Source organism: Gymnogyps californianus, chromosome 1 (genome assembly GCF_018139145.2).
Source record: "Gymnogyps californianus isolate 813 chromosome 1, ASM1813914v2, whole genome shotgun sequence".
Taxonomy (NCBI): domain Eukaryota; kingdom Metazoa; phylum Chordata; class Aves; order Accipitriformes; family Cathartidae; genus Gymnogyps; species Gymnogyps californianus.
The window spans coordinates 164631011-164754294 of record NC_059471.1 but is presented as its reverse complement, the minus strand read 5'-3'; the positions used below and the strand labels follow the sequence as shown (position 1 = coordinate 164754294).

At 47.9% G+C, this 123284-nt stretch overlaps 22 protein-coding genes across 30 annotated transcripts; 12 read left to right on the top strand and 10 right to left on the bottom strand.

The window, feature by feature from the left end:
- Positions 1-8454: 8454 nt before the first annotated feature.
- On the bottom strand, positions 8455-9240 carry LOC127029728 (histone H1.03). Its single transcript, XM_050915516.1, has one exon. It carries the CDS (start codon positions 9238-9240, stop codon positions 8560-8562), a length of 681 nt encoding a protein of 226 aa, XP_050771473.1. The 3' UTR covers positions 8455-8559.
- Positions 9241-15716: 6476 nt separating this feature from the next.
- Positions 15717-17081, top strand: LOC127029738 (histone H4-like). The gene is made up of 2 exons (XM_050915527.1): positions 15717-15743; positions 16300-17081. Exons 1-2 carry the CDS (start codon positions 15717-15719, stop codon positions 16591-16593), a joined length of 321 nt encoding a protein of 106 aa, XP_050771484.1. The 3' UTR covers positions 16594-17081.
- Positions 17082-17276: 195 nt separating this feature from the next.
- On the bottom strand, positions 17277-18114 carry LOC127029734 (histone H2A type 2-C). Of its 2 annotated transcripts, XM_050915524.1 has the most exons (2): positions 18034-18114; positions 17277-17928 (listed from the first exon to the last, which is right to left on the bottom strand). In XM_050915524.1, the coding sequence occupies exons 1-2, from the start codon at positions 18112-18114 to the stop codon at positions 17725-17727; spliced, it is 285 nt and encodes a 94-aa protein (XP_050771481.1). In that variant the 3' UTR covers positions 17277-17724. The 2 variants fall into 2 exon arrangements, with proteins under 2 accessions (XP_050771481.1, XP_050771480.1); XM_050915523.1 differs by having other exon boundaries at positions 17277-18114.
- A 1433-nt stretch (positions 18115-19547) lies between these two features.
- LOC127014133 (histone H3) lies at positions 19548-20098 on the top strand. The gene has a single exon (XM_050893259.1). The coding sequence runs from the start codon at positions 19548-19550 to the stop codon at positions 19956-19958; it is 411 nt and encodes a 136-aa protein (XP_050749216.1). The 3' UTR covers positions 19959-20098.
- Positions 20099-20839: 741 nt separating this feature from the next.
- On the top strand, positions 20840-21891 carry LOC127014105 (histone H2A type 2-C). Of its 3 annotated transcripts, none has more exons than XM_050893203.1 (2): positions 20840-21201; positions 21504-21891. In XM_050893203.1, the coding sequence occupies exons 1-2, from the start codon at positions 20840-20842 to the stop codon at positions 21664-21666; spliced, it is 525 nt and encodes a 174-aa protein (XP_050749160.1). In that variant the 3' UTR covers positions 21667-21891. The 3 variants fall into 3 exon arrangements, with proteins under 3 accessions (XP_050749160.1, XP_050749178.1, XP_050749169.1); XM_050893221.1 differs by having other exon boundaries at positions 20840-20920; positions 21026-21561; XM_050893212.1 differs by having other exon boundaries at positions 20840-21561.
- A 9-nt stretch (positions 21892-21900) lies between these two features.
- On the bottom strand, positions 21901-22673 carry LOC127014203 (histone H4). Its single transcript, XM_050893398.1, has one exon. It carries the CDS (start codon positions 22671-22673, stop codon positions 22362-22364), a length of 312 nt encoding a protein of 103 aa, XP_050749355.1. The 3' UTR covers positions 21901-22361.
- A 9623-nt stretch (positions 22674-32296) lies between these two features.
- LOC127014104 (histone H1.01) lies at positions 32297-33085 on the top strand. Its single transcript, XM_050893187.1, has one exon. The coding sequence runs from the start codon at positions 32297-32299 to the stop codon at positions 32954-32956; it is 660 nt and encodes a 219-aa protein (XP_050749144.1). The 3' UTR covers positions 32957-33085.
- A 240-nt stretch (positions 33086-33325) lies between these two features.
- On the bottom strand, positions 33326-34358 carry LOC127014167 (histone H2A-IV). 2 transcript variants are annotated; one of them, XM_050893324.1, is made up of 2 exons: positions 34278-34358; positions 33326-34172 (listed from the first exon to the last, which is right to left on the bottom strand). In XM_050893324.1, the coding sequence occupies exons 1-2, from the start codon at positions 34356-34358 to the stop codon at positions 33969-33971; spliced, it is 285 nt and encodes a 94-aa protein (XP_050749281.1). In that variant the 3' UTR covers positions 33326-33968. The 2 variants fall into 2 exon arrangements, with proteins under 2 accessions (XP_050749281.1, XP_050749271.1); XM_050893314.1 differs by having other exon boundaries at positions 33326-34358.
- Positions 34359-34521: 163 nt separating this feature from the next.
- Positions 34522-35148, top strand: LOC127014199 (histone H2B 1/2/3/4/6). Its single transcript, XM_050893384.1, has one exon. The coding sequence runs from the start codon at positions 34715-34717 to the stop codon at positions 35093-35095; it is 381 nt and encodes a 126-aa protein (XP_050749341.1). The 5' UTR covers positions 34522-34714; the 3' UTR covers positions 35096-35148.
- A 7904-nt stretch (positions 35149-43052) lies between these two features.
- LOC127014174 (histone H2A-IV) lies at positions 43053-43881 on the bottom strand. Of its 2 annotated transcripts, XM_050893347.1 has the most exons (2): positions 43801-43881; positions 43053-43695 (listed from the first exon to the last, which is right to left on the bottom strand). In XM_050893347.1, the coding sequence occupies exons 1-2, from the start codon at positions 43879-43881 to the stop codon at positions 43492-43494; spliced, it is 285 nt and encodes a 94-aa protein (XP_050749304.1). In that variant the 3' UTR covers positions 43053-43491. The 2 variants fall into 2 exon arrangements, with proteins under 2 accessions (XP_050749304.1, XP_050749293.1); XM_050893336.1 differs by having other exon boundaries at positions 43053-43881.
- A 335-nt stretch (positions 43882-44216) lies between these two features.
- On the top strand, positions 44217-44685 carry LOC127014217 (histone H2B 1/2/3/4/6). The gene has a single exon (XM_050893422.1). It carries the CDS (start codon positions 44223-44225, stop codon positions 44601-44603), a length of 381 nt encoding a protein of 126 aa, XP_050749379.1. The 5' UTR covers positions 44217-44222; the 3' UTR covers positions 44604-44685.
- A 1575-nt stretch (positions 44686-46260) lies between these two features.
- On the bottom strand, positions 46261-46653 carry LOC127014210 (histone H2B 1/2/3/4/6). The gene has a single exon (XM_050893411.1). The coding sequence runs from the start codon at positions 46639-46641 to the stop codon at positions 46261-46263; it is 381 nt and encodes a 126-aa protein (XP_050749368.1). The 5' UTR covers positions 46642-46653.
- Positions 46654-69393: 22740 nt separating this feature from the next.
- LOC127014091 (histone H1.10-like) lies at positions 69394-70492 on the top strand. The gene has a single exon (XM_050893159.1). It carries the CDS (start codon positions 69394-69396, stop codon positions 70081-70083), a length of 690 nt encoding a protein of 229 aa, XP_050749116.1. The 3' UTR covers positions 70084-70492.
- Positions 70493-70785: 293 nt separating this feature from the next.
- LOC127014137 (histone H2A-IV) lies at positions 70786-71394 on the bottom strand. Of its 2 annotated transcripts, XM_050893283.1 has the most exons (2): positions 71220-71394; positions 70786-71114 (listed from the first exon to the last, which is right to left on the bottom strand). In XM_050893283.1, the coding sequence occupies exons 1-2, from the start codon at positions 71298-71300 to the stop codon at positions 70911-70913; spliced, it is 285 nt and encodes a 94-aa protein (XP_050749240.1). In that variant the 5' UTR covers positions 71301-71394; the 3' UTR covers positions 70786-70910. The 2 variants fall into 2 exon arrangements, with proteins under 2 accessions (XP_050749240.1, XP_050749231.1); XM_050893274.1 differs by having other exon boundaries at positions 70786-71394.
- A 249-nt stretch (positions 71395-71643) lies between these two features.
- On the top strand, positions 71644-72077 carry LOC127014192 (histone H2B 5). The gene has a single exon (XM_050893371.1). The coding sequence runs from the start codon at positions 71644-71646 to the stop codon at positions 72022-72024; it is 381 nt and encodes a 126-aa protein (XP_050749328.1). The 3' UTR covers positions 72025-72077.
- A 1475-nt stretch (positions 72078-73552) lies between these two features.
- LOC127014117 (histone H3) lies at positions 73553-74074 on the top strand. Its single transcript, XM_050893234.1, has one exon. The coding sequence runs from the start codon at positions 73553-73555 to the stop codon at positions 73961-73963; it is 411 nt and encodes a 136-aa protein (XP_050749191.1). The 3' UTR covers positions 73964-74074.
- Positions 74075-74538: 464 nt separating this feature from the next.
- LOC127014126 (histone H3) lies at positions 74539-75040 on the bottom strand. The gene has a single exon (XM_050893246.1). It carries the CDS (start codon positions 75038-75040, stop codon positions 74630-74632), a length of 411 nt encoding a protein of 136 aa, XP_050749203.1. The 3' UTR covers positions 74539-74629.
- Positions 75041-76516: 1476 nt separating this feature from the next.
- LOC127014184 (histone H2B 5) lies at positions 76517-77032 on the bottom strand. Its single transcript, XM_050893358.1, has one exon. The coding sequence runs from the start codon at positions 76948-76950 to the stop codon at positions 76570-76572; it is 381 nt and encodes a 126-aa protein (XP_050749315.1). The 5' UTR covers positions 76951-77032; the 3' UTR covers positions 76517-76569.
- A 251-nt stretch (positions 77033-77283) lies between these two features.
- LOC127014150 (histone H2A-IV) lies at positions 77284-77784 on the top strand. 2 transcript variants are annotated; one of them, XM_050893304.1, is made up of 2 exons: positions 77284-77364; positions 77470-77784. In XM_050893304.1, the coding sequence occupies exons 1-2, from the start codon at positions 77284-77286 to the stop codon at positions 77671-77673; spliced, it is 285 nt and encodes a 94-aa protein (XP_050749261.1). In that variant the 3' UTR covers positions 77674-77784. The 2 variants fall into 2 exon arrangements, with proteins under 2 accessions (XP_050749261.1, XP_050749252.1); XM_050893295.1 differs by having other exon boundaries at positions 77284-77784.
- A 476-nt stretch (positions 77785-78260) lies between these two features.
- On the bottom strand, positions 78261-78929 carry LOC127014097 (histone H1.10-like). Its single transcript, XM_050893174.1, has one exon. It carries the CDS (start codon positions 78927-78929, stop codon positions 78267-78269), a length of 663 nt encoding a protein of 220 aa, XP_050749131.1. The 3' UTR covers positions 78261-78266.
- Positions 78930-97309: 18380 nt separating this feature from the next.
- APOLD1 (apolipoprotein L domain containing 1) lies at positions 97310-102140 on the top strand. The gene is made up of 2 exons (XM_050915169.1): positions 97310-97323; positions 99510-102140. The coding sequence occupies exon 2, from the start codon at positions 99515-99517 to the stop codon at positions 100253-100255; it is 741 nt and encodes a 246-aa protein (XP_050771126.1). The 5' UTR covers positions 97310-97323; positions 99510-99514; the 3' UTR covers positions 100256-102140.
- Positions 102141-106323: 4183 nt separating this feature from the next.
- DDX47 (DEAD-box helicase 47) lies at positions 106324-115019 on the top strand. 2 transcript variants are annotated; one of them, XM_050913791.1, is made up of 12 exons: positions 106324-106419; positions 107172-107265; positions 108740-108928; positions 109608-109679; positions 110222-110340; positions 110860-110931; positions 111056-111172; positions 111352-111498; positions 111805-111942; positions 113352-113422; positions 113961-114090; positions 114184-115019. In XM_050913791.1, exons 1-12 carry the CDS (start codon positions 106324-106326, stop codon positions 114304-114306), a joined length of 1368 nt encoding a protein of 455 aa, XP_050769748.1. In that variant the 3' UTR covers positions 114307-115019. The 2 variants fall into 2 exon arrangements, with proteins under 2 accessions (XP_050769748.1, XP_050769753.1); XM_050913796.1 differs by lacking the exon at positions 111352-111498.
- Positions 115020-123284: the final 8265 nt, after the last annotated feature.

Here is a 123284-nt window from a genome sequence, read left to right as displayed (position 1 = left end):
GAAACACAAATGTGGCAAGACAAACACCAAGACTCTGAAGGAGATGTCCTAAAGGCTCAAACCAGTAACAAATGTCCTGTTCCACAAGGAACTTGACAGTATCCTAGGTTGGGCTATGGAGATAATTCTGGAGTACAGTGGGGATGCCACGACTAAGTTCACGGTGTTCCCTTTCCTAAGGCCAGTTTCCTCCTTCCAGGGAGCAAAGTTCAGGGACCATGACTGGACTTCTGTGGGAGACCAGGCCACCGTGAAAACTGGGCACTCTGTAGTCAGGTTCTCTGCCATTCCCAGGAGATTTTGAGAGTAAGGTAGCTGTATCCTGCACTGGTAAGGAAACACACTTGGTCTAACATTTCTTGCAGACTTTATCGCTCTCTGAGTACACAGGCAAGTCCCCAGGTTGTTACTAACAGGGTAGTTTGGCACTACCTGCTGCAGAGCTCCCTGAACATGCTCTGCCATGAAAATCCAGTTCTTCAGTCTGCTCAATCCTCGGGAATCTGACTGTATTACAGGCCCCCCCTGCAAGTTATTTCCACTTGCAGACCCCTGCCATGAGGTTACTGGACAATCCTGGGCTTCACCAAATCGCCTCCCCATGCAGTCCCTGATGAGTTTCCAGCTCTGGAAAGCTGAGGTTTTGTTTCTGCTTTTTTCCATGGGATAAAATTAAGTTAGAGCTTCACACTATAACCCTGCTCCATAATGAGCTGCTTCTGCCCAGGAATCTGTGACTACGTATAATAATTCCCCCTGTCTCTTGCTGTCTGTCTCCTTGTCTCCATGCTCTCCTTGGCAAAATGTCAGAACCCATTTGGAAATGTTTTTTTTTTAAAACAAGTAGATACATACTTGTTCATAGCACTGTTTTTTAACTCATGACAGAAATTCATCTAATAAAGTGAAGCAAGGTTGGAGCCGAGTTCCCTCTCTTCTTTCCTCCCAGGTGATTCTAAATTATACATCAAATTCAATCTGGTCTACTAGGTCTGTCTGATGAAATGAAAATGTAACTGTAACTTGAGATAGAAATGTAACATCTTCTGGAAAATTGCTAAGATTCATAGAATCATTTGCATTCAAAGGGATGTTCAAAGATCATCTAGACTAACCCCTGTGCTGTGGGTAGGGACATCTTTCACTAGATCAAGTTAAAGCCCCGTCCAACCTGACTTTGAACATTTCCAGGGATGGGGCATCTGCAACTTCTCTGGGCAACCTGGTCCAGTGTGCCACCACTTTCATCATAAAAAATTTCTTCCTTGTGTCCAATCCAAATCTACCCTCTTTCAGGTTAAAGCCGTTGCTCCTTGTCCTGTCACTACAGGCCCTTCTGAAAAGTCTTTCTCCATCTTTCTTATAAGCTCCCTTCATATATTGAAAGGCCACAATAAGGTCTCGTCGCAGCCTTCTCTTCTCCAGGCTGAAAAACCCCAACTCTCTCAGCCTTTCTTCACAGGAAAGGTGTTCCAGTCCTCTGATTGTTTTTCTGGCCCTTCATGGGGTTCACATGGGCCCACTCCTCAAGCCTGTCAAGGTCTCTCTGGATGGCATCCCTTCCCTCTAGCAAATCAGCTTGGCTAGGTGTCATCCACAGACTTGCTGAGGGTGCACTCCATCCCACTATCTATGTCATTGATGAAGATATTAAACAGTATTGGTCTCAGTACAGACCCCTGAGGGACACCACTTGTTACTGGTTTCCATCACTCATTACTGGTTTCCATTTAGACATTGAGCCATTGTTGTAACTCTTTGGATACAGTCATCCAGCCAATTCCTTATCCATTTAACAATCCATCCATCAAATCCATACTTCTCCAATTTAGAGGTAAGAGCATTGTGGGGGACCGTTTCAAAGGCCTTGCAGAAATCCAGGTAGATGACATCAGTTGCTCTTCCCTTATCCACTAATGTAGTCACTCCATTGTAGGAGGCCACTAGATTAGTCAGGCATGATTTGCCCTTGCTGAAGCCATGTTTGCTGTCTCTAATGACCTCCCTGTCTTCCATATGTTTTGACATAGCTTCCATGAGGATCTGTTCCATGATCTTACTAGGCACTGATGTGAGGCTGATTGGTCTGTAGGTCCCAGGGTCCTTTTTATTATCCTTTTTAAAAATGGCTGTGATACTACCTTTTCTCCAATCTCTGAGAACTTCACCTGACTGCAAAGACTTTTCAAATATTATGAAGAGTAGTTTAGCAACTACATCTGTCAATTTCCTCAGGACCCTGGGATGCATCTCATCGGGCCTCACAGACTTGTGTATGTTCATGTTCTTCAAATGGTCTCAAACCTGATCTTCTATGATGAGAGAGACTTTGTTCCCTCAGTCCCTGCCTTGAGGTTCAGGGACTTGAGAGATGTTAGAAGAGAGGTTGCCAATGAAAACTGAGGCAAAAAAAAGTGTTGAGTGCCTCAAGCCTTTTCCATATCAGTTGTCACTAGTTCTCCTGTCATATGGGGGGGGGGGGCATGTTTTCTTTAATCTTCCTTTTCTGAGGAAAAAAAAAGATTCTTTACTGCCCTTGTGTAGCTTGCTTTTCCTAGCTAGGATTTTTGGGATAGTTGTCACTTGGAATACTTAGTCAGCTTTTCTTTGACAATGGGGAAGAGGAAATATGTCTGAAACACATCTCCTTTTAATGAACGAAGTCTCCTGCCTCAGGAGTGCACAAGCTCACCAGATCTGGTCCTGACAGCAGAGAGATGCTGGTGATAGTAAAGTGTTCTCTCTGACAGAAGGAGAAAAATATTTAAGGAGTTAAGACCCAAGTGGCCAAAGGCAAACAACCAGGGAATGGGCACAGAGTTCTGTTACGAAGACCATAAACCTATGGCAGAGAAAACACAGAAGCAGGGAAGAAGTGGCAAAACACTGCAGTAGCAATGGCAATGTACATTTTTACTAGGGCAGTTACATACAACTGAGCATGAACATGCAGTATACAGACCCAGTACATACAGCCTTGGTTGACTAGTGCCAGCATACACTGGTTGCTGAAAGAACAACAGAACTCCTTTTTTTATAACTGGTGCTGGTCCTGACCTATGCTTTGTTTATTTTATTGTTTTCAGTGTTTGTTGAGAACAATAATCTTATTCTTTTTCTACATTTCATTTCTTCCACAGCTCCTGGCAGCCCAATCCTGAAATCATTGAAAAGCAAACCCTGCAGTCCTTGGGAAAACCAAGCACTGGGGTTTCACTGATGTCCCAGCAGGAGGCCTGCAGGAGTGATCAACAAAACTCACATGGGAATGGAAGCGCAAAGAGATCCCAAAAAACAATCTGCAAAGTGAAAGTCAGAATAAAACACAACTCCAAATCTAGAAAGAGTTGTCCAAAATTGAGTATGGAGAGTGAATGGGGATCCCAGGAGGAGTCACACTGATAACTTTGTTGTGCTTTGACAACATGTTCTGGAGAAAAGGGATCTCAAATCCCCACAGACAAATGTGGCTAGTATCCCCCAGTGCCCAGCACTGGACTGGGTGCATTGTGATCTAGGTAGTAAAAAAGAAACTTGTGGCAGAAAAACTCTATTGTGTAACCTTGCTAAGTCAAAGGTAGAGTCTAGGTGAAAAGTGGTTCTGTACCTGAACTCAGGCTGGCCCAAATCTATACTGCCATGTGAGCAGCAGAGAACAGGTCTGGTATTAATTATATTCATATTGCATTCTTACCTTTGGGGACTCCACACTGGCTGTCATAGAGTATAGCTGTCTCCCCACTCGGCTCCTTCCTTTTGAGAACCTGTAAAATAGTCTTGAAAAGTACATACTTACATCTCTCCATTTCTTCAGCCCAAGATACTATGAAGGGCTTTTTCTCTGCTTTATTCAGCTTAGGGTGCTCACTACTACCGAGGATGTGCAACAACAGCATATCCCTGTTTTAAACATCTTTGTGCCTGAACTGACATCATTCAGCCTTTTATTGAAGATTAGCTTCCAATTTTCTCTGACAAAGGCAGAAGGTTTTTTATGATAGTATTGGAATAGTTTCACTCGAAATAAAACTCCAGCTTTGATGTTTTTAAGAAGTGAGCCTCTAAGAGAGGCCTTTTTATTGTTTTTCAAAGACACGCTGAGGCCATGCAGAATGAACTCTTACTCCCACATGACAACAACTACAGTAAAAGACCGAGACACACAAAAAGCACAGGAGTAACAGAACCCACTAACAGAGAAAAAAGTGATAAGGAAATACACGTACAGCAATTACCTGGTTTTGTGGTAATCTGACAGGCAATCTGGCTTTATGGTGACTAATGCTGATGAAAAATTCTGTAACCCCATAATACAAAAGTGTTCATCAGTACAAAGTGATTTATTATTCCGTGATGGAGTAACTTTACTTCAACAGAATTCTTGCCTGGTTGCTGAGACCCTGTTCTGCTATATGTAGACCTTTATCTAACTCACAGATTCATTTGCCATTATTTTCTTTCTCCATTTTTACTTCCAGTTCTGGAACGTCACAGACTTTTGATATCACCATTTACTAAGTAAGTAAATCTGTGAAATAAAAAGTTGACCCTATGGGAAAAAAAAAAAAAAAAAACAACAAATTAAAGCAGGTCTTCCTTGTAATAATTTGCAATTCTGAACCCATTTTTTGACCTTCTAATTTTTGAGCAGCTTAGCATTTAAAATCATAAAGTGGATACTTGTGTATTCTGTTGAAGTATGGCTGCTCACTAAACATCAGCATTTTTTTGCCTCCTGTTAAGCCACCTCCTCTTTGACCACCAGCAGCTCAGTTCTCCGTGTCAAATCGTTGCACAGAATCACTGATCAGCCTGACTCCAATCCAGTTCCTGGGTCAGAACTATTCACAAAAGACAAAATGTGTTCTGTGTCTGAGATCCTAAAGCTCTACTTGCCATATTACCTGTGTTCCAGGCAGTGATATTCACGTTCCTTAGAGTCTGTAGTGTGGGGAAATGTCCATGCAGTGAGGGCATTGTAAAAATTTAAGCAAGCTGTTCATCTCAGAATATGCATTAGTCTGAGCACTTTGCAAATGTGGAACAGGCTCGGGACATGACATAGCCTGTATAAAAAGTTCAATAAATAGAAGCTGCATGGCCACAGAGATGTCCCGTCATATAATACAAAAGTCTTGTTGGAATCTTATTTTGGGATATTAATACAACCCTGAATGTGGTAGGAAATGTCTGGGGAAGTTTCTGCTCATTGGTTCTTAGAAAAGGACACCCAGCTAAGAGAGAGATGGAGATAAGGGCATGATGGGCAAGGAAGATGTTCCTTGTAACAAATGTACCCAAGGTGCAGAAACTGACCAGTTCATCAGCATTACAAGAAGACAAAACAAAACAACATTAGGCCCTCTTAATTGTTTTGAGGTTTGATTTTTCATTATGAGCATGTCCCAAGTCCTTTTCAAGCTGCCCATCTTAGTACATGGCACATCTTGGAAGATACTGAGCAGAGCTCATCTCTTTTCCTTATTTCCCCAGTTTCATGAGGTATCTTAACAGGTTTGAGAAAAGAAATTAATGCCCAGATGTCCAAAAAGGATGTCATACAACAAAGTGAGATGTGTTCCCTCTCCGCTGCAATTACAAATCACACTCTTAAACCTCAGCTCAGCAGGTTAGCTAGAAATTTGAACTATGACAGCAGAATAGCATCCCCTGATTTTTTCTTAGGATATCAACTTCTCTCATGACCAGAATAGGAAACTGCTTAAGCAGCTGGCAAGCGGCCTGTTGAAGATGATGTGGGGCCCTGAGGGACACACGGTGATTGGACACTGTGGCAGTGACTCTGTAATTTAAGATAAGCTATTTCTGAGGGAGAATCAGTATGGAGTTGTGCACATCTGCTCCCATAGCTGAGATGAGCTGGCATCCACAGGGCTAGCAGTGCACAGGCTGAGGGGAAAGGAGGATGAGAAACAATGAATTAGGGGTACTGACTGATATGCCAGTGGTGCAATTGGCATAAACACATTACACTTGTCCCTGCAAGCTGATTTTTCTCAGGCCACTCTTGCTCTTTGTCACTGCACTCCCTTTTTCCAATTGGGAAAAAAAAAATTTCCAGTAGGTATCTATGCTATGCTGCCCAGCTCAGCTTTACAAGTTTAACAGGATTTTTTGGTTTTATGTTAATCTTGTCCCTGTACTGGGCAGTATATCCACTGGAGCCTATATAGCTAGTCCATTCCGTGTTCCTGCATACACATACACTTCCTTTCTGTAGTGTGGAACAACCTCTTACATTATTTGGCAGCTGTCTCCAGCTAACGACTGTAAAGTCTGTTCAGCTGAAGCCACAGCTATATACTCTTTGCCTCTATTTACTCTTTCAGACTGGTATTATTGTACATAGGCCAGTGCTCTCCATCACCACTTGTGTTCAGTAATGCACTAATTTTTTAAATCTCAACTACTGTAGTATCCGAGGTAGGTAACTGCTCCAAATGAATTTTCTTAAAAAACAGTTATAATAATTTGAGTTTTCCCTCTTACCTCTCAGAGAAGGGAAAGAATCTCCCTGATGCCTCCCCCAAGCGAGCAGGGAGGGTAAGTTGCAACAGGCCATGAGTGAACTGCTGTCATTACCCCAACTCGTTCTAGAAGCAGAAACATTTATTTCAGGGCCATCCCACCGAGGTCAATTCAATTAGTAGGGATGTGTGTGATACAGTTTTGCCCGTGCTACTGTAACTGGGTTTTGCCTTTTCAGGCTCAGCTGCAAAGAAATAAATTAAGCATGAATATCATGTTTGCTACAGCAGTGTACCTGCTATTTGACCGTACCCAGTCAAAATCTACTCCCCTCCAACTAGTTGTAGCAGGCCGGAAAAATCACAGCTGATGCACTCTCCTCAGGTCAGTGCACCTAGTTGGGTGAAACCCTTTGAGAATTAGTGGTTGTAACTCCCAACACCCTTCGCTTATGGTAACTATGGAAGTCTGGTAGGCACATCTCCATCCCAAACAGGGGCACAGGCATGTGAGCTCAGGAATTTGGGCTGTCGGGGTATGGCCTGATAAGTTCAGAGAAAAAGTGGGATGTGTATGCAGGTTTGATTGTTATATAGAGGAAGAGGTCATAAACCCGAGCAAGGACCGAGAAGTCAGACACACCCTAAAAGGTAATGCAGAGGAAGAGTTAAGAAGAGTGTTTCAGGAACAGGGCTTAAAAATAGAGGCTCTGTTTTGTATTTCTTTCCCTTTTAGTACAGGGATTTAGGATGTGGACAGTCTTTGCGAAAACACAAATACTGGCAAAATCCCATTCCACCATTTCACCTCCAAACTGCAGGGACCCAGTTTCCGGGTAATCCCTTCAGATACACGAGGTTAACAGCTACGGACTTGAGGATCAACAATCTTTGTTGAGAGCCGAGCAGGTAATTTCACGAAATTCCCCTTTCTCCTGCCCGCTGGGGAAGCGGTGGTACCAGCACTGTGACTAAAGCGAGGAAACAGCCTCTTCCCCTCCACTTCTCACGGACTGCTTTTCACTGCTGGCACCCAGGCAGCGCTAAGTGCAGCGAAGGGCATCGCTTGAGTACAGTAAAGGCGACGGAAGGAGGGTACGGTCGAGTCACTGGGAAAAGGAGGCGGCTGCAGAGTTGGGGGGCAGGCGGGGGGAGACGCGCGGGAGGCTTCGACCCCCGCGGGTTCCTACCGCGCCCAGCGCTGCCTCCGAGAGTCTCCGTTGCCAAAATGAGCCCCCGGCACCCGGCTAAGAACCGAGCCTGGCAGCTCCAAGGCGCAAGACGTTCAGCACCGAAGTCGACGGACCGGCGGGCAGCACCAAGCACTGCTCAAAAGGCAGCTCGGAACACCCGTGCCCCTCGGAGCTCGCTCGCCCTACCGTTTCCAGGGAAGGGACGAGTTTGCAGGGGAGACTGAAAAAGCCCATAGGAGGGGAGGCGAGCACGTACCCAGGAAGTTAAGCCTCTTCCGCCGAGCGAAAAAAAAAAAGTGGAGCGTCTGTTTAACCCGAAAGCCACCGTGCACCAGAAAAGCCCGAGAGTCGCGGCCAATCTCTGCGCAGCGCGGGCTTTTTCGAAATCAGTAGAGCTCCCGGGGGGTGGCGGGACCGCTTCCGAGCGCGGCTCTTCGTCCCCCGGCTGATCGGGGAGAAACTACGGGGAGCCGCAGCATCCCGCGCCCCCCCCTCCCCCCCCCAAGAGCCGGGGTGCTGTGAGCGCTGCCCCAACTTCTACGGAGACTTTGGGCTCGCACCGATTTTTTGCGGCTAACGGGAAGCTATTTGCACCCACGCCCGCGAGGGTGTGCTCAAATGAACTGTACCGCGGTGAACACTGCTGCGGTGCCGCCCGGCACCTATGGAAAACAAGAGCGTAGAAGTTTGTTCTGTTACCGGATCGACCTCAGTTAAGCAAAGGCAGTGCCAAAGAAGGCAACTTAAAATTGCGCGCACACACACACAATAGACTCGTAAAAAAAAAGCGTTTCAGTTCTTTTTAGTACAACGTGGGTGGCTCTTAAAAGAGCCGTTGGGTTTATCTGCAAGGCAGACAAGATTTTTTTCAGGACCACTTACTTCTTCTTGGGGGTCGCCTTCTTCGCCTTGGCCGCTTTGGGCTTGGCCGCCTTCGGCTTGGCAGCTTTAGGCTTCACCGCCTTCGCCTTGGCCGGGCTCTTCGCTGCTGCCGCTGCCTTTTTGGGCTTGGCAGCCTTAGTCACCTTCTTGGGGCTCTTGGCTGCTTTCTTGGTCGCGGTGGCCGCCGGCTTCTTAGCTTTCTTGGGGCTCTTCTTCGCTGTCACCGCTTTCTTGGGCTTCTTCGCGGCGCTGGTAGGCTTCTTGGCCGCCGGCTTCTTCGGCTTGGCTGCGGCCGCCCGCTTCTTGGGGGCTTTTTCCTTCACTTCTCCAGGCTTCTTGCTGAGGCGGAACGACCCGGAGGCGCCGGTGCCTTTGGTCTGCACCAGGGTGCCCTTGCTGACCAGACTCTTCAGCCCCAGCTTGATGCGGCTATTACTTTTTTCAACATCGTAACCGCCGGCAGCCAGCGCCTTTTTGAGCGCGGCGAGAGAGAGCCCCTTGCGCTCCTTGGAGGCGGACACGGCCTTGGTGATCAGCTCGGTGACGCTGGGGCCGGCGGGCTTGCGGGCTTTGGAGCCGTCCGCCGCCTTCTTCGGCTTCTTGACGGCCATAGCCTTGGCCGGGGCCGGAGCGGCGGCAGCGACGTCGGGCGCGGCAACGGGAGCGGTCTCGGACATGGCAGCTTCCGCGCAGTCAGCCCGAACAATAGCGGCGCCGTCACCGCCGCCCGCTTTTATAGCAGCGTCGGGCGCGCTGATTGGTGCGGCCCGCCCCGCCCCGCCGGCCGCCGCCGCACCCGTTGTGTTTCTTCCCGGTCCAAAAAGGGATTTTTCCTCCCGAAATTTACTGCCGATGCACCCCGTTTCTTCCCGGGCGGGGAGGGAGGCGTCTGTCCTACCAGCTAACGGAGTTTCCCGTTGGAAGGAGCAGAAATGAGGGAAAAGCGACCCCAGAAACTCTGCGGCGTGGAGCCGCAGAGACCTCGGGAGAGAGAAACTTTCGTTTTATCTTTTAAATTAAAATTGTACCATCGGCTAAATGGGCACAGCCGGCGTGAAATCTTGTGCTTTAGAAGGTCCTCTCCAGAGCAGGGGAAAAAAATGAGTGGTTTGAACGGTTGGTCTCAGGGTAAATTGATATTAAAGCCGAGGAAGTAACACAGCTTCGCCCCGTGGTCCCAGACGCGGATGCAGAGCTGGCTCCCTCGGCCGAGCCGCTTCCCTCCGAAATCACACAATCCCGCTCAGTGTCCCTTCAGCGACCACGGTGTCTTAGCTAATGCCTTTTGGGGAGACGTTTGTGCTTTAGCAGCGTGTGTGAAAGCCGATGTTACTTTACGTGAGCTTAAGTATTTCAGTGGAACAAAGCACCGACGTGCCCCTCTGAAGGCTGACGTTCCTGTCATTGTACTTTCAATGTAACCTTAACGAAGTCGCTTTCGTTTCTTAAACTCAGGAGTCAGGATAGTTGCAATTGCAATATATCGGGTTTTAGTCTTAAAACGCATAAAAAGTACTTGTCTTCGCATCGCGATTTGTTAAAATTGATTGGGAAATAGAATCTCTGGTGTAATGAAATTTGAACTGGACGGGGAGTTAAAGCTGCAAATTCGGTCCTTTGAGGGTATGCTCGGTAATCAGGACACTTTATTATGCAAAGCTGATTTCTTTGTTCTAATGAATGAGTGTTGATGCTGTGATTTGCTTTGATAACAGCATCTGGTGATTCGCCGCTTTGCTTCTTTCAGAAGTAAGATAGGAATTTTAACCTTTTCAAGAGGCTTCCTTCCCCGGGTCAGTGGCAGCTCCATCTTCCAAACAATGGATGAATTCTCACTTTCTTCCTTCGTTTTCAATGGCATGTTGCTTTCTTTCTAATATGAAACATTTAACAGTCTGCCTGCAATAATATCGTGTTTCAAACACTAGATACCGGGCTATGATCAGCCCCTAAAAACGGGTGAGCAAGGGCTAAAAGAAAGTGTAACAGGGTGAATGAAATGACGGTATAACGTAGAGTTCCCGCTGCCTGGGACTGTGAAAATACACAAATACGCTGACTTGAATCTCCATGTGGCATTCGAGAAATGTCATGTTCTTTTCTGATTACGCGTGTTTAACTGAAAACGCTAAAGGGCTACTTTCAAAGCAAGGACTAGAGTTGTTCTAGTAATTTAACATACCGTTTTTTTTCTCTGCTTGGAGGTGAAACGTGGGAAGAAACACACCTTTGTGAGGTCCCCCAGCGAATGCATTTTAGCCTGTAAAAAGAAGGTAAATACGTGTTTTCGGTGATCTGGCTGCGATAACGAACATGACAGAACTGCAAAGTGTGAGACTGCAGAACGGTGCATTATGTATTGATTAAACACAGAAATGGGAAACTAGTTTTAATGCCCATTTTATCTGATGGTTATTTCCTATAATGAGGGAGGATTAAGGTCCTCAGTGACATGACAGAACACTGTATCAGAACTGCTGACACTCTGAGGAAAAGATTTTTTCTAAACTAGTAGTAGTGACCCCATGGTAACGAAGAATGGAGATTTCAACTCCTCCCAGAGACAGTGGAGCTAACATTTTGTAACTTTCTAGTCCATTGATATCTGTATATAAGTGATTTGTTTGTTTCAAGGTATTCACATTTAATGGCAGCTTTCTGTCAATATTCTGGACTCGTACAACAAGCAATATTGTCATCCTGATCAGTCTTTGAAAGGTTCCTAGTAATCTTTTTATTTTTGCCGAATTCTTTAAGGCAGAAACGGACTCTGAGATTCCTGGAAATAGAAACAGAACATTCATTTTTTGCTTTCATTGTCATGATTGTTTCTTGACTTACTTGGAAACTGGAAAGTGTTTAGAGATTTGATTCTGGTCTCTCAAGCCCATCAATACTCCATGTAAGATATATTTCTGTACATCGGAGATATCCCTGTCCTCTATGTGAGAGATTTGTGACCAGGAAAAGACAGATTGGTAGTATCAGGCTGTGGGTTTTCATAAGAAACAAACATTATGATCTTCTCTACAATGTAGGTCAAATCAACGACAGGCATAAACCAGAAGACAGGAAAGGCAGACCTGAGTGTTGAAGCAACTCGTAGATCATTTGCCTCCCTCTGGCTCTTTTATTCAGTTACATTTTGCTTTTGAATGTTCAAGCATAATATCCTAGAACTATCCAAGCATTTGGATTGTAATCCAGTAAGTGGTTTTTAATTTCTCAGCCACTGTAGACTAAAATTTAATTTTTCAGCCACTGTAGAATATACCCCAAAACAGAGAGCATGTGCTCAACACAGGAACTTGGTGCAGTTACATAGGTACAGCAGGAAGGCTTCCCCAGGCTTTGATATTCCATTATTTCTTCAGGCAGAAGTTTTATTTGGGTATTGCCACTCCATCCATGGAGCAGCATTCCTTCATTTTTAGAATCAGCAAGTGTCAATAAAAAGACTGAAATATTTTACTAAAATGTTGTTACTTTCCTTCCAGGAAATAAACACTTTTATGAATTAGCACAGGCTTATGGAAAGATTCTATCCAGAGTTTCTTTAAGAAGTTACTAGGAAAAAAAAATGAACCATTGACAGGAGAATGTGATGGGTTCAGGATCTGCATCAAAACCCCACACCTGCTTTGGATCAATTCATCTTCATGCAGACTGCTTACTGAAACTGGACATCTATCCTTGCTCCTATTCCAAAGGAGAAGGGGGTAGGTAGTACCAAATGATTGTTGCCCTGTGTTTTAATGCCCTCTTTCAAAGCCCATGCCAAGCACAGGTGTCCTAATGTTCAGTAAATTGTGAATCCCTGCTTCCTTCTGCTGAAAAGAGTCATAGGCTCCCATTGTTTTCCTCTGCACCTACTGACATTTATTTTCCTGAATTACTAGGCAATTAAAAATGTCCTATAATAAATGCCGATGCAGTATTTTCATTACCACCATGCACAAATGAACAGCAGCCAATTTCTTCACCGTGAATTGTGGCTTCCACAATGGTGGGGCTGTTGGCTCAGTTGTAAGGCAAACTTATTTTATTCTTCTGACAAATTCCTGGATATAGGCCATAGCTTATGGTGAGATATACACTACAAATTGTTCAGAAGAGTCTATATTCCACATCTGAAAGACATCTCAAAATATTTTTTTTTTCATACAACAAAACATGCCTTATTGTCAGGAAATGGAATCATTTTTTACATTGCAGAAACACCATTCAAATACAGATGAAAACTACTTCTCTATCTTCCAGCCTTTGTCCACTAGCACTCTTGAGAGGACAGAAACCCTGCTGCTCAGCATGCAGAAGCTCCAATGGACCGGAACTTTTCATTTTTCTTTTTCTCTCATGTGGAGCAAGAGCAGTTTCTGACACAGCATTAGACCTAACAGCTGCTGCTGGAGCTGGCTCAGGGGCGTAAGGAAGAGAATGATAAGAAGGAACAATTTACACTTATCGACAGTATAGATCTAATAATAAGTACGGACTAGAAACAATAATCTTCCAGGTCACAGATTCCCAAAACTGATTGAAGAATGAGGTGACCTACAGTGTTTTTCTAAAAATCATATTAGAGCTCCTTCCAGAATTGCAGGGTTAGGATGTGAAAGGGGCCTTCCTGCCCACAAGCAACTGGCACTTACTGACATTTGGAAACCCCACATATGGCACAAGCAGATAAAGTTTTGGTATAGTACTGAGGGAAGTCAAGGATGTTTGTGAAACTCCTAATGCACTTGGAATTTTTTTTCCTTTTCCTCCATGTGGCAAAAGCACTACATGGAGTTCCCCAACTCCACTGATACCACTTAGCCTAATTCCTATTACTGTGTAACAGCCCAAGCTCTGAAGGCTACTTTAGACCAATCTCTAGGTATTTCTACACTGAAAGGAATGTCTCTCTGCCTGCTTCAAAGCCAATCAATGCTGAAGTTTTAACATTAAAAAACATACAATTAAAAAAAAAAGAAAAATTTGTAACATAAGAACACAGAAGGACTTCTTTTTCTTTCAGTTTCTATTATGCTAACATAAAATATCGATTGCCTCTTCTACTAAAAGAGAGAGACCTACATTCCTCCGTTAATTCTTGAAGCTCCCTTGTCCTTTAATACCACAGTGATGAATCTTTTAGCTGAACATTTACATAACACAAGAGAACGATTTACCTATAACCTAATGGCTGCAAACTGACAGTGGAATGAGGCAAAGCTGTCAAGAGAGCTTCCACCCAGTTTTTGGCACTTGGAATTCATGAGTAAACCCCCCAAATTCAGGGGACAGTGTGTCCCAGAAGCCTAAAGACTGCCGCTTTGTTATTTTGTGAAGATTTTAACTCCTGCACATATAAGGAGATTATCAGCTTGTGCTGGTTTTGGCTGGCATAGAGTTAATTTTCTTCATAGTAGCTAGTATGGGGCTATATTTTGGATTTGTGCTGAAAACAGTGTAAATATTACAGGGATGTTTTAGTTATTGCTGAGCAGTGCTTACACAGAGTCAAGGCCTTTTCTGCTTCTCACACCACCCCACTAGTGAGTAGGCTGGGGGTGCACAAGAAGTTGGGAGGGGACACAGCTGGGACAGCTGACCCCAACTGACCAAAGGGTTATTCCATACCATATGACATCATGCTCAGCATATAAAGCTGGGGGAAGAAGAAGAAGAAGGAGGTGGGGGGGATGTTTGGAGTTGTGGCGTTTGTCTTCCCAACTAGCCATTACGTGTGATGGAGCCCTGCTTCCCTGGAGATGGCTGAACACCTGCCTGCTGATGGGAAATGGTGAATGAATTCCTTGTTTTGCTTTGCTTGCATGTGTGGCCTTTGCTTTACCTAATAAACTGTCTTTATCTCAACCCACGAGTTTTCTCACTTTTACTCTTCTAATTCTCTCCCCCATCCCACCAGGGGGGAATGAGTGAGCAGCTGCTTGTTAACTTAGTTGCCAGCTGGGGTTAAACCACAACACAGGTGAATTCTTCAGCGTGTACTGAAGTAGAGAGGGTGGGGGAAGATAATCAGATGAGTCATAACTGAGTAGAAATGTAATTCAGAAAAGTGTCAAATATGATGTGAGTGAAACATTGCTTTCTAAGGCTTCTCATATGTGAAAGTGTTTAGGGGCATATACAGGAACAAAGGCCAGGGCAGCCCTTTCAGAGTGATTTCTACTGTTTGCTGCAGTTGGGAGTAATTTTGAAATTCAATTTACAGCTGACATGCTCACATTTCACATCTTTAACACTGGTCCTCACTAATGAAATATAAAGAGGCCAACTTTGTGCTTGTAACATGTAAATCAGAATTTCATCTGCATAGAAAAATATTTTTGTGCTGATTTTCTGAAAAACAAACAAACAAAAAACTCCCCAAAAACCAAACCCACAAACTGAGGTTTTGTGGCGTCTCATCTCTAGGCTGATGATTTATGAAAGTAAGAAGCCAAGACGAAAATTGTAAGAACAATTTAACTGGAGATAAGCTGAAAGAACAGGGAACTGAACTAAGAAAAACCGTAAGAAGTGTTTTCTGAATTTTCACGGATACTTAATACTATATTTGCTATAGTTGGCCTATTGCTTTATAAATTATTAACAATTGCTCTTTATCTTCTAGGCAATTTATATTTATTTCCATATGAAATGCTATTTAAAAGAGTTCTGGGACACACGTAGGCCCCAAACCCATATCTAAAAAAGGTAAACAGGAGAAAGGAAAATAAACTGGACATATTGTTTCTGACGATCATATTCACTGTAAACTCTACCTCTTTCAGGTAGTTTATAACATACTATCGTGTTCATTGCCTGTATACAGTACCCAGCATCAATAGAACTAGAGATTAAGAGTTCAAGGATTTGGTGCTATGTACAAAGGAAAACAAAACAAAACCAAGATCTGTGCCCATTCTTGGAAATAATTAGTACTCGCAAGCGATAGGGTAATTTATACACAAATGTTGATATATGAAAGATACAGCTGTTGTACTGCACGTATAGCAATACAGTGATATTTAAAATATTCATAAGACTGTGAAAAAGAACAACAACAATTGAAAATCCAACAGATGCTCCTAACACTTATGTCATCTTGTCTAAAAAGTAATCAGAAAATGTCTGAAGAAAATTAAATGATGCCCAGCAGATGGCAGGAGAGAATAAGACCGGCGAAGTCAGGGAAAGCAGCTCCCAGCCCTTTTCGGTACCGCTGTCCCAGGCGAGCGCTGTGCCAACCCTCTCGAAATGTTCGCGGGGGCCGCAAGACGACCGACTCCCGGCGCATGGGCGCGCTGGGTCGCGATCCACTGAGGCACTTGAGACGGGGCCCCACCGCCCCCAGAACGAGGCGGCCGCGCGGGCGCGCTCGGCCCCTGCAGAGAAGGAAGGTCTGGGCGCCGCCGCCCCGCCCGGAGGGGAACGATGCCGGGAAACGGCGCTTCAGGGGCACCGGGTCTGGGGCAAGGCGAGCGAGGCGGAGACGGAGGCGGGGACTGGCGCGGCGAAGCCGGCCGGGGCCCCGGAGAGGTGCCCGAGAGCAGCGAAGGGCGAAGGTCCCGCCTCGCCGCGCCCGCGGAGGGCGGGGAGGCGCAGGCCCCGCCCTCGCCAGCCGTGCCCGCCCCTGCTCCCAATCAGGTCGGCTCCCACCACATAAAGGCCGCGGCGCGGCCAGTCTGCTGCACGCAGCTCGGAGCAAGCGAAAAGCAGAAGGTATGTCTGGTAGAGGCAAGGGCGGGAAGGGGCTCGGTAAGGGAGGCGCCAAGCGCCACCGCAAGGTGCTGCGCGACAACATCCAGGGCATCACTAAGCCGGCCATCCGCCGCCTGGCTCGGCGCGGCGGCGTGAAGCGCATCTCAGGGCTCATCTACGAGGAGACGCGCGGCGTGCTGAAGGTGTTCCTGGAGAACGTGATCCGCGACGCCGTCACCTACACCGAGCACGCCAAGAGGAAGACGGTGACGGCCATGGACGTGGTCTACGCTCTCAAGCGCCAGGGACGCACCCTCTACGGCTTCGGCGGCTAAAGCTTTTCGCTCCCAGACCATCTCGAGAACCCAAAGGCTCTTTTAAGAGCCACCCACTTTCTCTTTTGAAAGAGCTGTGTCGCGTTGCGTGGGTGTTGGTATATTTGTGCTTCTTTGTTTTGTACGCTCCCATCATCCCTATTCCCCCCACCCCCATTTTTCTTGCGGACGGGCTAGTCTTGCAGGTCGGCTCTGCGTTCCTTTCTAGCGCCCTGCTGCTGCATCATTCCCCTTCCCACCTCTTCTGCCGCCTCTGCTTTCCGGCAGCTGCTTTCGGAAGAGCCTGCTGGGGCGCATTGCCCTGCAAGGCGAGCGCTGTGCTGGTTTGTGACTTCCCGAGGCATTTCCCGATGCCAGGAAGTCCTGGAAAATGCCGGGGCCTGAAGGGCGAGCCCAGCGCCTCTCTTCAGCGGCTTTGTTTGGGAAAAACACGGGCCAAGGAAACAGTCCCCCTGCCCCAACAAAATAAAAAGGAGGAAAAAGGCAAAACCCGGCTCTGTTTCGCCAACTTTCCTACTGCAGGGCGGCGGATCCTTCGTTTTCTCCTGCCTGCACATGCGCGAAGGGGGGAAGCTGCAGTGGCTACGCCGGGTTCGCTTCAACCGGCAGAGCGTGGAAGGGACCTCGCTCTTGCGCGGGGGGGGGCTGGCGGCCTCTGTAGCCAGGCCAGGCCCCATCTCCGGCGGCGAGCGGGTTAAGCGCCCTCGCTCTTTCGAAAAGCCCGCGCGGGCAACGATTGGCTCCGGGCGATTCCGCGCTCGGCAGAGCCCCCGCTCTGCTCCGCGGGCGTTCGCCGCAGCGCAGCCCCCGCCCCGGGCACTGCCCGCCCGGGAGAGCAGCACGATCCTCCGCCCGCCCCCTAGCCGGAGCGGAGGTGCGGGGCCCACGAGCAAAACGCAGACTTCCCAGCCGCGCCTGAGCTCTCCGGCATAACTGGGCCAGGGCGGCTACCGAGGGGAGACTCCCCCCTCCTCTCAACGAGCCAACCCTCCCGCGAGAAACGCACGCACGCACGCGGTTCCCCCGCCAGCCGCTCGCTAGCATCCCAAGCTCCTTCTCGAGACTGTGGGTGGCTCTGAAAAGAGCCTTTGGGTTTCGCTTCTGTGCTCGGGACGCTTCTCCAGGCCCAGTTTACTTGCTCTTGGCTTTGTGGCTCTCAGTCTTCTTGGGCAGCAGCACGGCCTGGATGTTGGGCAGCACCCCGCCCTGCGCGATGGTCACCTTGCCCAGCAGCTTGTTGAGCTCCTCGTCGTTGCGGATGGCCAGCTGCAGGTGGCGGGGGATGATGCGCGTCTTCTTGTTGTCGCGGGCCGCGTTGCCCGCCAGCTCCAGGATCTCGGCCGTCAGGTACTCCAGCACGGCCGCCAGGTACACCGGGGCGCCGGCGCCCACCCGCTCCGCGTAGTTGCCCTTGCGCAGCAGCCGGTGCACGCGGCCCACGGGGAACTGCAGCCCGGCCCGCGACGAGCGCGACTTGGCCTTGGCCCGCGCCTTCCCGCCCTGCTTCCCGCGGCCGGACATCCCCAGTCGATCGCTTGCCCGCTGCTACGCTCCCGCTGCTACAGAAAAAAAGCCCGTGAGTTACTCGCGCCCTGAGGCCCGCCCTTATATCCCTTCCCTTTGCGCGGCCGGCGGCTCCTGATAGGCCGAGGCGCCTACCGGGGAACGCGCACCCAATGGCGGAGCGAATCTCCTCCTGACCAATAGCGAGGGGCGCAGCTCTGAACGGCCTCCGCCCGCGCTCTCGAGGCGGCCAATGACGAGACGGGAGGGGCGGGCTTCAGCAGACGGCTGCGCCGGGACGGAACGTCCACTCCCGCCGCCGCAGCCCGGACCCGCGGCGGCCGCGCCGCCCCGTATTCGCTTGTATCGTCTCTCTTTTTTTTTTTTTTTTTTTTTTTTAATTGTTTTAAAGCAGCCGGGTCGGCAAAGCGCGGGTTGGGAGGGCGGAGTTGAGGAGGTAGAGAGGAAGAGAGAGACAGCGTGGCTGTGTCAGTGAGCGGGAGTAAAGCGGGCGTTACCGGGAGAGGGCAAAGGCAGTACACCTCCCGCCGTTGTTTCACGCTGGGTCTTTTCCCCGCGGGAGGATTTCGCCCCTTTCCAACACCGGGTCACCCCAAAGCTTTCCGACCTTCCAAAGCTGTATGCGCTTCTTTGCATCGGGAAACCACCACAGCTCGCTCCTTTTGTCGTGTTGTGTCGTCCGCCCCCCCGCCCCGCACAGAGGGTAACACCGGTTGAACACGGCCTCTGCATTCACTGCCTGGTCACATCTAAAGCTTCAGTTACAGCCTTTGATTCCTATGCTCATCCTCTAGTCCTCTTTTCCTTAGTACAGTTGATGTGTTCATGTAGTGAATAGGGACTAAAATGGGCTGATATTTTTCCTTCTTTGATTAACCTTATGTTTTCTAATATCACGTTTCTCGTTATTCTTTCCAATTTATTGTTTTTAACTGTTTTTTTCCCTCTGTTCTCTTTTTATTTTCTCTATATTTCTGTAATATTTCAAAGTACTTAAATAAAATTTCTATATCTTCCAGAGAAATTTTGTACTTGTTAGCTCTGCACGGAACTGTCGATACAAAAAAAAAAAAAGGAAAATCTCACAGTGAAAGTAAAATAGTCTTTTAAAAAGGAAGTCTTAATTATTAACTCAGTGCCTAAAACTTTTAAAATCAATAGCATATGAAGGCTTACCAGAAATAGAAAAAGTATACATGGATAAAAGAATGGCGGTTTAGGCGGCACACAGTATACAGCAAGAACAAAGACGCAAAGGGATAGGCGGTACCTGCCAGTGGCGGGATTTTTAAACTTTGAATCCACCAATGAGACTCAGCATGTACCCATCCGCCTATCAGAGAAGGCACTAGTGCTATATATACTCCTCGAACACAGGCAGGGTGTTAGTGCTTGTGGTCGTCCCTACCTTAGTTTTTAGCCTGTGAGCGATGGCGCGCACGAAGCAGACGGCGCGTAAGTCGACGGGCGGGAAGGCGCCCCGCAAGCAGCTGGCCACCAAGGCGGCCCGCAAGAGCGCGCCGGCCACGGGCGGCGTGAAGAAGCCGCACCGCTACCGGCCCGGCACGGTGGCGCTGCGCGAGATCCGGCGCTACCAGAAGTCGACGGAGCTGCTGATCCGCAAGCTGCCCTTCCAGCGCCTGGTGCGCGAGATCGCGCAGGACTTCAAGACCGACCTGCGCTTCCAGAGCTCGGCCGTGATGGCGCTGCAGGAGGCGAGCGAGGCCTACCTGGTGGGGCTCTTCGAGGACACCAACCTCTGCGCCATCCACGCCAAGCGCGTCACCATCATGCCCAAGGACATCCAGCTGGCCCGACGCATCCGCGGTGAACGTGCATAAACCGGTTTAGAACATTACCATGTTTATTGAAAAAATATTTTAACCAACACAAAGGCTCTTTTAAGAGCCACTCCATTCACAATAAAAAGAGCTGTAACACTGCGATAAAACCTTTTTTTCCTACTATTTATGTTATATTACAAAACTTGCCTAACATTCATTTTATTGAAATATCGAGATAAAAGATGTAAAAGCAGCAACTGAACTTTTAGATAGAAGGAGCGAGCTGTGGTGGTTTCCCGATGCAAAGAAGCGCGTACAGCTTTGGAAGGTCGGAAAGCTTTGGGGTGACCCGGTGTTGGAAAGGGGCGAAATCCTCCCGCGGGGAAAAGACCCAGCGTGAAACAACGGCGGGAGGTGTACTGCCTTTGCCCTCTCCCGGTAACGCCCGCTTTACTCCCGCTCACTGACACAGCCACGCTGTCTCTCTCTTCCTCTCTACCTCCTCAACTCCGCCCTCCCAACCCGCGCTTTGCCGACCCGGCTGCTTTAAAACAATTAAAAAAAAAAAAAAAAAAAAAAAAGAGAGACGATACAAGCGAATACGGGGCGGCGCGGCCGCCGCGGGTCCGGGCTGCGGCGGCGGGAGTGGACGTTCCGTCCCGGCGCAGCCGTCTGCTGAAGCCCGCCCCTCCCGCCTCGTCATTGGCCGCCTCGAGAGCGCGGGCGGAGGCCGTTCAGAGCTGCGCCCCTCGCTATTGGTCAGGAGGAGATTCGCTCCGCCATTGGGTGCGCGTTCCCCGGTAGGCGCCTCGGCCTATCAGGAGCCGCCGGCCGCGCAAAGGGAAGGGATATAAGGGCGGGCCTCAGGGCGCGAGTAACTCACGGGCTTTTTTTCTGTAGCAGCGGGAGCGTAGCAGCGGGCAAGCGATCGACTGAGGATGTCCGGCCGCGGGAAGCAGGGCGGGAAGGCGCGGGCCAAGGCCAAGTCGCGCTCGTCGCGGGCCGGGCTGCAGTTCCCCGTGGGCCGCGTGCACCGGCTGCTGCGCAAGGGCAACTACGCGGAGCGGGTGGGCGCCGGCGCCCCGGTGTACCTGGCGGCCGTGCTGGAGTACCTGACGGCCGAGATCCTGGAGCTGGCGGGCAACGCGGCCCGCGACAACAAGAAGACGCGCATCATCCCCCGCCACCTGCAGCTGGCCATCCGCAACGACGAGGAGCTCAACAAGCTGCTGGGCAAGGTGACCATCGCGCAGGGCGGGGTGCTGCCCAACATCCAGGCCGTGCTGCTGCCCAAGAAGACTGAGAGCCACAAAGCCAAGAGCAAGTAAACTGGGCCTGGAGAAGCGTCCCGAGCACAGAAGCGAAACCCAAAGGCTCTTTTCAGAGCCACCCACAGTCTCGAGAAGGAGCTTGGGATGCTAGCGAGCGGCTGGCGGGGGAACCGCGTGCGTGCGTGCGTTTCTCGCGGGAGGGTTGGCTCGTTGAGAGGAGGGGGGAGTCTCCCCTCGGTAGCCGCCCTGGCCCAGTTATGCCGGAGAGCTCAGGCGCGGCTGGGAAGTCTGCGTTTTGCTCGTGGGCCCCGCACCTCCGCTCCGGCTAGGGGGCGGGCGGAGGATCGTGCTGCTCTCCCGGGCGGGCAGTGCCCGGGGCGGGGGCTGCGCTGCGGCGAACGCCCGCGGAGCAGAGCGGGGGCTCTGCCGAGCGCGGAATCGCCCGGAGCCAATCGTTGCCCGCGCGGGCTTTTCGAAAGAGCGAGGGCGCTTAACCCGCTCGCCGCCGGAGATGGGGCCTGGCCTGGCTACAGAGGCCGCCAGCCCCCCCCCCGCGCAAGAGCGAGGTCCCTTCCACGCTCTGCCGGTTGAAGCGAACCCGGCGTAGCCACTGCAGCTTCCCCCCTTCGCGCATGTGCAGGCAGGAGAAAACGAAGGATCCGCCGCCCTGCAGTAGGAAAGTTGGCGAAACAGAGCCGGGTTTTGCCTTTTTCCTCCTTTTTATTTTGTTGGGGCAGGGGGACTGTTTCCTTGGCCCGTGTTTTTCCCAAACAAAGCCGCTGAAGAGAGGCGCTGGGCTCGCCCTTCAGGCCCCGGCATTTTCCAGGACTTCCTGGCATCGGGAAATGCCTCGGGAAGTCACAAACCAGCACAGCGCTCGCCTTGCAGGGCAATGCGCCCCAGCAGGCTCTTCCGAAAGCAGCTGCCGGAAAGCAGAGGCGGCAGAAGAGGTGGGAAGGGGAATGATGCAGCAGCAGGGCGCTAGAAAGGAACGCAGAGCCGACCTGCAAGACTAGCCCGTCCGCAAGAAAAATGGGGGTGGGGGGAATAGGGATGATGGGAGCGTACAAAACAAAGAAGCACAAATATACCAACACCCACGCAACGCGACACAGCTCTTTCAAAAGAGAAAGTGGGTGGCTCTTAAAAGAGCCTTTGGGTTCTCGAGATGGTCTGGGAGCGAAAAGCTTTAGCCGCCGAAGCCGTAGAGGGTGCGTCCCTGGCGCTTGAGAGCGTAGACCACGTCCATGGCCGTCACCGTCTTCCTCTTGGCGTGCTCGGTGTAGGTGACGGCGTCGCGGATCACGTTCTCCAGGAACACCTTCAGCACGCCGCGCGTCTCCTCGTAGATGAGCCCTGAGATGCGCTTCACGCCGCCGCGCCGAGCCAGGCGGCGGATGGCCGGCTTAGTGATGCCCTGGATGTTGTCGCGCAGCACCTTGCGGTGGCGCTTGGCGCCTCCCTTACCGAGCCCCTTCCCGCCCTTGCCTCTACCAGACATACCTTCTGCTTTTCGCTTGCTCCGAGCTGCGTGCAGCAGACTGGCCGCGCCGCGGCCTTTATGTGGTGGGAGCCGACCTGATTGGGAGCAGGGGCGGGCACGGCTGGCGAGGGCGGGGCCTGCGCCTCCCCGCCCTCCGCGGGCGCGGCGAGGCGGGACCTTCGCCCTTCGCTGCTCTCGGGCACCTCTCCGGGGCCCCGGCCGGCTTCGCCGCGCCAGTCCCCGCCTCCGTCTCCGCCTCGCTCGCCTTGCCCCAGACCCGGTGCCCCTGAAGCGCCGTTTCCCGGCATCGTTCCCCTCCGGGCGGGGCGGCGGCGCCCAGACCTTCCTTCTCTGCAGGGGCCGAGCGCGCCACTGCGCAGAGAGCCGGTGGCCTTGAGGCCTCCGCGGACCGTTATTAAGGTCATGCTGACTATGTCTCATTAGTTCTGAGGTCACATCGCAAGGACTCGATGGTAGTATTTAGAACCGGCTGCTAAATGTAAGAACTGACAGGTCACCTCCGTGGCCTTATGCTAGTATTTGGCTTATATGCTGTAAAGCATCAGGAAAATCACATCTATGCCTTCACCTCAGACCAGAAAGAAACATGCATGTTTTTCTAGAAGCTGGCTATGCTGGACTTTCTGACTATAGCATCACTGGCCACAAAAGCCACAAAAGGCTTTTTCAGCATAGAATTGGAGAAGAGCTTTCATTTTCTGTCCTGTGTCTGGAGTGTTGCTTCATATTAAGTCCCAGGCATCCTGGTCACATTCAAAAAGCATTATATTTCCATTTAGATCACTGCTACTAACTGGATGAAAATTAGTCATGTATGTGAAATGCACAATAAAAATGGCTACGTCATCTATGTGCATGTGTACCTCCATGTTTTCAAAGGCCTGGCGTCATTCTGAGCGGATAGATACTCTTTCTTTCATGTCATACGTTTTCCTTTCACCAGTGTACATTGCCAGTGACATTTCTCTCATTTTGGTACGACTTCACGACTCTGAAAATCAGTCATCATGACTGTTAAATCCATACCTTATTTCTTCTGGCTATCCTTGCAGTCCTTCTTTTTGTAGCTCAGGGCCCACTGGGGCTATGAGATTAGCATAATACCAATATGGAGAATTTGCCTGTGCTCATCATGGCCGAATATATACGTCATTACCCACACAGAGACAGATGAGAGCCGTTTAAGATGAAGGACTCAGGGAGATCTTTGTGAACTCTGACAAGCCTTTGTCTCACTGACATTGGCATTTGGTTCTGCCTCAGTTACAGTGACTCCAGGAGGAAAGGTCTGTGTGAGTGATGGGATCTAAAAATGTAATGGTGAGGTAATTCTTCCTTAGCATCTTTCCACTCAGATATTTTATATAGGAATGTCTCTGCCTGGCCCTGAAGACTCATGATTTCTTTTTCTCTGTTCTTTCAAATGACTTGTCATTCCCTCTGATTCAAACATATTCTCTTCACGTCTCTTCAGCTACAGGAAAGGGGGTCCAGTTCACTCTCTTTGCTGGTTGCCACTTTGTCACACTTCATCTACATCACAGAAAGCATGTTTTCCAGCACCATTTTGTAACGCACACACTGAGGACAATTAACTCTATATAAATTAGATTCTCCTGTATGAAAGGGATACACTCCATGTAGTATACCTGTCCATTACCCATTTGTCCATCTACCACTCCCACTGTACCTATTCCTCAACCTTTTATAATTTGTTATGCTGAAGCCACATCCTAAAGCATGAAAAATGAGAGATGTTATGTCCAGAGAAAGCAATCAATAAACACACAGGAGAAAAATCCATTCAAGGCTGTCCAGTTCAAAGACATGCCCTCTGACTCAGTGAGTCCCTGGTCTACAAATCACTAGGACCTAAGGCATCATTTTGATGAGGTATCAGTTATTGTTCTTACACTCTTTTTTTACTGCCCTCTGTCATAGATGGGATATTGGCCCAGGTGGAAGTTTCCTGTGAACTACTCAGTTCTTCCAGTGTTATGATCATAAGTCTGTCCAGAACGCAATTCAAAGGGCAGCACAATCTCAAGGCTGTCCCACTCACATTGCCCATTCATTTCTCCCCACTCTGGATCCATGCTAATATTCCTAACTGCAGAAACAAGCTCTATGACTACACTCTGTATTCTTCCTCTGTCCTCTCCCAGACTTATGACTTGTGTGTCCCCGATACTAGCCCAATACAGCTGGTGTCTCCTTCAACACTGAAGAGACCATAACCAGGTGACCCTGCTACCCTAGGAAGAAAAAGGCAAAAAAAACCCCAACAAACAACAGAGCTAAGATCATTCAGCATGTTAGGAGAATAAGCATATGCTGTAAAATGAAAAAAAAAAAAAACAACAACTAAAACTGAACAGTTTTCAAGTGTAAGAACCTTTTCTTTTCATTAGTGTCAAATGCAAACATTCTTGTCCTCATCCAGTGATGTGGCTGACAGTGGTAACCCTTGAAAGCCTTTCCATGTACTCAAGCATGCCAAGACCTGTTTTCTTCTAAAGAATTAATAAAACAAGCACAGATTACACCTATGCCTCCACTTTTGGTTCTTTTTTCTTTTTTCTTTTCTTTTTTCCTTTTTCCTTTTTTCTTTCTTTTTTCTCTCTCCCCCCCTGCCCCCCCCCAGGAAGAGGTTTATATAAATGAACGTGCATTAGATCTGGACAGTTAATATCTGAATTACTCAAGTGTTCACCTTATTGATCAGCAGGCCCTTTTCTCAACAGCTTTGGGTAATTTGGGATATTAAGTTTCCTTTCTTGTAGGTGTCTCCTATTGCAGTTTGGGAAAACCCAAAACCCCACCTGGTTCCTCTTTACTTACCACTTCTGTATAGCTGGACACAGGCTGATCCCTGCTCCTAAGTGCTGGCCTTGTGTGCTAGTCTTGTTAACCATACAATTAAATGTAAGATGTTACAAACTACTAACCTCAAACAGCACACAAAAGTTAAACTTGTTATTCTACTTCTTATTTCATGCACGAATCAACCAAAACTTGATTGCATTTTCAGTGTGCAAAACAGAAAAAAAACTATGTCAGGAAGACCAAGACTTAGACTTAATACACTTATTATGGAAGCCAATCCTTCTTTCTGGGACCAGATCATACATGGCAGGTTGCAAGCAAAACAGGTGAAATATATTCTTCTTGAATGTGCCCACAGTGTATGCACATACTCTCATGAAACTGTGAAGCCAGTTTCCTGACTTCCTAACTCTCTGATAGCAGGAGTGCTGAGCGACTGGCCTCATTTGTATATTGTGGGGAAATCTGGGCACCAGTCAGCCCTTCCAGTGCCCCTGGCAGTCTGGATGACATCCTAACCAGGGACAGTGCCACTTTGGCACCAGCCCATAGAATGCACTGCTGCAAAGCATGCACTGTAGAAAACATAAGCTACGGCACTTTTACACACTAAACAACTCTTCAAAACCTTTTTGCTACCTTCTATGGGAAGACAGCCAGCCTATATTGCTGGCACCCAAGTGCTACCTTGCGATACTCCTGCTCTAGAAAGATGGCACAAACAGCCTGGGTTGGGGTTGGGGGGGGGGGGGGGGGGAGTCTTGTGTAACGGGGCAGGGGCTACAGGGGTGGCTCCTGTGAGAAGCTGCTAGAAGCTTCCCCGGCTGCAAATCAGATCTGCCTCTGACCGAGGCTGAGCCAATCAGACATGGTGTTAGCACCTCTGTGCTAGCATATTTAAGAAGGGAAAAGACTGCTTAAAAAAAAAAAAAAAAAAAGCTGCAGCGAAGAGAGCAGTGGGACGTGAGAGAAACAACCATGCAGACACTGAGGTCAGTGCAGAAGGAGAGGGAGGAGGAGGTGCACTGGAGCAGAGTGCTCCCTGCAGCCCGTGGTGAGAAGGCAGGCTGTCCCCCTGCAGCCCATGGAGGTTAGCGGCAGAGCAGAGATTCCCCTGCAGCCCGTGGAGGACCCCATGCCGGAGCAGGTGGCTGGGCCCGGAGAAGGCCGTGACTCTGTGGGAGAGCCCACACTGGAGCAGTTTGTGGAGGACTGCGGCCCGTGGGAAGGACTCGGGTTGGAGAAGCTCGTGGAGGGCTGACCCTTGTGGGAGGGACCCCACGCTGGAGCAGGGCAAGAGCGTGAGGAGTCCTCCCCCGAGGAGGCAGGAGTGGCAGAGACAACATGTGATGAACTGACCACAACCCCCATTCCCATCCCCCTGTGCTGCTGTGGGGGGAGGAGGTAGAGGAACAGGGAGCAAAGCTGAGCCCAGGAAGAAGGGAGGGGCGGAGTGAAGGTGTGTTTTTAAGATATGGTTCTATTTCTCACTATTCTACTCTGATTTGATTGGTAACAAATTAAATTGATTTTTTTTTTTCCCCCAAGTCAAGTCTGGTTTTTGCCTGTGACCATAATTTGGTGAGTGATCGCTCCCTGTCCTTGTCGTGACTCACGAGCCTTTCGTTGTATTTTCTACTCCCCATCCCAGCGAGGGGGGAGGAGTGAGAGAGCAGCTGCGTGGTGCTTTGTTGCCAGCTGGGCCTAAACCACGACACAGCCTTATCTGGAGCCAGTACCTGTTTCACCCCCACACCTCTGAGGAAAACCGGAAAGGCAGCATCACTTAATGAGAGCACCTTCACATGGTGCGTGACACAGTGCTTTGGCTCTCATCGATGGCAGAAGTCCAGCCTACGCAGTGTCTGGGTGCCACCATCACTGCCTGTGTGGCAAAAAAATGGGTTGCCTGCTAACCCAAATGTACCTGACAGCCTGTCACATCAGCACTTGGGGTGTCACCAGCCAGGGAGACGGTGGATTGCGGACCAGCTGTGCATGCACTACGTGCCCAAGGACACTTTGTCCCTCTATAGGTACCAAACATGGCTCTGGCTGGAGGGAGCATGTGGATAGGTCACATTGCTCCCTCGCTCTTATCAGCGTTCACAGGGAGCACTGACACACAAATAGGAAGGAGTGGAGGGCAGAAAGCACGCAAAAGTGCCAGGGTGTTGTGGGGAAGAAGAGTGGGCTTCTCACTTCTCTGAGCAGCCAGGCTTCAGTGCTGATGGAGAGGCTGCTCTGAAAGGACAGTGTGGTGGCACCCTTCCTTAGTGGAATTCACTGTTAAATGCAGGTGAAAGAGAGGCACTGTCGATTCAGGAGGAGATGATTTCTTTGGGAAGCCATGGCTGATGGAGCTTCTGTTAATGTTGCTTATCTTTCACGGACAGTTTGCCTCAGGGCCTGAGGTCCTCAATCACTGGTTGATGACTACATTCAAAGCATGCCAGGGTGGTCCAGAAGACAGTTTGTCAAGTGCCTCAGGTTAGTTTTAGAAGACCAAAGTACTTTAAGACACAAATAATTCTGTTCTTTGATATCTGACTGACAGTGAGGACCTTTTCTTTGCCTGTGTGTGAGAAAAGTAATAATGTGTTAACCTGGTAAACTCCCATACAGTAGAGAACAAAGTGCATCTTTTTTCCTCATTAGCTGTTCTGGGAAGGGTTTTGGCCCCCTGCATTTTTGCTGGGTTTTTTCGCTTTCCCAGGAAGGGCATCCTTCCCAGTGCCTCCTAACTATGGACATATCCAGGTTTTGCACTACATGTTTTCAATTCCCAAATGACATGCCATGACAATGATGAAGGGAGGCCACAATAGGTGCCCCAACCCTTAACCAAGAGTACAGGGAGGAGTGTGCCACATGCCAGGAAGCTGAGTGTACGGGGACAGTCATCCATTGCCCTACCCTATTTGTCCTGCCCACTATAGATGCTCAGCCACACACTGCATTTAAAAGGCCTTGTGTGGCCTCAGTACACTCACGAGTCTTAACAGCAGCAGCAGCAGCAACATTAGTATTATGTAGGCAGAGACTTGTTGCTGAGCTGCAACGAGTTTGTAGTTTGGTAGGTACCACTTTAAAATTGTTTAGCTAAGGGTTAAAAGCTGTTAAACTGTGCTGGCTGGTTTGATCACACAAGTTATTACATTTGTAACTCAGATGAAGGATGAAGTCACTGGGGGCAAGTAAAGCATGGGTGTAACACTGTAATAGGAGTGTAATCATGGTTGCAGGGAGTATTTACACCTCTTTCCTGTGGAACATGTATGCGGGAGTGCAGCACATAACGTAAAGGCCCTCACCGAAATCTCGCTGGAAATTGTCACTTGAAGGAAGGAGAGGGGCTGTGGTGCACAGGCATATCAGCTGTACTTCCTCCAGCTGTCTAAGAATGACTGACCACAGGACTCACCTACAGCAGGTATAGCAGCCCATTAGCCACATTTGGGTGGCTAGCTCTCATGCTAATGCCTCCTAACAAAATTGCTTGAGAAGAACAACTACTGTGCTACCTCTCATTATTGCAAACATATCTAAATATAACCCAGAGCTCATTTTCTTAGGAACAGGTACTGGCAGGTCCTACACCGGAGATGGGAATTTTTGATAGCTCTCAGGTACAGTGCCAGCCCTTGGTGTGGTTCATATGTCTCCTTGCTTATGCCAAGAGGTCTTAATAGATAACTGCAAAAGTTGAACAGACCTGGGTGTCTGAAGGGAAGTGACTTGTAGGGTTCAGATTGCTATCTTGTTCAGGTTTGTGATGTAGTGTGGCCTGCTGGGGTGCCCAGGAGGTGAGAAGGATTGAAGTCGTTCAGATGTAGTAGACATTACAGCAATGCTCTCTCCAAAAGTATCTCTGGAGATCCTGATATCACTCTCCTCCTCTTTTAATGAATGATGAAGCCTACCTCCCTCCAGTCTTATTGGGAAAGCCAAACTGCATGTCGGAGTCTATGTGGCACCTTCTTCATGAAGCCTTTCTACAGTATCCTATGCCTAAAACAGGATTATTTCCTTTTCTTGTTTGCTCAGCTGGAGATGAAACTGCCATTCCTGCCTTTTATATAAACCTTCACCACATTTTTTCTTTGCCTGAGTGCATCTGTCCATTCCTTCTAAACTATCTGCTCTGACTGCGGAGCAAATTCTTTTTAAAATTGCCAAATGCACCTTAACTTTCCAAAATGTTGTTCCTGCCTGAATTTCTTTCATGTAGAGAAGAACAGGTGTTCCAATCAGCAGTTCTACATTGCTGAAGTTATTTTATGTCTTTGCTGCAAAGCCATTAAAAAAGATCAGAGCTTCTCTCTGTGTCATGAAATTTCTGAAGTTACTTCAGTTTATTTTAAGATAGTAGACTGTAACTGTTGGAGATCAGAAGCTGCTACACGTATTCTTAGCTGTCCCTGTTGGGAACGGGGAGAGGGTAGCAACTGCTGGGAGAAAAGCCAGGCAGACAACTGGGATGATGACCATTTTAGCCACCTCAATTTCAGCCACCAATAAATGTGAATCAACACTCTGTGAAGCCACAACTGAGGGCTGGAGTATTTAAATCTCCTCCAGTGAAGGTTACTGAAATAAATGTGTATGAGTTCAAAATAACAAGGGTAGGCAACATGAGTTTTCATTTTGCTGACACGGCACTCATGGTCTATGCTTTTCCTCTGTCTATGTGCTATGAAGTGTCTTGGTAGCTGCTAAATGTCATCTCCTCCCGGCATTGCTACTTTATTTCACTATGTAGTCAAGTCAATGGAAAGTCTCATTCATTGATTTACAAACATATGTAGGATATAGGCTTAAAAAATATATATTTATTTTACTTCAGTTTTGGTAATTTGTGAAGGTATGTCTTCAATATCCACATCCACTCTAATTTATTTCATTCCTGTATCCTTATTTTATGTTACGTAACTTTTACAAACAAGACCTTGAAAGCCCCAATTTGATTAGCCCTTCTCTCAATTATCTTTCTGTTGAAGCATTACAGAGCTCAGGTGCACTTTTCCTGCAACCTTTTTTCTGATATTTTTTTCTTCAAGGGTTCAGGTTGCAATTCTTCCCTTCATTGCATTTATTCATCATTTCATATTCACTGAAACCCAATTTTACAGCAAACTAAATTGTTTTCATGTTATGTACACATTTAGTATTTACAAAGCAGTCATAGTAAATGAAACAATGAAGTGGAAATAGGATTACACTTACCCAAAACTACCTATTCATAAAATCTGAAATTTTGGTTGCTAATATGTACTTAAATACTGTACTCACATTATGTGTTATATCTGAGAATATCAAAGGAAATCAGAGGGAAGGGCTGAAGTATAGTCTCTGAGATTCTCAAATAACTACAAAAGGCAATGGCTAATACACTTGTTTATAATCAGGTACAGATTAATGAAATATCATTCCAGAGCTCTGTTCTGTTCAGCATATTACATCATCTTCCACCAGATATCAATATTGATTGAATTCTTCCTGCTTCTTTAGGAATGACCTATGGCCTACCTCTCCCCTTGTTAAAACGCAGGTTATCAGAAAGTGTTCTAGTTTTTGTCCTGAAAGCATTTCCTCATTTCAGTGATGGCTGTAAAATGCATGAGGAAGAATTAGGTGGATTTTATTTAGAGTGGGAAGAGGATTCAGAATTGGCTTTAGATAAACCTTTGTGCAGACATATTGTGTGAGATGTGTAAAAAAAAAAACCCACAGTAATATGCTTTTTAATTCTACGACTATTAGAGAAAATACATAACAAGATAATACTCTCTGGGCAGGAATAGCATAACTACTAAACTGCTACACTAGGCCTTGCACATCTTAAATTACTAGAGAGACAAAGATAATTTCTGTAAATATCACCAGAAGTTTAGGAGGTTGCTTTCTTTTACAAAGCTGCATTTTGTAATATCAGCTATCAAGTGACTGTTTACTTGAAATTGAAATGCAACATGAAAAGCAAATAGCTTGATTTACTTAATAACTGGTACAGAAATTCATATGGAAAACAAACAAAAGAAAGAAAACACCCAACACAAGGTAGCTGGTTAAGTTTGCCTCCCTTCTACTGAAATTCCAGGAAGACAAAATAAAACAACTGTATGTTCATAAATCTCCAGATATTAACAAATTGCTTATGGCTCTATAAAAAGTGCAATAGGAGGTTGTACGAGACACTATTTCACTAGACTTTAGCGTTTTAGGAGGTAAAACACATGGTCAAAGGAACTGGTTCTTAATCCATATTCAGAGCTGAAAGAAGAGTTTGTGTTACTTCCTCCTCTTCAAAATCAATTTAAACTGTCAAAATAGCTTTAAATCGGCAGATTTCAACTTTGATCCCAAGAAAACCCTCTAAAGAATCAGACTGAGTCGTTGCTGTAACATTTATTTCAAAAGGAAATTTTTAATTTGCAAGGAAAAACAAAAGTTTCTCTCTTCAGAGGTCTCTGCAGCAGCAGCACACGGGATTTATCGCTTCTCCTTTAACTCAGCCCACGTGTTTGCGGCTGGAAACTCTCCCGAACGCAAGTACCTGCTCTTCTCCTCCCTCACCGGGGAAATGGGGCGATTTGGTGGCAGAAATTCCGAGGAAAATACACTTTTGTTAGTCCAAAGAAACACAAATCGAGCACACCGAAGGGCTCCCCGGCCGTGCAGCGGGGCGGGCTCTGCAACGCACCAATCACCGCGCGGCTCCTCTCTAAAAATACGAGCATCTGACCCGCGCCAGCCCAATTGTGTTCGCCTGCTCCGCAGAGGACGCCGCCGCGATGTCCGAGACCGCTCCCGCCGCCGCCCCCGATGCGCCCGCGCCCGGCGCCAAGGCTGCCGCCAAGAAGCCGAAGAAGGCGGCGGGCGGCTCCAAAGCCCGCAAGCCCGCCGGCCCCAGCGTCACCGAGCTGATCACCAAGGCCGTGTCCGCCTCCAAGGAGCGCAAGGGGCTCTCCCTCGCCGCGCTCAAGAAGGCGCTGGCTGCCGGCGGTTACGATGTGGAGAAGAACAACAGCCGGATCAAGCTGGGGCTCAAGAGCCTGGTCAGCAAGGGCACCCTGGTGCAGACCAAGGGCACCGGCGCCTCCGGCTCCTTCCGCCTCAACAAGAAGCCTGGAGAAGTGAAGGAAAAAGCGCCCAAGAAGCGGGCGGCCGCAGCCAAGCCGAAGAAGCCGGCGGCCAAGAAACCTGCCAGCGCTGCCAAGAAGCCCAAGAAGGCGGCGGCGGTGAAGAAGAGCCCCAAGAAAGCCAAGAAGCCGGCGGCCACCACGGCCAAGAAAGCAGCCAAGAGTCCCAAGAAAGCGGCCAAGGCAGGCCGCCCCAAGAAGGCAGCGAAGAGCCCGGCCAAGGCGAAGGCAGTGAAGCCCAAAGCAGCTAAGCCCAAGGCGGCCAAGCCCAAAGCGGCCAAGGCAAAGAAGGCGGCGCCCAAAAAGAAGTAAATTATATTAGAAGAGTCCTGCTCTACATACTTTGTTATCCAACGGCTCTTTTAAGAGCCACCCACACTTTCCCTAAAGGAGCTGAGGCACCGAGGTCGTCAGTAACCTGCAGCAAGGATCAAGTAATTCGTAAGTCGTCAGAGGTCAATTGTGTGTTTTTTTCCCCTACGATTATCGAAAGAAACGCTAACGAGCACGGTATAACGCGGCGGCTTTAGGGAAGTGCAGACTTTTACGTCTTTTTTTTGCCGAGTAATTGGTTTGATTACCAGGAAGCAATGTTTTATAATAGTGATTTGATAAACATCGGATGTATGTTTTTTTAAGGATATATTTTGTAACAAAAGTAATGCAATTGCTAGGCACGCTACTACTGAGCCATGTCTAATCTGTTGTATTATTTCTCTTAAGGTGTCTCCTTAAATGGTTTTGTCTGTTTGGGGGAGGAGGGGAGGTTTCTTTATTGACCTGAAAATAGCCCTGAGCTCTCCCATTCCTTTTGTTCCCGATGAGAAAGAAAAAGAGCTTTAAGTATTGAAAAAGACCGCCCTGACCAAGGATTGGCCAGCGGAGAGCCCGGCCCGCTGCCCCTTCCCCCCTTCCCTGAAGACGATTACGCTTCGTGTCTCTGGTGCTGTTTCAGCCACTCTCGGAGAAGAAAAAGGCGGAAGAGCGGGTAGGGACAGGAGCTCTCGCCGAAATACAGTGTTCCCGTGTTCTTTGGCGTAAGAACTAAACGGAAAATATCCCATACCAGGAAGAATTTGGTTTGGGAGTACGTTTTGGCACGACTTTGTTAACGAAAACATGGAGAGCGTTGATACTATCACCAAGCCAAAAATACTGTCAATAAAGATGGAGAAAATAAGAAAACACGGGTTGAGTAATTCATATAAAACGGCATAACTATAGTACGGATAACTGAGCTCTCTTATGATTATGTGTGTGGCTCTGAAAAGAGCCTTTGGATTATTTTCTCCTGAAGAGACAACGGGACGCCTTTCCCTTATGTTCACTTGGCTTTAGCCTTGTGGCTGTCGGTCTTCTTGGGCAGCAGCACGGCCTGGATGTTGGGCAGCACCCCGCCCTGCGCGATGGTCACCTTGCCCAGCAGCTTGTTGAGCTCCTCGTCGTTGCGGATGGCCAGCTGCAGGTGGCGGGGGATGATGCGCGTCTTCTTGTTGTCGCGGGCCGCGTTGCCCGCCAGCTCCAGGATCTCGGCCGTCAGGTACTCCAGCACGGCCGCCAGGTACACCGGGGCGCCGGCGCCCACCCGCTCCGCGTAGTTGCCCTTGCGCAGCAGCCGGTGCACGCGGCCCACGGGGAACTGCAGCCCGGCCCGCGACGAGCGCGACTTGGCCTTGGCCCGCGCCTTCCCGCCCTGCTTCCCGCGGCCGGACATCCTTGCTTGCTCGCTCGCTTCTAAGAGCAACCAGCAGCAGAACGGAGCACCCAGCCAGCGCTCCTCAGCTATAGCCTCGCGTTCCCACCTCGCCCCTTCGCTGATAGGCTGAGAAGTAGGTCTCCTCTGGACAGCCAATGAGGAGGTGAATCGAATCTCGACCAATAAAAAACGGCTATAGAGGAGTTATGACGCGTTGTTGTGTTCTGACCAATGAAAGCACGCAAAGGGAATGCTGGTCATTTGCATAAGAGAGTTATAAATACGTGGCACGCGCGGCTCATTGCCCTCAATTCGCCTCTTTGCAGTCGCTTCTGCAGCAGTTGTGGTCTGGGAGAGACGCGCGTTTGTCTGCGATGCCTGAACCGGCCAAGTCCGCCCCCGCGCCCAAGAAGGGCTCCAAGAAGGCGGTGACCAAGACGCAGAAGAAGGGCGACAAGAAGCGCAAGAAGAGCCGCAAGGAGAGCTACTCGATCTACGTGTACAAGGTGCTGAAGCAGGTGCACCCCGACACGGGCATCTCGTCCAAGGCCATGGGCATCATGAACTCCTTCGTCAACGACATCTTCGAGCGCATCGCCGGCGAGGCCTCGCGCCTGGCGCACTACAACAAGCGCTCCACCATCACCTCGCGGGAGATCCAGACGGCCGTGCGGCTGCTGCTGCCCGGCGAGCTGGCCAAGCACGCTGTCTCCGAGGGCACCAAGGCTGTCACCAAGTACACCAGCTCCAAGTAAGCTGCCTCTGCGCCCTGTGCCAGACCTCCTCGACCCAAAGGCTCTTTTAAGAGCCACCCACCTTTTCAATAAAAGGGCTGTACAGTTAAATATGGAAAAAAAAGCTTTAGTTCTTTACTGTGAATTCTTAATTTATGTTCATTTTTTAAGTTTCACTTAAGATTAATTTCGATAAAAGTTTTTCTCTAATTTTGTGTGTCAGGGAACATATGCTTTATTTCTGCAACAAATGACTTGCTGTAGCTAAAGGGTTTTTTTTACTGTATTTTCTTTCTAGATGATACTGTTAATTTATCATTCTATTACAGTTTTAAGATTGTGGTATGTATATTTCTTGTACAATACATCACTATTCTAAGTATGTTTATGTTATGTGCATTGTAAATTGAAGGAAAAAAGGCTTCTGTTTTCTAGTCGGGAGTCAAAATTACGACTAATGGAATCTTATCCACGTACACGCTTGTAACCGCTGTAACAACATCTACCACTTGATGGTGCTCAGTCTTCTCTTTTTTTTTTTTTAGCAGAAATGAGAGGTGTCTACAGTGAACTGTACTGTAAAAGAATTTATGTAGTAGCAAGTGACGTTTATCTTAATAAGCTGTTACCAGTAGCCCAGTGATTAATACAACACAGAAGTCCTTTCTAAAAGTTATTTATCTTCAGCAATTTTCTTAATAATTCTACTGTGCATGTGATTTTTACAGTAACTTGCATAGCTTCTCCCTACCACTGCTTTAGGTAGAGAATATTCCCCTTGTAACTAAAAACACAAAGTGAAGATAAATATTATTTCATACCTATCTGACCTTTCCTGTATTTATATGTCATTAATTGTATTAAAACTATTAAACACTAAGAAACTAGCCACTGTGGGCTGACTTCGTAAACTATCAGAGTTTATCATATAGCTACTAATCAGCCCTAAAGTCTTTCAGCCTCAGACCACAGGGTTTCTGAATCACTCCATCACATTCTTCGGTAATTGGATGCTGCTGTAGATCCAGATCAAAGCCATTATCACCTTCTCTCAAATTGGATCTGAATAATCCTGAATTCCAAGTATAATCTGTGGACTTCTGAACACACTTAGTTCACACAGGGACCACAGAATCACAAAAGGCAACCTTTCTAGCACTGAATGCATGTTGTTTGGTAGTACAGGTAGAGAGACAGGCATCAGGTCTCTCTTAAATCTGCCACCAATTTATCAAAGTTAATTTCAGCTTGAAGGCTGATGGGAACCTCTCAGATTGGATTTCAGATATCCAGTGGGAAGAGGCATCCTCCATACTCCATTCTTCAGCAGCTTCAAATGGAGTTCAGAGATCTGCTCTCCAAGTGCCTTAGTGCAAACTTTAACATGGTTTGTATATTCTGGGCCTGTGTATATGTCCAATACCTAAAAAGATGAATAAATGATGGTATATTCCAGTCTCTAGGTTTTTGTGTAAGGGGTTGTGTGGGTTACTAGAAAGGGACTCTAGAAAATATCATATACTAAAAGTGCTCATATTTTGATACTGATGATGATCATCAGAAGAATTTGTCAGCGGCTATTATTCTCTATAATCAGTCATGTAAAAGTCAAATTCAATTATGTTGTCCTAAAAAAAAAAAAGACCCTAGTTCAAACTACAGCTATCACAGAGCAGCCCTGTTGCCTGAGTTTGAGTTGGAGCTTGGTGGTGCCTTTTGGCCTCACAGCTCAGGAATCCATATGCATTCTTTTTGCCTTTCCTGTCTTTGTATGCTCCGTGCTGCACACTTCATTAACATAGCTTTCACAGAAATTTCAGGGGATCTTTTTTTTTTTAAAAAGGCTGTTTCAGTATGTGAAATTGTTTCTAGGCTCATGAAACTCTTCACTCAACAGAAAAGAAAATGTTGCTTATGATTTCTTTTTCCAATCTCAGTATGAATGATAAGGCAATATTAGGGGGCTATAATGTGAACATAGCATTTCTACTGTGCACACACGTCATCAGATCTGATTCTAACACATCCATTATTTTTCTATCAGTGCTGAGACCAAAGTCTCTGAAATGACAAAAAACAACTACCATGGAAAATTTTGTGTGCTTGTTTTCACCAGAGGTAAAAGTAGTAGGATTTAGGCTCAGCAAGAATAGCAAACATAACAATTTCATCCCACAGGAGGATGAACATTCAAAATTAATAAAGCAAATAGTGTGAATATAAAATCAGATGACAGCATATTCTTCCATCATTCATGTTCTTTAATGTTCTTTCCCATTCAGCTCAAAGCAGTGTTCTTTGTATTCTTAAATCCACTCTACCAGATGACATCACCCAGCAAGAGTAAAATGGCACAGTGTTCAAATACATCATCCTGGTGTAGCAGGAATTATGCCGCCGCCACCTAGACCATGGTAGGAATTATGCGGATGCCACCTCAACGTGGCTCGGCCCTAGGCTCCTGCTCAAAGAAGACGAGTCTCCAATCTGCTGAGTAAATTAGTGGTTTATTTATTCGACATGCAGAGCAGCTCGAGCTGGGTACCTCCAAAGAGGGACCCCTACACCAGATCGCGCCCCCCAATTATACCTGTAGCACCCATCACCCGATCCCCAAGTCCAATCACTTAATTCTGGTCGTGGTCTCTTGATTTCTTCTTGGTTTTCTTGGTCGCTGGGCTGGCCTTCTGAAGTTACCTCTTTCTCTTGGAATTTTTTCCTCAGTCCTTATCTTCTTCATTCTGCTTGCATCTGCCGGTTTCAGCTAGTTCTGTGTTTGCAGCATTAGTTTTTATCAAAAAGTTTACTTTCAGTCAGCTCTTCTGGCCTAAGGCTTCAACTGCTTTAGCTTCTCATGCTAAGCAAGGCTATTAATCCTAACAGTTCTCAACACTGGGAAGTGCTAGAATACATAATCTTTAAACAGGCCCTTTGTGCTGTATTTTTATCTACCCTCCATGTCTATCTTCAAAATACCTCTTTATTCACAGCAACTGAAATAAAGGGTATATTTATTTTTGGTTATACAATCATTTTTATCAAAATACATTTTTTATATCAGCAACCTTTTATATATCTAATTAGCAGAGTTACATTACAGTTTAGTCCTGTAGTGAATAACCAGCCATAAAGAAAACTGAAGAACAATCCAAACAGTTACAAAAATTCCCCTATCTTGTTTTTAATAGAATAATAAAGTTAGTAGCACTCTTGGAAAGACTTATATCTTCTCTAGATCAGCATACCTACAGCAAAATTTATATTTATTAATCATCATGTTTAAAAAAAAATGTGCTTTTATTTCTGCAAAAGTGAAATACACCAGCTGGGTAAACAAATAACTTTCTCTAGTTAACTGACCAGACAGTGAATCAGAAACGAGAAATAGATGCCACACACCTGATCCAAAACCTGAACAAATCACACACTGCCTATAGCAATTTTATACTACTTCCTGCTCTTTTTTTTAATGGAGTAAATCAATATCTGCTCACCTACTTATGAAATCAAATTGTTTTTCCTAATGGCCAAAGATTATAATTACTCAACACACAGGGCAAATTACTGCTATGTCAGTTTCCCAGAGATTTTTTTCTGGTTTTAATGGAAAAGAATGCATTTCAAAACAATTAGCATTGAGGGAGAAAGTATTAACTGCAGCTAGGGAAAAAGATTTGGTCTTATATACACCTTGAAGTAATGCTTTTTGCCAGTAATGAAAATGTGCCTGGTTCAGATTGTAAAGGAAAAAATTGAGTCCTTGGGCTCCAAAAACCTGGTCTCAGGGTTTCGCTGTATCAGAGCACAGCGCAGCTCGAGACATGACCTAAATCTCACTGGAGAAGAGGGTTGGAAGTAGAGGGGAATGCAGCTGGGAACACCCCTTCTCCCTTCCCAGCTCACACACCTACAAGGAAGGAAGAAGCATCACAATGAGCAGGGGTAGCTCTTTCCTCGGGGACTGGGGTCACAGAACCAGAGGCCTATGTAGGTGGAAAGGGTTTTTTTAGGTTTTGGTTTGTGTTTCCTTGGTGGCTGCAAAGAACTAAATTATTTGACAGCCCCTCCTGATGGATAGATCGTTCCAAAAGCATTCCTTGTCAAAAATGGTACTAAGTATTAATCACAAAGGTTCTTCCATCCATTTTTTAACACAGAAAAGCTCAGGAAGCAATTCTGGACATACTTGCATTTTAACAGTAGAAAATAAGTAGTTTGTGTGTGAATGGAGTATCAGGACAGCTTGGAATTTTCATCACCAGTAAAATCCACAACCTTTTTGTACTTGTAGTCAGTCCTGCTTGCATTGCATGTAGATTTTGTACTTGAAAGGGTCATAGGAAAATGGAAGAAATAATTCCCAAAATAAGAAGAGGGCACACCTGGAGAATTACAGCTGAAATTTGGACTTCAGACAGAGTAAAGGATCTTGCACTACCTTTGAGCAGCATCAGAGCTATGAAGAAATGCATGCATCTCTTGTATGCATCCCCTTTTCCTTTTGTAGCAAGTAGCAGCCACTGCAATGCGAAACAATCTGAACACTCCACATGATAAAGCTTTTTGCCTTGTGCGCTTGGGACACAGTAAGGTTAGCGTCTTTAATCATCCCGCTTAGAAAAGAGGACAAGAATTACCATAGGAATGACATAGCCCCAATCTTTCTACACATGGAAATATGTCTTTAAATAGGGCTGCCTCGTCCTGTGCTCCAAGCACCAGCAGACAGAACTGACCGCATCACGGGCCAACACGGGTGCCTGGCTCAGCTGAGCTGGCGCAGGAAGCCCAGACAATTTATTTGACTCTGTTTCACTCCCTACATGCAGGGGCTTTTAAACTCTGCCTTTTGAAATTGCTGGTACAAATCCCATGGAAGAAGTGAAATGGTCACATGGGTGTAAGGCATATTGAGCTCCTGAAGTTTTAGCCTTAATCGATACTTAAATGTCACGCAAAACCTCATGGGATGTGTATGTGTTGTACTTCAGACTTACAATAGCAGCTTCTAATTGTGCATTTATTGACGGGACAAAAATCAGACAATAAGGGTTTCTAAAACGTTGATAAAGACAAATAGAACGATTAACCCTTTTCATAACATCATGGAGGCAGAGAAGTCTTTTACTCTTTTTTCATTTTTACAGTATTTTCCACCTGAGAACACTTGCATGAAAGACTGTATTTCTCAGCAGGAAATGGCACAGAGTATAAACAACAGGGGACAGCAGGAAGTTTCAGAAGAACTGAGGTTTATTTACAGCATTTATCTGAACTGAATAACGTGGACTCTTCTGCTTACACTACAGGTTTATTTCTCGACAATGAAAGAGTTAAAAATACTTTAATTGGTGAAAAAGGTAAAAGGAAATAGCTTGTTTCTAGGTTTAAAAATCCGGGGCCCTGCTCTGCCCTTACCGGAGATATCCGACCCTTTTCTTTGCCTTCCCCCCGCTGTTCCCAGGAACCTCTTGCAGTGCAGGGGGTTTGGAGGATTCCGCAGAGCAGCGTAGCCCGCTCAACCTTCAACCTCCGCAACGCCCCCGTCCCCCCTGCGTCGTCCTTCTCCGCCCAGCCCGGCCTCTCTCCTTGCTTCTTCTCTCGAATCGCCCCGTCTTACACCGCACTCCTCCTTCGACTCATCTGCAATGGACCCCGGCTCCCTCCTCCCTTGGAGGCGGATCAGTCCTTAAATCCCTGCCTCTGGCACCGGCGCGGGGAGGGGGAAAATATCTGCTTGCCACGGCCGGACCGACAAACCCGGAGGGTTTCGTCATCGCTGGAGAAACGAGGGGTCCTGGTGGGGACTGGCCGCTCCCTTATCCACCACCCGCTGCATTTACGCAGCGACGAGACAACTTGCCTTCAGCCTGAACTCTCCTCCGTTAACGCACCCAAATTAAACATGTGGGATTCAATCACATAGTAAAGCCAATACTGCTTAGTAGATATTAAAAGCCCTTTGAGTGTTTTGGTTCTTTTTCTGTTTCCCTCGCTCAAGGAATAAAAGGCACAACGAAGAAAGAAACAAATTCATACATAATTAATTCGTTTCAATGTCCAGCCACCTCTTCAATCCGGGTGCCGTTGTGCGGTCCGCTGTCCGAAACAGCGCACGTCCCCCTTTCCTCAAGCGTGATGGGCGAAGAGGGACGCGTAGTGGCGGCTGCCCCAACAGCAGCCGACCTGCGCGGGACCGGGACCCGCCGGGAGGGGGGACCAGGGGGGCGGGGGATGCGCTGCCTTTTACCAGGCCGCCCGCAGGGCCGGCTCGTCAGAGTTGCTAAGTGGTCCCATTCACACGGGCTTAAGGAGGCAGGTTTCTCTTTGTCTCTTGATCACAGGCTTTTTCACCGTCCTCTCCCATTCTGCTGTTGCAAAACCGAGTTAATGTTAAAGAAATAACCGGGAATCCGTCTGTGCCGCTTATAAGAGACTGCAGGTGTTCACACTCGCCTTGTTAAGAAATATACACCTTTCAAAACCGATCTGCCCACTTACACCAGTTTTGGTAAACCACATCTATGAAGCATCTTCACGAAAGTGTCTGGCTGTACAATATACATTTCAGGCCTTGTGGCCCTTCACTGTTTAGACCTCGCGTAGCCCTATCGGTTTTTTAAGGCTTTGGTTCCCAGATGTATGATTTGAAACTAGAGCTACATAATGCCTAAACGCATTCTGCAACAGGGAAATAAGAGGAATAACTACAAGATTAATAATGAATACTGTATCTTCTGTACTGTTGCATTTCTACTCTTAATACCAGAGCATTCATTTATAAGGGAAAGAAATCCAAAAGACTGTCCTCTTGAAAGTTTCTACAGCCTCGAAACTAGAATTTAAATCCTCTCACACAACATCGAGATGATGCACATGTACCCAGAGGGTTTCACAGGGCCCCTCCCCGTTTTTGCTACAATCCCCAGTGGTTCTGATATGCAGACGACAGTTTCATTATGTAGAAAAAACGCAGACACAGAGGAGACCGGAGACTTCCTTCCCCTGTAGATAGATGAACTTATTACCGACTCAATTTTAGGAAAGCTAAACTCAGTGAACACCAGGTCCACAGATATGTTAGCCCACATCTCTCTTTCCCTATACTGGAGAACAGAGATGGGGAAAACTGTGGTCGTGTTGAAAACCACTCCTGTTGCTCCAGTGCCACCGAGCTGATCACCAAGGCCATGTCTGCCTCCACAGAGTGCAAAAAAGAACCCTAGGAAAGTCAAGAAGCTGGTGGCCTCTGCAGCCAAGAACCTGCACAAGACTGTAAGGCTAAAAAAAGCGGTGAGGAGCTCCGCTAAAGCCAGAAGGAAGTCAGAAGCAAGCAGGGCAGCACCAAAGCAGAGAAACAGCTTTAAGGCAACACTGTGCCCTGCTAGAACGGCAACTGCTCTTCTAAAAACCACTTGCCTTCTCCCAAAACGAAGTGGGAGCTCGAAGCTCCCCATACCTCATGGAGAAGAGGGGGCAGATCCAGGCAATAGTGCCAGAAAAATGAAATTAAAAGCCACAGTGCCCTTCCCACTGTACCGCAGCAGCCGTCACCGTGGTGGCACATCACATCAGGCAGCTCACTGAGAACACGGGTAACCCTGCCCTGATCGAAATCCTTCCCTAGTGCTCTGCAGAGTTAATTCTGCCAAGGAAAGCCAGCGAGACTCTCTCACGTGTTAGCTTTAAAACACAGCGAAAAATGGAAATTAACAAGGGGACCGAGGCAGGGAACATGCCTCTGTTGTGAAAGAATTGGTTCAGGGTCCCTGCCGGTACTGCATAATTTCTCCAGGGTTGTAATTTTTTGTGTGTGTGTGCGCTTTGCTTCCTTTCCCTCTCTGAATTTGAAAACTCCACATTACCCAGAGTTGCAACAGTGACCAGCTACTCTTTGATACTCTCGAAAAGAACAGAAATAATCGAGACCAATACGAAGACTTCAGTTTATATTGCCCTCTAATAAATACTACATAGAGCATTTACAGCAAAGCCAGAGTTTACTTACTAGGAAGCACAATGTTTACTCCAACATCATACAAAAACTGTAGTTGCCCCTGCCGACACATTAAAAAAGCCCAGACTTTCTCAAAACAAAAAAGTATTTTATTAAAATAGGAAGTAATTCTAAAAAAGCAACAAGCAACTAAATCGAATATCTCGGTAGATCAGCGCAATTTTTTTAAAAAGTAACATTCAGTATTAATAAAACAACATCTTCCCTACAAAAGACTTAGGCAGGAAGGGAGAACATAATCAAGGCAAGCACAAAAAAAAAAAAAAGGCTTACATGTTTCTGCCTGCATTCCCTAGAACCGAAACCACAAACAGCAACTCAACTCTTTATGACCATTGTGGGTGGCTCTGAAAAGAGCCTTTTTTTGTCTGATTTGTTTCCTGATTAGTCTTAGATGTGTTCACTTAGCTTTAGCCTTGTGGCTGTCGGTCTTCTTGGGCAGCAGCACGGCCTGGATGTTGGGCAGCACTCCGCCCTGCGCGATGGTCACCTTGCCCAGCAGCTTGTTGAGCTCCTCGTCGTTGCGGATGGCCAGCTGCAGGTGGCGGGGGATGATGCGCGTCTTCTTGTTGTCGCGGGCCGCGTTGCCCGCCAGCTCCAGGATCTCGGCCGTCAGGTACTCCAGCACGGCCGCCAGGTACACCGGGGCGCCGGCGCCCACCCGCTCCGCGTAGTTGCCCTTGCGCAGCAGCCGGTGCACGCGGCCCACGGGGAACTGCAGCCCGGCCCGCGACGAGCGCGACTTGGCCTTGGCCCGCGCCTTCCCGCCCTGCTTCCCGCGGCCAGACATCGCAGCGACTCAGCCAACTCAACAACCACAGACGCTCCGCACAAACACCGACCCGCGCCCGCCCACTTATATACGGCTCGGGCGGAGCGGCGGCGCCTTTTCTGATAGGCTGGGAAGGAGGCGTTGTTCCGGCATCCAATGGGAACGCGAATCGAGAGGTGTCCAATAGCAAAGCTTAGCTCGGCGTACCGACCCGAAGTAGACCTTCCAACCAATGGCGATGCGACGCTGTCGAGCCGCTGCTTTGCACAGCGCCGCTATAAAAGGCTCCCGCGGGCAGCGGCGTTACCCGGTGCTTCGTTAGCGGTCCTTGTCGGTGAGTGAAGTGCGCGTTTGCTGCGATGCCCGAGCCGGCCAAGTCTGCCCCCGCGCCCAAGAAGGGCTCCAAGAAGGCGGTGACCAAGACGCAGAAGAAGGGCGACAAGAAGCGCAAGAAGAGCCGCAAGGAGAGCTACTCGATCTACGTGTACAAGGTGCTGAAGCAGGTGCACCCCGACACGGGCATCTCGTCCAAGGCCATGGGCATCATGAACTCCTTCGTCAACGACATCTTCGAGCGCATCGCCGGCGAGGCCTCGCGCCTGGCGCACTACAACAAGCGCTCCACCATCACCTCGCGGGAGATCCAGACGGCCGTGCGGCTGCTGCTGCCCGGCGAGCTGGCCAAGCACGCCGTCTCCGAGGGCACCAAGGCCGTCACCAAGTACACCAGCTCCAAGTAGAGCGTCTGGGATCGTCAGTTTTAACCCAAAGGCTCTTTTAAGAGCCATCTATCTCTCCAGTAAAAGAGCTTTAATTTCTGTATTTTTACTTTAGTTTTCTGATAGTATCTTTGATTATCTTAATGATGGCTGTTTAATCCCAATGATCTAAAAGCCCTAAGCATAGTTTAGTATTAAGAACACAACCCCTATCTCTGGTCCGTACTTCTTGTGGTCTGTGCACTTATCTCTTTACGGCTTTCTCTGCCCTACTGAATCCACCCATTACTGGTGAGTCTTCACAGTGTCTGTTGTCCATGTGCTTTTATGGGCCGCTTCTACTACCAGCTCTTTGTAGGGCACATTCCCTGTGCCTCCGCTTCCTGTGTGCCATTGGTCAGTGAAAGTCCTTGGCATCTGAAATGAGAGAAAGAGAAAGTGGTTACAGTGCTTGCTCTCCCCTATTGAGGCCGGTTTCAGCTCTGGTCCATGCTTTCTCCCTGTTGTCATACAATGAGCTTCTATGTTGTCAGTCATAGACATATACCAATATAGTTTCAAGCTGTCTTCGAGTATTTAAGAAATTAGTAAGGAAACACTTTTTTTTTTTTTTTAGTGCTTTGTTTCATTAGTCTTCCATATCTGGAAAAAATCTTCTGTTTAAAATGTATGCCTGTCGTGGTTTAACCCCAGTCAGCAACTCAGCACCACGCAGCCGTTTCCCCTCCCCTCCCCGTGGGGTGAGGAGGAGGAAAGGAAAGGAAAAAAAAGTAAAACTCGTGGGTTGAGATAAGAACAGTTTAATAACTAAAGTAAAATATAATACTAACAATAGTAATAATGAAATATAATAATAATAGTAATGAAAAGGAATATAACAAAAAAAAAAAGGAGGGGGGGGAAACAGTGATGCACAATGCAACTGCTCACCACCCGCTGACCGATGCCCAGTTAGTTCCTAAGCCACGATCCGCGCCTCCCGGCCAGCTCCCCCCTGTTTATATACTGGGCATGACGTTCCATGGTATGGAATACCCCTTTGGCTAGTTCAGGTCAGCTGCCCCGGCTCTGCTCCCTCCCAGCTTCTTGCACACCTGCTTGCTGGCAGAGCATGGGAAACTGAAAAGGCCTTGGCTTAAGATAAGCGCTACTTAGCAACAACTAAAACATCGGAGCGTTATCAACATTATTCTCACACTAAATCCAAAACACAGCACTGTACCAGCTACTAAAAAGAAAGTTAACTCTGTCCCAGCCGAAACCAGGACAATGCCTTAAAGGATTAAGCTATTGCCTCGTATTTTTTTATTCTAAGGTTCCTAATAGAAGTTTGTTAATGGTTTCAGAACCGACTAACATTCAGATAGATAAGGTCTAATGGCGCGTCAACGACTGCGCTTTCTTAGCCCCTGCTGCCCCCTGATGGGCGTTCCCGAAGTTTCTATCATTTTGCGTTTCACAGCATCAGGTTAAGACCTCAGACTCAGAGACATAGGACAAACTGCAATAACCGATGAAAAACTGGTCCCGAAGGACACTATGCAAGCGAGCCTTAGAAGACAGAGAAGTTAAATAACTGTCAGAAAACACCAGTGACAAAGCTCTTCAAATGAAAGAATTGGTGGTTCTTAAAAGAGCCTTTGGGTCGAGGATATCTAGCACAGGATGCAGAGGCAGCTTACTTGGAGCTGGTGTACTTGGTGACGGCCTTGGTGCCCTCGGAGACGGCGTGCTTGGCCAGCTCGCCGGGCAGCAGCAGCCGCACGGCCGTCTGGATCTCCCGCGAGGTGATGGTGGAGCGCTTGTTGTAGTGCGCCAGGCGCGAGGCCTCGCCGGCGATGCGCTCGAAGATGTCGTTGACGAAGGAGTTCATGATGCCCATGGCCTTGGACGAGATGCCCGTGTCGGGGTGCACCTGCTTCAGCACCTTGTACACGTAGATCGAGTAGCTCTCCTTGCGGCTCTTCTTGCGCTTCTTGTCGCCCTTCTTCTGCGTCTTGGTCACCGCCTTCTTGGAGCCCTTCTTGGGCGCGGGGGCGGACTTAGCCGGCTCGGGCATCGCAGCAAACGCGCGCCTCACTCACCGACAAGGACCGCTAACGAAGCACCGGGTAACGCCGCTGCCCGCGGGAGCCCTTTTATAGCGGGCTCCAGTTATATGCGAGGAAGCCCCACCTCCGGAGTTCCTGTGACGCCTTGAGGCCAGAGAAACTGGGGCGGGGCGAGTTTGCGCCCCGGGCGATGCGCCCTTCGTTCGGGCGCGGGACGGTGTGTGTTGTGCGGGGCTCAAAGCGATGTGCGTTGTCGCGGGGAGAAGAGCGATGTGTTTGTCATCGCCGCAGAGCCATATGCGCGGCCCTCTGTGTGACCTGGGGAGCAAAGGGATGTGTGTTTCCTGTGGCGCGGGGAGGTGGCAATATCGCGGGGCGCTGAGCAGTCCGTCGGTGCAGAGCGATGGGAGTGTCGGGGAGGAGCGGAGCGATGTTTGCCCGTCGCGGCAGAGTGGGGTGTGTGTGTCCGTCGTCGCGCACGGCGAGGCGTGTGTCGTTGGATCAGGGCGATACATTTCGGGGAGGCATAAAGCAATGTTTGTGTCGGGGCGTAAAGATAACGAGTTTTGCGCGGGCCCAGACCTATGTGTTTCGCGGGGGTGAAGAGCGACGTGTGATTCTGGAGGCGCAGAGCGATGGCTGTGTCGGACGGAGGACGATGCGTACGTCGCGGGGCGCGGAGCGATTCGTGTGTCTTTGGGGCGCAGGACGATGTGTGTTGTGGGGGGCTCAGAGCGATGTGTGTGTTGTCGTGGGGCGCGAAGCGATGTGTAGTCAGCCCGTGCAGAGCGATGGAGTGTCTTCGGGGATCGCAGCGATGTGAGAGTCCGTCGGCGCAGAGCGATGCGCGTATAGGGGAGGATCAGAGCGATGTGTGTGTCATCGGGAGAAAAGCAATGTGTTTGTTAGGGCAGAGCGCTGTGTGTGTCGCTGAGGCGCAGAGCGCTGTGTGTTTCGGGGCGTAAGGGTAATGTGGTTTGGGGAGCGCAGAGCGATGGCTGTGTCGTACGCAGGGCGATGTGCGTGGGGGGGCGCTGAGCACTGTGTGTATCCCGTTGGGGAACAGAGCGATGTGTGTGTCGTTGGGCTCAGCGCGTAGCGTGTGTTAGAGGGAGCAGAGCGATGTGTGTGTCGTTGAGGCATAGAGCGATGTGTTTCGGGGGGGGTGGGGGCGGGGAGCGGGCGACACGCAGAGCGATGTGTGTTTCGGGAACGCAGAGAGATAGGACTCCCGTACGCAGGGCGATGTGTGCGCCATGGGGCGCGGAGCGATGGATGTGTCTTTGTGGCGCGGGACGATGTGTGTTGTGGGGGCTCAGAGCGATGTGTGTGTTGTCGTGGGGCGCGAAGCGATGTGTAGTCAGCCCGTGCAGAGCGATGGGAGTGTCTCCGGGGAGCGCAGCGATGTGGGAGTCCGTCGGTGCAGAGCGATGGGAGTGTCTCCGGGGAGCGCAGCGATGTGCAGTCAGTCGGCGGAGAGCGATGGGAGTGTCTTCGGGGAGCGCAGCGATGTGGGAGTCCGTCGGCGCAGAGCGATGCGCGTATAGGGGAGGATCAGAGCGATGTGTGTGTCATCGGGAGAAAAGCGATGTGTTTGTTAGGGCAGAGCGATGTGCGTGTTGCTGGGCTCAGGGCGCAGTGTGTGTTGGGAGGACAGCGAAGTGTGTTTCGGCAGGTGCAGAGCGCTGTGTGTGTCGGGGCGTAAGAGTAATGCGGTTTGGGGGGCACAGAGCGATGAATTTCAGGTGGACGCACAGCGCTATGTTTCAGGAGGCGCAGAGAGATAGCAGTGTCCTATATATGGGGATTTCTGCGTCGCGGGGCGCGGAGTAATGCGTGTGTCGTTGGGACGCAGGACGGTGTGTGTTGTGGGGGGCTCCGAGCGATGTGCGTTGTCGCAGGGAGAAGAGCGATGTGTTTGTCGTCGTCGCAGAGCCATACGCGCCGTGTCTTTTCGTGGTGAGCAGAGGCATGTGGGTTTCGTGAGGCGCAGGGCGATGTGTGCGCCGTGGGGCACGGAGCGATGTGTAGTCAGCCGGCGGAGAGCGATGGGAGTGTCTCCGGGGAGCGGAGCGCTGTGTGTGTCGCTGAGGCGCGGAGCGCTGTGTGTTTCGGGGCGTAAGGGTAATGTGGTTTGAGGAGCGCAGAGCGATGGCTGTGTCGTACGCAGGGCGATGTGCGTGGGGGGCGCTGAGCACTGTGTGTATCCGGTCGGGGAACAGAGCGATGTGTGTGTCGTTGAGGCATAGAGCGATGTGTTTCCGGGGGGGGGGTGGGGGGGTGGGTAAGGGCGGGGAGCGGGCGACACGCAGAGCGATGTGTGTTTCGGGAGGCGCAGAGAGATAGGACTCCCGTACTCAGGGCGATGTGTGCGCCGTGGGGCGCGGAGCGACGGATGTGTCTTTGTGGCGCGGGACGTTGTGTGTTGTGGGGGGCTCAGAGCGATGCGTGCTGACATGGGGAGAAGAGCTATGTGTTTCTCACCGCCGCGGAGCCATATGCGCGGTGCGTGTGTCGTGGAGAACTGAGGGATGTGTGTTTCTTGGGCGCAGTACGATTTGTGGGGCGCGGAGCGATGTGCAGTCAGTCGGCGGAGAGCGATGGGAGTGTCTTCGGGGAGCGCAGCGCTGTGTTTGTAGGGGAGGATCAGAGCGATGTGTGTGTCATCGGGAGAAGAGCGATGCGCGCGCCGTTGGGCGCTGAGCGATGTGTTTGTGGGGGCAGAGCGATGTGTGTGTTGGTGGGCTCAGGGCGCAGTGTGTATTGTGGGGAGCAGAGCGCTGTGTGTTTCGGCAGGTGCAGAGCGCTGTGTGTGTCGGGGCGTAAGAGTAACGTGTTTTGGGGGGCACAGAGCGATGTGTTTCGGGGAGGACGCACAACGACGGTTGTTTCGGGGCAGACGCAGTGCGATGGCTGTGTCGTACGCAGGGCGACGTGCGTGGCGGGGCGCTGAACGATGTGTGTGTCTGTCGGTGCGGAGCGATGTGTTTCGGGAAGGGGGAGGGGGGTAGGCGACGCCGGGCGATGTGTGTTTCGGGAGACAGAGAGAGATGGGACTGTTGTAGGTAGGGCGATGTGTGCATCGTCGGGCGCAGAGCGATGTATGTGTCCGTCGGTGCAGAGCGATGGGAGTATCTTCGGGGAGCGAAGCGATGTGTGTGTCCATCGGCGCAGAGTGATGCGTGCATAGGGGAGGAGCGGAGCGATGTGGGAGTCATCGGGAGAAGAGCGATGTGTGCGCCGTAGAGGGCTGAGCGATGTGCTTGTTAGTCGGGGCAGAGCGATGTGTGTTTCCTTCGGCGCGGAGCGATGCGTGCATAGGGGAGGAGCGGCGCGATCTGTGCACCGTCGGGCACAGAGCGATGGCAGTGCCGTACGCAGGGCGATGTGTGCGCCATCGGCGCGGAGCGATGTGTGTGTCGAGCGGTGCACGGTGACGTTTGCGTCGGGGAGTGAAAATCTAATGTGTGTTTCGGAGTGCACTGTTTTTTTCGGGGGCACAGTGCGGTGTGTGTTTCGGTGAGACCCAGTGCGATGTGTGTGTCGGAGATACGCTCTGTGTGTGTGTGTGTGTGTCTGTTTGCATATCTTTTTATGGTAAACATATTACGGAACGTTAAGGAAGTGAAGGATGTGTACACTGAACAAAGCAGTGTACTGGAACACAGCAGTGGGCTGTTGAGAGAAGCGATCTCCAAGGTCATTGTAACAAGTGCTCCATATTGGGACCCCCGAGCACTTGGAAGGGGACATCGGGTCTTCCTTCTCCTGCTGCTTGACGACGTGGGAGTGAGTGTGTTGCGCACTTCCCGTAGATCATCTTTTACCAGTTTCATTTCGGGTTTCTTCGGTCGAGCTTGAGCAAGCCGCGACAGCACAGCGCCGGGACTACCTACCTACTCGTGGATTTCCGTGTTCCCGTTTGCCGAGCACGGCGCTGCCCTGCTGCGCGCCCTGCCCGAGGATCGCCCAGCGGTAGGGCTCAGCCTAGGTAAGACGAGATGGTCGCGAAGGTGCCCATTGCGATCAGGAGCTCGGCGGCTGCGCCCAGCGTAAAGCCGCGGCTCGTTCCTCTCTGCCCCCCCCCCCCGCCGCGCTCTGCTCCCGGCTCCTCTCCCGGGCCGGCCGTGTGACTGAGACGTTAATTACACACACATTCCTGTAACGAATTTGTGTTTGTCTCATCTGACTATTCCTTTCTGGAAATATTCGTGTTAGGGGTTCAATTACCTTCTGTTTCTTGCACCACTGCGCGAAGCCCTTCAACGGAGCTGTCATACTCATGGGCCCCAAATTAACCCTTTTCGGGCTTCAGCGGTAAATGCGGAAAGAGGATTGCGCACACTCCCAGCCGTGTCCCGGAGCAGCTCCTCTCCCCAGACTGCTCTGTCTTGTCCGGGTGTTGAGGGAAAAGCGATTGTACGTGAAAGTTTTCTAAGTGTGGGAACTGCTGAAGTAAAAACCGCGTTTTATCCCGTATAGAAGTATCGGACTCCTCCCCAGACCCCCCGTCCCTCCATTTGCTGGTGCCCAGACCTGTGGTGGAGCTCACTCATACGGGAAATAGCCACGAATGGAGAAATGGGAGAGGAGAGGAGAGCCTGCGGCGGTCAGGCTCAGGGGCTGAGTCACAATAAGGCACTGACTGGCAACCTGCCTTCACAACACCGGCTCCCTCGGCCCCCCTCCTCCCCGTTTCCCCACGCTGGTTCCTCCACGATTTCCTCGAGCTTTATGCCGGCACACTCCATCGCCTCTCCACGGCGGCTACAACTGCGGCTCCGAGCCCCGCGCACACGTAGGGCCGTGGGAGGGATCTCCGGCCGGGGCGGGAGGGAGGCTCCGGCAGAGCCCGCAGCGAAGGGGCGGTGCGGAGTCCTTAGCGTCCCTTCGCTCCGTGTGGCACGGGGGAGTCTGCATAGGCAGCGCTCGGGGCAGCCCGGCACTGTGCCCTTCAGCAGTCCAAACTCTCCTCCCAGCCTACACAAGGGGCAGATTATCCGGGAGGAGCACAACCCCCCGCCCCCTTCCGTCAGTAGCACCTACTCATGTGCGCAGATTTGACAGGGAAGTCACCTGATTCGCCTGATTAAGAGCTACACGTTAGTTATCACTAATTGATTTTCTGTGCTATCCTTAGCGGTCCAAGAACAGCTTCATACGGTCCCTTCAGAGTGGAATAGTTAACAACAACGGTGAGAATATCTTGGCATGAGGTGGGAATAAACTTCGTCTTCTCAGTGGTGGGATGAAGTACCTTCTCCCCTCAAAACTATGGCAACCAACACCGACATAAACAGGTATTTTATCAAACAACTTAACACTTTCGCTTGCATGCGATCTCTGCCTTAGAAAGTCACATGGTTCCAGAATTTTTTTTTTCTTGAGATGAAGAGAATCTAAATTAAAACCCTCTTCTCGTTGGATTTTTGCAGACATGTGTCACCTCTCTGCCATTTATCGCCTGCCAAAGTCGTCTTCCTAATAGACACTGGTGTGCGTTGGGTATTGTCTGGGAGAGAAAGCTAAGTGCCACGGAAAGAGATGGTGAGAAACAGCTGGAATCGGCATCAGAAGGCACGGTAAAAGAAAAAAAAGATCCCAGGCAGTACAAATCAGTTTTTCTCTGAGAGTTGCTTATCAAACTTCACCCGGCAGCCACAAGCATAAGGAAACAAAAACATACGAGCCACAAAGGTTAGTTTGATGTCTTTCTAGACACGAACTAAATTGTATGGAGAGCTGAAAACGAGTAAGCTGAACTCATTGCTCAGAGTGGATCTACCAACCCAATGTCAAAGGAAATTGGAACGTATCTAAGACAAAGAAAAAATTTGCACATCTGAAGACAGGGGGTTTAGCACGCTTTTGTTCTTGCAAAGCACTGTCTTTCCCGCAGGAACAGCCCACAGAGATATTCGGTCAGCCTGTCCCTCTCCTAGGCAGACTTCATTGCAGTTCTGCTTATACTTCTGCATCCAATCGGACTCTGTTCCCATAAGGAAAACATGCTTCTTGTTGCTATGACCTTCTTTCTCCCTTTCGCTTTGCCAGACTTGAAGGTGACTTGTTTGAGGATTTCTCAAGATGTTGCCGTCCACCTATTGGTTTTAACCTCTTGGCTTTGGGGTTGCATTTAGGCTCAGACTTTACCTTACGTGCTGTGCCTGTGCATCTCTGACTCCACTGGCTGCACTTCCCTGGCTCGACCTCGTCCCAGCCTTGTCCCAGAGGACTTGCCCCATGATCCAGGGCTGTGGCTGTCCCCGATCACTGTCACCACGTGTGGGTGCTGCTGGTCTGTGTCCTTGTTGGTGACAGCCTGACCCTGCCTGCCCTGCTGTCGCCCTTGTCTCCTAGGTCACCTACCCTTGCAGGGCAGCCCCTTCCTGCTGCTCCCCCACAAACTTTATTTAACTTGTTTGTCCACCTAGGAATGCATTTACTGAAGTTAAATTAGACTTAATATAGAATCTCCTCCCCTTTCAAATAGCCATCATTTACACATCTGTCCCCATCTAGTGTGTTAGTGATGATAGCACAGATATGAGGATTGAAGTAAAAATTCAGCCACTTCCAAGCAGTTTCTGAGACTTCAGCCTTCACTGTTGATCCTGCACAGATCACTTTTTCTAGCTTGGCATGCCATCACCTTCTCAAATACCTGATGCTGGGATAATATCAGGGCAGGCTCCCCTTGATTTGCATAAAGATGACCTATTGCTGACTTGGAATGGCGGAGTTCAATATTGCATCCGCTTTTATGACTATTGGCTGCAAAGTATCATAGGTGTCAATAATAGTGGCCATCGGCCTGTTCTGCCTTTCCTTCCTCTTTCCTTCTCCTGCCCTTCTTCCTATCTACCTCACCCATCTGAAAGTGCCTCCTGTTTGTTATTCCCCTTGTTCCCAGGAAGTTGCTACATACAAGCACTCTCCCATCCCCACTCCTTCTCCTAGGGAATGACCATTTCCTCCTTACAGCATGCAAGCAACATTGTCATAACTGAACATGTAGCATCCACCTCTTCCCTGCCTCATCAATGTCCTAATTCCTGATTTGTGGCGTTGAATTGTGGTTTTGAGCTGTAGCAACTCAGCTAAGGAATGTGCTGAACGTCGCTACGGTTGGCCTAGACAGACAGGAGAAGCTTGTGGCGGGTATTCTTAAGCACTAGAGAAGACAGACTATTTCTTTGTCCAGCTGAACAGAGAATAGTTACCACCCTTATTATCTTGTTTTGGTTGTCTGTGTGCAGTCAGGCAATAAAGAGATGGACAAAGGAGAGAGCTAGCGCCAGAGGTGACAAAGTGATGCAAATGTATGATATCCTGAGGAAAGATATCCCAGGGAACCTGTGAATCGAAGCTGAGCTGCACTGAGCACCTGCCTCAAGTGCCTGTATGCCCAAGCGATAGTTGGCAGCATCCTGTAGGGAAGTGGATGCTGGTTGTGGCCCCACACTTTCCTCTGCAGTGGTCCTACTGACAGGTGGGACAGCCAGAGAACTCATGAGCCAGGTTAAGAGAAGGAATCGCCAAAAATTAGGGGTGTCATCCCACTGATTTTGCTGATCTCATTCTGTGAATGAGATTCGCTTATTCTGTGAATATTGGGCTGCATGCAGAGCAACCTTGTCCGGGAAGCTTTCAGAATAATCTGCAAGCCCTGCAACACTTTTTTTTGAGGAGGGGGAAGGAGGAATCAGCAGTTAGGGACTGTAGCAAACAACCAAAGTGGCTCCTGGAAGCAAAATGCTCACTATGACTTCCTGGGTATCACCTGGAAGGAAAGGAGCACAAGCTCCTTCTGAAATACATAGGTCTTTCCAACCTCAAAATGCCAGGGAAGGAGCCATGGATATCGGCTTTCCAGTGTCTCACCTTTCTTCTCAGTGCTCACTTGCAATGCTCTGCGGCTCATTTATCACAGCCTACAAGGAGGAAGGGTAGCTTAGAAGTCTTCCACATCCTGAAGTACGGTAGCTGATTGCTCTCTTCCCATCTTTGTAATATTGCTTTCCACCATCGATCACAGGTCTTCTGAGCCAAGGCACCAGGCAGCTATGAAGTGGCTCAGCCACTCAACCTCTGCCTGTGCTGCCTGCAGCTTGTGGGAGACTGTACAGGACAGTTCAGTTCTGCAACAAGGTGTACCATTACACATTTGTCACTTCTTATTTCACCCTGACAAAAACCAGACCCACGCTGCTGCAGGGGCCAGGCAGAAGTCAAAACTAAAATTTTCTTCTCACCATCTTGAAATGCAAGTGAAAACTTGGCCATGTGGCACAGCACCTTTGCTGAGGCTGTTTGTGGAGTGGACAGCCTAGGAAAAAGAGTGCCACCTCCTTCCTCAGAGTCACCCGCAGTGCGAAGGAGTTGCTGTTCCCCAATGCACAGGGCAGGCAACATCAGTCCAGACACGCTGCACTGGGAGATCCCAGATGACATGCACAAAGTGTGCAGTAGCAAAGGAAATGTCACGGTCATGTGGCATTGAAATGCATTATTTCACATGTTCATGATGCCCAAAAGATCTTGAACATTTGCCTGAACAATTAGAAATATTCAAATTGGTGACACCCAGAGTTTCTGTTCTACACATCCTTCTGGTCTCCAGCTTGTGCACACATTTTCCAGACATGTTGTATTTTGTGTACCTTGTGACCCTCCCAGCTTATTAAAGGAATGGATTAAGCAGAACAGAAGAGTGGTGACTGGCTACTTTCTCTCTACCTGAATTCATATTCCCTACTGGCAAAATTAGGCTTTTTATTAAACCATTAATATACACATATAAATTCATCCAGTACAGTGACATTTTCATATATATTATATTTATATTACATTGAAATGTTAAATACTAAACAAGAAACTTTATAATTTGACTGATTGATTGATTGATTGATTGATCTGAACTGATTCTTGGAATTATCCCTTAACTGAGCTTGGAAGTTATCAAAAACTATGCGGTCTGGAATGATCAAGGAGTTATTTCTCTCTTGCTTTGAACCAAAATAAAATTTAAATAAAATCTGAATATTTTTTCAAGGAGATAATTTTAAGAAAAATGAAGAAAGCTGTATCTGTGGATCCTCTTGTTATAACTAAATTTTCTGCCTAATGCCTACCATACCTCTGGTCATGGATTTCTTATTTAAAGACATTACTGAGCTATCTGGGGATTTTAAATCTATATGAATACAAAAACCTTTTATCATGGGAAGAGTCCTTGGTTGGAGACTGAACAGTATACAGTTGTAACCCCTTCCCTATTAAGACATGAAGTTTTCTTACTCATGTAACAATGTGTTATGATTTAGAATATCATGATAAATCAGTTTTTAAATAAAATCCATCATCCATGGACAAAAGATACCTCCCAAATCATCCAAAGTCTGCAATTACATCAAGGGCAAATTTGAATTGCGTTGAGTGACTCTGTGACTTCGTTTATGTTTCTTATGTACCTGGAGTACCCATAAGTCAGAATGAATTTAACTGGATGTCATGCTTTAACCCCAGCTGGCAATTAAGCACCATGGCCACTCGCTCACTACCCCCCAGCCCCAGAGGAGAGTATCGGAAAAAAAAGTAAAACTCATGGGTTGAGATAAAGACAGTTTAATAGGACAGAAAAGGAAGGAATAATAATAATAATAATAATAATAATAATAATAATAATAGTAAAAGTAATAGTAATAGTAATAGCAATAATAGAATATACAAAACAAGTGATGCACAATACAATTGCTCACCACCCGCTGACTGATGCCCAGCCAATTCCCAAGCCACGGTGTCCCCCAGCCAAGTCCCCCCAGTTTATATACTGGGCATGACATCATATGGTATGGAATACCCCCTTGGCTCATTTGGGTCAGCTGTCCTTGCTATGTCCCCTCCCAGCTTCTTGTGGACTCCCAGCCTCCGCTGGCAGGGCAGTATGAGAAGCTGAAAAGTCCTTGACTTCATATAAACACTGCTTAGCAACAACTAAAACATCAGTGTGTTATCATCAACATCATTCTCATCCTAAATCCAAAACACAGCACCATACCAGCTACTAGGAAGAAAATGAACTTTACTCCAGCCGAAACCAGGACACTGGATCACATATATAAAGTATGAATGCTCAGCAGCACAGGCATCAGGAAGGGCTACTTGCTTGAGAAAATATTGAAGATGCTGTGCAGCCTTAGGCAGCCCAAGGTGAAAAACATTTTAATGGGGCCTTGCAGCTATAGGCTTAATGCATGACCTTGATCACCGTGTTTGAAATATGCATACATATGCTGCAGTGCTGCCTCCTCAGCTGCATCTATGAGATGGATGCCTCCATATATCCCCCTGAGCAAACAGTCAAAGTTTAGCACAGTTATAGTTCACTTGGTGGGATGAATCACAAGACTGGAGGGCTGCAATTGATGGCTATAAACTGTTCAGAAGGGACAGGCAAGGAAGGGGGGGTGGGGGGTGGGGAGGGGGGTGTCCTCTATGTAAAAAAATGGATTGATTGCACAAAGTTGTCTTCGAAAAACAGTGATGAACAGTTGAGAGCTTATGGGTAAAAATTAGAGGCCAAGCCAACAAAGGAAACATCACGGACTTCAATCAGCCTGACATCTGCTGGAAAAGTGGCACAGCAAGCTGTAAACCATCCAGGAGACTCCTGGAGCATGTTGAGGATAATTTTTTAATCCAGGTGAAAGACAGCCCAACCAGAGGAGAAGCACTACTGGACCTGTTGCTCACCAACACAAATTCACTAATTGGAGAGGTCAAGATTGGTGGCAGCCTGGGCTGCAGCCTGGGCCCAGGCCCATCACGAACTTGAGGGATATGGGCCAGGCAAAACGTAAAGTGAAGACCCTGAATTTTAGTAGAGCAAACTTCCAGTTGTTTAAGGAACTAGTGGATGGGACCCCCTGGGAAACTGCCCTCAGGGATAAAGGAGCAGAACAGAGCTGGCAGCTATTTAAGAACATTTTTCTTAGAGAACAAGTGCTCTTGATTCCCATGTGTAACAAAGCAGGCTAGGAAGGCAGGAGACCAATATGGCTGAGTAAGGACCTTCTGGTCAAACTGAAGTGCGAGAAGCAAATGCACAGGCAGTGGAAGCAGGGACATGCATCCTGGGAAGAACAGGGATGCTGTCCAGGTGTGTAGGGATGGGATCAGAAAAGCTAAGGCACATGTGGTGCTGAATTTGGCAAGGGATGTGAAGAATAATAAGAAGGGCTTCTGCGGGTACGTTGATCAGAAAAGGAAGACTAAAGAAAATGTACTCCCCAATAAATAACACAGGAGATCTAGTGACAGCTGACCTGGAGAAGGCTGAGGTACTCAACAATTTTTTTTGCCTCAGTTTTCACTGGCAATCTCTCTTCCCACATCTCAAGTTCCTGAACCTCAAGGCAGGGACTGGGGAAACAGTAGGAAAAGATCAGGTTCGAGACCATCTGAGGAACCTGAACATACACAAGTCCATGGGACCTGACAAGATTCATCCCAGGGTCCTGAGGGAATTGGCAGATGTAGTTGCCAAGCCACTCTCCATAATATTTGAAAAGTCATGGCAGTCAGGTGAAATGCCCAGTGACTGGAGAAAAGGGAGTATCACACCCATTTTAAAAAACGGTGTGATATTCCTTTACAATAGGGAATAAGTAAAAAGAAGGACACTGGGAAATACCGACCAGTCAGCCTCACCTCAGTGCCCGGTAAGATAATGGAACAAATCCTCCTGGAAGCTATGTCAAAGCATATGGAAGACAGGGAGGTGATAGATGAGAGGTATGGATTTGATGGATGGACTGTTGGCTGGATGGTCACATCCAAAGAGTTATAGTCAATGGCTCAATGTCCAAATGGAAACCAGTAACAAGTGGTGTCCCTCAAGGGTCTGTGCTGGGACCAATATTGTTTAATATCTTCACCAATGACATAGATAGTGAGGTGGAGTGCACCCTCAGCAAGTCTGTGGATGACACCAAGCTGAGTGGTGCAGCTGATTCGCTAGGGGGAAGGGATGCCATCCAGAGAGACCTTGACAGCCTTGAGGAGTGGGCCCATGTGAACCTCATGAAGTTCAACAAGGCCAAGTGCAAGGTCCTGCACCTGGGTTGCAGCAATCCCCAATATCACTACCAACTGGGGGATGAACTGATTGACAGCAGCCCTGCAGAGAAGGACTTGGGGATACTGGTGGATGAAAAATTGGACACGAGCGAACAATATGTGCTTGCAGGCCAGAAAACCAATCCTATCCTGGGCTGCATAAAAAGAAGCATGGCCAGCAGGTTGAGGGAGGTGATTCTCCCCTTCTATTCCACTCTTGTGAGATCCCACCTGGAGTACTGCAGCCAGTTCTGGGGTCGCCAGCACAAGGAGGACATGGAGCTGTTAGAGCGGGTCCAGAGGTGTGGGAACCTGTGACGGGTCCGCAGAGCCCTTGATAGAAGAAGGAGTTGACCTCGACCGGATTGTCGTGTACCCGTGAAGATACCAGAAGGAAGAAAAGTAAACTGTTCCCGTGAGAACCTCAGGAAGAAAAGTAGACAACTTGCAACAAACTGAAAGAACTCATGAAGCTGTAAGATAAGGAACCTGGATGAGATGGAGATTGACACATGTAACTGTGGCCAATGGTTGATTGATATATGTAATAATAACCCAATGATATTGAAACACGTATATGCAGAAAATATATAAAAGCCAGCTGTGTAAAATAATAAATAATAATAATGCTGCTATGATGCTGCTTGATCATAACGGTGCTTGATCTTTTCTTATGTCGTGTCCGTCTCAACAGCGACATCTGGTGACCCCGACGTGATGTGATGTGATTCGAACACTCGGCGAACAAGGACTTGCGACCGCAGGACGAGGTGCGGTGGAGACGGAGCCCAGCGTAGCTGAGAGCGGCGGAGGAGCTGCTGAGTGATCCGGGCGGATCGATAAAAAGGGACGCCTGTGAAGGTGAGCCGCTGGGAACGGGACAATGGGGAATAACCTGTCAAAAGAGGAGGAAGCCGTCCTTTCAAAGTGGACACTTATATTAAAAAGAAAGGGACTAAATCTGACTGGTAATAGCCTTCATAAAATACTTATTTGGGGGCGACAGCGGGGGTTTGAGGCAAGTTCGGCTGTAGCATTTAGTGTTACTACGTGGCAATCCCTTGGGGAAGCATTGTTTGGTGCCGCGTCTAAAGGTGAAAAAGATGCAACCGATTTACTAACAACGTGGCGAGTACTTTTAGAAACTCTTAAAGACTTGAAAGCTGAACGTGATAAGGAGAGGAAAAAAGAGGAGACTGACCCTGTAGCCTCCACTGGAGCGATCGAAGCTCCACAGGAGACTTGTGAGTCATGTAATCAGGAAGAGGGGAGGGTAATGGTTGCAATGCGACGCAAGAAAAAGCCTCCGCAACATGCTGCCCTGTCAGGGTTAAATCCTACAGGGACATATCAATCACCCTCTGAACAGCTGAAAGCTGCAGAGAAAAACCCTCCACTTTATCAATTGCCTTCTGAACAATTAAAAGCGGCAGAGCACTCTTCACCTTACAAATTGCCGTGGCAACAGCTGCCGGAGGCGAGAGAAAAATATACAAATCCTCAAGTCGATTCATGTCCTCTCTCTTCTCCGATAAATCCCCCTGGTAGTAATGAAATCGCGGACGAGGAAGCGCAGGATCTGTCATCATTCCGCCAGTTATTCCCCCCTTTACCAGACAGTGATGAGGATGATGGTCCCCTGAGGGGTGTTGCTGAGCCCTCTACTGTCTCTTTAAGGCAGGGAGAGGGGCAAGGGGGACCGCAGTGTCGACCCCCCTTGCCCCGGTCGTGGGAGTTGCCACCTGCTACTGTTGTATTCCAACCGCGTAATGCAGTACGTTTTGGGGATCAAGTAAGAAAAAAAGCCTTGGAATTGGGAAATTGGGAGTTGACTGAAGCCTTAGGACTGCCGATAGAAAAAGAAGGAGCTGTATCAGGGATAGCGGGGGGGGCCAAGTGCTTTCCCTGTGGAACTTGCTTTACCTGGGTCTAATCAGCCTAATCAACATGTAGGTTGGTCATGGAAAGTTATACAAGATATGCAGAGTGCTGTGGCTAAATATGGGCCGAATTCTCCGGCGGTGACGCAGTTGTTACGGTTGTTGAATTTGGATATGTTAGTGCCCTATGATTTTCAGCATTTAGCTCAAATTATGTTTCAGCCAGTACAACATTCGGTGTTTATGAACATCTGGTGGCAGCTAGCTGATCATCACGCACTGCAGAATCTGCACTTGCCTGATGGTCATCCCTGTCATGGTGTGGGCACAGACACATTGATGGGGACTGGGGCAGTTTTTAGCAACCCAACTGTACAGGCGCAATGGCACCCTCAGGTCCTTGAGCAAGTAAAGGACATAGGCATGCAGGCTTTGTTTCGCACAGCGGAGTTAGCAGAACCAAAAGCGAGATATACAACAATTAAGCAAGGATCCTGAGAGCCGTTTTTACAGTTTGTGGAAAAATTGTGAGGCGCGATAGAGAAACAAGTGTTTGATGTGGGTCTCCGAGCCATGCCGACTAAACAACTGGCTAGAGATAATGCCAACCCGGATTGTCAAAAAATTATTGAGGCAATGCCTGGTGACCCATCCCTAGAGGATATGGTTACGGCGTGTGCTAAGGTTGGCTCTGTTGAACACAAAATGGCTGCACTCGCTACTGCTCTGGCTGCCCTCCGTGTGAAAGATCAGAAATGCTTTGGGTGCGGAAAGACAGGACACATTAAGTCCGAATGCCCCGGTAATTCGGGACAGAAAGGGAAAATGGGAAGTCCAAACAAAAAAGGGCTCGGTGAGGTTACATGCAACAATTGTGAGAAGAAAGGCCATTTTGCTAAACAATGTAGATCAAAGTATCATGTTAATGGGCAGCCACTGCAGGGAAACGGCAGGAAGAGCGCGAAAGGGCCCGGGCAGATACAAATGCCCTACAGCCCTGGCAACCCCTTTGCGGGGGTAATGCAACACCAATGCAACCCTCAACCTTATGTGACCAATTGTCAGGAAAGACCGTCGGATCAGCTGGGATGGATGTATCCACCACCAACACAGTAACAATTTCTGATTGCCAAATTCATCGAGTGTCTTTGGATGCATGGGGACCAATTGGTAATGGACTAAGTGCCTTATTGATAGGACGCTCAAGTAGCACACTACAAGGGTTGATGGTACATGTGGGAGTAATTGATGCTGATTACACGGGTCAGATTTGTGCTATGGTGTCCACAGCAACACCACCGGTCACCATTCCTCAGGGAACTAGGCTTGCTCAACTTGTGCCTTTTGTGAGCTGTGTTCCTAGGACAGAGCAAGTTGTTCGCAGAGACGGTGCCTTTGGATCGACGGGGAAACCATCTGTTTTTTGGTCCCAGACTGTCACAGACAAGAGGCCGCAGATGACCTGCTCGCTCGCCATGGACCATGCAGTCCCCTCTTGGATAAGTCTTTCGGGATTATTGGATACAGGGGCTGATGTTACCATTATTGCTCAGCGTGACTGGCCTCCTGCTTGGCCTCTGGTGTCAAATAATATGGGAGTGATGGGCCTTGGGGGCGTTGCCATTAGCTTTATGGCTGCCAAGCCTGTCCTTGTCAGCAATCCTGAGGGCCAAAAAGCAACTGTCTGACCCTATGTGACATCAGCACCGTTGAATCCGTGGGGGAGAGATTGTCTTGGGCAGTGGGGGGTAAAAATAACAACGGATTTTCAGTAGGGGTCACTGTGTTGCAGGGCGTGGCATGACCCACACTGGCACTGACGTGGTTAACAGAGAAGCCTGTCTGGGTGGATCAGTGGCCCCTTAGTCATAAAAAACTCGCAGCCCTGCACCTGTTAGTTAAAGAGCAAGTTGACACAGGACACATAGAAACCTCTCACAGTCCTTGGAATACCCCAGTGTTTGTGATCAAAAAGAAATCAGGGAAATGGCGTTTGTTACATGATTTGAGAAAAATCAATGAGGTGATGGCAACTATGGGGGCCTTGCAGCCTGGGTTGCCCTCACCGACTATGATTCCAATGCAATGGGAAATTGTAGTAATGGATTTAAAAGATTGTTTTTTTACTATTCCTTTAGCCAAACAAGATATGGAAAAATTTGCATTTACAGTGCCTTCAGTGAACAACAGTGAACCTGCCAAACGGTATCATTGGAAAGTGTTACCGCAGGGTATGAAAAATTCACCTACTATTTGTCAATGGTTTGTAGCAAGAGCTTTGAGCCCTGTTAGAGAGCAGTTTCCAATGGGATACTGCTATCACTACATGGATGACATTCTGCTAGCAGCGCCATCGCAAAAGATGCTAGCAGAAATGGAAACAGAAGCACAAAAATCACTGCAGCACCAAGGGCTAGTGATTGCCCCAGAAAAAATACAATGTCAACAACCATGGCTGTATTTGGGCATGAAAGTGTTAGAACGTACAGTAATGCCACAGCCAGTTCAATTGCTATTAAATGTCAAAACACTCAATGATGTACAGAAACTGGCTGGAGTAATTAATTGGGTCCAGCCCTACTTAGGTCTGACAACCTCTAAATTGCAACCTTTGTTAGACCTGTTAAAAGGAGACTCAGACATTTCAGCCCCACGAATTTTGACCCCAGAAGCAAAACAATTAATTAGTGAGGTTGAACAAGCAATTATGCAAAAACATATGTGGAGAATTGATTTGTCTATACCAGTTCAAGTGTTTATCTTGATCAATAATTTGATACCTTTTGCCATATTGGCACAATGGAACCCTGACTGGCAAGACCCTCTCCATGTATTGGAATGGGTCTTTCTCCCTTTCAGACCCAAGAAAACTGCTCCTGGCCTGTTTGAACTATTGGCTCAGATTGTGATAAAAACTAGAACTCGTTGTATGGAATTGTTGGAGCGAGACCCAGAAACTATCGTTGTACCAGTACAAAGTGAATACTTTGAATGGTGTCTTGCCAACAATTCGGCACTCCAAGCAGCAATGACAAATTTCACAGGACAAATTTGGTATCACTTACCCTCGCACCCATTAGTCAAAATGTGCAGTCAAATTCCGTTTGCACAAAAGCATCTAAACCAGTCCGAACCTGTGCCTGGTCCCACTGTGTTCACTGATGGCTCAGGAAAAACAGGGAAAGCTGCCATGGTGTAGTATGATGGACACCAATGGCAGAACAAAATCGAGTATCAGGAAGGCTCACCTCAAATTGTTGAACTGAGAGCTATGGTCATGGTATTTCAACATTTTTCTTGTCCTGTTAATGTGGTTACAGATTCTGCTTATGTAGCTGGATTAGTGCAGCGTTTAGACAAAGCTGTTTTAGGTTAAGTTAACAACGAAACACTGTTTGGAATTTTGAAATTTTTATGGACAACAATTCAGAAGCGACATTCCCCTTATTATGTTCTCCATATTAAGAGTCATACAACTCTCCCAGGCTTTTTGATGGAGGGGAATGCGTGAGCAGACACTTTAGTTTCCGGTGTGGCCATGGGGCCTACCCCGGATGTTAAACAGCAGGCTGTGTTGTTTCATTCTTTTTTTCACCAGGGGTATCGAGCCCTGAAGCGGCAATTTCACTTGTCAAACTCCGAGGCCCGCGCCATCGTTGCTGCGTGTCCTGATTGCCAAGGCCAACATGTCCCTCACTTTTATGGGACCAACCCTAGAGGGCTACGAGCTCTCCAAATATGGCAAACAGATGTTACCCATGTGCCAGAATTTGGCTGACTAAAATATGTTCATGTCTCTGTTGATACTTTTTCTTCGGTTATTATTGCTACTGCTCATGCAGGAGAAGCTGCACGAGATGCTATTCGCCATTGGCCATGAGCGTTTTCCGTTGCAGGTGTCCCTCAGCAAGTTAAGACAGACAATGGCCCAGCTTATGTGTCTGCAAAAGTATCCTCATTTCTTCAATCCTGGGGTGTCACTCATGTGACAGGCATCCCTCATTCTCCCACTGGACAGGCCATTGTCGAGCGTATGCATGGTGTCCTGAAACGACTTTTGCAAAAACAAAAAGGGGGAATGACAGGGGAATCTCCAGAAGCACGATTGAACAAAGTAACATATGTCTTAAATTTTTTACAGGTTTCTGATGATGCTCAGGAGCCTCCAATAGCATGACATTTCGGATCCTTCACTAACACCAGTGGGGTTTCCCCTGGGGTTAAAGTCAAGGTTTGAGATCTGCAGACAGGTCAGTGGTCAGACCCCTGTGACCTACTAACTTGGGGGCGAGGATATGCTTGTGTTTCCACAGGTAATGGCCCTTGGTGGGTGCCTGCTCGTTGTGTCCGCCCTGTGCTTGGTGATTCTGCCTGCTGAAGGATGGATGGTCCCACAACCCAAGAAGAATGTATGGGTAACCTTGGCAAATGTGACCCACCAGGATACCTTGTGCCTTTCTGTTGCAAATCCTGACAACCCCTTTTCTACCTGTTTGGTGGGACTGCCTTTGGATGAGTGGCCGTGTCCAATAGGACCTGGACCCTGTAATCGTTCTGAAACAAGGGTCAATGTTAACAATTGGGATGGTATCTATGCACACGTGCCACAAGTTACTCAGGAACCTCAGGAATTGGAACTGTTGGGATCAATTATGATGGATGCTTGTGTGGTATTCAATTACACTTATAATTCGGCCAGAAAGGGACAGAATGTTAATGCGACGCTGCTTGTATATAGAAATGCTACTGCTTGGTGTAATTATACCTCTCCTAACATTTCGTGATCTTTTTCTGTGCCTGTTACATTGCCTGACGGAGTCTTTTTGATTTGTGGAGGTAGAGCATGGAGCAGGCTTCCATCGAAGCTTAACGGTGGACCATGTAGCTTGGGGAGGCTTACTTTGCTTACTCCTAATCTTACCATGATTCATAATAAGAAACGAGAAAAACGCAACACCCATCAATTTACAAAACAATGTGATGATCAAGTAACCTTTTGGGGACCTGGGGAAATTATAGCAACATCGGCATTAGCACCTGGGGTTGCAGCAGCAGCAGCTTTGAAAAAACTGACAAATTTGGGATGTTGGTTGAGTAAGCAAACCAATGCTACTTCCATTGCTTTGAGTGATCTGTTAACTGATGTTGATAGCGTTAGGCACGTTACTTTGCAAAATAGAGCTGCAATTGATTTTTTATTATTGGCACAAGGTCATGGATGTGAAGAATTTGAAGGGACGTGTTGTATGAATTTGTCTGATCATAGTGAATCCATACATAAAAGTATTCAACTTTTGAAAGAAGGAGTTCACAAATTACAAGTTGATGATGGGTGGAACTGGTTAAATAATCTGCTGAACGGATGGGGATTGTCAGGTTGGCTATTGTCTCTTGTGAAGATGGGGTTGGTAATCTTAATAATTGTTGTAGTTGTGTTACTAATGATGCCTTGTTTGGTCAGCCTGTTGCAAAGGGCCCTGCAACGGACTGTCAATGCTATCTTTGTAGCACAAATACAAAAAGGGGGAATTGTGGGAAACTGTGACGGGTCCACAGAGCCCTTGATAGAAGAAGGAGTTGACCTCGACCAGATTGTCGCGTACCCGTGAAGATACCAGAAGGAAGAAAAGTAAACTGTTCCCGTGAGAACCTCAGGAAGAAAAGTAGACAACTTGCAACAAACTGAAAGAACTCATGAAGCTGTAAGATAAGGAACCTGGATGAGATGGAGATTGACGCATATAACTGTGGCCAATGGTTGATTGATATATGTAATAATAATCCAATGATATTGAAACACGTATATGCAGAAAATATATAAAAGCCAGCTGTGTAAAATAATAAATAATAATAATGCTGCTATGATGCTGCTTGATCATAATGGTGCTTGATCTTTTCTTATGTCGTGTCCGTCTCAACAGCGACACAGAGGAGGGCCACAAAAATGATCAGAGGGATGGAACACCTCTCCTCTGAAGAAAGGCTGAGAGAGTTGGGGTTGTTCAGCCTGGAGAAGAGAAGGCTGAGCGGAGACCTTATTGCGGCGTTTCAATATATGAAGGGCGCTTACAAGAAAGACAGAGAAAGACTTTTCACCAAGACCTGTAGTGACAGGGCAAGGGGCAATGGTTTTAAACTGAAAGAGGTAGATTTAGATTGGTTCTAAGGAAGAAATTTTTCATGATGAAGGTGTGGGACACACTGGAATGAGTTGCCCAGAGAAGTTGTTGCTGTCCTGCCAGTGGAAGTTTTAAAGGTCAGGTTGGACGGGGCTTTGAGTAACCTGGTCTAGTGAAAGATGTCCCTGCCCACAACAAGGGAGTTGGTCTAGATAATCTTTGAAGATCCCTTCCAACCCAGACCATTCTATGATTCTATAGGGCATCAAGTCACACGGGCTCAAAAGAAGGATCTCCATGAAAGCATTTATCCAATACCAGAGTAGGAGAAAAATGAATCCTTGCATTTCTGACTGAAGTTCTGAAAAATTTCTGTCATGTCCAAATATCCCAGTCCACTCACAGTGAGCAGTACCTTCTACCTTTTGTATTTTAATAAATGTTCTGTTTGCTTGACTGTTTTTTTTCAGGGAAAACAGGAGTCAGAAGTCATTCTGTCTTTTACTCAGTACATCATTGTACAAAGCTTCATATAAGAAAAAAAAAGTTAAGATCTTTTTTCTTGAAGATAATATTTGAAATAAGTAATGAACTTTTTTTTAAAATAAGGTTGCCCATTAAATTAAAGGGATTAAAGGGCACTTACAAAATTATTTCCTCCTTCCTCTCCTCCACCTGATAACATTTGCAAGATCTCTCCACATTTCCTCCTTTGCTGACCCTAAAACTAGCTGTCTATGATTGTAAAAAACAAAATTAAAAAGTCCAGATATGTGGTCAAAATTTTGGAGGACTAGAAAAATGAGCTTTTAGGAAAGCATATAGACTGCTCCAGGACTTTGCTGCTACATCAGGTGTTTGGAAGAAGGATAGAGGCCTAGCCTAGACCCAGGAAAATACATATGCAAAGTAGCAAAAGAATTTAGAGGTAAAGCTACTAGTGGACTGACTCTGATATGAGTGAATAGAACGGAGTAAGATAGAATTTAAAGGAAGTATGTATGCTACAGGACTAACCCCCAGAAATTTCTCCTCGACGGTATGTGTCCTTCCCAATAGATTCACTTCCGTGACAATGTGGTTCACAACCCACAATCCACAGTGGGGTCAGCAGGTGAAACCACCATGAAATATAGCATCGGTACAGACGTTGGCTCCAAATCCACATGATCTTCTGTTTTTATACTCTCGCATATGATGTTATGCTGCTGTTTGTCTTCTCTAGACAAAAGCGCCTCTGAAATGCTACCACATCTCTTGGCAGTTTCTCATACTTTATGTGCACCCTAGTCATGGTAAACCAGTACCACTGACAAGCTCTTAAAACTGTCCCCCCCATCGCCAAAACTCCACAAGATGGTGTGTAATATTACATCACCGAAATAAAAAGTGAAAGAAGCCAAATGACTGCATTTTCAATCATATGTAATAATCACCAGGGTCTCCTTTCCCACATTGTACTACATATTTTTGAACATGCCACTCCTCTATCCAACTCATCCCAAGAAAAAATAATTTTAAGTATATTCAGTTTATCTCACATCACAAAACTCATGGGCTGGAAAAAGCCATACTCTAGTTTATCTCGGCAGTTCTGAGGACATAATTGTTTGATTAAGCCACTTGAATTATATTACTTTATTAGAGAAATGCCTGCAGCCTTACCTCTGTTTTTCATAAAGAAAACATGCACACCATATTTTGATTTTTTTTTTGCACAACTGCTCATTTTGGCTAACAAAATGCCTGACGTACAGTGTAAAAGTAAGCAGAAAAATAAACTCTATCTTAAAATAAGAACATACAAATGAATGTGTTTACCTATTGTGCTTAATCAAAAGAAGTATTTGGAGAAAAAAATGGGAATATAGTTCATCAAAATATTAATACAAGGATGCAGAAATCTGAGGGAAACACTGAAAGAACTTCTATGTGTTCTGATGAGATGTTGAAGGTACCTGCTGATTTAAGAGAGCTGTTTTTCACATTAACGTTTCTGGTGAAAACCGTCTTTCTTTTACTTTTTATTAGCTCCAAGTAGAGCTAAACAGGGCACTATGTCCAAAGGTTTCACTATTTTTAAGAGATGAAGCTGTGTTACGGGAAGCAACTCATAACCCCGATACAGAGCTGAGTGGCTACTTTGTGTTACTTGCTTCTTTTAAAAGCTAATTTACGCTAAGAAAATGTCTCGAGATTACCTCCATTTTCCACTAACTTGACGAAAAACCGTCTCAGGAACATGAATCCGCTGCCACTGTGACAGTGCTGTCAGAAGCAAAGTTTTAATTCAAAAGGAAAAATAAAAATCTCACCGTCCGGCTCTGCGTGCAATCCCCAATCTCAGGAATTATTGGCTTGCCTGAAACTCATTTTAACTCTCAGCTAAAAGAAACGCCGCAAGAAAAAAATATCTTCTGTCTCCAGCAAGAATGCTAAGAAATGGGGTGCCGCGGTCACGTTTTTTTTACGAAAAACACACTTTTTTGAGAAGGAAGAAACACAAGCCGAGCGGCAGAGCGCGGGGCGGTGAGGCGGGGCGGGCTCGGCAACGCACCAATCAGCGCCCGCAGCGCTGCTATAAATGCGGGCGCCGCCGCTGTTGCTGCAGCCGCCGCGCTCCTTTCCGCGCAGCATCGCCATGTCCGAGACCGCTCCTCCTCCGGCTGCTGAGGCAGCGCCTACCGCTGCTGCTCCGGCCCCCGCTGCTAAGGCTGCCGCCAAGAAGCCGAAGAAGGCGGCGGGCGGCTCCAAAGCCCGCAAGCCCGCCGGCCCCAGCGTCACCGAGCTGATCACCAAGGCTGTGTCCGCTTCCAAGGAGCGCAAGGGGCTTTCTCTCGCCGCGCTCAAAAAGGCGCTGGCTGCTGGCGGTTACGATGTGGAGAAGAACAACAGTCGCATCAAGCTGGGGCTCAAGAGCCTGGTCAGCAAGGGCACCCTGGTGCAGACCAAGGGCACCGGCGCCTCCGGGTCGTTCCGCCTCAGCAAGAAGCCTGGAGAAGTGAAGGAAAAAGCCCCCAAGAAGCGGACACCTGCAGCCAAGCCGAAGAAGCCGGCAGCCAAGAAGCCCGCTAGCGCCGCCAAGAAACCCAAGAAAGCAGTGACAGCGAAGAAGAGTCCTAAGAAAGCCAAGAAGCCGGTGGCTGCTGCCGTCAAGAAAGCGGCCAAGAGTCCTAAGAAGGTGACTAAGGCTGCCAAGCCCAAAAAGGCGGCAGCAGCAGCAGCGAAGAGCCCAGCCAAGGCGAAGGCGGTGAAGCCCAAAGCAGCCAAGCCGAAGGCGGCCAAGCCCAAAGCGGCCAAGGCGAAGAAGGCGGCGCCCAAGAAGAAGTAAGCCTGTGTGGAAGAAAGCTCCTACTCCGCACTTAAACCCAACGGCTCTTTTAAGAGCCACCCACGTTTTCTCAAAAAGGGCTGAAATAAGGGGATTTTTGTGCTTTCGTTTTAATATCGGAGGTAAAAAACAAATGGCTTTATAGCTTTTTAGTCCGCCCCATACGGAAGCTCGTAAAGCATGTGCCGTGACTGGGAGGAACTTCACCGCTTTAGGAGCAGCGCTTGATGCTGCTGTAATCGTTACCTTGCTACGATACTGGGAGATCGTTCACTCCTTTGAAGATGGACATAGCTTCAAGGCGGCTTAAGTACTTAGAGACTTGAAATCTATTCCTTTGTTTTTAAACACTGTCTTGTAGCCAGCACTTAACGCTTTCTTTTCCGCATCCGTGTGTGCGACTACGTGAGAGGGGAAGCAGAGGGGAGGGGGCGGGGACGGTTTTCGCTTCTACCAGAACGTTCAACAGCGGTAAGATTAGGATGGGGCAGGGCAAGATTGATTTTTGCACTTAGAAGTCGAACTGTAGGATCCAAATCATTAAACAGTTCAAGGTTCCGAGACTAGACCATCAAAAAATTTGATCTCCTCTGCACACATAGTAAGGCATACTTTTACATTCGAACATAGCTTTTGAAAATCATAATTCATTAATGTAACATGGTTTTTTTTTTTTTTACTAAGAAAAACAATACTATTGGTGTTTTCTAAATGTTTCCAAACACGCTTAAAGCAATTTAGCTCTTTAGTGATCTAGTGGGTGGCTCTGAAAAGAGCCTTTGGGTTATTTTCTCCTGAAGAGACAACGTGCCGCCTTTCCCTTGTATTCACTTAGCTTTAGCCTTGTGGCTGTCGGTCTTCTTGGGCAGCAGCACGGCCTGGATGTTGGGCAGCACCCCGCCCTGCGCGATGGTCACCTTGCCCAGCAGCTTGTTGAGCTCCTCGTCGTTGCGGATGGCCAGCTGCAGGTGGCGGGGGATGATGCGCGTCTTCTTGTTGTCGCGGGCCGCGTTGCCCGCCAGCTCCAGGATCTCGGCCGTCAGGTACTCCAGCACGGCCGCCAGGTACACCGGGGCGCCGGCGCCCACCCGCTCCGCGTAGTTGCCCTTGCGCAGCAGCCGGTGCACGCGGCCCACGGGGAACTGCAGCCCGGCCCGCGACGAGCGCGACTTGGCCTTGGCCCGCGCCTTCCCGCCCTGCTTCCCGCGGCCAGACATCGCAGCGACCCAGCCAACTCAACAACCACAGACGCTCCGCACAAACACCGACCCGCGCCCGCCCACTTATATACGGCTCGGGCGGAGCGGCGGCGCCTTTTCTGATAGGCTGGGAAGGAGGCGGTGTTCCGGCATCCAATGGGAACGCGAATCGAGAGGTGTCCAATAGCAAAGCTTAGCTCGGCGTACCGACCCGAAGTAGACCTTCCTACCAATGGCGATGCGACGCTGTAGAGCCGCTGCTTTGCACAGCGCCGCTATAAAAGGGCTCCCGCGGGCAGCGACGTTACGCGGTGTTTTGTTAGCGGTGCTTGTTTGTGAGTGAGGCGCGCGTTTGTCTGCGATGCCTGAGCCGGCCAAGTCCGCCCCCGCGCCCAAGAAGGGCTCCAAGAAGGCGGTGACCAAGACGCAGAAGAAGGGCGACAAGAAACGGCGCAAGAGCCGCAAGGAGAGCTACTCGATCTACGTGTACAAGGTGCTGAAGCAGGTGCACCCCGACACGGGCATCTCGTCCAAGGCCATGGGCATCATGAACTCCTTCGTCAACGACATCTTCGAGCGCATCGCCGGCGAGGCCTCGCGCCTGGCGCACTACAACAAGCGCTCCACCATCACCTCGCGGGAGATCCAGACGGCCGTGCGGCTGCTGCTGCCCGGCGAGCTGGCCAAGCACGCCGTCTCCGAGGGCACCAAGGCTGTCACCAAGTACACCAGCTCCAAGTAAGCTGCCTCTGCGCCCTGTGCCAGACCTCCTCGACCCAAAGGCTCTTTTAAGAGCCACCCACTTTTTCAGTAAAAGAGCTGATGCTGCGGTGATTTGTTAGGTGTCCAGGTAGTTCTCGCAAAAGAGAGCAGTAACGTTGTGAAAGCACTATCAGTTGTAAGGAACCCGGGATGTATGTGTTTGCGGTGAACGATGTGTTCTGCATCTGCCTCAGTAGAGCAGAGAACGCTCACGATTCGCAAAAAATACTCCGGGAGCCCGCTTCGCTTTTGTGTCCGGTTTGGGGAGGTTTTAACGATAAACGAACGATGTAGGTGTTCTCTTTAAATGCCCCAAACAAGCGTGTTCTGGATAGGCGGTGCTTGCTCTTTTTCCCCGTGAGGCACTCTAGCAGAATGGGGATACCTCGAAATCACAGACGGTTCAAGACGACCCTGTGCTTTTTTACAGCAAAAAGCCCCAGGCTGGACGCCCCCCACACCATTAGCGTTCTCGCGGGCGACGGGGGGAAGCAAACCGGAGGGCGCAGCCCCGCCTGTGACCCCGAGCGCAGTCTACCCCCCAGAGCTCTTGCCCGGCTCTCGCCCGCTTCTCCCTCCACCGCCCCGTTCCCCCGCGCCCCGTAAATCCCGCAGCCGAGCAGCCCGCGGGAGCAGGGGGCGGAAGGGAGGACCCGGACGGAGCCGCGCAGCTGCCGGGCTCGGTCCGACCTGAGTGAGGACTGCACGGCGCTCCGCAGCAGGCGGGCCCGCCCGGGCGCGGCGCAGCTCCCGAGAGGGCGGTGATTGGTCGCGGTGGGGCTCGCGGCACGGACCCGTCCTCGCTTCACCAGCGCGCGCTCCTCCGAAGAGAGCCGGCCCTTAAACCGGGGCGGGGGGGGGCAGCCACGAAACGTTCGCCTGACGCGAAACGTCGGCTGCCACCTGCGCCTACAGCGTTCCCGCCGCAGCCCTGAACCGAAGGCGGTTACTGAGTGAGAGGAGACAGCGAGCACTCGGGGGAGAAGGAGGCCGCCGTGCGAAGGAGCCTTTGCCAGCAGTCTTGATGCTGGGGGCGGGGGGGGGGGGGCGGTGAGGGGGAGCGGGTTGGGAAGAGGCCGAGGCGTGGGCGGCGAGACCCTGCTACACCGGTCACCGAAGGTGGTTCCTGCCACCTCCCCGCCTCCCAAACCGCTGGTTGTGGGGACGGTCCACGCGTTTCTTCTTAGACAGACAGGGAGCAGGCGCTAAAGCGTTCTGGAGGGCCGGAAAGGAGCAAGCGGCCGGGCCGGGGCAGGCCGTGGCGGGAGGGGGAAGGGCGGGCCGGTTCGGCGGCTCTGGAGACGGAGGGGGCGGGGCGGGACAGGAGAAGGGCGGGTTTCCCGCCGGCGAGGCGCGGGCTTTTCGAATGCTCGCGTCGCCCAATGGCAGCCGGCCTCGCGCGGACGGCCAATCAGCAGGGAGCTTCGTCTATAAATACCGCCGCCGCGGAGCCGCTGCCACGGCTCGGTCTCTGGCGAGCGAGAGCGTGTAGTAGCGAGCACGGAGCGATGGCGCGCACGAAGCAGACGGCGCGTAAGTCGACGGGCGGGAAGGCGCCCCGCAAGCAGCTGGCCACCAAGGCGGCCCGCAAGAGCGCGCCGGCCACGGGCGGCGTGAAGAAGCCGCACCGCTACCGGCCCGGCACGGTGGCGCTGCGCGAGATCCGGCGCTACCAGAAGTCGACGGAGCTGCTGATCCGCAAGCTGCCCTTCCAGCGCCTGGTGCGCGAGATCGCGCAGGACTTCAAGACCGACCTGCGCTTCCAGAGCTCGGCCGTGATGGCGCTGCAGGAGGCGAGCGAGGCCTACCTGGTGGGGCTCTTCGAGGACACCAACCTCTGCGCCATCCACGCCAAGCGCGTCACCATCATGCCCAAGGACATCCAGCTGGCCCGACGCATCCGCGGCGAGCGCGCCTGAGGCTCCTGCCCCAGCCCCTCCCCGGTTCCGGCAGGCACCAAGGCAGCCCACACAGACCCAAAGGCTCTTTTAAGAGCCACTACATGCACAATAAAAGGAGCTGTTAATGCTTTGTATCTAATTTAAGTTTTGTATGTTGTTTCAGTAAACAGTAATTCTCAAGTATAATTATATGTAAGTTTTTAGTGTGGGATTTTTTTAGTATGTTTTGGGTATTGCAGTGTGGTTTTAGGCAGCTATTTCATATGCTGAAAAGACCGAATTTTCAGCATTAAATCCCCATCTAGTTGAAATTTTGTAACACCCTATTTCACAATTATTAACATCATAATGCAGAGACAAATATTCTGCATTTTAAGACCAAAACACGATATTGCAGTAGTCAATGAAAGCGACATGAAAATCAATACATACTAGTTCTATTGAACTGCGTGGTTTGGCTTTTCTCCATAAGCAACAAAAAATAGAATATCGACACAATTATGGCGATATTCACTGCAACCTTCAACTACTGTTAGCTTTGATGTGACAACACAGGTTTTCACTTAAATTCTGAAGTATCACAGCTCCTTTTATTGTGCATGTAGTGGCTCTTAAAAGAGCCTTTGGGTCTGTGTGGGCTGCCTTGGTGCCTGCCGGAACCGGGGAGGGGCTGGGGCAGGAGCCTCAGGCGCGCTCGCCGCGGATGCGTCGGGCCAGCTGGATGTCCTTGGGCATGATGGTGACGCGCTTGGCGTGGATGGCGCAGAGGTTGGTGTCCTCGAAGAGCCCCACCAGGTAGGCCTCGCTCGCCTCCTGCAGCGCCATCACGGCCGAGCTCTGGAAGCGCAGGTCGGTCTTGAAGTCCTGCGCGATCTCGCGCACCAGGCGCTGGAAGGGCAGCTTGCGGATCAGCAGCTCCGTCGACTTCTGGTAGCGCCGGATCTCGCGCAGCGCCACCGTGCCGGGCCGGTAGCGGTGCGGCTTCTTCACGCCGCCCGTGGCCGGCGCGCTCTTGCGGGCCGCCTTGGTGGCCAGCTGCTTGCGGGGCGCCTTCCCGCCCGTCGACTTACGCGCCGTCTGCTTCGTGCGCGCCATCGCTCCGTGCTCGCTACTACACGCTCTCGCTCGCCAGAGACCGAGCCGTGGCAGCGGCTCCGCGGCGGCGGTATTTATAGACGAAGCTCCCTGCTGATTGGCCGTCCGCGCGAGGCCGGCTGCCATTGGGCGACGCGAGCATTCGAAAAGCCCGCGCCTCGCCGGCGGGAAACCCGCCCTTCTCCTGTCCCGCCCCGCCCCCTCCGTCTCCAGAGCCGCCGAACCGGCCCGCCCTTCCCCCTCCCGCCACGGCCTGCCCCGGCCCGGCCGCTTGCTCCTTTCCGGCCCTCCAGAACGCTTTAGCGCCTGCTCCCTGTCTGTCTAAGAAGAAACGCGTGGACCGTCCCCACAACCAGCGGTTTGGGAGGCGGGGAGGTGGCAGGAACCACCTTCGGTGACCGGTGTAGCAGGGTCTCGCCGCCCACGCCTCGGCCTCTTCCCAACCCGCTCCCCCTCACCGCCCCCCCCCCCCCCCGCCCCCAGCATCAAGACTGCTGGCAAAGGCTCCTTCGCACGGCGGCCTCCTTCTCCCCCGAGTGCTCGCTGTCTCCTCTCACTCAGTAACCGCCTTCGGTTCAGGGCTGCGGCGGGAACGCTGTAGGCGCAGGTGGCAGCCGACGTTTCGCGTCAGGCGAACGTTTCGTGGCTGCCCCCCCCCGCCCCGGTTTAAGGGCCGGCTCTCTTCGGAGGAGCGCGCGCTGGTGAAGCGAGGACGGGTCCGTGCCGCGAGCCCCACCGCGACCAATCACCGCCCTCTCGGGAGCTGCGCCGCGCCCGGGCGGGCCCGCCTGCTGCGGAGCGCCGTGCAGTCCTCACTCAGGTCGGACCGAGCCCGGCAGCTGCGCGGCTCCGTCCGGGTCCTCCCTTCCGCCCCCTGCTCCCGCGGGCTGCTCGGCTGCGGGATTTACGGGGCGCGGGGGAACGGGGCGGTGGAGGGAGAAGCGGGCGAGAGCCGGGCAAGAGCTCTGGGGGTAGACTGCGCTCGGGGTCACAGGCGGGGCTGCGCCCTCCGGTTTGCTTCCCCCCGTCGCCCGCGAGAACGCTAATGGTGTGGGGGGCGTCCAGCCTGGGCTTTTTGCTGTAAAAAAGCACAGGGTCGTCTTGAACCGTCTGTGATTTCGAGGTATCCCCATTCTGCTAGAGTGCCTCACGGGGAAAAAGAGCAAGCACCGCCTATCCAGAACACGCTTGTTTGGGGCATTTAAAGAGAACACCTACATCGTTCGTTTATCGTTAAAACCTCCCCCAAACCGGACACAAAAGCGAAGCGGGCTCCCGGAGTATTTTTTGCGAATCGTGAGCGTTCTCTGCTCTACTGAGGCAGATGCAGAACACATCGTTCACCGCAAACACATACATCCCGGGTTCCTTACAACTGATAGTGCTTTCACAACGTTACTGCTCTCTTTTGCGAGAACTACCTGGACACCTAACAAATCACCGCAGCATCAGCTCTTTTACTGAAAAAGTGGGTGGCTCTTAAAAGAGCCTTTGGGTCGAGGAGGTCTGGCACAGGGCGCAGAGGCAGCTTACTTGGAGCTGGTGTACTTGGTGACAGCCTTGGTGCCCTCGGAGACGGCGTGCTTGGCCAGCTCGCCGGGCAGCAGCAGCCGCACGGCCGTCTGGATCTCCCGCGAGGTGATGGTGGAGCGCTTGTTGTAGTGCGCCAGGCGCGAGGCCTCGCCGGCGATGCGCTCGAAGATGTCGTTGACGAAGGAGTTCATGATGCCCATGGCCTTGGACGAGATGCCCGTGTCGGGGTGCACCTGCTTCAGCACCTTGTACACGTAGATCGAGTAGCTCTCCTTGCGGCTCTTGCGCCGTTTCTTGTCGCCCTTCTTCTGCGTCTTGGTCACCGCCTTCTTGGAGCCCTTCTTGGGCGCGGGGGCGGACTTGGCCGGCTCAGGCATTGCAATCACTCTTTTCCTACACGTCTGCTATAAAATCGCACAATGGTGGACGGAAAACCAGCACGAGCGCCCTCCTTTTATAGGGACCGTATGCAAATTACGGTTTCCTCTAGCCCAGCTTTTATTGGCTGAGGGAGGTCTTTACAGTCATAGCTCTCCGTAGTTCGTCGCCATTGGTTAGAATTCGATTCGCGTTCCCATTGGCTGTTTTCGCAATGTCACTTTCTCAGCCTATCGAAATTCGCTCCTTTGCCTGAGAAGGGATATAAGGGCGAGTTGCGGAGCTGCTTTCATTTGCGTACGGCTTCTACTATCGGTTGCTGAGTCGCTGCGATGTCTGGCCGCGGGAAGCAGGGCGGGAAGGCGCGGGCCAAGGCCAAGTCGCGCTCGTCGCGGGCCGGGCTGCAGTTCCCCGTGGGCCGCGTGCACCGGCTGCTGCGCAAGGGCAACTACGCGGAGCGGGTGGGCGCCGGCGCCCCGGTGTACCTGGCGGCCGTGCTGGAGTACCTGACGGCCGAGATCCTGGAGCTGGCGGGCAACGCGGCCCGCGACAACAAGAAGACGCGCATCATCCCCCGCCACCTGCAGCTGGCCATCCGCAACGACGAGGAGCTCAACAAGCTGCTGGGCAAGGTGACCATCGCGCAGGGCGGGGTGCTGCCCAACATCCAGGCCGTGCTGCTGCCCAAGAAGACCGACAGCCACAAGGCTAAAGCCAAGTGAACGCCGAAGAACAGCGCCCGGGAAGTTTTTCCCAGAGAAACACAAAGGCTCTTTTCAGAGCCACCAACAAATTCAGAAAAAGAGCTTGAATTTCATTAAATAAAAGGGGTAAGAAGCTGCGCTGTCTTTTGAAATGCTCGGCTGAGACCGGCAGTGAAACACCCGCACTGGCTGCGGGGACGCAGCCCTGTGCACACGCCCCCCCCCGCCCCGACCCCGCGTTCCTTCCCTACCCCGGTCCGGGGGCGGGGCTGACAGGGCTCCCGCGAAGCGGCTCGGCCTTCCTAAGCCGCAGCCAATCCCTGCCCCGTGCGGGCTTTCTAAAGCCACCCAGCGCGCTGCTGCGCTCTCCCCGGCTCAGCAGAGGGGAGGTTTAAAAGCGGCCCCGAGGATTGCTGCTCCGGCTGCTCTGTCCTAAACTGAAACAGTGTTTTCGCCAGCGCACTGCCATTCCCCTAGGAACCTCCCCGTTAGCCTCCTTCCCCAAAACGGGTGCTAGCAACAGCGTTTTCAGCCCTTTTAAGAAAACGGGGGTGGCTCTTAAAAGAGCCGTTGGGTTTAAGTGCGGAGCAGGAGCTTTCTTCCACACAGGCTTACTTCTTCTTGGGCGCCGCCTTCTTCGCCTTGGCCGCTTTGGGCTTGGCCGCCTTCGGCTTGGCTGCTTTGGGCTTCACCGCCTTCGCCTTGGCCGGGCTCTTCGCTGCTGCTGCTGCCGCCTTTTTGGGCTTGGCAGCCTTAGTTACCTTCTTAGGACTCTTGGCCGCTTTCTTGACGGCAGCAGCCGCCGGCTTCTTGGCTTTCTTAGGGGTCTTCTTCACTGTCACTGCTTTCTTGGGCTTCTTGGCAGCGCTGGCGGGCTTCTTGGCTGCCGGCTTCTTCGGCTTGGCTGCAGGTGTCCGCTTTTTGGGGGCTTTTTCCTTCACTTCTCCAGGCTTCTTGCTGAGGCGGAAAGAACCGGACGCACCAATACCCTTGGTCTGCACCAGAGTACCCTTGGTGACCAAACTTTTGAGTCCCAGCTTGATGCGACTGTTGTTCTTCTCCACATCATAGCCGCCGGCGGCCAGCGCCTTCTTCAGCGCGGCGAGAGAAAGCCCCTTGCGCTCCTTGGAGGCGGACACAGCCTTGGTGATCAGCTCGGTGACGCTGGGGCCGGCGGGCTTGCGGGCTTTAGAACCGCCCGCCGCCTTCTTCGGCTTCTTGGCGGCGGGGGCCGGGGCGGCGGCGGGCGCTGCAGCAGGAGCAGTCTCAGACATGACGGCGGCGCGGGGAGCACTGGGCGGCGGGGGCGGCGGCGCCCCTATTTATAGCAGCGCGGCGGGCGCTGATTGGTGCCGGCCGCCCGCCCCGCCCCGCCGCCGCCCGGCACTCCGCGCTCCGGTTTGTGTTTTTTCGGGGATAATAAAATAGATTTTTTCTACTTTATCTGTCACGAAATTGCTCCTTTTCTACATCTGGGAGGCCGTGGAAGTGCCTATTTTCGCCTATCGGTGTCTTGTCGCGAAAAGAGTGGAGTTTGGGTGGAGAGGGGACAATAAACCCTGAGCCCTGGAACCGAGCAGACCTTGAGAGCGTGAAAGTTTTGTTTTTCTTTGTAAATTAGAAATTCTCCTTTAAAGTTAACGTGAGATAGGAAACTCAGTGTTAATATTCAGAGGGTCTTTTTCACACTTGAGAAGAAAGCAAACAGTTCTTCAAACATTCTTTTAAATAAAATGGTTTCAAAGAGAGTGAGGTAGCACAAACTCCCACAAGCCGTGCCTCTGCTTCTCTTACTGAGGTTTATACCTCTGGCTACTGCGAAACACTCAGGAATTTTTTTTTTCCCATACTTCCAAAGCTAAAGTTTCCAGAGGCTATGCGTGAAATAATAGACAGCATGTACTTTATTTATCTCAGAATGGACTACTTTCTCTGCAACACTTTGCTGTTGTTAAGATAGCAAAAGGCTCTCTAATGTTAATGCAATAAATTGGGACATGAAGACCAAAGATGAAAAGGTTTGTGTTGAATCACTGAGCTTCATGTGAGTGTCTAGCATACAGAAACAGACCACACTCTAAATAAAGCACACAGTTCTATTTCTGTAAAATCTGTTGGTATGATTCAGTAACATGGAAAAAAATTGGCAGAGATCAAGTCTGCAAGAGATGTGAAAGCACCATTTTATTCATATTTTGCTGCCAAGCTAGGAAGAAAAATCACAATTTTTGCTCACTGCTCTTTTGCCAGGTTACAGATCAAGTCATAGCAGCTTCTGTGCATAAAACCCTTGGCTGCAGCACAGTGATGCAAAGCTGTTTATCCACAATGTGGTGACTACTCTATTAGCATGCACACCTCCTTATCAGCTAAAACTTTGTATATATTGTTGTGTCTCTGGCAGGAGTTCCTAATTCATTTACCTTGAAGTTTAATGGCCATCAGCCAGTTTAGCACCGTCATATTGCTGCATTTGTACCTGATGTATACAAACTGCTCTTGCACAGTTTACATATGATGCTGACCAACTTCACTATTTCAACGAAATGCAAGATCTGTGAGTGAAAAAATATCACCTCACCCCTCTCTCTCATTCCACTACAGGGAAGGCAAATGAAGCTCTTGTAGATTTTGGGTGACCTTTCATCTTCATTTAATTCACAAAGTCCCATTCTTTAAAATTTCATATAGGCAGTTTGACCTCTTCTCATATATTTATGGTAAAAAGGACTTTGGAAAAATAAACATTTTTTTGCTCTCCCACTTATGTTTTCTTTCTAACTCTTCCTCAAGGTCTCCTAGCTGAGGAGTTATCTCTGAGACAGGGAGGACAAATAAGATGGCAAATTCAGCAAATCTGGATCTGGGCTTTCAAAGCCATCTTGGAAGCAGGATGGCTTATAGAGCAATGTTCATTGGGAATTTTACAAAGGCGCGACAACTTGCCTGTAACACATTTACTTCATGTAGTAATAGGGGGCATAAAGAATTGAATAGTGAAATTAGTAACATCTCCTAAAGTTTCCTGAAATCAGGTGGATGACTGTATGTCTGCTCCGTCCCATCTAGGTCTGGTAAAAGCCCTGACGTCCTTTAAAAACTAAACTTCTTATAGTGTCTGTAACCTGAATCTTTTTATACTGACCAACTCTTTTCACATTACCAATGCCAATACTGGGGTTGGGACATAAGCTTTTCTACCTCTCAATAAAACAACTATTTCCCCCATTCTCTGCAACTCTTATTTTGCAAGAGTAATAATGCCTCACAATAGCACATTTTCCTCCAATCTGTAATTTGATATTCTCAAGACTGTTTTCCTTACACACACGTAGTCAGATGGAATACAGCTGTATGTCTAAATCCTGTATAGCAGTGATAACTACACCACCAACCATCTCCAGAGGAAAAGCCTCTCAGTATGTGCCAGAGTAACACTGAAGCGCATCGTTGTAGTCCTTGTCTTACTCCACTTTTGAGGCTATTGATCACCATCAAATGTTAAATGGCCATTTTGCAACTTGAAGCTATTTTTTGTAATTATTTTAAATGCTTCTACTTATTTGATTTTCCACTAATGTGTTTACTCCATTATTCCCTTCCCTTATTATTAAGAAGACAATATATTCTCATGACCATCTCACAAACAAGCAGTCAAGCCATGTGTATTAGGGGGAGGATGCAGAAGTACCAGAGAAAAATCAAGGTATACAAGGAGAGCTGAATACAGTGTCACCTCATTCAGTAGTGAATACACAAGGACCGTGATTCGCCCTCCTCCCCCAAATACTGCTATTGCTTTTGTGATTAGCAGCATGAAAAACCTGAAGTTATGCACCAGAGGTCATTACTCTAGTCACGATCAAGCTTAATTAGGACACATGGAAGTAGTACACATTTCCCTGCAACACAGATAGGGAGGACACCTGCTGGGAGAGATTATCCCTCCCTCATGCATTTGCCATCACAATTACAGCAAGCTTCGCTCCCTCACCTTAGAAGAGGTGACCATCAAGAACAACAGGACCTCAATGGTGTTCCACGCTGTTGGTCTCTACATGCTCTGTCAGTATGGACAGAGATATCTGGCAGAGTAACAAAGATCTGCCAGCAAATCCTACAGAAAGTCTTTTGCCGGTGCTACCAATGTGAGCCAGCTCAGACTGCAGGGCTAGATCTGAAAGCCTCTTTAGAGCGTTTCCTAGCTGGCATGAAAAGTATAGATTATTATAACCAGTAACAGATGCCTACTAACTTGCAGAAATATATAGTAATCCAAACCAAACTTAATGCCTGCAAGACAACAAGCTATTTTTGCAAGGTTAGGGTAATTTTCCATTTATTGCATGTCCCTTTTGTGATACTTAACCTGGCACTAGGTGACAAAGCATAATGGCCACCATAGATGACATTACAAGTGGTAGGAAGAGCACCTTACAGAGGTTCAGTATTCAGTTGTTTGTACACATACTGCCGATAATTCTTCCTGAACTGTTTGCTCCTTTTCCTCCCCTTCCTTATGACTTTTCCGCATGAGTAACTGCACTGCATTTATTTATTTCACATTGCCACGCCTTTCCCAAACACATAAAGCCCATCCTCATTTGGGAGATGGGAGAACTGAGAGTCACTTATCCACATTTCTTAAAAATGCAGTTCCTTGGATCCTCCGATTTTTGTCTGGTTCAGGTTTTCCACCCTCATCCTGCTGAGGCCTAGCTATACGTGTTAACTCTTGCCATTTCCTGTCAGCAGAAAAACAGTTCAGAGATGATTCATCTAATTTCACAGGGGAAAAAACAAAACCTGTTCAAAATGCAATGAATTTGCCTGCTCACTTTAACTTTTAATTTGTCACAGATCTCAGGTCCCTCCTGTACACACACAGGCCAGGACGTCAGTCTGCAGGTGGGGTCAGGATCAGGCCCAGTGAGGGGCTCTGGGGTCAGACACAGCCCCAGCCCCGGGCATTGGGCACCTCCCTGGTGCAGTGGGGCCATGGCCGGGTAGGGCTGTGGGGAGCTGGAGACTGGCCCTGTTGTGGCGTCGCTGGGGCTGATGGCCCCGGGGGACTGAAATGGAGTCCTGGGACCTGGGAAGTTTGGGGGAGCCCCAGGAGATGCTGGGCAGGGACAGGCAGGGCTGGTGGTGCCCTGACAGGATCCCTCCTTGGTGTAGGACTATAAAAGGCTCTCAAAGCTACTGCTTCAGCATCCCTCTAGATCCTGACAATAAAGAGCAATTTTGGCCGAGTTGCCTGGAAATGTTTGATTACAGTCCTAGTAGACAGAGAAGTAGGTTTCAGTTATAACAAAACTCTACTGCCAGTTGCACTTATCATTGACATTGGATGTAGTCACCAGCTTTAGGTTCAAGATGGCTGAGAACAACAGTTCCTGCACCTCAGTTTAGTGATTCCCAACCCTTGTCATCAAATACATCAAAATGTGGGAATGGCTTGGCTGACCCATAGGGCCCACAGTGGTCAGTTGGATCTGAACCACCCTTCCATCTTCATTTCATTGACCCTCACAGGGAAACATCTCAAGAAAGTTTGGACTAGCAGCAGCCAGCTTCAGTTGCCAAACCGTCCTTCTAGATAACAGCATTTCTGTCTCCTCCAGCACAGTTACAAAACCCAAAAGGGGCCAGTAGAAAGAGCCATTTGTTCCACCTTTTAACTGCTATCTGGAGAAAATGCTGACCCACAGTTTTGGTCTGGGTGACAATGTACAAGTTGCCCTACTAACTGCCGGTGAGAACTCCCATCCTTTCCTGTCCCACTCTGAACGATGACATTCACATCACAGGGGTGCCTCAGCCAGTTTCGTTTCCTCTAAGGCAGCTGACTTCAAACTTCTGGCTGGCGTGCAGCCCCTTGGGGCTCACCTGCTCCCCATTGGTGCCCACCCTGGCCAAGGAGAGGATAACTGCCTTTACTTGCTATCAGCAGCTAAGCATATTAGCTGTTCTCTGATTAATCTAGACACTGAAGAGCTGCCTTTTGGACCTGTTTCACCTCTCGAGTGCTGTGACCCATCGTTTGGGAAAAGACCTGCTTGCAGAAGAGCACTCACTGCATTTAGGCACCTCTGCAGCCTCCATGGAAAGATCCTGCATTACTAGCTTTGTTCTTCCTTTACTAATCAGTAGCTTTGTCTCTTCTCACTTCCCTTCTTCCACCATCAGTGACCCACAGTGCCCAAATACAACCTGCAACCACTCCACTTTCTGCAGAGAAGCCAGGGAGATGAGCTGCCACCTCACAAAAACAAGCTCACAGTGGCTCAGCACAGGTGGACAAACGTCCTTGAGGGAGAAGAGATTGGTCCCTCTCCCTGTGTTGCTGGAGGGCAAGGACTGAAGATGACATTCCCTGCACTTTTCCTAGAGGACGCTGGGATGCAGAGTCTGCAAAGGAAAGGAGCAGTTTGGCACAGATGTCCAGCAGCTGAAGTGCTGCCCTGAGCTAAGTGCAAAAATAGCTGCTGGCATCACTGCACCTGTGAAAACAGGGGAGCTGCATGGAGCTGGGCAAGCAGACGTCTTCAGGGAAGAGCTGGAGGAGGAGGGATACTTCTGGTGGGTTATTTTGCCACCTTTTTTTTAGGCATATGTAAGGTGTGTTATGTAAAGTGCTTAGTTTTGAGACCCTGAATAAATCCATGTCTCTTGTTCCTTTTCCACTAGATTCCTCTGGTAGTTTTGAACTGATAAACAGCTTCTAAGAGGTTTTTAAAAATTACCTGCATGAAACAATATTGTTTCCTTATTGCTAGCGTGTATTCAAATGAGAATTCCTATGACAGCTGTTCCATCACTTCCATATTCAGAAAAAAATGAAATTTTGTCCCAGGGGCCTTACAAAGGAAAGATTTCTGTTGGCCTACTGATGCCTTTTCTTTTCCAAGAAATATAAAGAAAAGAATGCTGTGGCCTTGAAGGCTGAATTAGTATTACTCACATCAAGCTGTCTAGAATCAGAAATATGATATATACTTAAAAATGGGTGTCGTGGTTTAACCCCAGCCAGCAACTAAGCACCACGCAGCCGCTTCCCCTTTCCCCCTCCCAGCGGGGTGAGGAGGAGGAAAGAGGGAAAAAAAAAAAAAAGTAAAACTCGTGGGTTGAGATAAGAACAGTTTAATAACTAAAGTAAAATATAATACTAACAATAGTAATAATGAAATATAATAATAATAATAGTAATGAAAAGGAATATAACAAAAAAGGAGGGGGAGGAAGGAAAACAAACAAACAAACAAACAAACAAACAAAAAAAACCACCAGTGATGCACAATACAATTGCTCACCACCCGCTGACCGATGCCCAGTTAGTTTCCGAGCCACGATCCGCCCCGCCCAGCCAACGCCCCCCTGTTTATATACTGGGCATGACGTTCCATGGTCTGGAATACCCCTTTGGCTAGTTCAGGTCAGCTACCCCGGCTCTGCTCCCTCCCAGCTTCTTGCACACCTGCTTGCTGGCAGAGCATGGGAAACTGAAAAGGCCTTGGCTTAAGATAAGCGCTACTTAGCAACAACTAAAACATCAGAGTGTTATCAACATCATTCTCACACTAAATCCAAAACACAGCACTGTAGCAGCTACTAAGAAGAAAATTAACTCTGTCCCAGCCGAAACCAGGACAATGGGAAAGTCTCACCCTCCAGTCTTGAAGAGGCCCAGAATAAGGAAATTTAAAGTCATGGCCTGATCAGTATTACAAAAGCTGTGCTAGGTCACAGGGTAGCCTCAAGGAGCAAACACTCATCTGGAACTGAGGCCACCTAAATTCACCATTTGGTTCTGCCCACAAGTCAATAAGCAAACCACCAGCTTCCTCCCTATCTCTGTTTCCCTGCTCATCAGGTGATAACAGGCACCTCCCAAATTCATTGAGATCGCTGCAGAAGAGCAAGAAAGTGTGAGTTGTCTGTAGCTTCACGTTGGTCGTCAGATGTCCTGGATCCAAACTAACGTGATTTTTGAGTATACATTGGGAAATGCATCAGCCACCGTATGCTTCCTGAAACATAAAAGATGGTGAGAACTAGGTGGCCCAATTACCAATGCCTGCTTACAGTCTACTGTGCTAAGGAGGAAAAGACTCCTACTGAGGAGGACATTTTAGGGAAAGAGACTGCTTTTTGCTAGGCTCCTTCATGACCACCCCCCATAGGAAGACCTGCCTATAGAATGGCTAAAGATGAAAAAGTTTCAGGTGCAATGCTTGGTCTGTACTGAAGCTGAAAGAAGAAGGATGCTCATCTTCAAACAACTCTCTAAAGAGGCACAAAATAGAGCAACATATTTGCTTTCTGAGACCTGATCCAGCTCCCTGACTGTGCTGTGTTCAAGCAAGGGCTGACAATAAGAGGCCATATCCACCCTCTCTGCCCAGTTCCAGTTCTCCAAGCCTGCAGATCTGCTTCAAGTGTGAAAACATTTTTCTAGAGCTATACCAGTTCAGTACAAAATGTTGTCATCTGATCTGTACAGTCACTTAATCTCTGACGTGCTGCAAATGTAAAACAACACCCAGCCTAGAGGGGAGCCCTAGGATGTTAATCTCGTGGATTTGGATTAAAATCTGATCTAGGTATCAAGAATGCAATTTGTCCTTAAAGGCAGAGTCCACAACCAGTCTCCAAAGCAGGTTTGTCAAATTCAGAGTCTTTATTCAAGATGGGCATAAAGGCTGTCCCAACAGCCAAATACCCCCTGCCAAATACTGAGTTCAGTGCACATGCGAGCAGTGGTACCTGTATGAGCAATGTTTGGGAGGTACAGAAGGAAACCTTCCTTAAGATCACGGCCATCTGATGGCACCATCACAGTGCACAGCACCAGTCCAGGGAGGTCTGGGGTGTCCGGAGGTGGGCATGCTCCAGGCAAAAGTGTCCTTGCTCTCAGCAGCAGCAGCTGCAGCAAATGGCAGACCAGTGACTGCCCTCCACACTGCAGCTCTGCTGCCTCTCCTGTTAACCTATTGCAAAGCTTCCCAGCTTGAATGAGGCTGAGGACCACTAATAACAGTTAAAAGGCTCCAGTTTGAGTTATGTGATTTATGGGTCAAGGTTCCAAATGAACTTTTTTAATGATCCCCCCCTGCTCCGAGCTGTAAAAGCAAATATGGATTAAGATGATACTTAGTAGACATCAGCCTCACATTGCATTTGTGTTGATATTCACTGAAACAAAAGCTTCTCTAAACAAACAACTGCACCAGTGCTTTGGCCAGTCCTATTGTCAGCAACTCCATCATCTCACTGTTCACTTCTTTTCCCACATCATTTAGGAACTTGTTAAAGAGCAGAGATCCTAGTGCAGACCCCTGCAGAACTCCCTGGTGACCTTCCTCTATTTAGTCCTATGCTTTTTTCAACCTTCTATCAAATAACTATCCATGGTAGATTTTCCCTTTTATTCTGCTGCTGTTGACTTTTCTTTAAGGTCCTTTCAGAAAGGCTTTGTCAAAAGCCTTTGGAAATCCAGGCAGATCACATCAACCAGATCACCCTTCCCCACATACTAGTTGACTTTGTCAAAAAAACTCCAAGATGTTTGTAAGGCAGGACCTCCCTTTGCATGCTGAAACTATGCTGACATCATTGAAAAGGCTGTATTTATCCAGGAGGCTGTTCTGGCACTCGTTATAGCTCCACCAGTGTGTCTGGCACAGCCAGTAGGCTTATAGACCAAGAGTCCTATGGTCTGACAGGCTCTCGGGCAGAATTTTTGCTGCTGCTGTGACAGATGGAGGATTTAGTAGTTTTGATTTTTTAACTAGCTGATCTTCTAATCTCGTTTTGGACAGCTCAGTTATATTTTTATGCTTAATCTGCTGGAGTTTATGTTCTTTTCAGTGTTCTTTACTCAGACACACCTGCAGCTTTTTGAATGATGCTTTTTTACTCTCAACCCTCCCTCCTGTTATCAGTGCCAGCATCTTTCCCTTTTTCAGGCCTTTCTGGGTGGCTGGTAGCCCTACCACTGTGTCCCCAGCATGGTCACTTCAGCCATCTCCACCCACTTGTGAGGATTTAATCCTCCCAGCTGTTCCTTTGAGCTTCTTTTTAACAAGCTCAAGGTTTCTGAAGTGCCTACCATATCAGCCAAATGTGCCAGTGCTCCTGTCTTGTTTCCCAGGCTTCAAGCCCTGATGTTGAGGCAATCACAGGACTGATTTCATTCCCTGGCCTTCTCTTTGAATGCTAACCCTCTTGTTTTATGCTATCCCCTGATGTATCCTTCCCTAGAGGCTACAGAATTTGCTATGTCTTGTCCTTGGTAACACTGTCCTGAAAAATGTCACCACTGGTTGGCTTTCCCCACACCTCTAGTTAAAAAGCTCACCGACAACCTCCTGCATGCTCAGAGCAAGAAGCCCATTTCTCTTTTGACCCAGATGAGGTCCATCCCTCCTGTGCAGGTGCTCTGTAGTACAGAAGTGTTCCCAGCTCCTGCTGAAACCTTATTCTCAGCCAGGTTGTGAAACCGCCATCCACGTCCCTCCCTGGTCCCAAGCAGCATACTGGGAGCTTTTCAGCAGCAGGTGAGCATAGACATTCTGGTTTTCATCTTCTTTCCCAGGAGCTTACACATTGCATCCAGAGCTTTTCTTCTCCCTTTCACTATGACACAGGTACTGAAGTAGACCATGACAATGCATCCCTCTCTGGCTTATCCTAGGAGCCACCCATGTACCTTGTGAAGTTTGTCATCTTCATGTCCTTCCCCAGAGTAGTGGGAAACTCCTCTCAAAACAAGGAGCTAGGCTGGAAAGTTGGATGCTGGATCTAGCATGTGTGCGTAAGGGGGGGACGGGATGAGTGCTAAAAGGGCCCTGTTGGGGATACTGCAAGGAACATGCGTTGTAGAAGAGGGTTCTGTATATATGGTGTGGAGCAAGCATGAGCCACAAGACCGTCTGTGCACAAGGGAATGGTGTGCTTCAGTCTGGCAGCTTACTCCAGGGTTGTCCTCTGGAGCAGTCCTCCCAAGCCACGTTGATGTGTCCTCTAACCAAGAATGGGATAGGGAGAGTGAATGGGAGAGCTCATATGGTGAGGAGATGGGCTACAGAATAATCTGGGAAAAGCTATCTTAACACCTAAATTAAACCTGTAGCCACATGTACCCTGTGAGGAAATAAAGAGGAGATTGCCTTCCACACAAGCATCTCTTCTCCATAGTACTTGTATGGACCGTGATCCTGATATAAGCATGAGTCAGAAGAGTGGTCCTCGGTAATCTAATTCTTCCCTGGTGCAGCTTAGGGTTTCCCTTTCCCCAGAGCTCCAAGTGTCATGGAGTTCAAAGGAAATGCTGTTGTTAAGATGTTTCTTTACAGAATCTTCCTTGAAAATATTTTTTGGGGTATTTCAGAGGAGAATCTCTTCATCTCACCCCAGCAATTTCCAGCTGCCAGCAGAGCATCTTCTGGCAGTGAGAAGCAAAGTGTAAGGTAGAACCTGTTCTGGATTGCCCTCAGTGACAACAGGGTTTATTTTGGCTCCATCCAGCCTGGGGAGATACAAACAGCTCTCCTGTCCTCTGTAAGTCTTGTCCTAGGCCCAGCTTAGCTAGACACAGAAGTCAGGTCTCTCTTTACTGTTTGTGTCTGGGGCGCGTTAGAAAAAATTAAAGAATAGCTAAGGAAATATCTTTTTTTCATTTTTGTTTGTTTGCTTACTTTGTTTGGTTTTGGGGGGGCTGGGTTTTTTGTATTACTAGACTCGTAAAAAAGAGGCACTACGTGATCTTTTCAAGGGCTGCATTTGATCAGACACTACCAGAGAGGTTTACTACCCCTCCAAGCCTTTGTACCTCCCAGAATGATGCCATTTTTAGAAAATATGTTTTTAAACTGCATATGTTTGCAAACCACGGGATAACTCAGCCATGCCCTGCCCTTATGGCTTCTGCTAATCATGCAGGGCGTATCTGCAGATGCGGGGAAGCGCATTCTCTCTCAGGTTTCCTTTCCTCCCTCCCATGTCCTGATCATTTGTTCAGGAGGGTGCAGGAAGCGGGCCAAATCCACCCGGGCCAAAAGCATCTGCTGACCATCCCTGTAGTCTCATGAAATTACTTCAGGGACACCGGGCAGCAGAACGCTCAGGCACAGCACGCATCTGAACTAGGAGCCTGGGAGAAATGCCAAGCTCCCATCCTCATCACGTCCTGGCTCTGCAGCTGGCCAGCTTCCCCTCTTCTGGAAGCGCAGGCTCCCAGGCCTCATGGGAGTGGTGACTTGCTCTTGCCAGATCTCCCATTAACAGATTCGGTACTGTGCCTGAAAGATGCCCTCAGCTCCTTCATGAGACTACCACCCCCTCTTCATAAATTTCCCTTCAAAGAGATTTATATTACTGACAGCTATTCTTTCTGATCAGGTCTGGGGAATGTGTAATAAGTAATTTCTGAGGCCCTCGCACCAGGTTATGCCTTAATGTTAATGCTAACAGAGGCACAAAAAGATCTATCTGGCCTTTAGGAAGGAAGCATTTCCCTTTCTCCCTCCCTCTAAGCACACTGGCAATAGGACAAAATGTTTCTGATTATTTTTTCCCAGCCCTGGTGGGTTAGCAAGAGGAATCGCATTGCAGCTATCATATTTTGAGAATGGAAGACCTGACCTGAAAATAAAAGTCCTGGCTTGACAAAAATAATAATGATTTGAATTGGTTTTTTTCAGTTCAGATTCTGCCATTTAAAACTGAATCTTAGTCTCCCTGGACCTAGAAGAAAGCATTAGGACTGTGATGCAGTGATGTTATCCATCACATGCTTTCTTTGCATTCCCAAGTGCAGCTCTGCAAAGCCCTGTGTTCTTCTGTACATCTGGCTTGTACATGTCCTCTGCTAATCCTGAGAATGTGACTGACAACTTGTCACTCACGAGCATGAGGGGGGACCATGTGCCATGTACTGCGCAGTGCAGAATCACCAAACCCATGGACTTTTCTTTCCCTGATCCCACACAGCTAGCATAAGGATCACTCTATGAAAGGAGTACATTAGCTGCAAACAGGCAAAAGAAAATACTTCTTTATTCCATGAGTAACTGGAACTTCTGGACTTTACTGTCCCAGGAGCCAGTGGAGCCAGCTGGCGTCAGCAGGGTCAAAAGGTACCAGATAAATCCGTGGGCAAGAGGGGCCTATTATTGAAGGGGACAGGCAGGGATGTACCACTGCCACCCACACTCTTCCACAATAGCATCTCCTACTAGCACTGCAGGGCACCAAGAGCTGGGTTACAGGGACCATCTCTGGCCCAGAGCAGTCTCTGTGGGACAGGGCATTTGAAATTGGAGCATAAACCTAACAAACCTGGGGGACATCAAACGGGGCAGGAGAGGGATAAAGAATTGCTGTCTATAATAAGTCACGTATTATAGAGCAGGTGCCTGCAAGAGATGGACTGAACCAGCCTTTGGGGATGGCTGTTTCTTCTGCTGGCTCTAGAAGGAGCTTCAGAAAGTGAATAAACTGGCTGCGTGTGAACCTCTGAAGAGGGCTGAAATTAGGTGAGATGCCTCGCTGTCTGAGTTCAAGGTAACAGTTTTTAACTTCTCCTGGACTTCTTTAGGTCCTTGTGTGTCTGTATGTTTCTACGGTGCCAGATGGGAGGGTTAATCAATGTATGAATTTCATTATTTTGTTTTCATCACAGTGCATTTTTCATATGGAATGTTTCCTGCTTAATCCTGTTAGTAAAAGCTTAACAATATGAAATTAATAATAATTAAAAAACAAAACAAAACAAACCCCCCAAAAAATGGGTCTTGCAAGTGTTTTAAAAAACTGAGAGGAGACCTGAAAAATTTAGAGGAGTCCAGGATTTGGTCTTCCATCACAGTCTGAACCTCTCAACTTTTGGTTCACCTTCTTCAAATGTAGCACCAGTTTCTATAAGGACTGTGGATAAACTCTCTCATTTGATGATGAAGGAATGCAACAGTGACACATAAATGTGACCATTCCAGGACAAGTCAAATCTCTCTTTATGAAATTTGAGGTTTTCGAGCTGAATATTCCCAACACAAAGTCAGCATCATTGGTAAAACTGGTGTGGAATTAACATGCAGACCTACAATGCAGCCTCAGTCTATCCAAATCACTCCGTCTCCAATACCTAAATTTGATTACAAGTTCTCTTATCTAAGTTATTTTTCAATGAAATGCCTGTGTATTGTTATGAATATTAAATATCTCTCTTGACTAGCTGCAAATGACGTACAATAGAACAGTTGGTTAATTTGAAGAAGCAAGAGAAGAATTAAGATTAAAGAAAAGTACAAGTTCTAAAATCATACTCTTTTTCTTTCATATATTTAAAAAGAAATACTAGAGTTCATAAAAATAGTAAAAAAAGTTAAGTTTTCTTCACAAAATTTAAGTCAGACAATGTCAATGCACTGAGACCCCATATCACCTCACGATTTTTTGGTTTTATTTTTTTACATTCTTGGTTCAATATCAGAGCAGATGCTTTTTTAGCACATTTGAAATCGCATTGCCCAGCCACTGCCCAGGTAGCTGGTAGGGAAGCACACAGGGATGTGGGGTGAACCCAGTCACTGCAGCTTTCTGGCCTTGGCCATTGGCAAGTAAAGACAGGATCAGGAACTTTTCATTGTGCAAAAACAGGATGATACCAAATACAATTTTCCTGACAAAGGTACATTTTCCTAGCCCTTCCCTCCACCATGACTGATTAGTGAATTGTTGCTTGGTGCCCTCAAGCCTCCGAGTTTAGAGTTTTTCTAGGTACCCTCAAAGCTGAGACTTGTTACCTCACTAACGTCCATATCAGACAGCATACGTCCATATGCACTAACGTCCATATCATTAACCCAGACAGCAATCTGCTACTGGCAGGGGGCAAACAGGGGAGCCAGGTCCTGTGCTGCCCGATGGAAACACAGACACTCTCATGTCCTAGCTAATAAATGCAACACCTACCCAGTAATCTGTTATCCCAAGGCTCCCAAGACTAGTTTTGGGGATTTACACCTGAGTCTTTCCAGCCCATTAGTTTTCTTGGTAAAGACATGTTGTTGGTGCCATGCTTCCCAGCTGAGCTGCTTTTCCTTCTTTTTCAAACTGTGGTCCTGGTGGCACTGCCCAGACCCACCAGCATGTGGTATAGAAATGCCACCGAAGGCTCCCGCACCAGCAGCCCCTCCTCCTGCATTGGAGGACGCGGACATCATCCTGGCAGGGGGAAGACCACAGAGCAGTACACGAAACCAAAGATTGGCTAAACACTGCAAGATTCACACTGGCAAAGGGGAATAAGAAACCACGGACATCTGTGCCTTGTGTTTCGGTTGAAGGACACAGGGATTTGTTCTAGCCTGGCTCCCTACAGAAATGAGGGTTATGGAGCGGGGCTGTTGGCACTTTTGTCAAACAGTAGCTTTTGAGCTTCCTGGGAAATCTCAGCCAGAATTTGACAAAGCAGTCAAGGTTTCAAAGACACCAATTTCTTGCAAGTTTCATGAAAATAAGTAGTTTTGTAGGTGAGAAGAATCCAGACTCTTGTTTCCTTCGAGAGAAATGTTGCAACGTGAGCTCAGCCATCAAGAAGTCCACAGGAAAAGAGCCACAAGAAACCAGGCTACCTAATTTCTACTTTTCACCAAGCTATTAGGTTTCTTTGCAGTTCTGGAAATATGGTAACGATTCTCTATTCTCTACAGTGCTTGAGGGTATGGGTAGCCAGACTTGCTCTTGTGGCACTGCTGCTGCCACTGCTGAGACACTGAACAGAGAAAAGTCTTCCAGCAGCACTGGTCTCAGCAGAACCTGCATATGGCCGCACTCAGTCATGTCAGCTGTGCCACAGGCAAGGCTGGAGGCGTATGGGCTAAGTGGGGAGTTGGGTTTTTGTGCGTCAGAGAGCGAGCCTTATGCCATACAGCCTGCACTGAAACATATAATTAAAGGTGGCAAATGGCAGTATAAGCTGGTTTGTTTAAGTCCATTGCAGAAATTCACTCTCCATGTCCAAATAAATACTTGATCTCTGCAGACACTGCTGGCAGTGTTTTGACAAAGCAATTTAGGATGCTATTTTTGTTACGTGAATGCGTGCTCACAAAGCAGGAACAGGCACAGTCAATGCACTTGGCTAATATGCTACTTAATTGGAACTAACAAGAGGTGTTTCCATCCCACAGACTGTCCTGTTCCCCCCACCCTGCCCTGCTCTGTGTAGCTTTCTCCAAACGCAGCTCAGGTCACACACACACCAGTGACCAGAGCCCAGAGCAGCCTGTCTCATTCTGGAATGCTTTCAAAAAATTAATTTGGATCTACTGGTAAGGTTACTAAAAGCTGATGCAGCCCTTTTTGATTAGTTTTGGCATATTCAAGTTCCCATTGAATCTGAACTAATGTCTTGCTGTGAAGAGTTAAAATTTGTCATCGATTCAATTGACCACAGGAAAAAGAAAAGAAAAAAAAAAAAAAGACAACATTTAGCCCCAGGATCCAGCAGTTAAGGTTGAAAGTACCAAGCTTGACAGAAATTCCCTGTTAAAAAGATGATATTTGAATGTAAATTTACTCAAATTTACTCAACTATTTGATCAAAACAATGTTAATAAAGGAAGTGTATCTTTGAAACTCCAGCTTCAAATGTTACACATTTACATTCAAATGTTACATTGCAGTAGCTCCAAACAGCTTCAGAATAAACACTTCTGCTATATATCCCTTCTGCTGGAGAGAACAAGAGCAGAAATACCAGTCCTTTCTGCCAAAATCCACTGGAAGGAAGAGAGTTGAGGCAATAAAGCATCCTTCCTTCCCTTTGCTGGTCATCTGCTCCCACAAAATGCCTTCTGGGCAGATTTTGCATGGTTCTGGCTTCTGCCCATTTCAAGAGGATGTGGCTAGATGGGAAAGGGTGGAGCAGAGGGACCATTTTTGGCTAGGGCAGTTGTGAAACACCTGCTGTGCCCCTTCCACCCTCAATCCCAAGTGCTTCACAGGCCAAGAATAAGAGACTGCAGCAGCAGAGGGGTTGGGTGAAAACGTACGGCAGGCAGGATGGTGAGGCCTCCGCTAGCTTGCAGGACTGCCCAGTGAAGGTCAGACCTATCCCACAAGCCTTGAGGTCCCTGGTAGCTAAGACTCACCCCAAGCAGGGACCTACTCGGTGACTTGGCAGATGTGCTTACATCTGGGCAGGTGCGCTAAGGGCACTGAAAGCATTTCAGTCCCTGGGAGGTGCTCAGAGAAGACACTCCTCTCCCATCCTGCTCCCATTCCCACCTGCTCACCTTTGCTGGAGGAGGTCTCTGTAGGTGGGATACGCCCAGCACTCTCACCAAAGGGATGCTTGTGAGAGTGTCAGCAGGGACAAAAACAGATCACAGCATACTTCTGTAGGGCAACTCCCTAGGAAATAATGTTTCTTATTCTAAAACACATTTCTTTTTTAAAATCAAGTTGACATCTGTAGCTCCTCATGGGAAGTCCTTACTTTCTGGGTGTGCATCTCATTATTGGGGTGAATTATGGGGAAACATTCTCTTTAGTTGGTGAAGGAGCCCAGGGATGATCCCTGTGAGAAACCACCCTAGGCTGAGACCAACATCTCGTCTTGTGTGAAGTGCAGGTTTTTCAGTGTGCAGGAAACTGTGTGAGGGAATACTATAAAAAAAGGGAATTGTCTCTTCTGCACTCTAATCATGTCCTTGCTCATGCACTGAGCATCGCAGGGGTTTCTGACAACATTTTGCAGCTAAGTATATTGAAAGAGCACTGGGAATGGAAGAAGAGCAACCAGAACTGTGTCATCTTCTCAGGCTCATTCTAGACCTTTTATTTTTTTTCTTCATTATTTCATTTTTACCAAAACTCACTGTCCTAACAAGGACATCTCTGCTGGCACGAGTCCTAATGCAGATGCAGTTACATTAAAAAAGCCTATTCTATTTGGGAATGTGCGAAAGAACTCTTGTGTCTATCAACTGCAAACCTTCGCCAAGGCAGATGGGCTCCAATTCAAGCATATGTTGGCTAAAACAAATGGAAGGGCTAAAGCACAGTTTCCTTCAATGTCAAAACTCACCTTCCTGTTAACGTGCAATATGTACAAAGTGTAACAGACCAAGATTGCTTATTTAAGCATCTTCAAAACAATGTTTTCTCTTTTCAGGTCTGTGACAGGTTGAAGTAGCTCTTCAATGCTATTTATTTATTCGTTCATGTCCCATCTCATGCAGGTCCACCCTTGACAAAACACTTGACATAACACTTGACATACTGTATCACAGTCATTTTAAGATGATCTAAAACAAAGCTGCCATTGAAATGAATAATCCCAGCCTTCTCCTCTCCCTGCCTGCTGCCTCTCAGTCCTTGTTGCTTCCTAAGGTCAGCTCCAGCAATTGTGCAGCTACACATCTCACACATTCAACAGTAAAGCCTCACTGCTCAGTGACAGCTAGGTAGCTTTCAGATTAGCCAGGCCAGGGGGACACTAGGGCACAATCAGAGGTTCCCTGTCAACAAACAGCCCTGGAGAGTAAGAATCCATGAAGCAAGAAAGTAGATGCCCCATCTTCAAGCACAACTGCTCAAAACGGATGTCCCTGGCACCACAGGCCCTGTGTCAATAAGGACACATGCCACTTTGGTCTCAGGTGGGCTGCACCACTTAGTGCCACCAAAAAATCCTTTTTTCCTGAACCCATCCAAAGAAACTGTCTTTGATTAAAGCTGGCCCTGGCTCAGGGTGAAAGGCAGTGCCAGGAGTGTCACTTAGGCTGGTCCTCCCCAACAACTTCATCACTTCCTCCCCCTGGCCACATCTGTATGTGGGCACAACTGCCAGGCAACAGCAGGCAGCAAAAGAAGGTATCCCAATGACCCTTTCTTTCTGATCATTGATGCTGGGCAGGCACCTTAGGAAAACATGGTTTTTTCTCAACCACCATGCTGCCCATGGTTAAGAAACAGAGCAAAAACAGAGGGAGATCACTCCTTTTGCAGGATGCTGCATGGTTTTATCTGTTCAGAAGGAGAAGAAATGGGAATTCAGAGCAATCATTTTGCTGTGGAGCTGCTTCCCTTTTATGGTGTGGAGCACTTGCTGCAGCCCTCACACAGCACTGCTGTGCTCCAGCCAGTCACACACACGATTGTCCCAGAGAGCTGGGATTTTAAAAGTACACTGGCCTTGAATGAAGTAGCTGGCTGGCTGATGCTCCACTGGCTCTAGACGTGGGGGGGGGGGAAACTTCAGTCATCAAGCAATTGGTGGCTCCAGCACAGAGTAAAGTCAGTTGCTATTTCAGGGGAAGGAAAGGCAACTGTTCCCTGGGGGGAATGACTGCACTAGCTCAGCACCAAGAATAGGCTGAGATTTTTTTAAATTTTTTTCCCCCTACACTTCAGGAAAAGCGAACACACAATGTTCATTCGCAGGGATCATTTCCTGAACATGATGTGTGCTCGCTGTCCCGCAGGTCACTTTCCAGTGTGTCACATCCTTCTGCACAAGGGAGAGCAGGAAATGGCAAACTCCCAGTATGAGGCAAAGCATTCCCATCGCAGCAATTGGTCCACAAGAGCTATAAATTGGTCTCCTCCAGAAACAGATCAAAATTTGTCTTTGGGGAGGTCGGCTGGAAAGTAAAGGTAAGTTTCAACCAGTATTTTTTGGAGTCTTTTCAAGTACTGTATTAGGAAAGTGTTTGCAGGCTTTGGAGTGATGTATACCTTTATTGTTGGGGAGGTTTTTCTCTAAGAGCAGGAGTTGGTTTTGTTTTCCTTTATGCTGGCATAAATCAGTGTATTCAAAAGACTTGCATCACTGTACGGCTTATGCTATATATTGAATGACTGTTCTACTAACTGCAGTGAGATGGCCACTGTTATTACCCGAGACTGTTCCTAGCAAGAAAATCTACAGAACAAATTGTTAAGAGGCTACAGAAATCAATATATTTAATGATCATCATATTGATCTGTTGTTAAGTTATTGATGATATGCTCATTGTTCATTTCAATACTGGTATCCATTTAGCTTAGTGTTAGTCCTTGTGCTTTCAGCTTCATCTCTGACTATAGTGTAAAAAATAAGAGGACGCTGCCTCCAGCTAAGAAAAGCACAATGTACTAAGTGGCTTAAATGGCCCAATGATACCAAGAGAGACTGGGGCCATTGTTCTGAAGGGCATAGGGGGAGGCCCTAAAGGATTCTGCATGAGATGGATTAGGACAAGTAGAAGGGAAAAAAATTGCAGTGAGAATTATTTACTTACACACTTCAGGACAGAAAGACTCTTTATGGTAGGAGGTTTCCTCCTTCTTAAACACAAGGCTTCTGCAGAATGAAAGCCTCAAGGATCCTAACTATATAGTGTGCCCATGTGAGGGACCAGGCACCTCCAGTTCACACAGTATAGAAGACCTAAAAGTGAAAAGGTGGCTGCAGCAATGAATAGTTTTTCTTAGCTGGCTCTGGGACAGGGTCTTTCTGCTACAGAGACTTCTTTTAGCTATGAGGGCATTATGGACTGCAAACAGCTTCTTAGCTCTATGGCTAGACCTTGCTAGGTGCAGAGGCAGCACAGCCTTGTGCACAGTGCAGTGTTGTGGAGCACAAAAGCTCTGCTCCCACCAGACAACTGATCCCTGCTCCTGCAAGATGCTACATCACTCCTGTTGCCTCCCTTGCATCAGTTGCCCTACATGTAAGCAGGGTTAAGGATGCTGGCTTCCTTTGTAAAGCACTGTGCAGCCCTAGAGCAACCTGCAAATGTTTATTGGAACATTTCTTTCTACCCTTGTGACAAAGAACAGAGAGAGCAAACAGAGATCGCATAGCACCGAAACCCTGAAGATTCACCCTCTAAAAGGGAAGACACTCTCCTGCTGTCTTGCCATGGGAGGTTGCCATAGCCAGCGGTTTTCAAGCCTTTTCTATTCACAGGCCCCTGTATTTCCCCTGTTCCTCCATCCCCAAGGGAGTACACACTGAAAGTGGGCTCGCTTTTCTGATGGGCCCTTCATGAACCTTTTAAACAAGGTCCATAGGCCTCCCTGCCACTGTCACTGGGAATCCACCACCATAGGTTGGAGTAAGCACCACAGAACAATGGTTCCCATCTTTGTCCACACCCTGACGCCAGGTTACAATAGGAAAAAAATGCTGCAGGACCTTGAGTTTCTTAGGCTTAAAGAAAGGAAGGATGTTCACAATACTCGTCTGAGGCATCAATGAGCTTCTCACCTCCTAGATGGAAAAGCCAGACCTTGACCCGCCTCAGAAGCTTGCCTCTGTCCTCCTTTAATGGGAAATGACCCCTAAATAGCAACCTGGGATGGTTGCTACCTCCTCAGAGCCTGGCCTTTCTTGTGAAAGATGCCCTTGAATATTGCAAATCCTCTGAATCCCATCATGCGGACAACACATTAGTTCTGGCAGCATTACTACTCTGAGCACTGAGTCACTTAATCTGAAGGAAATTTCTGTCCCCAGGGTTGGAAGAGACGTTTTGTGTCTTCACAGAGGTAATAACAACAGCACATCTGACCCCAGCCCTTAAGATATTTTAGCCTTCTCAGGGAAGAAGAAAAACATTTAAAAGCTCCTCTGTCTGAAAGTTACAGTGGAATATGGTAATTAAATATACATGTGTGTATGTGCACGTGTGTGTACGTGAGTGTGTACGTGTGTGCAGACAGCAAACCTTTCATGTAGCTGGGTGAAGAAAAAAAAATTGGCTGGATGCCATCCCTGAAATAGTGGTCCAGGCTGATCATGTCTCATGGGTTTTTTTAACATAAATCCCAACCCAGCCTTTTCTGTTTCTGGACAGAGGCCATGGAGAGAAACGGTGCTGCCTTTCCCCAAACACTAGACCCCACACACCACTTCCACAAAGCGCTGCTGGATCAGAGACGGAGGCTGCGTGGCCAAATTGCTCACCTTCACAAGGCAGCTCGTAAACTCAACAAGCTCCGCAAAAGGTCCCTGATTGCCAACGTCAGCGGGAGCACCCTGACCGCTGCAGGAGCAGTCACAGCCATCGTGGGGCTGTCCCTGAGCCCAGCAACGCTGGGAGCCTCTCTCCTGGCGTCAGTGGTGGGTCTGGGCCTGGCCACTGCCGGGGGGGCCATCAGCATCACCTCCGATCTCTCCTTAGTGCTCTGCAATTCCCATGAGGTGAGGAAGGTGCAGGAAATCGCACTGACTTGTCGGAAACAGATGAGGGAAATCCTTGGCTGCCTGGAGTTTCTCCGCCGGGGGCAGGGCCCGGGGGATCCCACACTGCGCCAGTCGGAGAAGAGGGCCTCCATCTCGCTGTACAACTCCGTCTGCTTCATGGTCTTCTGCGGCTCCCACAGCTTCCTCGTGCCAGAATACACAAAGGAGGTCACAAAAGTGAGCCAGGCCATGCTGAAAGCCAAAATCCAGAAGCTGGCTGCCAACCTCGAGACCTGCACCAGGGCAATGGATGAAGTCTGTGAACTTCTTGAGTCCAGGACAGAGCTTTCCCCACGCACAAGGAGACTCAACTTGGGTGCTAAAACCACTGCTGAGATCCCGAGATCATCCAGCTGAAACAGTGTTTGCCCCATAATTAAAACTGGGCTTGGAGACATTACATTATTGCCACCATTAGCACTGCTACCTGTTGCTATCGTAATATTGGTGGTGCTAATCCACACAGGTGCGCACATCTCTCATGTGCCTTATCTATATCTGAACACAAACTCCTTCCTGATAGGAAGCTAAAGCTTACACACACACACCCCCCCCCCCGCCAACTGACAGTAGCCACCTGATTCAGTTTGGAGGTTATGATGGACACGTGGACTATTGTGTACACAGCCACCGATCCCAGAGCCTGAAGGCAGGGGTAGGTGGCCATTCCTCAGACCCATGTTTCCCCAGCCATCTCCCTGGCTCTGCTTCCCCAAGGCAGCAAAAAGCAGCGGGTCAGGAGGCTGATGAAAATCCTGCAGTCCTGGTGCTGACTGAACCTGGTTTGTAAATTACTTATGAATCTTTGAACGGTAAAAGGGCTGGGGTACCCCCAAAAAGCCAGCAGCTGCCAATTTCCAGTAGAGTACAGTCCCGTTACCAAGGTACATCTGGAAAGGCTGTTGAAGGAAGCCACTCCAGATATGACAGGCTGTATGGATGGCTCATCATCCCAGGGTGAAATAGTAGGGCCAGAAATTGTTATCCATTTTGAAAAAAACTCTCCAGGCTGAGAACTGTGATGTTTGTGTTCTATTTATTTACATAGGATAATTTTAAGGTTTTGATATTGTATTTAAAGATGTGTATTTTTTTTCTTTTGAAAAGGAGGCCTGTGCTCCAAAGGAAAGCAGCTGTTCTTAGAGGCAAAGCAAGTCTGTGGCATGTGAGAGCAAGTTACCTGTTCTTTGGCTGTGAAGGAGGGCAAGTCCCTGTAGAAAAAGGAAAGCATGGCCTGACTGCTGGTAGTTATAAAATAGGTGAAACACGGTCAACCAGTGACAGATCTTAGGAACCAAAACAGGGAGAAGGACAGGTCAGTGACCCTGGGACCAGAGTCTGCTTCAGGGCACTGGTGGAAGAATGCAGTTATATCTCTTGCAGCAGGGAGGGAAGCGTAGGTTGGTGTTACTGGTCCGAGCTGGAGCCCAGCTGTGATGGGAGCGCATCTGAGAGGTGGAGGTGCTGCTCTCCATGCAGTCCAGCAGCCTGTGAGACCCACAGGGGTTTGTCTGTGAGGGAGGAGGCAGTACTCATGGAGAGCTACACATACTCCTAGCAATGCTTCCGAGGGAAGGCTTCATGTTAGCAAAATATATACTGGTACTAATACTCAAGAGGGGTACAGAGGACTAGGATGATTCAGTGGCAGAGCACTTACAAAGCAGGAGGAAGGACTGGGACCCTGTTTCAAGTGACTGTTCTACTAAAGACATCTTTCATGATTTTTGACCCCTCAATGCCTCAGTTCTCTGTCTAAAAATGGGTATGGTAGCACTTCCCTACCTCACAAGGATGTTTCTGGGACAAATATTGAAAAGTGCTCAAGTACTGTGATGATGGGGATCATGTCAGTACCTGGAAGAGGTACAAGGAAGAGACCCGAGAACCTAGCTTGAGACAAGTAGAGGAGTTAATGCGGGGATAATTCCACCTCCACAAGTATGCCCCAGTGGATAAGGGAAACTTCCCTGCAGATGCATGAATCAAAATTATCAGAAAAAACAACTCTGTAATTCTGTAACACTGAGCAAACTCATAGGAAGGGCAACACTCCATCTCACAAAGCTTGAATCCTTGTCATTTTTGCCTCTTCCTCTCATGACATCAACATTTTTTTTTTACACATAGAAGAACAAAAGCTTTGGTCCCTCAGAGTGTAACTCAGATGCTTGTAATACCCGTGCCTGTTTGCCAGAAAGGAACAAGTACACTGCTAGTTCGATTAAATGAACATGAAGCACTTTTGTGTCAGTGTCTCTCTGCACACCTGCATGTCATCACACTCCTGCCCCCTGGCTCACCCTGCTCGAATTCATGCTCCAGGCACTGGAGCCAGGGAATCAATACAAGCAGCTGGACGTGTTCAGAAGGCGAGAATGAAAAGTGAGGTCACCAGCTCCATGCCACACAGCTGGCATTTGTGTATGAGTGTATGCGTTTATGTCTGTGTGAGCGCATATCCTGGTGTGCACCTGAGCCCCTGTACGCTGTGGATGTTGGTCTCTGACACGCAAACACCGAGGTACATAAGTGTGAGCACGTAAGTGCGTTTTTGGAGTGTGAATTGCACACTATGCAAACGCAGACATGATGTGAATTTTTTCCTAGCGCTCCAGCATATCACCATCTAACTCCACCAGATCAGTTACGACTTCACCATGCTTCTGAGATGGTTGGTTTTATCATCACAGAGAAAATTATGTAATATACACTTCTCCTACCTCCTCCCCAGTTTTCTGGCAATGCAGCTTTGTCCACACGTCCACACACAGGGAACAACATAGGAACAATAACAGCTCTGAACGGACTAATCTGACTGGCAGAAGGATCTGAATTTGATAGCTTAGAACTTCATGAGGGCTGGTTTGCTCTGCTCAGCACAGTCCTGCACTGCAATCACAGCCACTGTTTCAGCAGCGGGGGACAAATCAGACACTTTTGCTTCCAGTCTCAGCCACACAGGCAAAAATTCCTGCTTCTGTTGTTTTTCCCTAGGCTAACCCTTCACTCGAAGTCAGGATTTGGGTTGTTGCACAGTGCTGCTGTGCAAGTGTAATTGAGCCCAAGGTGCAACAGTCTCCTGGCCAGGTCTCAGCCACGACCCACTTCGGGTTTGTTTGCTAGGAATGCAAAGGGAGGCTCAGGCAGAGAGTGGGGCCCACAGGCTGGAAGATCTGTAATCCTACACAAAACAGAGGAGCTGTGTGACTTAGTTTGCTCCAAAACCCATCCGGTTCTCTTGGACATCTTCTAAGCCAGGTGGTCCTGTGAATCTAAGTCTGCACCCTCACACCTCAGCTACACTTGATCTAGCAGCTAGCAGACAGGTCAGGAGGTGGTCAGATCCTCCTCATGCAGCTCCGGGCATGCCATCCTGTCTCCTCCCATGCAGTCAGCGCTGGATCTCATGTGATACCCTGGGGAGCCAGCTCTGGGAGCTGTGCTGGCAGAAATCTACCATATTTGGGGGTAAGATTCATTTCTTACTCCTTTTGCTCCCTGAAACAGCTCACCGCTGGCACGGATGAGCACCAGAGCTGGTACCAAGAAAGCACCAGAAGCAAGTGACCTGGGCTGGGACAGGGGTGTACCTACTCCAGTATTACTATTGGCTTAGTTCCAATACTGTGACTCCCTTAGAGTCACAAGCAACATTTGGGGGAAGTGTCTTTGATAAGCAGCTTTTTTGCTAGTAGTTATGTTATTTACCCTTCAAAGTAGTAGATGTGCTGGTGGAACCCTTCCTTTGGTAGCTAGGCAGTGGGGGGAGAAGGGTACATCTGTGAGTTGACGTTTAGCCTGGGCTGGCAGTTATGAAGCCTGGCCTCCTGATGCCATTTTTACTCCCCTTTTATTGAAACTGGTGCAGGGAGGAATGATTCAATGGTGAAGCAGGAATGCAAACACCATTTTAACACAAAGTCCCATAGTATGTTTTGAAAGCATAATAAAAGGTGTCTATGACAAATGAGCCCGAGTACAGTCAGGGAGTCAGGATATCCCAACAGTCTCTCTCTGGGCATCCTAGTGGGTAGACAGGACCATTTACCATTAACTGTGACCTACTATACACACTGTCCATCTTGTCGTCTTATGCATCCCTTATGAAATAGTTGACATTATACCTGTCCTAAAATTCATCTGCTGCGAATGCTCCTACCCTCTCCCCCCTAAGGAAGACTGAGCTTGTAACATGCAGTAGGGCTAGGAGCGTATTTGGTCAAAAGCCAAGTCTAAAAGCCTTGGAGTGAAAACTTCTAAATCCAGTATAATCTGCAGTGTCCTGTGCTGAAAAGCACAAAAAGGGAATCATCATTTAGAAGCAGTATTTATTTTACCACATGAGTGCTCCCAACAGCAGTTTAGGACAGGAGGGAACTTTTATTCAAATACATATACTGACAAAATGGAATTACCCAAACTGGAATTTCACCAGAATAGAATTGCTCCACCCTGCTCGCCACCAAAACAGTACCTACCATATTATATGGGCAATGAGTTCAACAAAGAATGACAAGCAGTGACTTCCCGTCACATCCCTGACTCCATTTCCTGAGGCATCCCAGTGACCCTTCCAAGCATTCATGTCTAAGTGCTGGCCAGGCTTAACCTTTAGCACCGATGATATATAGCAAGCTCATGGCTCAGACTGCTCTAATTTTTGAAATATATGGTCATAACTAACATCTACACTGGGTGCTTTTTGTCAGGGTTTTTTTTGTTTTTTTTAATTTATTATTTTAAAATCACTGCCCCTGAGCACAGTAGGATGCAGCAGTTTCACTTCCACTGCTGCTCAGTTAATTGTTTCAGGTTTCCTCTCCTTTCCCTGTCACGCAGAGAGTTTGTTCGGATTTCCTCTCACTTTCCTCATTGTTCTGGCAGCAGAGGAAATGGCACACTTGGAATCCAGTGACAGATGCTCAGGTACGTCAGCATTTCCACTGCAAGCACACCCAGCCGGGCTTCCCAACCAGCAAGAGAGAGGGAGGTCTGCTCAGAAATGCAGTCACGAGTTCCATTTTGCAGTCGGCTCTGCTGTCCTTTTGAAGCCCAAGCTCTTGGATACGTTAGCATCCTTTTCCCTAAAATAAAGGAGGTTCACCTAGCTGCAAGGTTGCCCTACTGCAATGAGCATTGGGACTACAGATCAGAGAGGCCACATCCAGACCAGATGGAAACCAATCAGCTCAGGAACTACCACCATGACATGATATTTTGATGCTGCTCTCCCTTGAAGGGCACTAAATCCATCGCCATTTTCACCTCTCACTGTGCACTTGCAGGCTCCCTGCCTGAGTCACAACAGCAGCAATCAAGAGAGCTGGGGGAGTGTTTGCATCTATTCCCATTCCCTATTCTCTTATTTCATGCCGTGAGTTGCCACAGTTCAGTCTATTTTATGTATGTGCACTTCAAAGTTGCACATTGGCAATTACCATAAACAGGAAAACAAGGTGGAACAATGACAGTTCTTGACTTTTCTTTTTTTCCCTTCACTAGTATTTCAAAGTGTTTCATACCAGCACTTCTAAAGAAGTTACTTTGCTCTTTATATGTAAGTTTATATATATTCTTGTATTTTTGCGCCTGGCTAGCTCATTTTGTCTTGTTCTTTCACAATTGTAGAATTTATGAATACAGAACACCATCACGCACACTGCCTAAGCAATGCAAATGCTGAGCTGCAGGCCAGAGGCTTAGCCATTTGCAGTTAATGCCAAGCAGGCAGGTTTTCACACAGCCAATTCAGTGTGCTCTTATCCCAATACAGGTGGCTATAGCTCTGTAAGTTCCCCTTCCCTGGAGACCTCTCTGGAGTTCAGTGAAAATCCACCCACAGTTTCTAATTTAGCAAAGCATAGCACTCATCACATAAGTCAACCCCCCTTGCAGAAGCATAAGCCAATTAAGTTTAAAGAAAACAAGCCTTGAGCATATTTAGAAGAAAGGCCTCCTCAAGTATGCTGCTTTATAATCTTGTGCAGAGTCAGGATGTTTCCACAGACATGGCAACTCGGCCGAAGTCGGCTCCTTTACATCAGCAGAGGAGAAAATGACAGCACTTGGTACCCCGGGCATTACACCCACTTCCCAGAGGGCTGCACGCTGAAGAAATCCAGATGCAGAAGACACCTTCTGACCGCAAGAAAATGAGACCGCCTATACCTCACGGCAGCACGACCACCGTCGCAGTGCTTTGACGGCGCGGCGCAGCGTTCCCGCCGCCCCGGCTCCAGTCGCCGACAGCAGCGGCGAAAGCGACGGCCCCAACGCCTAACGGCCGCCGCGCGTGGCCCCTCGAGCCCCGCCCCGCCCGCTCCGATCGGCTCTTTCCTCCGAACTACAAATCCCATAACACCCCCAAGGGAGACTACAACTCCCAGAGTGCTCTGCGCTGTCTCAGAAAGAGACGGTTCAAAATGGCGGCAGGAGACGAGGAAGGGCCGGCGGCGGAGCCGGAGCCAGTGGTGGAGCCGGAGCCGGCGGTGGAAGAGCCACGGAGCTTCAAGGACCTGGTGAGGCCGGACTGGAGCTGCTTCTGCCCCGCTACTCCCTCCTTCGTCCGGAGGAGCACCCTTCTGCCCTCGCCCCGCATGTCAGGCCGGGGGGGAGCTCCTCGCACAGCCCCGTGTGCCAGGCCGTGCAGCACGCTGCCCCGCCGTGCTTGCCCCGTCGTGGCATGGCCCCGGGCTGCGCCTCTCCGCGGGCTGCAGGCGGCCCCAGGCCCGGCGGAGCCGCCGATGCACGGGGGGCAGACACGTGCGCCGCCGTCGGTGCGTCAATCTGCGGGCGTGGTGCTGTGCCCGGGCAGGAGGTTTGGGGAGTTCGGGCCTCTGCTCTGGTGAGATTGGCGTTGCTGCTCTGGTCTGTGCTCCTCAGCCGGCTGCCTGTATTTTCAGTTGTGTTAACTTGCCCAGGCGTTTTCCTTTTTCCATGCTCATGGGATATCCCCAGAGGGGAAGAGAGACAGCTCTGTGTTTGTGTAAAGTTCCTTGTGTAAACTAGGGAAAAATTTACTAGTTTCTTACTGATGGCAGTGACCTCTAACAGTTTTGAACAAATCTGTGAAGTTACTGATGGAGGTGGGGATCACTGTGAGCAGCCTGCCCTTTCATGTAGTTGCATTGAGGGCCTGATGGGGTTTGTCTCCGCTAGAGACAAGCTTGGCTCTATTGCAACATGTATTTTAACTTAACTCAACTCTGTGATTTCATTTAGGTCTCCTTGGTGATGTCTGTTTCCCTTTTCTCTTTTCACTAATGTTCAGGGAGTGACAGATGTCCTGTGTGAAGCTTGTGACCAGTTAGGATGGAAGATGCCAACAAAGATCCAAGTTGAGGCTATTCCAGTGGCTCTCCAAGGTGAGCAGTGTGCTTCTTTGATCCCAAATCTGGGGATGCCCCAGGAGCTCTATGTGAATGAATTTTGCTGAGTGAGAAGTAAATGGCAGGGATGAGAGCGTTCTCACTTCTTCATCATTGAAGATCTCTGTCTAGAAGTAGTCTCTGTGTTCATTCTTGTGTCCTTCCCAGGTGAAGCTTGGAATACTAATTTCTCCTATAATACTGCCTGCAGTTGCAAACTTTCAAATGGGTACAAACGTGGGTTCTTGAGTGTTCACTATTGTTGCATAGTTCTGACACTTCATGTTAAATAGAATTATTGTCAATCATTTGAGCTGCTAGTCTGCATTGACCATTTTCTTTTTGAAATACTCAAAGATACACAGGAAACTTCTGATAGATTTAGGACTGTGCCTATTCTGGTAGAGACCTACAGTGTGTATCTGAAATTGGAGATGCCTTGACTGATTACATAGCTTGTATAATCTGCTTTGCTGTGAGCAGGCAGTTCTTTGAAAATAGGTATCTGGAGTGAGTAATAACCAAACCACAGTGACTTTCTGTAAACATCCTGGAATTAAAGGAAAATAAATTACTGAATTCAGCAAACATTTCTGCCTCTAGAATATTTGGTGGTTGTTTTTTTCAAAAAGAAACCAAAACACTGTGAAGCAGGAACAGCACAATGTAGTGACAGAATGGGAATAAACTTTCAGTGTCTACTCTGTCCTAGTACTTAACTGTTGTCAGACTCTTTTACTCCACATATAAGATTCTCTTGAAAAAAAAAAAAACAAAAGTAAGATTGCATTCCTGAGAAGTTGTCTCCAGTTTAAGGCCTGTTGGTAACATGTTCTTCTCAGCTGTAGGAGTTTAAGAGGTCAGAATGGATTCTACTGATGAATTCTACCGTGTTGCCTGCGCTGTTTTTGGGCAAAGGACTTGCTGTCCTAATCCTTCCTGCTGCAAACTGGTTTAGATTACTCTTAATCAATGACACAAAATTGATTGTGGCTTGTGAAATGTGAGTTTGGTAGTGCTGTTGTCTTGTAGTTGGTATGACCTAAGTCTCAAACACTGGAGTCTATTTCCTTGTAAGCCAGTAAACAGATAACAGTTGATCTAGAATACTTACCCAGATAGAAGCAGTAGGCTGTAAATTGATGGACAGATTTGAGAAATAATAAAGTAAAGCTTTTTTTGAACCTAAAGTTTGTATGAAAACCTGTATATTGGCAGAAGCTTAACTAGAGAATGCAAAGGATCGAGATTGTAATTATTGTACAAATGAAGTCACACTCTAAAAATGCTGCAGAGATGTTCTGAAATTCTTCGTTTTAGCCCTTTGTTCTTCTTTACCCTTTGTGTTTCTCCTTTTTTTTTTTTTTTCTATCCTTAGGGAATTCTTGTGCTTTATTGCACAGTGCTTTAAAGGCTTCTTTCTCTGGTCTAGATTTGTAACAGTTTTTGTCCTCCTTGCTGCTCCTTGTAGGCAGAGATATCATTGGACTGGCAGAAACTGGCTCTGGAAAAACAGGAGCCTTTGCTTTGCCAATTCTTCAAGCACTGCTGGAAACACCTCAGCGATTATTTGCTCTTGTCCTCACACCAACAAGGGAGCTGGCCTTCCAAATCTCAGAGCAGTTTGAAGCTCTTGGATCCTCCATCGGTGTCCACAGTGGTAAGTAGCTTTGTGATATTTGAGCAGTTTTCCTGAAGACTGAAGTTTGTCAGCTCTGGATTGCAAAGGAAAAAAGAGAGAGTATTTGTTTGGAGGGTTGAACAAAAGGTGAGAGAAGCTTATGATGCTGGAAGACAGAGATCTGGTATCGGGTTTGGGAAAGAAAGACTGTATGGTCTTTCCTGATGGAGTAGTCTGCAGCTGTTCTGCATTTTATGTCCAAACAGTTAAAGATGGAAGTAGAAGAGAATCTTCTCAATAGTAAGTTTGTATCCAGTGAAACTGCATAGGGCTCTGCTCTACAGTGTGATGTAGTTTAATCTTTCCTTCAGGCTGTCTGTATTGGTTCTGTAGATAGTCTCTACAAACATAAAAGCTTTGTGGGTGTTTTTAGAATTCCTAGGTTTTTGCAGCTGAGTTAAGCTGCAAGGAATAGATTCTGCCTGTAGCTCTTCAACTCTGAAAATAAAATACCTGGGGCCAGTAAGGACTTAATTGTATGGCTTAAGAGGCCTGGGAGGGTCAGATGTGCTAAAAAGAAGTGAATTCTTGTAAAGATAAGTAGCCTTTCATTTGTACAGAGTCGTTGTGGGTGGCAGGGAGTAGGGGGAAGCACTGTGGTGCCAGGGACTGGCTGGTACTACCCTGAGAAATTCACTATATTCTATTTGTCCTGCAGCGGTTATTGTGGGTGGAATTGACACAATGTCTCAATCTCTGGCCTTAGCCAAGAAACCACATGTTATAATTGGTAAGTTAACATGCTGGGGGTACGGGGTATGAATATTATCAAACTACAGTTGTCCAAAGAAAGAGTGCCAAAAGGTTTTGTGCATTTGAAGGAGAAGTGAGAGTACATCCTTCGTTTATTTTTGTCCTGAGATCTGAGTACTGGCTTGTTAATGTTTCTAAAGTATACACCCGTAGCCTTGCTGCTACAAGCTCATTCCAAAGCATTCCTGCTAGACTGCCTTTGGCTTGGTTTTTTATTCTCCTCAAGTATTCAAAATGCTGGTCTCATCCTTCTCAGTACAACTTTTCTATAGTCTGTTTTGTTTTGTGGGTTTTTTAGGGGGAGAGGGGGAAGGCGGGCATTCTTCAGAGAGTCTGACTCCATTAGTCTTATTTCAAAACACTCTGAAAATATCCTATGAAAGAGTCCTTCCCACAAAGCAATCTGCCTTTACTTCTCTTGGACAAAGAATCCCATTTCTGTAATGGATGACTCTCTTGCCTCTTTGGATCTTTTCCTTTGCTTTCGCTCTAAATTTGCTCTCGTGATTTTGTTGATAGCAACCCCTGGCCGTCTAGTTGATCATCTGGAGAACACAAAGGGCTTCAACTTACGAGCTCTGAAGTTCCTAGTGATGGATGAGGCTGACCGGATCCTTAACATGGATTTTGAGACAGAGGTAGGAATCTGCTAAAAGAAGAGTTTGGAACACCAGATGAGTCCCTTTAAAATTGCTTCATATAGTCACATAGTAAACACTGAGCTGTTCTGTAGAAATCAACAGCAAATTGTAACTAGGATCTAATAATTGCGCAAAAGTCTATGGTGGGAGTAGAACTTAACAGAGTTCTGCAGAGCACTAGCAAGACAGTAGAGGAGGCATTTTGTCTCTGAAATCTACTGGTTTTTCTGGAGCACATGACATGGATGCAGTTACTGTACAACATGATCGGACATGCGTTCCTGCAGGAATATTGCCTGATATTTGCACTGCTATTGGACTTCTGGAGTTCACACTGCCTAATTGTCAACAAGCTATCAGCCTACACCTTCCCTTTAGAAGAGGGAAAATTTGTTCCTACTGTGAGTCCAGGTTGCACACACGCATTACTCTTCATTTGGATGTTCATTGTATTTGGAGACTTATGTCTTGATTGCTGTTGTATTCAGCATTTCCATTTCTTTTCTATTTTTACAGGTAGATAAGATACTAAAAGTGATTCCTCGAGACAGGAAGACATTCCTGTTTTCTGCTACCATGACCAAGAAGGTGAGAGCAGAGTATTCTGCTTTAGTTCTCTTTCCATCAGGCTATACTGTTGACTAGACTGTATGATACAGGTTTCTTACTACTAGATGGACAGAGATCTTGTCACTTACATTGATCTTCCCAGGTTCAAAAACTCCAGCGTGCTGCTCTGAAGAATCCTGTTAAATGTGCTGTTTCTTCCAAATATCAGACAGTTGAAAAACTACAGCAGTACTACATTTTTATCCCCTCCAAATTCAAGGTAGTGCCACTTCTGTTTTTTCCCTCTTCTGATTGTGTCTTGTCTTGCTGTTCCCACATCTGCCCAGTATCTTGTCATCTTCTCTGGCTTATAGTTACTCTTTAATGTGGCATGTGTGATTATCTTTTTTTTTTCTTTTTTTTTCTTTTTCCTTTTCTTCTCTCTCTGTTTCTTTACAGGACAGCTACCTGGTTTATATCTTGAATGAACTAGCTGGAAACTCTTTCATGATATTCTGTAGTACGTGTAACAATACTCAGAGGACTGCTCTACTGCTCCGCAACCTGGGGTTCACTGCCATTCCTCTCCACGGGCAGATGAGTCAGGTATGGGCATACCACACAGAACGGAGTAGACAGGAGACCTGTCGCTTGGGAAATGGGCTGCAACATACTGAGTCACAACGACCTTGCAGAAGGAGTATTTCACAGCTAGTGGACTGGACTGATCCCTAGAAATTTAACTAATGTGAATGCTGCCACTGATTCTATAATAGCTCAGAAAGAAATTAAGATAAGTGAGATTTTTGAGTAGTTCGTCCCCCAGTTCTTCTGTACCAGTATTTCAACAAGAGCATATTAACCAGAATGAGCATTATTCTCTCATTCCCTTTTTGTCCTCCTCTCTTCCAGAATAAACGCTTGGGCTCTTTAAACAAGTTCAAGGCAAAGGCACGTTCTATTCTGCTGGCTACTGATGTTGCAAGCAGAGGTCTGGACATCCCACATGTAGATGTGGTGATAAACTTTGATATTCCTACGCACTCTAAGGTAAGCTAGTCTGTGTGCCAGCTGAGAGCTTCTGGTCACCGGGAGGCATAGTGAAGCTAGACAAAGGAACAAAGACACCTTTTCTCTGTTCTGCTGACTGGAAGTCTAGTTCACACTTCTGTAGATTAAAAGATGTAGTTCAGCCTCTGTAGTTGAGTTGGTATCTCTGGTTGGGTGGCCTCATCTGGATTGTAGAACTGATCCCATAAGTGAAGAGGGGAAGTGAGGGACGTTCTGTGTCTTTGTATTTCTGCTCAGAATATATGTTTTGCCATATTACATTAAAGGGCTTCTAGACTTTGAAAACAGTTTTAACATAGTACTAGTTTCAGGTAGTCATCTCGGTTGCTGTGATCCAGGTCTGCCTTCACATTTTGAACTCTGTTTTAAAAAAAAAAAAAAAAAAAAAAAATTCTCCCATTATGTTCAATGAGGATTTGATCAAGAAAGATGTCTTTAATATGTTTCACCTTCATATCACAAAAGTACAGCAAACTGAAAAAAAAAAAAAAAGAGTTACTAACCCTCTACGTTATAGAAAGTACAGTATTATCTTAGGGGTGTGACTGGTTTCCCAGCCTAGTTTCAGAAAGCATACCATTAACAAGCATTTCAGGAATTGCTATTGTTCCTTATAATGATCAAAGATACTACACATTGCAAGCAGAAGAAAGTATGGTGGTTCTTTTGAAGACACTGCTTTTGACATTGTAGGAGGAAAAAAGTGGGGAAAAAAAAAAAAAGGTGGGGGCAGCAGCTTGAATGACATCGTTACAGTTTTTGTGCCCCTCCTCGTCTAACCATGTCACAGAACACGTTCTTTCTCATGATGCTTTCTTTCTGCACAGATCCTACATGGAGAAGGGAGTATTTTAATTTCCATAATGCAGTATAAAACCTGGAAAACAGCCTAGAACCATATAAACTGAAGACACGCAATGGATCAGACGCTTCCAAGTTTTCTCATTCATCCTCTGTTTCACTGTGCTTGCCAAACTTAAATCTACTTGCCAGAGAGTTTGTCTGGAAGACAGACTACGTAGAGCACTAGATCCCAAGACTGAAAATGCAGGCATTGGCTCGCTTTAAATATTAGCTTTTCAAGGAAGTGATCGTTCATTAGCAAAGTCATGTATGACAACTTTTGTCCTGCAATCTTGAATAATTGGAGGTGGTCTTCTCCTTTAGAAAGAGAAGAATTCAAACGTTAAAACCAAAGATATGCCTCCACAAGCCAGCATCTTCTCAAATCCTAATGCTGCACACGATCCCAAGTATTTAATCCTGGCTGTATTTTCTCCCCATTTTTTGTTCTTTTCTAAAGAAAAATTATATGGGCTGATTTTCCGTAACTTCTGTTCTGTGTTTGGTGGACATACCTTATTGCTTATCAAGAAAATTGTTTTCAGGATTACATTCATCGTGTTGGGAGAACAGCTCGAGCTGGGAGATCTGGCAAATCTATCACCTTTGTCACACAGTAAGTGTTAAAATGTGGCAGACTTATTCTTCCCAGCTGTGTTTCAGAGCAGAAAACATCTGACTTCATCCTGGGTGAGAAGAAAATACTACTTTTCATTTTGAGGTGCCAGTTGGATTTATTTAGTTAAGGGGGAGAGAATTCAAAGCCCAGGGTGGGGAGGGAGGAAGGTCTAGATAAATTCTAGAAGCAGGCATGTAACGAGCAGAACTAAGTGCTTATAACTTGATTGTATAATATACATACATTTTTATAAAATATAATCCAGGTTAAGTAAGTGTGGGTTTTTGATAAATACTGAAGTATTTGTCTAAAAAAAGTCTTTGCCAAATACTTCTGAACAGAGATGAGCTGAATAAATCAGTGAAGCCATCCCGAATGATGGCATCATTCAGATGCAATTACGAGTTGCTTGTGAGACCATCAGCACAAGCTAACAATATCTGTGGGCTGGAGATAAGGGGTGATATCTATGGGTGGTGACAGCTGAAGACCTCTCAAGACGGCTGATTCAAGCTGGTGTCTTGTCTTTTCTCAGGTACGATGTAGAGCTGTTCCAGCGCATTGAACACCTGATTGGCAAGAAGCTGCCAGCTTTCCCCACGCAAGAGGAGGAAGTCATGATGCTGACAGAGCGTGTGGCTGAGGCCCAGAGATTTGCTCGAATGGTGGGTGCTGGCTTTTTGTCCCTCTACTCGCTGTTGTAGACTGAATTTCCTCAGGTGCCAGAACTCTTGGTCAATCTCTTGATTGCATTGCAGGAGTTGCGGGAGCAGGGAGAGAAGAAGCGACCTCGGAATGATAACAATGATGACACAGAAGAAGCTATTGGTGTCAGGAATAAGGTGGCAGGTGGGAAAAAGAAGAAAAGGAAAGTCTTCTAGTTCAGTATTTGGACAGACTTTATTTTTCTCTTTATGGCTACATGAGCTTGGCAAAAACAGTCTACCGAGACATCTCCAGTGGATTTTTTTTCAGAACTACTCATGAAATTGGGCAGTCCACCTGGAAAACAACTTCCTCTCTTCTGCTTCACCAGTTAAAGACTGAGCTTGGCCCATTGTGGTACCATGGGACCAGTCTTCCTTTCAGAGACACGAGACCGTCGCCTCTGGACCTGAAAGCAGCTATGGTCTGGCCCTGCTCACTCACAAAGAGGTGCAGTGTGAGTGCAGCTTTCCCACTGCTGCAGCCTGTCTCACTACCCAAGCTCACTGAGTGCATCTGGGGTCAGATAGGTCTGTCAGAAGAAAGAGAGGAAAAAGTTAAAAGAAACGACTGAGTTTCCACAGCACAGCTGTGATGGCCTTGCCTTAGTGAAGGGACCTGTGACGTGGAGAACTTCAAATAGATTTTGCTTAGTTTTAAAGCTACCTGGTTTTCCTTGTCTTATCACTGACCTGTTCTGCTCATTTTGAATATCGGCTCTGCCAGAAGGTTTTCTTCTTAGGTCAATCTTAGCAATTCAGGTGTGATATCAATACGTTAGATGTGTCAGCTGAAGAGTGGCCCAGCACATAGAGAACCCGTTTCAGCAGGGTTAGGCTATTCACTGCCTGGAATTCAATCCAGAATCTGTAATGATTGGCAAGATCAAGGAGAGGTCTGGGGGTTTTGGGGGGGTTTTTTTGTTTGTTTGCTTGTTTTTTGGGGTTTTTTTTTTTTTTTGGTGGCTGATTCTTGTAGTACTTACAAACCAACAGAAGAGGGTGGTACTTACATAGGAAAGCAGCTCATGAGCTGGGTGGTGAAGAAAAACCGGTATAGAGGCTCTTTCTGTGTTTCCCTATTTATTTCTGTCTTAGGCAGAGTTCAGTGCCGTATAAGTAGGCTCTTGCAAGAACGGGATAAATGTACTTATCTTCATATCAAACCAGAAGGTTAGTGCTAGTTTCCATTGGCAATAAAAAAATGTTCACACTGGACATTTCTGCTGGTGGGCAGAGAAGGGTGAGAAGCTCCTTCGTGATCACTCAGCGTGAAAATTTAATGTCCATTAGAACCACTCATAAACTGGATTTTTTGCTACATGAAAAACAATGTTCAAAAGATTCTTTTTCAGATGTAAATGGAAAGCAGAAACTACTACAGTAATCAAGATGAGCACAATGGTTACTTCATAGTGTCAACATAAATCTAATATACACATGTATGCTAGTCAGAATGCTTTTATCCTTTTGTTTGGGGCAGCACATTTTGCAAAATTACAGAAAATTCAGCATGGTTAAAACTAAGGGGAACATGTTTTTCTTTTTTATTTAAAACAGCTCTGTTGTCTTTGTGAGGAACAAACATACTCTCTGGTGTGAGAAGAGTGCCAGCGTTCGTTCTTTGTCCTTTATTTTGTAGCAGTGTACTCAAATCTCCTGAATACTCACCTTCGAGTTTGATAGCTCTAAGGCAGCTAAGTAAGGGTACAGATCTTGGGTATGTTGACTGCTAAGAGCATTCTGACAAAGCAGGAAGAGAGTGTGCGTCTTTCGTGGGTCCTAGGGCAGAGAGGCGGGGGTGGAAGGTCAGTAACAAGAACATGTTAATTCTATGGTGCCCTTTGGCAGGGATCCCCACAGGTAAGAGGAAACAGCCCTAGAATGCACCAGAGAGAGGAATAAAATGAGGGAGCATATGGGTGGAGATGCAAATGCTTGTTCTCCATGGAGCAAGGGAACTCTGCTGACTGGTCCTCTGTCCTGCTGGATGCTTGAACAACGCTTCTTATCCTTCACAAGCAGGACTGGGTTGGTCCCACTATCAGCAAATGAAGATTAAATCCCTATGAGGCTCCTGGGTCTCTGGAAAACCTCTTAGTGTTATTCCGAGCTATGTAATGGGTGGCATGCGGAGTCAGTCCTGAACCAATCTTATAAAGTGATGTGAAGGGCAATTTTATTGCTGGAGGAGGTAGGGCAGGGTCATTCCTTTCAGTAGTAGTATGAGGCTTTCTTTAATAGATTGATTCTCTAGCATCTCTCTGTGTTCTTTCCTGTGTGGAACGCTGCAACAGCAGAGGGGATCTGTCTTGCCCCTTGATGGGATCAAAGATTCTCTATCCCTCCTCTGCAGCTGCAAGAATAACAGAGGCAAGTAGAGCTGCTCCTTGTAAAAGGGTGCAGAGCCTCTGTGAGAGTGACTCCTAGACAGCTGGCCATCTCCCTTGATTTGGAAGGACAAGCTGTAGAAACACTTGGCACTAGAAAAGCAAAGGTCTCACCACACCCACATTCTCACTGGTGCCTCACCTGCCACAGGTATGTGCATTCAATTTCAACTAAAAATATCTCAAGAGGTTGGAGGGGCAGGAAATAGTTTCTTATTGTGACTACACCATGAGGGCTAGGTCAGAGGGTGTTTGTATAACTGAAGTGGAATAGGGAGTGTCTGAAGATGTGTTTGGTCAAAACGGAATTTGCAGCCAGGCTAAAGCAAAATCTGTAGCTGATCTAATGAAACTTGAGGGGAAAAGAATGGAGTGAGACCTGTCTCTCTCTGGATAAAAGACAGTTCAGATAATACCAGCACTGGTATGTGTTGCTGCATACTTTTGTACAACAACTGATGTCAGTGTGTTTGTTCAGTCAGGAGGACTCTTGAGGGGCAGTTCTGAAGCACACCTCTCTGCACACCTCTCGAGTCTTTGCACAGCAGGGAGCTAAAGTGGAGGATTAACCTTAGTGTGATGTAAGGTAGGATCGGGCTAACACAACCTGTCATTTTTTTGTGGTTGAAACTCAAGTGAAGTTTCAACAAAAGCTGTGTTCTCAAAAGATGTTCAGTGGGGTTGTTCGCAGTTTGAAACAACTCTGCACTTCCCAAGTCCATAATGAGGTGATTGTCTATATACTTGTAATATGTATTTTAAATAATGTTTTATAGTTTTGATTTTTAATACTGCATAGGTGACTACCACAGGCAGTAAAGAAGGGGGATATAGTGTCTTTCCTTTAAGTGTTCTAGAGCTAGCAGAAGCGGGACAATGCTTTGGAGGGGAGGAGTAAAATTAAACATTGATGTCAGTGTGGATAACTGACTTCAAGATGACTGAGGATAGTTGCAAAAAGTAGCAGTCCCTGCAACCACAGTGTGGTCCAGAGCAGAAGCTGCGCTGAATTGACCTATCTGAAATGGATTTGGCCATCTCAGTTCCCCAGTGCCAGGGGCTGCAAAGGAAGACATGGGAAGGAAAGCACAGCTGGGAACCAAGGTGGGGAATCCAGGGCACTTTTCTGTGGTGGCAGCCTGAGCCTAAGTCTGCTTAAAATAATAATGAGGAACACAGTGTGTTCAAGGACCTGGGAGCCCACCTCCCCCTCTGCCCCAAAAAGGTAGAGATGACCAAGAAGGAGAGCGAAGTATGATGACTTTCTAGCAACACCATTAACTTGTGCTGAGAAGAGGCTCAGTTTAGGAGGGAACTCTGAGTAAGAAGTGATTGGGAATCTGGAGGGCTTTAGTTTACAAAGTAGGACTGAAATTACGAAACATTCCCAGTTTAGCCAAGCACTGAAGAAGGCAAATATCCAACATACTTAAAAGCCCTTGGAACTACGGAAGAAGGAATGGAATTGATTGCATGACCTGTGAAAGACACAGGCATGTACCAAGCATTTTGATGTTGTGTAAATGTGAAATCGTGGTTTGCCTGCAATGGCATGTAGGAGGAGCTTCTGTAAATGTTCAAGTGAGCAATTCTTGTAAATGTTGCAGAGCAAATGCTGTAAAAATCCAGCTTTGGTGCCAGAGGTAGTCCACTTAGTCATTCTGAATTCTTACTGCTCTTGTTTACACACTTACCAGTAGATTTTTGAGGGGAAAAAAACTATGACTGTGTAAACACGGAGAATTAGAATATGAGTTTCTGACAGAATCCCAAGCTTTGAGGTTAACTCCTGAGCTTTAAAAAAAAAAAAAAGTTAAAAGACACTTTCTTAGTCTTCAGATGGCTGTTTTTCCTGGTCAGACTGTGAAAGCTCCTTCTGAATAACAATATTTAAAAGGGAGAGCTAAGGATGTTTTGTTCCTCTGGCACCTAAGAAATGGGAATGATTGCTTGCTCTCTGGCCCAGGGATGAATACAGCCATGCTTCCAGTGCTGTATCTCTTTCTTCCTGAGGACCCTTCAGATATGGAAACTTATGATGATGACAATAGCGCTTTCTCTCTGCTTCCAAAGCCCCCCTGGGACACAGGTATGTACATGCCTTCCTGAACATGATAATTAAGTATACGTCCTGTTTCATGGTAGGATGTGTGTTGGACTGTGCCAAGGTCTTGCCTAGTTGTGCAATAGGAGACAGTGGCACTATGCAGTCTTCAGCTGTTGACATTGTAGGTCCTCAGGGAGGGGTGGATGCCGTTGGAGCTTGTTCAGCACTTTTTCAGGGAAGCATCTAGAAGCCTCAAGCTGTGTTTACTAGAGGTTAACACAGGGTAATTTTGTATGCCCAAAGGGAAGAGGACTATTTTTATCTTTGCCTCCTCTGCTGGAGGATCCTCATCGTTGCAGAGATGTACATGCTGCTCTGTTGCCTCTCCCTAAAACAAAGTCTAGGGATAAGACTGTCAAAAGTTTTTGCCTTCCCTTGGGCTTGGTGCGTGCTAAAGGTTCCTGAGGAAAGGGAAATGCAATGTGGGCTTTCTATGCAAAAAAGAGGAAATGTTTTGTCTTCCATTGAAGTCTTAGCAAATTCTTAGAAAAAGAATCCTGTTGATGGGCCTCTCACAGAGACTATTCCTTCTGTCCATCGCTTCCTCCTCCATATTTGATACTGTCAAGGAAGGCAAGTTTTTTGGAACGTGTTTCCCATTTGAACTGATTTAAGTGCCCTTTAATCCTCCTCAAGATTTTCACCCACAAACATGTCTCTGTAAAGAAAGGCAAATTGTAAAATTTGCTCTGCAAGTCATCTGTATGAGGTAGAGGGAGGGTTGCATGATAAGGTTGAATTGTTTTGGTTATGCTGGCTTTCCAGAAGAAAATTATTCCTTTGTGTGGTTTTTGTTGCACATCTGCTCTATCCCATGAACAGGGCTAAAACGTGAAATTTCTTGGCTTTGATGTAGGAAAAACTGTTTTGCACAATGAGAGTTGGACTCACAAAAGTACCCTCTTCCCTGCAGTAGCAATGTAAGGGGGCACAGGATCCATGGAGCAAGCCTGGCAGAGAATGTGTGGAGGCTTGTTCAATTTTATTTAAAGCAACAGAAATTAAAGTACCCCAGTCAAGCATGTAATTGGATATACTTGGTCTTCTACTGTCTTTATTGTAGCTCAGTTGAAGGGAGTTTATAACAGAAGACACCCAGCCTGATCTGTCCTTGCCAGCTTCTGTGCTTGATGTATCATTAGCAGGGAAGTAATGCTACTTCTCCCTCAATATGTATTCAGAATGATAAATTTGCCATGAGTGAGTGAATTTCCTATTACTGCTGCTGTTGCATGCTTACAGGTGTATTAAACCTTTATGTTGGTGCATGCCAGAGGCTCTCTTTGGTTGTTACGGCCTGGTCTTCTCCAAACACAATCAACAATATGAAGCAGACAGCCTAATAGACTCCTTTGATGGAGCCTAGGCAGAATCAGCTTTCCATTCCTGCAGTTGCAGGTCTTGAGGTGCCACTTGGAGATTCTGCAGGGCTATGGACTATTTTCCATTGTATCCACTCAAGTCACGTATGTGTATCTTAGTTTAGGCTCTCTCCACCTGTTGGTGAGAATTGCTTTAGTATTAACTAGGAAGCTTGGAGTCGCCTTTCCAATTTTCAAGAAAAGTTTAGATAAAAATGCAAACTCTTAAAAATGCAAACAAAGTATTGGCTATGCTCTCCAAAATGGATAACCTAGTGAGGAATGGTTATAAAAGATCTATGGAAGAAATGCCTGAAACAGATTTGCTAGTCTGTTCTCTCTAAGATCAAATTTTGAGAGAGCCTCACTTCTGCCTGTGTTCAGCTGGCTGGCTGCAGCCATGCTTGCTCATCTCAGCTGAGTTTGTTAAAGAGCCCTTCCTTGCAAAGCATGCTAGCGTTTTGTGACCCTTTGGTTCTTCCAAGGCTCCCACTCAGGTATGACTTCTTTACTGCAACTATACTGCCTCTGTCTAGTTCAGAGGATGACTTTTTGAAGATCCATCCTCTGAATGCCAGGCTACCTCCCCTGTTTGAAAATGCCGGTGCTGCTTTCACAGGTCAAATGCTGCTACCTGGTCTGGTTGATGAACAGCTCTTTGATTAGTGAGGATTCTCCCTCTCCATCAGGGCTGTGTTAAGCTGATGGAAAGGGAATTGCTGGAATTGCTGTCACTGGTCGCGTTGGTCTTGTATTTGCATGGACTGTTTGTGAGTATGTGGCTGCTGTGTTCCTTTGAAAATCCTATAACAGACAGTTGTGGCTCTCTTGAATTCAGTAGAAGCAGCCGATGTAGGGGAAGACGTGGCTAGTGCAGGGCCCTGTTAGCCTTCTGTTGTTGATAAACCTGTTGTGCAATGGGAAGGCAGCTTGCTGGAGGGCATAGTACCAATGAAATCTTTGGTGAGTGTCTTTATCTCTGTATCTTACACAGCAAATAAGTCTTTCTTTTTAAAAAAAAAAAAAAAAAAACACAAAACACAACAAGCCATTTGGAAAGCTAATTGCTCTGTTCTTTCCTGGGAAGGAAGGCAGAGCCCCTGAACCAGCAGTGTTTGCTTGTCCTGTGCCAAGCAGGACACACGGAGAAAAACTTTGAGAGCTCTCCTCCTTTGCCATGTTCTTTAGCCTCTCCTACTTGGGTCAGGGCAGCCTCCTGGTGGAAGTGTTCGGCTTTGTTAGCCATGTCAGCCCTTTGCTTCTCTGATCACCCGAGATCTACAGGACTATGTATTACCAATTTGCATGGGTAGCACAGAAAGTGCACGGGGGAAGATGCTTTTGCCTCAAAGAGCTTGTGGGTTAACATCCAAAAATATGCTGAAGTCTGTGGAAAGGATTATGCAGTCATTATTGACATGTGAAGATACAGGGATAAAGAGGAGGACTGATGGGGGGAAGTCCCTCTATAGCTGGATGGTAAGTTGCATGGAGCTGTTACCTCTCTTGGCGGGGAAAGATCTTTGACAATAGAGATCTGAAGCCAGCCATGGCTGGGTGACTTTGCCTTGAAGTAGCTTCTATGATCTGGACACTCATCTGCTTGGCCTTCACAGTGGCAGGACAAATATGTAAATTTCTGCCTGCTTTGCTGAAGTAAGGTAACTCCACACCAGAAGCCATGCTGAGCCTTAAAATAAATCCTGGATAGAAGGAAACAGCTTGTGAGCTTGTGCACTGCCACGGGTCCTGCTTCACCTGGAAGGCTTTTCTCTATGACTGAAGTGGGCAACGTGCTGAGCCCTGGGGCAGAAGCCAGGACTGCCTGACATACAAGGCTGTACTGGTACACCAGAGCAGGTTAACCTGCCTGCTCAGCGTGTCAGCAAAATCTCACTGCTCAGATAGGCAGAGTTTGCATCTTTCTGCTCTCTTGCATTGTCTGCAAGATTGCATCATTACCCAGTCTACTCCCATCATTTGATCAGATAAAGCTGACCAAGGGACTCCACTAACCTTTGGAAGCATTCAGTGACGGAGATCTTGGGGCAGTGGCACCCACAGGGGCATGCAGCTGGGGAGCCACCTCTCCTGTGGCTGAGGGAGAGGGAATCTCCCTGCATGGCCTGGGGTAGGGGAGCCCCTCCGCCCACAAGTGCCTGGGTGCAGCATCCCTCCCTGCCTTCAGGCCTCTCTGCATGGACTGACTTATTCCTTTGGAAGCATTGGCCAAGGCCTCCCTTCACATAATTAGCTGGCAACCCCGTGCTTTGCTCCTGCAGCTGGCACAGGCCTGCCGAGTTCTGCTGAGATCCTCCCCGAGCAAGATTTTCTCATGCTCAGCATGCCCCAGAATGTGTTGCATTATTAAGCTTCCATTATTTGGTGCTATTTTGGTAACCTCCCATCTTCTCCCCCCGCCTTTAGCCATTCCTACATGTCTGACTCCCTGCCTTCACCAGGATGGTCTCATGCATGCATCGCCCTTTCTAAGCACCTTCTGCACTCTGCCCTGCTCACTTCTCCCCAGGCTTGCCCCACCAAGCAGCCTGCAACCAGGTCCCTAAACTGCCCCAGGGCTGGTTCTTTGCTTTGCTGTTCATGCTGCACTGCAATATGGTCCTGCAGGCTCTTCTCCCGGCCGATGGACAGGTGCCTGCCCAAGCCATTTACTTCCAGCTCTGCCTTCCTTGTGTTTTCCAGATTGCAGGGGAGATGTGAGCTGCCTCAGCAGTTCCCGCGTGGCTCTCCGCATCTTGATGGCATTGTAGGAGACACCTCTGTGCTTTGAAGCCTCTTGCCAGAGGAGGCTACTACAGCCCCTGTGCAGGTGGAGGTCCCTCCATTGCACACCTGCAGGCGTATCCCACCTCAGCCATTCAGGTACTGACTGGGATCTGTGTTCACAGATGCTCTAGAAGATGCAAAGCAATGAGGTAAATGATAGAAGGCAATGGAGATCCTGCTGGGCTCTCTGGGCAAGTCTCTCATTGCTTAATAATGTAGGACTGCTTGTTAGGAAGAAATGGTTCATTTATATTCAACTTCTTTCAACTCATTAATTGTATTAATCTTAAATCCTTTTGATGAGTAAAGAGAAGGATGCTTAGACTTAGGGCAAAGCTATCAAAATTTTGTGTTGTCCTGGAAGATTAGGATACATCCTAAACAGTAACAGACTCAACAGTGTCATTTCTCTGCTTGATGATTATAAATCAGTAGTTAGGAAAGTCAGGTTTCAATTGGCCAGCGGAGGTTTTAACCATGTGTACATCTAGATTGACCACTCCGGAGATG

Excerpts from the sequence above, each read along its gene's own strand:
- LOC127029728 (XM_050915516.1), bottom strand. The coding sequence starts at position 9,240 with ATGTCCGAGACCGCTCCCGTTGCCGCGCCCGACGTCGCTGCCGCCGCT.
- LOC127029738 (XM_050915527.1), top strand. The coding sequence starts at position 15,717 with ATGGCAGGAGAGAATAAGACCGGCGAA. Across the intron at positions 15,744-16,299 it reads GAGAGAATAAGACCGGCGAA|GGCGGGAAGGGGCTCGGTAA; the intron begins GTCAGGGAAAGC and ends GGTAGAGGCAAG.
- LOC127029734 (XM_050915523.1), bottom strand. The coding sequence starts at position 18,114 with ATGTCCGGCCGCGGGAAGCAGGGCGGGAAGGCGCGGGCCAAGGCCAAG.
- LOC127014133 (XM_050893259.1), top strand. The coding sequence starts at position 19,548 with ATGGCGCGCACGAAGCAGACGGCGCGTAAGTCGACGGGCGGGAAGGCG.
- LOC127014105 (XM_050893203.1), top strand. The coding sequence starts at position 20,840 with ATGTCCGGCCGCGGGAAGCAGGGCGGGAAGGCGCGGGCCAAGGCCAAG. Across the intron at positions 21,202-21,503 it reads GTGCTGCTGCCCAAGAAGAC|GGCGGGCGGAGGATCGTGCT; the intron begins TGAGAGCCACAA and ends CTCCGGCTAGGG.
- LOC127014203 (XM_050893398.1), bottom strand. The coding sequence starts at position 22,673 with ATGTCTGGTAGAGGCAAGGGCGGGAAGGGGCTCGGTAAGGGAGGCGCC.
- LOC127014104 (XM_050893187.1), top strand. The coding sequence starts at position 32,297 with ATGTCCGAGACCGCTCCCGCCGCCGCCCCCGATGCGCCCGCGCCCGGC.
- LOC127014167 (XM_050893314.1), bottom strand. The coding sequence starts at position 34,358 with ATGTCCGGCCGCGGGAAGCAGGGCGGGAAGGCGCGGGCCAAGGCCAAG.
- LOC127014199 (XM_050893384.1), top strand. The coding sequence starts at position 34,715 with ATGCCTGAACCGGCCAAGTCCGCCCCCGCGCCCAAGAAGGGCTCCAAG.
- LOC127014174 (XM_050893336.1), bottom strand. The coding sequence starts at position 43,881 with ATGTCTGGCCGCGGGAAGCAGGGCGGGAAGGCGCGGGCCAAGGCCAAG.
- LOC127014217 (XM_050893422.1), top strand. The coding sequence starts at position 44,223 with ATGCCCGAGCCGGCCAAGTCTGCCCCCGCGCCCAAGAAGGGCTCCAAG.
- LOC127014210 (XM_050893411.1), bottom strand. The coding sequence starts at position 46,641 with ATGCCCGAGCCGGCTAAGTCCGCCCCCGCGCCCAAGAAGGGCTCCAAG.
- LOC127014091 (XM_050893159.1), top strand. The coding sequence starts at position 69,394 with ATGTCCGAGACCGCTCCTCCTCCGGCTGCTGAGGCAGCGCCTACCGCT.
- LOC127014137 (XM_050893274.1), bottom strand. The coding sequence starts at position 71,300 with ATGTCTGGCCGCGGGAAGCAGGGCGGGAAGGCGCGGGCCAAGGCCAAG.
- LOC127014192 (XM_050893371.1), top strand. The coding sequence starts at position 71,644 with ATGCCTGAGCCGGCCAAGTCCGCCCCCGCGCCCAAGAAGGGCTCCAAG.
- LOC127014117 (XM_050893234.1), top strand. The coding sequence starts at position 73,553 with ATGGCGCGCACGAAGCAGACGGCGCGTAAGTCGACGGGCGGGAAGGCG.
- LOC127014126 (XM_050893246.1), bottom strand. The coding sequence starts at position 75,040 with ATGGCGCGCACGAAGCAGACGGCGCGTAAGTCGACGGGCGGGAAGGCG.
- LOC127014184 (XM_050893358.1), bottom strand. The coding sequence starts at position 76,950 with ATGCCTGAGCCGGCCAAGTCCGCCCCCGCGCCCAAGAAGGGCTCCAAG.
- LOC127014150 (XM_050893295.1), top strand. The coding sequence starts at position 77,284 with ATGTCTGGCCGCGGGAAGCAGGGCGGGAAGGCGCGGGCCAAGGCCAAG.
- LOC127014097 (XM_050893174.1), bottom strand. The coding sequence starts at position 78,929 with ATGTCTGAGACTGCTCCTGCTGCAGCGCCCGCCGCCGCCCCGGCCCCC.
- APOLD1 (XM_050915169.1), top strand. The coding sequence starts at position 99,515 with ATGGAGAGAAACGGTGCTGCCTTTCCCCAAACACTAGACCCCACACAC.
- DDX47 (XM_050913791.1), top strand. The coding sequence starts at position 106,324 with ATGGCGGCAGGAGACGAGGAAGGGCCGGCGGCGGAGCCGGAGCCAGTG. Across the intron at positions 109,680-110,221 it reads GAAACCACATGTTATAATTG|CAACCCCTGGCCGTCTAGTT; the intron begins GTAAGTTAACAT and ends TTTTGTTGATAG. Across the intron at positions 114,091-114,183 it reads CCCAGAGATTTGCTCGAATG|GAGTTGCGGGAGCAGGGAGA; the intron begins GTGGGTGCTGGC and ends ATTGCATTGCAG.